This window comes from Rhipicephalus microplus, unplaced genomic scaffold (assembly GCF_043290135.1).
Source record: "Rhipicephalus microplus isolate Deutch F79 unplaced genomic scaffold, USDA_Rmic scaffold_327, whole genome shotgun sequence".
Classification (NCBI taxonomy): Eukaryota; Metazoa; Arthropoda; class Arachnida; order Ixodida; family Ixodidae; genus Rhipicephalus; species Rhipicephalus microplus.
This window is the reverse complement of record NW_027464895.1, coordinates 1-141,755: the sequence shown is the minus strand read 5'-3', so window position 1 is coordinate 141,755 and position 141,755 is coordinate 1. Positions and strand designations below refer to the sequence as shown.

The following is a 141,755-nucleotide window of genomic DNA, read 5'->3' as shown; positions in this document are numbered from 1 at the left end:
ACTTCCGTATAAATTTTAGATATAAAGTTCGAAACTATATATTTAGACGAATATATATATATATATATATATATATATATATATATATATATATATATATATATATATATATATATATATATATATATATATATATATATATATATATATATATACATTGATATATAGAATAAAGAAAAGTGGATGAAAAAATAACCAGCCGTGAGCATTAATGTCTGTTAGATCTCAATAATATTGAGTCAAAACACGGAAAAACGAGCCCTTAGGTGTACACTTCTTTCCCTTATTTATATATATATATATATATATATATATATATATATATATATATATATATATATATATATATATATATATATATATATATATATATATATATATATATATAGTGGGAGTAATAATTTAATGGGCCAGTTAGTCTTCGTGAAGGTATGCGATATGGCACAACGGGAGCGTTGTCAACAAGGATAAATATCTTTATTTCCCAACAGTTTCGGGAGGGGTCCTCCCTTCATCAGGGGATGAGTTATACTAACATGAACTTCCACACTTCGTTGCTGCCGCGTCCCTCTTGCCTTGAAAGATGTTTGCGAGAGTGACAGAGAACTAAAAAAAGAAAGAAAGAAAGAAAGAAAGCAAAAAAAGAGAAGAAAAAAGACGAAAAGAAAAAAGACGAAAAGAAAAAAAGAAAAAACAAAGAAAGTAGACAATAGGAAGAACCCCTGTCAACACTGAGAACGAAACCAAATGTCCGTGTACGTCCACATCCGGTTATTATGCCGTGCTGGTCAGTTCTCGACGTGTGTCGGGCCACACAAGATTGTCGCCACGGTGGCGGTAGGGGCCCGGGACGGTGTGCGTAAGGAAAGGGTTTCCCCTTAATGGGTCGGTCGGCTCTTTACTTTTCATCTTCGTCCGTTTCCCTTCAATGGTCATCAAGTGGTAGGCGAACATAAACACTTTGTATGTGCATGTGAAAAAAAGAAAAAAAGAAAAAAAAAGAAGAAAAACAAAAAAACAAGACAGGACAGTGTACACGTACGAGTCAGTCAGAAAAAACAAGCATGGTCTCCAGCTATCAATCTTTGTCACCAATTTCCTCCTGGCTTACTTCTCGGAGGCAGGAGAGTCTTCCGGGGTCCTCGTTGATGCCGGCTACTAATGTTCGAAATTTGAAAATAAAATATGCCTCACACTGTTCGCGCTCGCGCCTGTTTGAGAAACCGGACTGCGGACTGCAAAAGAGTTACGCTGATATTTTCAAAACTGTGGTTTGGCAGGCGCAGATGTCTAGATAAAGGTAGCTTCGGCAGTGAAGTGGCGTGGTACCGGTGATTATGGAACCGCAGCCGAAATGGGGTGTCTGTTTGGCCGATATATTCTTGTCCGCAGATATTGCAATGTAGCATGTATATTACGTTACTGGAGTCACAATTAAGGGTTTCAGTTATGCAGAATTTGAAATCCCAGAAGTTCGCTTTGGATTCACGTGTTGTGATCATCTGTGGGCATACCTTGCATCGAGCTTTTCCGCAGGGATGGCACCCTGACTGAACTTTAAGACGTTTGTTTTTGCTCTGACAGGAATGTCCTTCAGATTTTTATCCCTGCGGTACACCACGTGAGCTGGCTTGACAAAAATAGAAGTTAGTCGTTTGCTTTGCCTGATTATGTTGAAATGGCGGGAAAGTATGTTGTTGATTCGTGGCGCTGATGAGGAGTAAGTTTGTACAAGGTTCGTTTGGGAAGTCGTTTTAGATACTCTGTTTGGTCCCTTAACTATATCATTCCTGTTCACGTTGCGAGCACGTAATATGGCATCGTCAATAATGTCTTCCGGATAATTTTGTCTCAATAAGGAATGCTTAAGGTGTTCTGCGTCGCTGTCGAATTCCCGCATATCGGTGCATACCCTTCGGTACCGGTAGGCCAGAGAATATGGTATGCCCGTTTTACAATGCTTTGGGTGGCTGCTGTTGAAATGTAGGTACGATTGACGGTCTGTAGGCTTTTTGTAAAGGTTTGTTGAGAAGTTGTCATTTTTGACCGTGACAGTGACGTCCAAGAAGTTAATGCTAGTTTTGGAAATTTTGTGCGTGAATTTATATGACGGGTGGCACTTGTTAAAATGCTCTATGAAGCGGAAAAGACTTCCCTCATCGTGGTTCCATATCATAAAAATATCGTCTAAGTATCTTCTGTAGTAAAAAGATTTCAAGGTGTGTCCCTCAATGAATGGGATTTCAAGTGAAGCCATAAAGGTGCTGGCGAAGTTTGGGGCCATTTTCGTGCCCATTGCAGTGCTACTGATCTTAAGGAAATGCTTGCCATTTAACTCAAAATGATTATAATTTAGTACAAGTTCAAAAAGTGTAAACAGTACCTCGCCACTTACATTAGTTGATGAGTCAGATTTTACATATTCAGAAACCATAGCCGCTATTACGTCCTGGTGGGGTATGTTGGTGTACAGTGAGCAGAAGTTCATGGTCACCAGAAAACAACCGCCTGGTATGTTGAGACTTGAGGTTTCGCAGATGAAGTGGTTTGTGTCCTTTACGTTATAGGGAAAATTTGGGGGGTGTTTTTTTATTAAGGAATTGATGAATTCTTATATATTTTCTGTTGATGTGCTGTTACTGGATACTATCGGACGTCCCGGATTGCCTGCCTTGTGTATATTGTGGAGCAAATAGAATCGACCGGGAACAGAATGGGCCGGTAACATTGCTTTTAACATTTTGCCGGTAATTTTCTCATCCCGGCGGAGATTATTTAGGGTTATTTTTATCTGCCTTTCAAATTCGGGAGTCGGGTCCGTTGGAAGTTCTTTTTAGAATTTTGTGTCTGATAGTTGTCGTTCCCCTTCCTTTAAGTAGTCCGACGTGTTTAGAATTACTATGCAGCCCCTTTAGCAGCCGGTTTGATGGTAATTTCAGTGTTTTTTCGTAGTTCATCGAGTGCCCTTCGTTCTGACTTTAATATGTTGTTTCGATATGGCCGATATTTTTCATACCGGAATTATCCGGAAGACATTATTGACGATACCATACTACGTGCTCGCAACGTGAACAGGAATGATATAGCTAAGAGACCAAACAGAGTATCTAAAACGACTTCCTAAACGAACCTAGTACTAACTTACTCCTCATCAGCGCCACGAATCAACAACATACTTTCCCGCCATTTCAACATAATCAGGCAAAGCAAACGACTAACTTCTATTTTCGCGAGGCCACCTCGCGTGGTGTACCACAGGGATAAAAATCTGAAGGACATTATTGTCAGAGCAAAAACAAACGTCCCAAAATTCAATCAGGGTTCCATCCCTGCGGAAAAGCTCGATGCAAGGTGTGCCCACAGATGGTCACAACACGTCAATCCAAAGCGAACTTCTCGGATTTCAAATTCTGCATAACTGAAAGCCTTAATTGTGACTCCAGTAACGTAATATACATGCTACATTGCAACATCTGCGGACAAGAATATATCGGCCAAACAGACACGCCATTTCGGCTGTGGTTCAATAATCACCGGAACCACGCCACTTCACTGCCGAAGCTACCTTTATCTAGACATCTGCGCCTACCAAACCACAGTTTTGAAAATATCAGCGTAACTCTTTTGCAGTCCGGTTTCTCAAACAGGCACGAGCACGAACAGCGTGAGGCATACTTTATTTTCAAATTTTGAACATTAGTAGCCGGCATCAACGAGGAGCCCGGAAGACTCTCCTGCCTCCGAGAAGTAAGCCAGGAGGAAATTGGTGACAAAGATTGATAGCTGGAGACCATGCTTGTTTTTTCTGACTGACTCGTACGTGTACACTGTGCTTTCTTGTTTTTTTTCGTTTTTCTTCTTTTTTTCTTTATTTCTTGTTTTTCACATGCACATACAAAGCGTTTATGTTCGCCTACCACTTGATGACCATTGAAGGGAAACGGACGAAGATGAAAGGTAAAAAGTCGACCGACCCATTAAGGGGAAATCCTTTCCTCACGCACGCCGTCACGGACCCCTCCCGCTACCGCGGCGACAATCTTGGGTGGCCCGACAAACGTCGAGAAGTCACCAGCATGGAATAAGAACCGGATGTGGACGTACACGGACATTTGGTTTCGTTCTCAGTGTTGACAGTGGTTCTTCCTCTTTTCTACTTTTTTCTTTTTTTTTTCTTTTCGTTTTTCCTTCTTTTTTCTTTCTTTTTTTCTTTCTTTCTTTTTTTTTAGTTCGCTCTCACTTTCGCAAACATCTTTCAGGGCGAGGGGACGCGGCAGCAACGAAGTTTGGAAGTTCATGTTAGTATAATTCATCCCCTGGTGAAGGGAGGACCCCTCCCGAAACTGTTGGGAAATAAATATATTTATCCTTGTTGAAAACGCTCCCGTTGTGCCATATATATATATATATATATATATATATATATATATATATATATATATTCTCAAGTAGATCCTCCATGAGCAGTCAAAACGTGGTTTAGTTCGACTTTTCAGCCAGAGTCTGGCCTTCTTCAGGAATGAGGGTACAGTTTGTTGGTTGTCAGCTTTATAGAATCCTAAATTAGAGAGGGTGCGCAAAAAATAGAAAGAAAGAAAAAAAGCCAACGAGAACATGATGTAAAACCCACTCCCCCGTCCGCCCCCTTCCACTCCTTTTTTTTTTCGACGATCACCTTTAAGATGTCCGTGGTCTGCATATCCTGTGCGCGGACAACTTAAAGGGGATCGTGGAAAAAAAAAGTACAAGGGGGCGCCAGTGAGGGGGTGGGATCTACATCATGTTCTCGTTGCCTTTTCTTTCTTTCTTCCTTTCCTTCTTTCTTTCTTTCTTTCTTTTTTTTTCGCGTACCCTCTCATTTTTGATTGTATAAAGCTAAGCACCAACAAACTGTACACTAATTCCTGATGAAGCCCCACAACGGTGGTCTAGTGGCTAAGGTACTCGTCTGCTGACCCGCAGGTCGCGGGTTGAAATCCCGGCTGCGGCGCCTGCATTTGCGATGGAGGCGGAAATGTTGTAGGCCCGTGTGCTCAGATTTGGGTGCACGTTAAAGAACCCCAGGTGGTAGAAATTTCCGGGGCCCTCCACTACGGCGTTTCTAATAATCAAATGGTGGTTTTGGGACGTTAAACCCCACAAATCAATCAAATCAATAATTCCTGAAGAAGGCTGAAACGTCGAAAAAAATAAACTACGTTGTGACTTCTCACGGAGCCATCTGCTTGACTATTTGTATATATATATATATATATATATATATATATATATATATATATATATATATATATATATATATATATATATATATTGCCGCGCTCGAAACAGACAGAGAACGAAGGCGATGTGTGCGCCAACAGTCTCGTGAAAAGGGACACAAAAGGAGACGACGTGCTTTCGTTAGGTCTCTTGCTCTTGACTCCTGCATAAAAACACACGCCGTCGGTTCTCGGACGCAACATCTCTGTGATCTGCTTACGTTGAACCGCGACACTGGTGGTGGTGCTGGGTGTCGATCCCAGTACTTCTCGCAAGCGACAATATCATCTTGCATTACAAATATTTAAAAGCGGGTACCATTAAATAAACTCCTAGCATCGCGTACGATTGAAGTAGCCGTATTTATTTTGGCATGGTTTGTTTATTTAAACAACTTCATTTCGGTAATGAGGTCCGCCTTGGGGGCAAAGTGGTCATGGTTCTCGACTGCTCATCCGAATGTCGTGGGTTCAATTCCATCTGTGGCCATCGCATTTCGATGGAGATGAAATGCTGGACGCCCATGTTCAGTGCGTCGTTAGTGCACGTTAGAGAACATCCAGGTTGTCGAAATTTCCGGAGCCCTCTACTATGGCGTCTCTCATAAGCAAGTTATAGTTTTGGAACGTAAAACCCTAAATTTTATTATTATTGACTTTGCTAAATGAGGTCTGTTTGAGGTGTATGACTCGCAGAGTGTTATTGTGTTGGCACTGGTCATCCGTCGAGAGCATATTCGACACACACTTTCTCTTGCTCTGTCTTTTCACACTTTCTTCTACCTTTTTCAAACTCACCTTTCGCGTTCACCCATGAAGGGTAGTAAGTCGTCTTGGTCTGGTGAACCTAGCTCCCTGCTTTTCCTTCTCTACCATTTTTATTTCTAGGATTGAAACTGTATAACCTCATGTTTCGTAAGCCTTATCACGATGCCACAAAAGGTGTTTTGCCTATGTGCTCCTCCCGTAATTCTCCACTTGTTTTGTGCACTTCAGCCAAATTCGACTGATGGTAAAAGCTGCGAGGACGTTGCAGTTTCTACGTAAACTTCCTAAGGTTGATTCCTACCATTATGTCACGATATATGCTCAATGTCACTTTTTCCCCCTCATGCGAGATACCGAAGCTTGAAGCAGCTAGAGTACAGACCACTAACACCTGAACAAATTAACTGAGTCATGTTTGCTTCTGCCCAAGTACTTCATTTACTATTACTTGTGCTGGCGGGTTTATCCTGAGTCGAAACACTTATTTTACAATACATGCTAAGTTTCAACGCAGATCTCTTTTGAAAAGGTCCTTTTTACCGTTTGCTCCAATTTACATTATTCACATTCACCTATGGAGTTGAACTCACGCGTAGCATGCCGGCAGCGTGGAAGCGCTTCACGATGTCCCGCATCGCATCCTTGGGCATTTGGGCGAACAGCGTGCAGTAGCGGCCCTTCAATAGTACCTCACCCTGGTAGTCGTGAACACGAGTCTTGAGGCACTGCTCGTAGCCGCCTAAGCTCACCAGGCTGCCCTCGAGCAGGTTGGTCGGAACCAAGCCATTGGCGGTCACCACTGTAGAAACGCGTGGGTAGTCACGGTTTATTATTTATCAAATCCGTTTCCCAATAGCGCAACAAGCTTACAGAAACAAGTTAGCGACGTAAAAGGGAAACGATGGACTTTTAACTGCAAAATTGACATATGAGAGTCACATCATGTAGCACCACATAGGACGCGCTAATCAACATAACCAGAACAGACTCGACTAGGCGTAGAGACATCATCGCATGGCCTGATTAATGCCGTATTCCGGTTTTTATCGGAGATACTGAGGCCCATGCTTGCACAGTTCTCTGCTTGTTCCTTACTTTACACTCCACGAATATTTCGATTTAAAATTTTCGCGCATACACACAACAAAGGTGTGGCCCATTGCTCTGGTTCGCATTCGCATACTTTGCAATAATCGGATAGCTATCACTGTGCCACAAGCGTTTCATTGGAAGCGATGAGTGGCACTAATCACAATAAAAGCCAGTGGCACTTCCCAAGCTCTTCATTAAGTCTGTATAAGGTACTTTCGCTGGTTAGATATATTTATCGGTTTTACTTATTTCAACATGCTGCCTTTTAGAGGGACTATGACTGGAGTGTGGAGAAGCAGACACAAAAATAAATGCAAAAATGCAAAACAAGACAAGATGCACATAACATGACTCTTTATACTTAGCATTATATTAAAGAATTCAACGACTGATAAGAATAAGAAGTGATGACGATGAAGTACAAAGGATTAGTTTTACCCGATAAAGCAATTGCAGAGTTCTCCACAGCTGTAAAAAAATTTAGTAGACGTTCCCCTACAATGGAAATAGCAGCAAGAAAAGCTTAGCGTGTACCCACCTGACCTATAATTTTAACGCGATAGCGTTAAATAGCCCTTTTCGCAGATATACGGCGTCGGTATGGGAGTAGTTGGTTGTGAGCGAAAAGTAATGATGTTGTCCATGATCGAAAAATTGAAGAAAGTGCAAATTAAATAAATAAGTAAACTTTCCGGGTCTGAGTGAGGATCGGGCCCAGGTCGTTGGTGTGGTAAGCAGGTGTTCTATCTCACAGCCACGTGTTTACTTGGAAATACTCTGAAAATAACTTACTTTGCTCAGAAATGCGCTAAAAATAACGTTCATGCTTTACAAACACACCTGTCTTGTACAATACAACAAGTACTATCGAAGTAATATTTTAGGGTACAAGCGTGCATTGCCCTCGGCAGTCAGAGCATGTGATTACCATAACAACTTCATGTTTTAAGGTTGGCCACTCTTTACAAAAGGCACCGATGTTGCTGCGCGTATTAACACAACGTAGTGGGTGCATATATAGCAAGTTCAAGAACATTTCACGCGCACACTTGCTCGTGGTTTAAAGCGCGCTACATGTTATACAGAATACAGCCATATGCGAAAGCTTAAGTGGCACAAGCCAGTTTCAACTTTATTGGTTACATTTTAGAAATGCACAATTTAAATATATCGAGTAATATCTTATGATGAAAAAAAGTATGCACTAAGTGGTTGAAGTACGCACTAGAGACCGGATATCTCTATTGCATTTAACTAGTAAAGTCGAAGCTTAAAGATCCCCCAATTTATTTAATTAAATGCATTGTGTAATGCTCTCTTTTAACTATTTAAACACTATCCTACTCTGGGCCAAATAAAGTTGCTTCACTCACTCCCTCACTCACTCACTCCTCTATGCCGATGATCAGGGCTTCACCCATGTGTTTAGCAGTGAGATACTTTTGTTTCTACAAACAGGCATGCGTAAAACAATGAAACGCAACAATAAAAGGTGACAATACAATGTGACAATGTAAAGTTACAAGGGACCTCAGCGTAAGCTACTAATTTTATATCAGAAACGGCTGATTGTTGACGCAGCCCGCGATCGAGGGAATATCAGTTATGAAATAATACCGCGCGCAAACAGGAATCTGACTGGTGCACCTTTGTTGGCCTGTTTTAATTACCTGTATTTTTGTAAATTTGACAGCGTCATGTTTTCAACGAATTGCAGTGCCACAACCAGCACCAAAATATGTGACTCATGAAAACTTAGAAGCTGTATTAAAACTCATCGGTGCGGTGAATGAAAGAAGACATATTCAATTCATGATGATGCTTGGTGGAAATAGGTTTAGCAGTTTTGATGCAGTACATAAATATAATAAATCGTGGAGAATATAAAAAAAGAAACCTTGAAAATTCAAAGCGAAAACTAAAACGTTGGAAACGACGTGAAATTTACCTGTCGTAGCAACGATAAATGAAGCCCATAGCTTTCATCAGGACAGATTCCATTTTGTTGTACCTAATATTTTGCGTGTTCGTCATATCCATGTCGGAGTATTCGATGAAGCAGTGTTTTACAAATGAGAGGTTTTGTGTGAGGTGAGGCCGAATGAAATGTACGTTGTATTTGCCCTAGTCTTCTACGCCCGCTGTTGCAGATGAGTTCAATGTTATGTGACATGGCGAGATTCTTTGAGGAGTACAAAACCTATTGATATTTATGGTACTGCAACACATTTACCAGAGGAGTACAAATAAACCAATGAGCAAACTATGATAGGATGGAATGTTTGGTAGATCACATAAACAGTTTTCCGGAAATTATTGACATCTTCCGAGTCTCAAACCGTGATTGGTAGATGCAAATAAATCATGAAATTATATTCTCATAGCCACTCCGCTGTCCCAATGAGCCTGCATTTATGAGCTGATGTTACTGCACACTGTGTTGAACTACTACAGAAAAGTACGTTAATATTTTAATGGTTGTAATGTATTACGTATGTCATATCATCTAAGTGGCATTAAACTATACGAAAATCATATCACGTGATTTAAAAAAAAAGCTGCGTTCAACAGAAAACAAACGCCTATACACACACTAAATGTATTATTTATTATCATTTCAACGGTTGCAAGAAAACAAGAAGGGCTGTTTGGCAGTCCACCATTATTTTGCAGTCATAGGTAGTCATTTTCCGCAAACAGGTACATCTATTCACTAACGCGTTAAACATAAGGCAGCCCATGACGTCTCATTTTATGAAACTGTATTGATGAAATTTCGTGTCATAAGGAACGTTTAGCAGCATATATTCGTAAAGGCATTCATGGAGGCTGATGCAAGCCCGAGCACTGTGCAAAAATGGTTCGCACCTTTAAAATGTGACCAGTCGAGTACAGAATTAGAGGGGTCACGGTCGAAGAGAACGGACGGAAGTCAAATTAAAGACCGAGGGTAGGTTAATCAAAGACAACATAATAATAATAATAATAATAATAATAATAATAATAATAATAATAATAATAATAATAATAATAATAATAATAATAATAATTGATCTTATTATTATTATTATTATTATTATTATTATTATTATTATTATTATTATTATTATTATTATTATTATTATTATTATTATTATTATTATTATTATTATTATTATTATTATTATTATTATATTTGGAGCAAAAGGTGTTATGAATTGATTTTTCGATTTGATCAGAACTTGTATCACATGGAAAAGGTGCGAAGAGTGCTTAGACATACACGCGTGGAGAAGGTTCTTTACGATTGTATTAAGTTACGCTCCTTATACGACAGCTGTTTTAAATAAATCACCAGCCATAGAACCGCAATAGGTCATCAGGGCTGAGAAAAAAATCTTCTGTTGTTGAATCAAGACATCCAGCTGAGCTCGACAAAAATGGCAGCATATCCACGGAGTGAATGATGGGGAGTGGGGCGAAGCATTCGTCCGTCCATTCGTTCTTGCTTCCGTCCGTTCCTGCGTACGCCTGTGTAAGCGTCCATGCGTCCATTCACCCGTCCGTGCGTGCGTCTGTTCGTGCGTCCGTCCCTGCGTTCGTCCATGCATCCGCGCCTGCGTCCGTTCATGCGTCCATCCATGCATCTGTCTGTGAGTCCGTTCGTCCATCTATTCAGCACTCCAAGTACCACCATCTCGCATCTTTTCATCATATATTCTCCATATAGAAGCACCGCCATCCAGCGGACATTTCAAGGACTAAACGGGAGGTGGCACATGCACACTTTTTTACGGCTTGCGCTTCGGGTTTACTTCCCACCTTTAAACACCTCGAGTTCATGGTATATACTAGTTCACTGTATTCATGGCTATGCGGCCCAACACTCGCTAAACCTATCTAAAACCAAGGAGGTTACACCCATCGAGTATAACGTAGCAACCCTTTCTTGTCAGATCGTGCTCAATGTACACGCCAATAGCTGCTAATGGGGATCGCAGCGTGCGCGTTACCGAAAGGCCGAATGCTCCTGTCTCTCATTCCCCCTTAGCAGCCATTAACATGTGCATTGAGCACTATCTTTTATTGTTCAACAACGCGCAGGAGAAATCTCTCACCGGAACCACCTTGGAGGTCAAAATCGTAAGGACCACTATTTCGGGTATGTGCCACTGGTGGTTAGGTTCTACTCAGGGACGCACAAGCCACGCCATGAGGAGCTTCGCCCCTAAAAGGGTGATAGGATTGTTTAGGTGATTAACATAACAAGGCATTACATTTTTTACATCATAATTGAAGTGAAGATCACAGTTTTGGCTGCTGCTCGCTTTAGTGACGACAAAACTTGGCGTTGGCCCACAGGTGTACTCACTGCGTAATGCCCACGGTTCCTTGAGCCTCAAGTGAATGAAGAGTTTGATGAGGCTAGAGGAACAGGCAGGGCTGAGTTCCCCGCTTGTTAACAGCTCCGAGACCATCGGTAGGGCCTTTCGAGAAAGCAGGTTGAGGGCTTCGTCCACATCGGCTTCGAAGCTGCGCGTTGTTGCCGCAGTGGCCGTTGGTACTCCCGTCACGACGTTTGTGGTCTCGTGGGCCCCTTCGACAGTAGCAACAAGGTGGGCGACGATGTAGCCAAGAAAGCGAAGCCTGTTGCTCCCAGTCATGCTAATTGGGCTTACTATTTAGCACTTACACACCACCCTCGCTCTTCGTACGCCGAGTGATACCTTCTTAGGGCTTCCGTCCAGCTCGTCGGCCTGACGAGCAAGCTGACATGTCCTATTTTACGTTGCCTAAGCAACACGCACTTGGTCAGCAAGTGCTTTGAGCTGCGTGGACGCACTATACTTATAGAGTAGCTAATGTCAGCGCACGCGGGCGGCTATAACTTAACGACCTGCCGACAGGCACAGCAGACCGCTCAAGCGGGCCTCCGGTGTCGAATTGTCTGCGTCATCGGATCTCCGACTCGGAACAGTGCATCGTCGTACACGCTCCGTTGAGCGCAGATTATGCGGCACTCGCATCGATAGAAAAGGCAAAATACGCGGCAGAAGCGATGAGGAAGACGACAGGATGGGAACTGCAGAGCGGCCGGGTCAACAAGGGCTCGCCTTCGCGCGCATTTAGAATAAGCTTGAACAACACGGGAAGGGAGGAAGTTTAACATACCGTCGAGCGGCACCCAAAGGGACTGGAATGCCGTCCATGGAGCGTGGACTGCTTCGAAGTAAATAAAAGCCATCGTGGAGGTCACCATGGCACGCTCGATCGCGGCTGCGCCAATCTAAGCTCTTTGTTGTGCGAGTATTTTGCATTCGGCAGCGTCACGGGCAATCGAAGGGCACCAGCCATGCCGCGTAACCGTGACAACTACGCAGGCTAATGCAGGAGACAAACAGCGTAAGCACTGTGTGAAAGACAAGGCAAATTGTGACCGTATGATGGAACCGATGACCGCTGCAGCACCCACATCACTTGGAAGACAAGTTGTTGGGTTGGAGTGCCGTAATGGACATGGAAATGACGACAGATGTGCGGATTTGACCACGCATATAAACCATCTAGCTTAATATTTACCACATTGTTCTAGTAAAACTGCCTGCAAGGCTTCTCGTGTGTTCTTTCTGTACCTGTCAGAGCACTGCCTGTGCTAACCAGTGCCTTTTGAAAGCTTTAGACCTGACTTCGGCAAGGAAGAATACATCTTTATCCAACCCAAGTATTGAGGGTTCGTATGTTGTGAGCATTATTGTGACATTTTATTGGTATTTCACTTCTTATCAACCAGTTGTTATGATACATATACATGTAAATAAATAGAAAAAGTGCGGAGCGATACAATAGTATTTTATTGCATGATGCGAAATTGTATGGTTTTATGCCACAAACGCACACATGGGCATGGCAATTAAGAGCCGTCGTAGACAAATTTTCAACAGCAAGAGGTATTTTACCATTAGTGGAGAGACATTTCCTGAGACAATTACAGCGCTTTGTTTAGTATAATACGTTTAAAAGTGGGGAGAAGCTGTAAACGTAGCAGTATACCGTGCGTCGGCCATTACAATAGGATCGCGACGGATTATTATTCGCTGTTACAGGGCTACGCATGATCGCGGCCATGTAACAGGCGGTAGTTTTACGATATTGTTAAGCTGCGTGCAATGAATTCATATGTGATGAAAGTTTACACATGTTATTATGTCACTAGGCTACATTATTTTAACTATTTGTTCCTTAAGTATAACCTTCTGGTTTCACCGAAGTATAACACCGACACGTAGGTATACATTAAACTGTTTAGAACAAGGATCGAGAAGCGAATAAAAAGAACACCATAGGAACGAACAAGCAAATAAACAAAAAAATAGAACAAGGTTCGTTCCCTTAGTGTCCTTGATCTATACGCACTGTTTGAAACTTAGATGTCACTGTTGTACTTGGGGAGACAAAGAGTATGCTTGAAGGGCACATACTGACCATGATCTAGCACTGTGAAGTGAATATGGGAATTGAAAACGTTCCTTTTGCATCCACTGCTTGATTTTTGTTACACTTTTTTACCCTATGTTCTAAATATGCACCAATCAGGCCTCATCAAGTGTGGTGAATTTCTGATCCTATGAACGTTCTCATATGCGACGCTCGAAACTTAATTCGGCTGTGATCAGATGCAGATGATTCAGCAGGTCAAACAACCATAGTTAGAACCAAAAAATGGTTTACACAAATCGCTTCATACGTCGTATAAAAAGAACATTCGGCCACCGAGTCAAACCGCCTTCCTCAACATCTCGTATTTACAATATCCTGATCTGCTTTGTATTTCCTATTATGACTTCGTTGCACAAGAAAATATATGACAATCTTGTGGAGTGTGTCAAGGAAAACAAATGTTAATAAATACTGATGGTTCTTGAAATATAGGCTGTGGTCTTTTCAGGGAAAAAAAGAAAAAAAAGCTAGGTAACGGTCAAGAATGTCAGTGAACTGGGGAGGTTGTGCTCTGAACTCATCAACATGCAACTAATAATTAAGATATTGGAGGCTCTCTATATCAATGACATTTAGTGCAATGGTTGTGACCTGAGGATGTATTAAAGTGTAGCTTTGCATGGTGTTAAAGGTACAATGGTTGTTTTTTTTTTTGCATCAGACGGAGACGAGAGAGGCAAGCAGTATCACAAAATTTTAAAGATTTGAGCGGACAAATGAAAACACGGTGGGCTGTTCCACGCTTTGTTTCCATCTGTCAGCTTGCATCGAACTTCGACAAGCGATCTTGTTTTTATTGCGATAGCAATTAAATGACATTCTTGGCTAGACTTTCCCGCCGGCCTCGACGTCGCCGTCGCCACCACTCACCGTATATGCATACGTATTTATATATACGAAAACGCAAGAAAGAAAAAAATCTACAAAAAAAGACTGGCGCGCGGAATCGAAATTCGGACCTCTGAAACATGAGTGCGAGGCGTTAACTACTGAGCCACGGAGAAGCACGCGCCTGAACGTACAGACGACAAACTATTCATAACTACCACTTACCGATGGTGATGGGAATTGGGGGGAGGGGAGAACTATCGTGCTGTAAGCATAACCAGCAAGATAGTGCATTGAGCGCGCGTCGCCACATCATCCCGACGCGGAGGTGCGCGCTCTCATCTCTTACGCGTCTTTTTTTGTCCCGCAGTGAGGAGGTGGTGGACGCTCAGTCGTGCGCTGTAGTCTCGAAGTAGGGAGGACCGTACTTCTTAGCTGGCTTTTTGGTGTAGAACGATTCTGTTGTAGTTACCGGGCACACAATGGTCACTGCAATCGTTGCACAATCTTTGCGAAAAGAGCGCGCTTTTCAGACACAGCAAAGTAACAATTAAGACGCTTATTCGTGTTCATCTGTACCTGTGAGTACGTTTTGTGCTTTATTTGTGCTTGACAAACGAGGGGCACTTTTATATCTGCTTGTCATTCTGCGCATGACTTTCCAGTTTGTTGCTACTGCATTCATTGCTTCACCTTTGCGGCAAAGCTGCGACTTTTTTCCTGGCTACACTTGCAGCCTTGAAGAAAACAAGACCATTGTTGATGCGTTAATACAGGCGACACCCCTGTACAATGATTTCCCATTCAATGTGCTGAAATGTTGCTTAATGCGATGTAAGAAGCTTTCGGCTTCATATAACCGACGTGTCACTATAGGTGGACCTATCTTTGTGAAAGAGGGACTCGTCATAATTGGCCGGATAGTCCTAAAGGAAGGACGAACAGCGCAATACTCTACACGGGGACACAAAAAAGGAGACACAGACAAGCGCTGCCACATTCAAACTCTACTTAGTCTTAAAGGGACAGTGTTTGAAGACACGTGGTGGCGCTGCCAGTATATGCCGTCAACAGAAGATACTTTGAAAGGAGGTGAGCATTGCCTTTTTACGAATATCCTTGCTGTATTTTGCTGCCACTTCCCATGCGATCACTCTCATTTCTAACATGCGTTAAATGGCATGGTGAATCCCCCTCCAGTTTTTTTTTTTTTTGCAGGTGGCTGATACCTGTAGAGCCACCAGTTGTTGTCCACAAGCAACCCTTTAGAACTAACCAGACAAGGATGACGAGGTGCCTTTCGACAAAGACAGGTCTACATATATCGACACTTGGGCCGCCTGGACTGGTGCTCCTTACATCTCTTTAAATAACTCTTAATGCATTGAATTACAAATTGTCGTCTGTATATCTGTATCGCTCAACCATGGCCTTCACTTAAAGGCTTGATATTTTTTCATAGAAAATCTGAGCAGATTCCTAATTGTGGTTTAGGGTTTTTCACATATCAAACTCCATAATAAATCGGCGTCTTGGATGACCTAGTAATCAGTGAGCTTTGTATAGGAAACATCCCACGTATCAAAACTGGGCATTACGCCCTTGACCTGGGTATAAGTGCCATTAACGTACACTCTTCTGTCTGAATACTCCGGTCATGATTCAAGTACCATGACGTCAAGGTCACGTCCCCTTGGAGCCTGTCACGAAACTGCAGGGATGCGTCACTACAGATGCGCTGAACCACGTGTTCCCGTTCGTATGAAGGCCTGTGGTAGTCCCACCAACATTTATGAAGAAAGGATAGCACTAAGCACTCCGTCTTGTGGGACACCGTGGCATGTGCTATGGAAAGTTCTAACAGCCGTAGTTAACAAAAAAACTAAACATTTTGCGCGGGTACGGACCGTACGTTAATAAAAAAATCAGCCACCGAGTTTAACTGCCCGTAGGATAATACTGCTACGTGATCGGCTCTTCAGCATGGTGTTTTAATCGACCTGCCTAGCTTGGCGCCACTTGTAGGCATGAGACTTTGCGACTGAGCCTATCCTGATTAGTTCCGGGTTAGCACTCTCAGAGATGCGCCAAAGCTGGTGACAGCATGACAGTAGTACTTTGAATTTCGCAGCCCAATCGCCTCCCCTCATAAAACCCTTTGAATATTTCTGATCGACTGACGGCCTATAAGAACTGTCTAAGCTGTTTTGCAGTAAAAATGGCTTAGAAATGGTGGTCATCTGTTCGTTGCAAAGGACAATAAGGCAAGCGTCTGGGATTCATGTTCGGGTTCATATTCCACGTTATTCGTGTTGCCTTCATGCCACCGTTTTCCAGAAACTTTGGGCTGCCCAGCGCCGCAAACTCATCACTGCAGCGGACCACGCAGTTTATGTGCACGTGGTAGGAAAATGTAGTAGGAAAATGTGATGTCATGTCAAAGAGAAATTTGCATTGTTCTTTAGTTCGCATGTATTATCAGCGAACGAGGCCTCATACGAAGGGGAGGTCAAATCAGAGCATATCGGCCTACGTTGGAAAAAGTAGCGTGTGTAAATAGGAACGCGTGTATCCATGTGCACTTTTTACGTGCCTCACATGCAAACATTTAAAGCTGATATAAGTAGTTATATGAGGTAGAGATATAACACACAACATTCAGATCAGGCATACATTTTCTCATCAGCGATCACTTGTGAACTTCGCTAAGATACTTACTGCACTGAAAAGTCTAAAGTCTACGCTTCCCAACAGCCGTTGAAATATTCTGCAAAGCTTGAATCTGTTACCTGAATACAAATGTCCATATCCAGAAAACATTTCGGACCTTTTTTGGCATTTACGTAATTATCACGTCTTCATGATACATATCACTATGGTGTGGGTGTTTAAAGAAGAAACGCTGTGCGACAACATATCTCCTATCGCGGGCCCAAAACATCAGTCTGCAAGATTGGCGATCAGCCCACCATGCAATTGATTTACTAATTTTCCGCATTAGCCTTGCAGGAAGTATGATTTATTCCTTGTTTATTTTGCGTTCCAGCTATGACACATAAACGTTCATTACCGACTGTAGGAGCCCTCAGAACGTTAGCAATACCAATATAAAATTTTGTTGCTGCCACCTCGTTATTCATTTAATAAAGCAGGAGGAACATTGAACACTATGGTCATGGGAAATGAGAGAAGAAAAAATTAGTGAACCACACTGAATCATTCAAGGCACTGCATCCGTCAGTCATAATAATAATAATAATAATAATAATAATAATAATAATAATAATAATAATAATAATAATAATAATAATAATAATAATAATAATAATAATAATAATAATAATGTGTTATTATATTATTATTATTATTATTATTATTATTATTATTATTATTATTATTATTATTATTATTATTATTATTATTATTATTATTATCGTGACGACGACCACCTCTACTGCCATGGTCATCTTGTTTTATGACCACTTCAGGATGTAGACCTAACCCGGCAGTGTCTAATTGCGCTTTGTACGCTAGCTTGCACTATCTTTATCCTTATCCTACATGATTTCATGATATTACTTTATGTAGGTGCTCCTAAACTACGCTTAGAAGCGACTAACACACCTTTTAGTTCTTCTATGGTGAATGGAATGTCTATTTCTGGTAATCGCGTCTCAGGAACTATCACGGCCCCTATCGGAAAAATTGCCATGGTGGATACTGGAAAACATGGTGGGCGTAGTGGAAATAATAGTGGGCATGGTGGAAATAATAGTGGGCATGGTGGAAATTATGATGGCTATGGTGGGACGTAGTGGAAAATATGGTGGTTATGCCGGGACATACTGGGTGGTATGGTGTACAGATGATGGCTAAAGTGGAAATGATGGTGGAAAGCAGAGGCTAGATAGTGGGCAATAATGGGACACTCTGCCCACCATTGCGATGATGCTGGGAAGCCCTAAGCATATGGTGGGTGGTGCTTATTATGGTGGGCTACATGGTGTACCAAGCTGAGAAACTCTTCCCACCATTGCGATAATGCTGGGAAGCACTAAGCAGATGATGGGTGCTGCTTGTTATGGTGGGCCACATGGTGTACCAAGCTGAGAAGCTCTGCCCACCATCGCGATAATGCTGGGAAGCAGTAAGCAGATGATGGGTGGGCTTATAATTGCGGGTAATTTATATAGTGTACCAAGCTGAGATCTGTGCACGACATGTTCTACCACCATGATTTCCACCAAAGTTAGGCCTACCGACCGAGCCCGTACAATTGTGTTATCCGTGCTTCCGGGTTTCAGAGTACACGATTTCGACGATTAAGTATGACAATACAGCGCAGCCATGGCATCAATTAACCTAAATGAAGCATTTTTCATTGTGTATGGTGTCCGCTCAAGAAGCAACAAACATCGATGCGACGCGATTAAAGCACTTCCAGAGAACGTAATTAAGTGTCTTCTCACCGACAGCCGCCGGTCGCACTCGCCGGCACTTCTCTAGCTTTTGTACGAGAACTCAGACGTGGCACTTCGTATGCTTGGTGAACCAATATGATAGCGTAATGTTTCCGGCACACTGCATTCGTTTTGGCCAAGCCGTTATGTAGTTGTTGCTTTAGCGAAAGAGCTACAGCATTGCGCTGGCGCGACCGCCCTCTACATTGCGCGAAAAGCATCCCAATACTCAATCAAATAAATTAGACGGGCGTATTTATGGAATGAGCCTAGAAGCGTCATAAAGCGTGAGAAGATTTCACCCTTCAGAACGAGCGCGAAACGGATATTAAACTTGGCAGACCCCACCGGTAAACTGTTGCTGCTCCCCAGTCCACTTGGTTTTTTTTTTCTTGAAATTGTGAATTGTAAAATAAAATAGCACTAGTGCCATTAACATAGAGGCAATTGTTACAGGCCGCAGTTGCTTGTGTTTAATAAATGTGCAATCTTTAGTAGCAGGTATAGATCTTGTCTATGTTGTGTACACGACAAACATAACTCAAGTTGAACCGTAAGTTTGTATGCCAACCAAGTATTTAACACTCAATCAACGTCATGTTGGTGTGGCGCAGTGGTTAGCGTCTCCAAATGGGAATCCGCAGGTTGCAGGTTTGATTCTCCGTAGCGCCTTGTTTTTTTTTTTTACGGGGCGGGTGTTTTTATACCGTTTTTATAGAATTCTTTGTTATTTTTTGTGGCAGCTCGTCACGGTGATTCTGACGTCATTTCGCGCTCAAGTGTTGCCGGCACTGCAGCACCCACCATACCCACCATGCGCCATGGTGGGCGTTTTCCACCATTCACCCACTACATTAATCCATTATAATGGTGGGTGGTGGTTTACACCATGCCCACCATTCGTTTTTTTCCGATAGGGGCGTCAATTCTCTCGTTCATAACATCCCCGGCAACTCTCGTGCAAAATTCTTCAGCCACCTCGAGTTCTGTTTTTCCATAATGGAGTGCCAAAACTTTAAAAGTGTGTCATTGTTGCGGAGAGGAGCGAAGACCACGAACTGTTATCCAGATATATGACAGCGGTTTGTGTGGGTCTAGAGATTCGCAGGATTCTTTCAAGCGTTCGCTCTCCAGCTTCTCAATGCTTCATTGAATCTTTTTCTGGAGCCGTCTTGCTTCCCTATGGTCGTAAATTGATCTTGTGCGTCTGTATCATCGTTCAGCGCGCCTTCGTATAGCTCGTAATTGTTCCAGTTCGATGTCGAACTGTGTTATTTTAGACAAAATGATAATTTACATTTGGACGCTTGCATAGCTTCCGCGATGGTATTTTCCAAGCTGCAGGCAGGGCCTTCTTGGAAAGCGTCTTCAACACGCGATGTAAACATCGACCAGTCAGTGCCAATTACAACACCTGATAAAAAAAAATTCAGATACCATCAATCTTCACGTAGGTGGGTATGTATCACTCCCATGAGTCTCAATACCGCAAAACTATTTAGCTTTGTGAGAGAAGCCCCGTGATACCAATGTCAGGTCAAGGCAACTGCCGTACGTGGGACCCCACAGATATGTTAGCACACCATCGTTCATGATGGAAAGGTCATCACCAGGTCCTGATGGTATTACTTGTAGTGCGTTGAGACATCTTGGACAAAAAGCCAGAAGAGAACTTTTAACATGTTTCAACAACTCCTGGCTCTGCGGGAGTGTTCCCCGAGAATGGAAAATAAGTCGATCAATACAACTTCTGAAATCGAGAAAATCACCATTGTACTTGACAGCGTATAGCCCTATTGCCCTCGCAGGCTGCCTCGGAAAAGTGATGGCAAGAATGGTTGTATTTCGTCTCGAGTGGTACTTGGAACGATACACCAACAACCCTTACTGCATTGCAGGCTTCCGTCGAGGCCGCTCCTTCATCGACTGTGTCCTTGACGTATAGACATTCGTTCAGCAAGAAAAAAGTCGCAAGCGTATATCAGTGGCATTCTTTCTTGACGTGAAGGGTGCATATGATAGTGTAGCTCACGATGCCATCCTCACTTCTCTCGCAGCAATGGGCATTGGTGGACGAATGTTTCAATGGATAAAAGAATATGTAACTGGCAGGTTTTTTTTTTGTGTGCAAACAGGTGAGGGTAAAACTACTGAACATTACACCTACTGCGGAGTACCTCAGGGAGGTGATTTAAGCCCCACCTTGTTCAATGTCACCCTCAGTGGCCTGGCGGAATTTCTGCCAAAGTCAGTGTGCCTATCCGTATACGCCGATGATACTTGCCTCTGGAGTGCTGCAGTTACTCGCCCTCAGGTGCATGCACGAATACAGCGGGCAACAACCTTCACAACAGCCTACCTTCAGAAAAAAGGCCTGACTATATCAACTGTGAAGTGCGTATTGATTGCGTTTACACGCAAACCAATGACGCCATAATCTGTTTACATCAATGGGCAGAGTGTCAAGTATGCACGGACGCATAGTTTCCTGAGCATAATAGTCAACAGAAGTCTTTCGTAGAGCCCGCATTGTGCGTACTTGAAGAAGAGACAGCTATCTATTGTGCATATAATGAAATTCATATGCGGGAAAGCAAGAAAACTTCTGTGGCCTCCATGCTACAGCTGTACAGGGCCCTATTTCTGGGTCTATTGCGCTACAGCTGGCCGGTACTGACTAACACTTGCAAATCCACTACTCATTTATTGGAGAGTTTGCAGGGTCAGGCGCTGCATATCTGCCTAGGACTGCCTGATGCGCTTCTACTTATGCCACAATCATGCTTACCAAAGACCATCCGGTCAGGACATATAGAGTTGTAGTTTGCCTCTGAGCACACATTCGACATGCTAGCCGTGTCCCCGACCACCACTTGGCCTTTCTACCTTCCGAAAGACCACATGCTACGTTTTCAGACGTCATAGCCAAGCACCTAAGCAGCATTCCATCAGGATGTACGCCAGCTACGAGAATTGCATGTCCTTTGTGGTCCCTCGACGAGCCGCAAGTACGTCTAGAAATTGCGTGTATCAAAAAGAAAAGCAATCATTCCAGAGTAGCATCGAAGCAAGCAACACTGCTATTATTATATGAGTTGTACTTAGACCGAACGCAGATATACACTGATGGGTCCGTCTCGTCCAGCAGCTCATCAGGTGCCGCTGTAATACCAGCTGCAGCAATCACAATCAAATTTAAGTTGTCGCATATGACTACGTCTACGGCATCAGAGATTGCTGTATAAGAGCTGCTTCACAATATCTCATTCAAGAGCGTCCAGGAAAATGGGTCATATTCTGTGATTCGAAGGCAGCACTTCAGAGTTTCCAGTTTGCCATGCGTAGGAGGAATCATGAACAATTGGTTCATGAAATAAGACATTGCCATCATGAAGCTCTAGCACGAGGGCATGGCATTATATATCAATGGCTGCCTGGACATATCGGTATTACCGAAAATCAATTAGCCGATGATGCAGCCTGCTCAGCCCATGAAGGAACTCTTGTGGTCCCGATTCCTTTATCAAGGACTGATGCAGCAAGACAGCTTCACTTGCTGGCTCGAGATCTTACACGTACGTTCTGGTCGTCTACCAGCTTCCGAAGGTGTCACTTATATGAACTGGATCCTTCGCTCAAGATACAGATACCATCACAACTTTTCCGCTCCGATGCGACACTGTTATGCCGCCTTTGGTTGGGTGTTGCATTCACTAAGGTGTACTCCTTTCGCATTGGTACGGCAGACACCTCTACATGCGACTCCTGCGGAGCTGAAGAGACCATTGAACACGTCCTGTGCAGCTGCGCTTGCTACGACACCAAGCGACGCCAGCTCCGGATGGTTTTGAATCAACTTGACTCTGGACCATTCTGTGTGCAGGAAATTCTGGCACCTTGGGCATCTGCCTCGATTGCGCTGAAAGCGACTAAAGCACTCCTACTTCACTTAAAGACAACAAACCTGGGCGACCGCCTGTGAACTGTGTGTGCTCCCCCGAGTGTGCTCGTGATTGTGTGTAACTTCTTATCTCTCTGCAACCTCTTTTCTCCCCTTCATCCCTTCCCCAGTGCAGGGTAGCAAACCAGATGTGCGTCTGGTTAACCTCCCTGCCTTTTCTTGCATCTTTATTTCTCTCTCTCTCCTAAAGTACGCATTTTTCGTCTTGGCACTAACCAAACTTAATAAACAATGGGTGACATTGTCTAACCATTACCTCACCTGCGCAACAAAACTTTTTCCAATAATCTCAACTAAAATACGGGCTACCAGTGTGTGTGTGGGGCGGAAGGGTGTCTGAAGTCTGAACCCCCTCCTTCTCCTTTGGCTACGGCAGTGATGAAGAGCTAAGGTAGGAGCAGTAGAGGTTAAAAGTTTGCTGCTGTAGATATGTTGTGATATGATGAAGTCACTACCGCAATTTGAGAAAAAATTGCTTTGGCCATGGTTTGAACACATGATGTGTTCAACCGTACGTGTTCTTGTCATAGTGAAGTATGCCGTTTTGGTTGTAAACAATTGTCTTTACGCTAAGATGCAGTTGCACACTATAACGTGTGGTGGATGCCCTAATCTTGATTGATGTTATACCTGCGGTGTTGTGGCACGAATGTACAAGTTGATAAATAAAACTGTCCTCGCTATTCGAACCGGGTCCCTCGTTTTTTCGAAGCTGCTGTTTGTGTAGCACATATTATTTATGATGGTTCATGAAGTGTTCGTGTCATCTTACATTTCTGCCTTCTGTTCACGTAATGTGTAATTACCTTCTTTGTTTACTAGTTTTGGAAGATGGCTTGAATGGTCATGATATGGGCTTAGCTGTTTCAAAATGGTAAGTAGGTAAGAACAATTAAATGACCGATGTTATTGAAGCATACCAATGAAAGAAATGTGGCATAGAAGACGACCAAAAAATGGTGTTGCAAAAATTGCAGCAATAATAATACGTGAGCAAAACGCTTTTCACGGCCACTTTTTGTCAAACAAATCTATTTAAGGAAAGTGTGGCACCCATTTGTGGTGCCACCTACTCTTCTCTTTTTTCATGTTTATCCTTCTCTTAATATCATATCAAAACATCAACACTCCCAAGGAATCGATAAAAGCTACCACTAAAGAGACATCCTCTGTTTCCTACAATTCTGTGGCCATACAGACAATAGTAGCTCACCGCCACGTCCGGTGACGCATGCGTAGTGCAGCCACCAGAAAGGGAGAGACCACACGACACGATGAAGACCGGCGTACAATGCGGTGACCATTTTCGTGGGCATGTGACCTCGATTCCAAGGGGTGGGCACATAGATGACGATCATGCTGAGCACGACTGATGCAAACCACGCACAACCCTGCATGAGCTGCAAGCCGAGCGTGCAGAGAATTTTTAACAAGTATCAGGGAAATGGTCTGGTTTAAGACTATATATTTACTGCTCTTCACTAAACCGATCTATAGTCTGATGAACTAAAAAGAAGCAAGATGAATGGTTGGGAAACAAGAAGTTCTTCCTAAATTTCATCAGCTAGTTAAATGGCTATCTAGGAGATGGTAGCGTCCAAGTTTATGAAATATGTGATGATAAAATAAAGAACTAAATTATGGCGGTGAATATTTGTAATTTTTTTCTAGCAGGTCAGTAGAGTTAAAGAACCACTAATACTATGGCATTGTGGTCAGCTTTTGTTGGCTCTTACTAATTAACTTTCTGCAGTTATGGCAGATTCAAGACTACTTGAAGCCTTTTAGCGGTAATCTCCATAAAATGAATAGTATTCGTCAGACTGTAAGACCCTTTTTGTGTGCAATCATATCCTAACTGGAGACGAGTTACCAGTGAACTTCTATTTCTCTCTTTTCGCATGAGCCCTTCGATGATTAACGTGGCACAAAACTGCCCAAAACACCAATTCATTTTCGTCACTCATTCTGTGTGGAAAACAATTCTTGACAACTGGCAGACCTACCAGTCAACTTCCATTCGCATGCATTGCAAGTAGGCCTACTAACCATTTTCCTATGCCTAAATGGTGAATTTTGCGCTAACATCAGTTTCTTAAGTACCGCATGTACACTTTTGCTTAAAAGTTCATGTGTTAGGTCTAGCTAAATAAGAAATACATTATTCCATACTTATTGGCACCTGCCACAGCTGTATATTTATGCTAAACAAAGCATTGATGTAGTTTATATCAAGTTGACTAACTATATATTTTTTTTAAGTTGATCGACCAAGTTAATCGATGTAGCGGTATTTAACAATGTGTAGTGCTTGCATCATATGTGTCTTGACTCTAGAAAAGCCGCTTTTTCGAGCAATCTTTACCATTGCCTAATGGCGGTAAACTCTCAAGAAAATGTATACTTTATAGGCTTTGAGAAATAACAGCTGATCGAGCTTGTGGCACATTTAGAGTGCCTGAAGTATTTAATATAGTAACACAGCCTGAGGTACACAACAATACCCACCTTCGAAATTTGTGCATTCCTGTAGCGCACAGTAAGGTATCCACAGAACATTCCACTCACGTAGCTAGGAACGTGGGCAAAAGGCTTAAAGTGGATGTATTCAGCTGTATCCAAAACCTTGCTGGATAAGAAGACAGAACAACACAAAGAGCTGTGAACTGAAAGGAATGTAGGAGATTGCCAACGATGCAGTATTCGAAACAAATGCAATCGAAGATTAATGGGTCCGCTTGGTACGTTCCAAAAGCCGAAATAGTCACAAGATCTTATCTCATGTTCATTTTTGATGCTGCAGTAAGTCTTTTTGCCACCTTGTTCATCCCAGCAATAATTAATGAACAAGGAATGCACTACAGATTCCCCACTGGCTTGTAAGCTAAGTGTAAATGTAAACTAATAAACATATTGCAGTTTTAGCATTTAGTCTGTTTACTTTTATTCCCTGCACATATTTCAAAAATCACGTAAGCGTCCTTTTCATCCTCAAAATAAACGTTTTCTCCATTCAATTATTTGTTTAAATAGAAAGTATTGTGTTTGGGCATTCATGCTCCATACACAAGAAAGTAATTACGCACGAAAACAGGAAAATTGGAATTGATACATAAACGAAGTCTGTGAGAAAAAATTCACTGAAGTCTATCGAGGTTCAGAGGACTCCATATTATAAAACTCAACTGAATGTTTTTCGTAGCGGCATATTGCACTCCAACTTATGTTTTGTAAAACGAACGCTCAACGCCCATATGTACTCAGGGTCGCCGACAACGGTCTATTCTGAAGGTCATTATTCGTACGCGGAACGCACAAGAATCATTGTGTGCACTGGTGCGCGAGCAGGTTTGTCATATGGTATTTTTTTGTATTTCGTAGTTATTTGTAGTTAGCAGAAAAACAATAATAATTACCAGATATAAAGATCAAAACTGTCTAATCGGTCCTTTTGCAAACCAATCTACAACTTTCTCATTTAAAGTTTTTGCCCCTCTTCGTTACTTCAAAGTTAGCTAATTAAACAGATGTAATTAAACAATACCTTAGAACAACAAAAATAGCCTAACTTCAGGCGAGGGTCAGCGACATCTCGTCGCGTCACAATTGCGTGTGTTAGCGTATTTTTAAGCTCTGGCTAAAGAGAGCGGGGGCACCCTGTATAAGCTTCGGGCAAACGCGACCAGAGCAAAGTGCATAGGCTATAAGTCGCTTTGATGAATAGAGAGAGCATTTTGTATGAATGAAATGTCTGCGCTTTCAACGTTATGTGTCAACGTGCGAGTGAGCTAGAAAATTGTCAAAATTATATTTATACGCACTTAAGTTGAGGTTGTGGGTTTTTGTTACAGTTACAATTACCACATTATGGCTATTCGTCACAATCTCAGAGAACGTGAGTGAAAGTGGCTACTCCATTATGGCAGAACTTGCATATGTTTTGAGTACATACTATAAATATTACAATAAAAGTTGTTTAGAGACCACACGTTGGTGGTAGGTGATACCGCGCATTGTGTTCATGGAACTCTAATTGATCAATCAGTGAAACGGCAAAAACAAGCAGCGAAATGCATTCATGGTTGCAGTGACTCTTAACGCCAAAATACACGACGCTCTCTGTGCTCCAAAACACGTTCGTATACAAGGAAGAGTTGGCGCAACCAAGATTAAAAGAAAACAGTAATATGCATTTGCCTGCACATCTTCTGTCACTGTTTTATGAATAGTTTGCAGCTCGCCTAAGAGCTCCAGGGCAATGTCCACATTCGCATTTGCGTTGAGATGCTGCCGTTCCGTTGTGTTGCATATCTGGTAAGCTTGGTTTGATTTTGCAACAGATTGTGATCACTCTGAGCCGACTTCTGCGAGTAGCGATGAACGCCAAGAGGCTACCAGTTCAAACTATTGTGAATAACGACGCTTTCGAATTATTGAGAGTTTATTGGGAAGTAGTTTGGAGGAGACTGAGTGAGGCCTTCGTCCTGGAGTGGACGTACAACATGCTGCAGTTGAATATCTTATGGTGATGGTGGTAGTGAGGGATATTATTTTGCGTTCTCTGAGGTCACTTTCAGGGATGACAACATTATAAGAAGCCTACAAGGGCATGGATGAGCTCAGTGGGCTCTGCGAAGCAGGAACGTATAACATGTTGCCTAAATGTGGCAAGGCTTCTGTGAGAATGTGAGCTAAATATTTGGCTCTGAATACATAGGTAATTTAAATCTCGTTTCAAGATCAGCCGAAAATTACCTGCTGTCTTAGCGGAAATGTCATGGAGTACGCAGTGGAGCAAGCGAAAGAGAAGTTGGCTAATTTCATAAACGGCGCGCCAACGGGCCTCGTCGCGTAGCTACTACCGTGGCCGTCCACGGGGTGCCTCTACGAACCGGCACCACACACGTGTGAATTAGAAACAGCGGCTAATAAGGTCAAGTAAAGCAGATATAAAAATATACAGAGGGGTCTTAGTCTCCTTACGACATTTAAGTGCGAAAGTAGCGCGGAGCACGAAGGGACGCGGAGAAAATTGGCATGGCCAGCCAATGCGTGGCGGGTCTGATCACGTCTTGTCGACATTATTGACGTCCATCCGAGTACAACATCTATGTAACGTGAAGTCATCGCTCAGTCATATGACCATGCAACTCAAAATTTTTGCTTGCTCTCGGGACCATGTCATCTTACGTGATCACTTGTGCTAAAATTCTGCCGTAGAAATTTTGAGGTTGGGCTGTCCAAATTTCGGGAGATGCCCGAGTCAGTTTTGAACGTGGATTGACTAAATTTTCTAATTCAGCAGGGTCATATTTTTGGCCTGTGGCCACTCAGGTTCTCGGGATGCGCAGTTCAATTTTGGTTGTCTGCCAACTAGGTTCACAACAGGGGAGAGGGGAGAAATTTCGAAATTAGAGTGAAATTGAGGAATGTGCCTGCTTGGCGTTAAATGTACGAAGTTTGGAAATTTGGCAGTGAGTGTTCCGAGTGTGGACTAACAAAGTTTTGTGATTGGATCAAGGCCGTTTTGAGAGTGGGCTATGTGAATTTTAAATGTCGTGTTTGGTCGTTTCTACCTCACGTTCTTTTCTGTCTTTTGTTGGTTATACGTTAATTTAGTGACTTACTTTCACTTATCGCCAGGACCAGTTTATTTATGCCCTGCGCGTGTTTGATTTTGTACTTAATTAGCTGTGCAAAACACTCTTATTTTCCTGAGGCCACCATATTATCATCATCATCACCATCATCATCATTTATCTAGCTAATTTTAGTCCACTGAAGGACAAAGGCTCTTCTAATGATCTACAATTTACCCTGTATATACTGTGCGAGCTGCTTTCACATTAATATTGGGAACTTGTTAATTTCGTCACTACAACTAACTCTCTGCCTTCCCCGAATGCGTTTCCCACCGCTTGGTAACCATTCTGCTTCTCCTATTGTTTACCGGTTGTCTGTTCTACGCATTACGTGACCAGCACAGGTTCATTTTCTTCGCTATATGTCAGCTAGGATATTTCCAACTCCTGTGTGTTCTTTTACGATTTATACCGTACTCCGATCTCCTAATGTTATGGCTATCATGTTACGTTCGACTTCCTGCTTCGTGATCCTCAACTTTTTCGCTAGTTTTGTTATGCTCGAAGTTTCGGCCCCGTATGTCAGAACTGGCAACATGTGTTGGCCCTATACTTCTAACTTTAGTCAAGTGGTAGACTTCCTGGCATTATTTGGGAGTGGCTGCCGAATGCGTTCCAGGATTCTTTGGTTCATTGCCTTTTCGGGATTTGGCTCTCCTTTTATTGTTATCCTGGGTATACAATATTTGCATGCACTGCAATGTGTGGTTTTCGATCTTTACCTCTTTCTGCTCTATCTCGTGATTCAGCGTTATCTTTGTCTCCGTAATGATCATTTTTAGGCGTATTTTTCTAGTTTTCCGGCATCATTCCTGGATCATTTATTTACCACGAAAGTCTTTTATGCCGGGGCCCACTACGACTCCGCTGACGAATTTCATTTGCGGATATGACGCTGTAAAATATATAATAATAGAGTGCAAAGAAAAAAAACGAGAAGGAAAGATTCTGTCACGTGGCGTCGAACCAGCAACCTCTCGCTTCGCAGCGGGCTGCGCTAACGTTGAGACCCTCTATCCCGTCTACTACCGCTTTTTTAAGTAACGCTAACCATTGTTCCGCCACCACAGCCTAGTTCCGGTTGCGCAGCTTCCAAAAGAAAATTATTGAGCCACTTCCTTTCGCTTTTTCTTTGCATATTGTTTCTGAACTTGTGAAAAAGGAAATATTTTCTTCTTCGTTCCAGAAGTGTTGTCTTGAGTTTCATCCTAAGCTCACGAGGAATGCCTCCTCGCTGTTGCGCACCAGGCTGCCCGACAGGGTAGACAGCCGAGTGGTAGGACAGCATGAATGAGGTGGGCTGGGCGCGTCAGGAGGTGTGAGCTTTCTTCACTTCACCCTATTCAAGTGGTGCATATTTTATGATATAGTATATTCTAAGCACTATACTTATGAGGTGGGTCTATGAACAGGAGAATAAGCAGAAACATTACGGCAGCGCCTCACCTTCTGCTGGTAAAAAAACTGCTTATAAGGGAAAAGGGGAGAATGAGTTGGCGTTACTTAACTTAGCCAGCGAAAAACGCGTGGAGTGGCTTTACACTACACCACGGAGCGAACGTTGTCAAGGGTGCTAACGGCGAGTCACTCAGTACAACATACGCCGCTTGGCAGTCCTCAGAGCTACGAAGCTGTAGCGCGTTTTGTTATCAGTAGCGAGATGGCGCGATGAGTGCGCTCTAAAGGTCATCGCATCCACGAAGCGCCATTTTTTACGGAGCGTGGTCTCTCCTGAGCACGTGCTTATCAGACTAACAATTAGGGAGTGAACGAAGGTCACTTCACTCGCTGCCACGGCCGCGCTTACGAAAAGAGCTCACTTCTGGCACATGACGAAGGAGGAATTGTGATACTTGTTCACGCTTTCCTGTGTATACTTGTATGCTCGTTTTGAGCGTCTTTCTCTTTGAACAGCGCACTTGAAGTGTCGAGCTGCAACAGTTGTACCCAGCGCCCGCTTTGTGTATGCTAATTTCGTGCGTGTTTTCTGCTTGAGGTGCGTGGTGCAAGTTTCGAGCTGCTTGCCGTTATTCACGCGACTTAAAAATTTGTTGCTGTTGCTAAAACAATGCACCATAAATGCTGAACTACCTATGTGTTGACACGTTTCAATTTCGTGTTATACCGACTCTTAAATAGGGGGCGTATCTACGTTTCTTTTTTTCCTTTTATTGATATTGTTACCGAAGCGCACTACATCATCTGCAAATCGTAGGTTGTTGAGTCATTCTTCATTAACTTTGATTCCTGTTTCTTCTCAGTCAAGTGATTTAAACACTTCCTCTAATCACGCAGAGTTCAGCATTGGGGATGCCGTATTTCCTTATCTGATTCCTTTTTGATCGCTATTTTAACGCCTTCGTGTGCAGAAGAAAGGTAGCTGTGGAATCTTTGTAGCAGTCCTCTAAACTATTGACATCTGATTTAAGTACTGCTTGCCCACTTGGTGCTTTTAAAAATGCAGATACCCTTCGGGGCCTGGTCTTTCCTAGCCTATGAAGGCTTTATAAAGAGGCTTGTTGTACTCAGGAGCCTCTTCTATTACATATTGTATCACGATTATGTTGTTCATCGCAGAATAGGCTGCTTTCCTGAGCCCAGCTTTTTCTTTAGGTTGGTTAAAGTTAAGTGTTTTCTTTATTCCGTTTGAATTACCTTGGTAAATATTTTGTATTTCACCGAAAGCAAGCTGATGAGCTTCTATTTAAAATTGTGAAAATGACTTAGTTATTTTGAAGCTTTTTACAACACTATGTGATGAGCTCCCATCACACATTTTTTAAAGATAATATGACCCCCCCGAAAATGTTCAGTGTTGTGCTACTTTTGCCGTGAAATTCCTTGCTAATTACCATAGAACTCAGGTGAGTACATAATTTTATTTCTCTTCATATTTATTTCATTAGACTCAAAGAAGTTGTTCTATGTGCATCTTAGAGCGTCAAACATAACCTGGTGGGTAAGCAGCAGACACTTACCCTATGTCTGCAGTCCCAGGAGTGAGAGAAAACAACAGGTCCCATTTGTACGTCAAATAGCCGGTCAAGACGCACCCTATGATACCAAGAACGGCTCCGAGGAAAAAAGTTATGCGTGGTCGGCTGTGCGGGAGAAAATGAGATATTTCAAATTTTTAAGGATAGTTTCCCGATGAATAGCGATGTGACCATTCTTGTGGAGGGCTATTTTATTCTGTGTTCGACACTCATTTAGGGCACGCATAAACGCCAACAGCGCAAAGGCTCTCGGTCATCCCACAAATATACGAACTCTACGCATTCTACGAAAAGCTTGCATGATGAGGCCGGAAATGTTGAGTAAATGTCATGCGCTAAACATGTCGTGAAGCTGGTTACGACTAATGGATGCTAATAAAGTGTAAATGTCATGCATCGGCAATTGTTTAATAAAGGAACTCATGCTCACGAGGGTGAAATGAAGCCCTTGTCACTGAAGCTTTTTATACAATAATGATGTACGTTCAAGTTCTTTGGCATGCCAGAAAAAAAGCATCGGTGACAAAAATATTCATTTCGTATAGTGTTTATAATTATGCGAGTCAGCAAGGGGGTGCAAAAGGCGCCCTTATTATCTCATGGCCAGGATTTGGGGACATTTTTTCGTAGCGCCATCTTTTGTCGGTGACAGCGGTGGCCTGCCGTAAATAAGTCGGAAATAAGTGAAATAGAAAACATATCTGACAAATAATCTCGTTATTGAAAGCGACTCCCAGTCCTACACAGCAGATACTTAAATAAATACTCGGTTAAAATTACAGTACCACACTACAAACCGCGTGGCTTCCTGGAGTGCCTAATATTTTACAATGGGGCCCCATGCATTTTGAATGGGCGAGGTTGAGTTGCTTTGCGAAACCACACGCGTTGTAGTGTGATGCTGAAATTTTATCAAGGTGTTCCAGTAGGTATCTGCTCTATAGATCCTGGAGTAATTTCTGACAACTAGCTTATTTCAAAAGATGTCATTTTTTTGTTTTTTTTTTCTTTCAATAATGGTAAGACGGCGTTGCTGCCATCGAAAGATGGCACCATGTACAGATGTCCTGAAATTCTGGGAATGACCCCAACCCACACCAGGACATACTCTCACCCCTCCATCTTCTCACACAAGCTGCCGAATGCTAGCCCACTCCCCCATCACGATGCAACATGCCTTCGTACCTTTCAAGACAAACTCCTACCGACGCCCATTGTTGTGAGCAGACTTTGCCATGCGCACGCCCACAATAGCTCATTAGAGTGTTTCAAGCTGCATTTACTAGTTGAGAGCGCATTCATGAAATCGCACAAATAGTAATCTCTGTATGCCCATGTCAAGCGTTTCCTGTTTGCTCAGAATTGGGCTGTTTAGCTTTATGCTGTCCAAGCTTAGAGATAAGAAGACAGGCTTGGTTCTTATTTTTCGTAAAATATAGAAAACACATAATTATTTTATTATCGACTATTTTACTATTTAGTGTAAACAATTGACGAACAAAGAAATCTCCTCGCAGGTGATGCTCGGAGAGATTTACTTCACAATTCTCGATGACAATGTTTTTATGATGTGATTTTTCGTCAGCATACAAGGTGTTTTTAGGTTCAATAAAATTTTTAAAAAATGTTGGCGTCAGACCTAGTTATAGCCACTAGGATCAATTTCAAAAAGCAGAGAACGCTGCTTACCTAATATTTAATTGGCAAATTAATAAAAACCTGTGAAAGTAGTCAATTTTTTACTTTGCTGCACAGGCTGTTCCTATTATTTGCAGGCAGTGAGGTGGCAAGGTGTGTCCGCTTTGAAAAGTTTTAGGTGCACCACAAGGTTTGAAATACTCGTTAGCAAAGTGTGCGGTGGAATACATGTGCGTACCGTTTCTTTTCTGTTTCAAAATAACTCCTACAAATTGAGCACACAGAGTAATGTATTCTTACCACATATTTGTTGGCTCATATATCAAAATTCATGTCCCACTCTAGTTTAATGCCAACTGAATATGTCTTACAAAAGCACCGAATAAAATTATTCGATTTCATTAGGAACAGTAAGATGTTTATTTTAAAAGTTACATTACGAATTTTATTATTTATTGGAGCATTTATTTTGATGTTGGTTTTCCTTTCATTCAATATACACCACTTCGTGCAATTGGGGTCAAGGACAACAAGAAATCTAGTGGTCAGAACTGTTGTTTAATAACATTGTATTTTCAAAGAAACATCATATAGGCTCTATTTATCCCTGAAATCAGTGATAATTACATTATGACATCACTTAAACCCCAGCACACATGTACTTTTTTGTTCGATAATTTTTAAAACAACGCGAAGCCTCGCAATCAAATCAAAAAGCTTCTCTTTTTTAAGTTCGTTTTACCATTTGCCAGCCAGTTCAGACGTTCTTTTACGGATATTTTAGCTTAGTACGTTTTTGTGAATATGAAGCCTCTTTGTTCTGATAAAACGATATAATTCGCACTTACAGGGTCACTTAAATGACGCGGATATTTCGCACAGCCATACTCTTCTGCTTTTAGCCATTTGTTAGAAAGCGAAGAGATGGCAAGTGCACTCATCTTTCATTTTTGAACAGAACCTGTGCAGCGAGCATCCATAGTTTTCATTGTAGATGCTATCATTTTCTTTGGGTATCTACTTAAATGTGTTTGCTTATAGGGAAATAAAAAAAAACAAAAAATGGTGCTACTTACTGAATCATGATAATAGCCAAAGGTAATGCCACGAATATGATCACCTGCATATCCACTGATATGTACCATAGATGAATGAGACACTGAAAAGTAATATATGAATGAAACGAATCTTATCAACACAATATTACATTTCAAACACTGACTGACAATTACAATATTGGCTAATGCGAAATCAGAGCGTAGCTGTTTTGGCGTTTTGAAGTTGCAATTAATGCAAACAATTTGAGAAAGGCATGTATGTATGCACATTAGCATACCACGCTGTGAGTTGCGCGACTGGCGCGGACAATTTCGGGCAGCCCGCTTCACATCAACCAACGCTGACGGAGCATAGCGCGACTGCCTCGCCAGCCGGGAGAACACGGAAGGCAGCGCGTGGGAGCGTTTCACAACAGGCACCGTAGATAAGCCTCTGCTCACAGAGTGCGTTATTTTCATAAATTTTATCGGTGGACGCCCTCCCCGCATACCTCAGTGATGGAGCCATCGGCGACAGCACGACGGTGCGCACTATTGTGGCACCGTGAGTGGCCGCCACGTAACCAGTTGTCGCGCGACTGTCGTTCCCTCCTACTCGCGCTCTCTTTGCTACCGCCGTCTTTCGTACTCCGCTGAGCTCCGCATTCGGTCTCTTTCATCTTCGTTCACTCTGCTGGTTACGACGACGCTGAAGCGGCTCAACGCAGGAACGGAGAACCGTGCCCCAAATTAACGGATGCACGTTTCATGTTGGGGCAACACCAGCTGCGTTTGAAGTTTTGGCTATCTGCAGTTGTAGCAAAGAAACATTCGTTACATATTGCCACAGAAGCTATGAGCGCACACCTATCTGTGCTCTGCAGGCGTCCCGAACCAAGAAAAACGCCGACAACTCCTTAACGACAAGCGAAGCCAGCCGCAGTACACCTACAAGCCCTGCATGCTCACGGGCTACGGCTGTGGGGCCAGCGCGCGTGACAGAGGAAGCAAACGAGGTTAGGGGCAGTGGCTCGTGATGTCGAGACTCCGCGTTCACTCTCTTATGTCTTTGTTCTCTCTATTGGTTACGCCGATGATGGCGACGACACTCAACGAGGGAAGGGGGGCCTAAAAACAGCACCCAAGAACGCGGCCTCTCATCGGTTACAGTCTCTCCGACGCACTTCTGCGGCCAACGTAACCAGAAATACCTCTTCGTCCCCAACCGAGGCAAAAACACCATGTGAAAGGGCATGTGGGCACCAAAGCGGGAGAACCGCGGGCACTCATCTGTCACCAAGCCCAGCCCTAGAAGAGTTCCGCTTTTAATGTGAAACAGGACGAGATACCAGATGAAACAAAGCAACCCAACAATTGTTAAGTTCGTTAGTTCAGGTAAAAGACAAGTACGCATATGTGCTTATATAAAGGGAAATATTTTGGATGTCCCATAATAAAAAAAATACAGGAAACACGTAGTAATGCAAAATGAGAAACATAGTGTTATGAGATAAGACATTGTTTCAAAACATGGCAGCACTTGCTACAGCATTTATGAATTTGTTAATAGTGAAATGAGACATTGTGTGTTCAGGGAAACTTACTGTCTCTTCTATTCTCTTGAAGTTGTTGACTAGAAGTGGTAGGGCCCACCAGGTTTTATGGCAGACATTAATTTGGTCAAAAAACATTAAGTTGTCTGCTGGTCCTTCCAACATAAGGGGAATAAGTGAGGCGGCCAGCAAAACAGCCAAGGCTGGAAATATGAGCCTGTAAGGAAAGTAATATTAGTTCTCGACAGCCAGCTCAATACAGTCATGTTACCTGAAACACTGTGTGTATTAAGAATAGGTCACCTTTCTATTTCGAAGATACGAGTCTGACTCTATCACATTTGCATACAATTCAGAGCCCCTTCGTGCGGCTTTTGTGTTGGTGATTCGCACATCACATGCATTTATACTAGTTTTAGACATATGTAACTAAGTAAGCATTTAGAGGCACATTCATGATGACGCCATATATATATATTTTTTTTTTCTGACTATCGTTACATTTCTTGCATCCCCGTTACTGCATCACGATGATTCGAATTCGGCGCTTCTATGGGTAATTAGAGTATAAAATTCCGCTTAAAAGTATTGTTATACCTCTTACTATAGAGCGCCATTATAACCCCTTCCCCTCTCTCCCGTGACACCTCCGGTTCCCATTTCGTTGCTAGCACATTGGATCAGCCACAGGGCATTGAAGATCGCAGTACTCTTATAGGGTCCCGGCAACACTTTTGAGCGTGGTCAAAAAACGCTGCCGATTGGTACTCGAGGCTCTCGTACACACGCAAGGCTATCATTATAGCACAACGCATGGCCTCGAATTCACCAGTTCTCAAACTCCGTTAAAAAACGCCAGGCCTGCGCGGAGGGTGCAGCAGAGTCACAGCGAAAGCTAGAAGAAAGCTAGAAGAAAGCTAGAAGATAACTAAAAGCTAAACACTCATTGGGTAATTGCTGCAAGCTCACTTGCTTGATGCCCACTGCGGCATTAATAATAAAAATTTTAGTGTAGTAGGCGGGCATTCGCTGAGCAAAGTTTTGTCATTCTTCTGAGAAGTGTGGTATCTGCTAAACTACTGCGAGGAATTTCGTGGCAATATTTCATGCAGTGGCTGACGACGATGAGGACTTGTGCCTGAAGTGGGTATGCGCCACAGGCAATGGCTGAACAAAAACAAGCTTTTCTAGTGGGTTTTAGCATTGGACGACCCACCTGTTACGCTATTTCCATTGTGCGATGAATGCTTGTTCTTTCGCTGTTTGAAAGTGCTTTATAAGTCATATTAACACAATTGCTTTCCCGACATCAAGCCTGCCTAAGGCAAGTTTGTCAAGAAGTTCCAAGCTCCGGCGTGGCTAAGTGGTGGAATACTGGGCTGGCATACAGCGGACCCGGGCTCGAGCCCCACTGTGTCATTTGTACTAAAGTTTTTTTTTCTAATTTCGCGCAATGTGGTTACGCACACCGGCGGCGGCGGCGGCGGACAACTACGGTAGTGTGCGTCACCCGAGTTGTGATCTCATAACAGCTTTCGCTGTAAAATTGCTTTCTCTTCTTTCGAAAAAAATAGAGCTATATCGCTCGTCACAGCCATTCTATCAGTCATTGGCTGAACTGAGTATGGTGCGCTCGGTCGCTACAAGGGCTGACGCTAGGAGCCATGACTTGCCCACACTTGCACACGCGATCGCGCTGAAAAAGCTGCGTATCCGGCGAAAAAAAAGACAAAAGGGCTCAAGGTCACGAGGTGTTGGTGACGTATTTTCTTTCCCTGTGTCATCTTCCCCTTGCCATCTCTCCCTGCTTAGCTTTCAGCGCTTTGGTCGGGACAAGAAAAGAGAGAATGCAATTGCAGCATGCGACAAATCTTAGTAACTCCGCTCATACTGGACAGATTCTCAAACTTTTTACGACGGTGAATGCGTGATACAATAAGCTTTAGTGAATGCCCTACATGTCTACTTCAACAATTGGGACAGGGCCACTGTAAAGCGACACTAAAATGAAACAATAAATTATTTTTGACTGTTAAATTATACTCTGAAAACTCTGGTGTCGTAAGTTTCACTTCCATTTGTTTATAAGAGATGAGAACAACAGCGTTACAAGTTTCATTGCCCATCGAACTTTGTGATGGTTAAATCATGGAGTTCGAAGGGTTTCTTGAATTTGGCCTCAGTAGGAACTTCGAAGTTTCGCGAAAGTTAGTGTGTAAAGTGTCTGCATCCCTCAGTAGACAACGTACCCACTTTTAGCTGATTAGGAACTAGAGAGGCTGTGGTAGAGCCCGTCGAATTCTATGAGGTCCCGGCGACTGGCGCGTTAGCTTCAGAAGGGCGTTGCCACCCGCATTTCCCGTTTTTGCGTTTTGAGCTTATCAAGTGACTTGTCGCAAGTGTGATGATTCTGATATTGTTAAAGAGTAACTTACTAATATTAAAAAAAACATTGTTATCCTAGGTCCTTCAACTTTACCGAGTATTGCCTATCGTAATTTATTTTCAGGTGCACCAACAGTATTTGCGAACAGGCTTTGCTCCTCAGTTTCCACGAGACTATGAAGGCTGGCTATAGGGTATCGAGTGTCATACTTGGGCGTATCGTGAGGCCAAACATGGGCTGAAGAACTTTGATTGCAGAACGTTTAGGTGAATGCGAACAGTTGTGATGCATGCGACTTTTTCAGCTATATAACAATGTCCGCGGAGACTTCCGGTATGGTGAGTTCAAATAATATATTACAAAATACGTCAGTGGGTAGAAGAGGTCGGGTCACTTACCTCACATATCTTCGGAAGGTTCCCATAAAGTGGACCATGAGGGGATTTTTTCGGCTTGCTACGGACCGCTTGTCTTGCATCATAAACATAAGCAGAAACCCGCTGTGTTCCATTCCGAGGGTGCAAGATGCAGTAGATGAAACATCAGTCATACACAATATATTGCTATACAGTGAGTTGTATCATTTCTTACCTCATAAAAAAGAAGGTGGACACGCTCAGTGTAGTCCCGAGGACAATCTGAAAATGTAGTTGGTCCATGATCTCCAAAAGTCGTCTAAGAGAATCTGCAACGAAGGTTTGAGCTTTGTTCCGGTAGCTATAAGTCATGTGAAGATGTTTTACTACTGGTTCGCACAGGAAGGAAGGTCCCCAAGCACTCTAACATCGAATGTTTATTACCCGGGTTTATGAGTGAGTGTTCATTAGCAGGCATGTCACTTTATTTCATTCAGATAATATTGTTCTATCTTTTTAAAGCGTTTCATATATACGTATATACGTATATATTGTTTCGCCGTAGTGTGTTGTTGACAAATAAAGTAGCTGAGTATCTTTCCACCTGAACCTCGCTGAAGAGTTAGTGCGTGTCCAAAAAATCAAAAGGTGAAAAAGAAATGCAGCTCAGCAGCCAACATGTCGAAATTTTTGTTTCGTTGTTTTTTTAGATATCATTACATAGTATTCAAGTGCTAATCTGTACTCAAGCCACGTGTATAACATATGTCTACTGCAATGAACCTGAAACTCGATTAATTGTCTTGCTTGTTAGGCGTGAGTGCATGCTAATTGCTCAATTTTTCGGTTCGCTGATGAGTCACGTGTTAGGTTCTTAGCAGGTAAGAGCTGGGGATAGGGTAAATTCACTCACGGTAATATTCCATCTGCATAATGATGTACGTATGTCCGAGGATAACCCAGAAGCACATCAGAGTCTTCATCCCATTGATAAATTGTAGTGGTTTGGTTTCTGCTCTGCAGCGAGCTGACATAAGGCGCTGTGCATTCCTTCTCGCAGAAAATGCAAGCAAAATTTCCATCGGTATACCTTCAGTGACAAATGAAAAAAAGCAAAAATTGAGAAGTCTGTCACTGTGTGATGACGGAAGACCAGCAAAGCTGTTTGTTTTCATAATTATATTAAACATTAGGCAGGAAAAACAATGCTTAAATTGGACGAGGACTGGTGAAGAAGCAACGCAGTTGCTGTTGAGTCTTCATTTGTCATCGTTAATTTTAAGCGTTGTTTCATTTTCGACCTAATGAGGAACCTCCCTTTAGCCCAAGCTTCTCTTCAAGTTCAGTATATTAAAGATTTCCTTTCTTGTCGGAGATATCCTCTAGGAACGTGAACATGCAGATTCCCTTTGGTTTCTTACGGCCCATGGCCCGCTGGCTTAAGTGACACATGCTTATGAATGGAAGGCATGGCGACGTCAGGACTTCTTCAATAAAATTTACTTTTGGGAGTGGAATCATTGGCGTATTAGTATTGCGGAAGGAGGGGGAGGGGGGAGGGGAATCATCTATACGTAGGCGTTGGTGGTAGCGAAACAGGGCACAACTATCCCAATGTTAATTGTTATGGCAGATGGAAGTTTTTCTGCTCTGTATGGAACAATCACATTCTAATGGCAGATTGGGAGGGGCCGCGGATTACGGATCACTCAATCGAGGAAGAATTTTCACTCTGCCCGAAGTCGGTTCATTTGACCTCAAGCTTGCGTTACTAATTTTGTGCGCCCTGCTTTTTTTCCCATCCCAGCCGGATGTTTAGAATTCCGAGCCGCCATGGACGACAAGAAACGTGCTTCGCACCATGCGTTTGTGTCGTTGCTCTTAATAGTGTTTCAGACTCGTACCCAACAAGGTCCAAGTCCAGGGAGGATTCCTTGGATACAGATAGCGACTGTGAAGCTGTTGTGAAACAACGTGATATTCACGTGCGTGCCGAGAGGACTAAAGTGATTGACTTCGTCGAGGAAGACGTTCGGCGATATTCGGATGATGAAGTATCATGCGACTCTGGTAGTGGTAGGTTGGAAAAATTACGCTAACTACCGACGCTAAGTACTTCTCCAGACTTTAACCTCCGCAATAGTGTCACGCCATCTCTTGTAGGCGAAGTGAAACCCGCTCGCGTCGATAGCGTGAGATAGCACAGATAACGTCTCCGTGAAACAGCGTGACCACGCTGCGTGGGTAGCGTGTTTATATCAGCATCTTGGCGGCATTTTTTTCGAGGTTCTAGCCGTATACAGCTTCACTGTAAAAGACGCAAAAGTCATTTTCACACCTTCATATGCTCATATAATTACGCACTCATGTGTATTGTAATCCGCGTGTCAAATCATGGGACATATCTGTGTGCACACAGTGCTGCAGCTATACAGAGCTTTGTTTTAATTGCGAAGCACTTCTTAGCGAAATTTGGCAACTTTGAGCGTATCTATCTATCTATCTATCTATCTATCTATCTATCTAACCGTTCGACCTGTGACGTCACCCATGCGCAACGCTGCTGTTTCGCATCCCATCAGGGTTCCCTTTGGGAAGATGCTGTCAATTTTTTATTCGAGTATTGTTGAGGCAATGCAAAAATAAATCTTTTGATGCCAATATTTTTCATATTAGATGAACTTGAATTTTACGATGTTTGCTTTCTTAACAGAGTTTTGTATTACAGCGTCGTAACATGGTTTAAATGTGATTATATATATATATATATATATATATATATATATTGTTACGGGTGAGAGATGTTTATTGTACAGGCGGGATGATAGATAGATGGTTGCAGCCGTCAGGCCTGGCACAGAACACATTCACTTCTTTTTCCTTTACCCCACTTCAACGAAAGTCCCGTATCATTTCCCCTGTTGCAGGCGATGTCCACTGGGCGTGTTAGTGTCGCGCGTGGTATGGCTTCAACCGGGCGACACATGTACGACGTCAGTTTTCCTGGAGCGATGGCCAGAAGATGTGAGGCATGATATCACGTACGTAACGGCGCTAAGGTGCGACAAAACTACGAAGAGACCTGTATAGGGGGCCAGAAACTTTTGATACAAACCGCTCTTGCGATTTGGAGTCCACAGCCATTTCATATCACCTTCGCTGTACGACACATTTCGATGTCGCTTATCTTAGCGAGCCTTTGAACGGTCCTGGGCTGCGAAATTCCGGAGACGCGCGATGCGCCGTGCCTCCGCTGCGCGACAGAGGGTCTCGGCAAGGGATGAGTTTTTTTTTTGCTCTGAAAACGGGGGAATTGTGTCAAGGGTAGTACGTGGCTCACAGATGTAAAAGAGGCAAAACGGGCTAAAGCTGGTGGTCTCTTGTAGCGCAGTGTTGTAGGCGTAGGTCATAAACGGTTAAACTTCGTCCCAGTTTTTATGCTTCGAATCAACGTACATAGCGAGCATGTTATTGAGCGTCATCTTGACACGCTCAGTCAAACCGTTGGTCTGTGGATGGTATGAAGTGGCGTGACGAAACTGGGAAGCAGACCGGCGATTTAACTCTTCCACGACGTCGGCTACAAACTGCCGGCCACGGTCGCGGATGATGGCTGAGGGGAGCCATGCCGGAGGACGATATAGCGTAGCAGGCAGTCACAAACGTGATCGGCTGTTGCGGCTGATATCGCTGCGGTTTCAGCATACCGAGTGAGGTGGTCTACGCAGACTATATTCCAGCGGTTCCCAGTAATAGATCGTGGAAAAGTGCCCATCAAGTCAATACCGACGACCTCAAAGGAAAAACATGGAGGCGGTATGGGATGGAGAAATCCTGGCGGCGCACTTGTTGGACTCTTGTATCGTTGACAATGCTGACAGCTGGTCACGTATTTAGCTGTAGCCTAACGCATGCAGGGCCAGTAGAACGTTTCAGTGTGCGGTGATAGGTTTTGGCGAACCCATATTTCCAGATATTGGATCGTCGTGCATAGCTTGCACCACGTTTGGTCGCAATGATTTGGGGACAACCAAAAGTAGGCGGGCTTCTTTTGCATCAAAATTTCGCTTGTAAAGAAGGCCATCCTGCATGACGAATGGGCTCTGATGAGCCTTATTGACGGCAGATGAGAAGAAAGGAGCCAGACTACGGTCTTGACGTTGTTCTGTACGGAACGCTTCCAAATCTGGAAAACGTGAGTCAATAGTGGTCAGACAGTCGTCTAAATTGTCGGCGTCGCATTCAGTCATGGGAAAGGGAAGTCGCGATAGGCAGTCAGCGTCCGCGTGACGGCGGCCACTCTTGAAGCAAACATCAAAGTCATATTCTTACAAACGGAGTGCCCATCGTGCAAGACGACTGGTTGAATCTCGTAGACCATTGAGCCAACAAAGTGAATGGTGGTCTGTGACGATGGAGAATTGGCAGCCATAGATGTACGGACGAACCTTGTGCACTGTGAAGACTGCCAGACATTCTTGCTCTGTAATAGTGTAACTGCGCTAAGCTTTACTCAGATAACGGCTCGTGTAGGCGATGATATGCTCGGCGGCGCCGTGACGCTGAACTAATACTGCGCCGATACCAATTCCGCTGGCGTCACTGTGAACCTTGGTTGGAGCTGATGCGTCGAATTGACGAAGGATAGGCCCAGAAGTGAGTAGAAGCTTCAGCTGAGAAAACGATGACTCGCGCTCTTTCGTCCACTTGAAGGGTACGTCTGTGTTGAGCAGATGAGTAAGAGACTCAGCAACGTCGGCGAAGCTAGGAACAAAGCCCCTTAATTATGAACACAGGCCCAGGAAGCTTCTGAGTTCTCGTAGTGAGCGTGGTTGAGAGAAAGGGCTGACTGCGGTGATTTGGTGGGTATCAGGCCGAACGCCGTGTTTATCTACGAGATGGCCAACAACTAGAGTTTCACGATCACCAAAATGGCACTTTTTGGAATTCAAGGTAAGTGCTGCTTTCTCAAGGCACGTGAGAACGACATCAAGTCGACGATTGTGTTCTTCAAACGAGCGGCCAAAGATTACAACGTCATCAAGATAGCAAAGACATACTTCCTATTTTAAGCCACGGAGAACTGTGTTCATAAAGCGCTCAAACGTGGCTGGAGCGTTACATAGATTAAATGGCATGACGTTAAATTGAAATAAACCATCTGGAGTTATAAAAGCCGTTTTTTCTTTATCGGCAGAGTGCACAGGGATTTGTCAATATCCCGATCGTAAGCCTACGGAAGAAAAGTACGATGCAGAGTGCAAACAATCGATAACGGCGTCGATGCGGGGCAGCGGATATACGTGTTTTTTTTTAACGGAGTTGAGCCGCCGGTAATCTACACAGAATCTCCAAGACCCATCCTTCTTTTTTACAAGCATAACTGGTGCTGCCCAGCGGCTAGACGACTCTTGTATACATTTCTTAGACAGCATTTCTTCCATTAGCTCAGCAATAACTTTACGCTCCGATGGAGATACTCCGTATGGTCTCTTACGAATGGGATGGGCGGAACCAGTATCATTCGCATGACGAGTGCGTGAAGGAGGTGCAAAAAATCTACGACTATTGAGTGCGAAATCAAAAACGGATGCATGGTTGGAGAGGATTCGAACTAACGCTTGTCTCTTCTCTGGCGATAGCGACTTATTCACCATATCCATTAGTATGTCATCTATAGGACAAGCCACATCAGACGTATTTTCTTTTTTTCTGTCGTCGCTAATGACTGCAATGTTAACGTTGCTCCTGACGTCGAACTCAAACACAGCCAGCCTCATTCCACCAGGCTGTACAATCGGCTCGAAAGAGGAGTTGACCACCCATACAAGGCTTCGCCACTACTTGCAGAAATCACGTAGTGTGGCACAACCACAGCCTTCTTCGCACAGTTCAGCTGGATTAGCTGAACTATAACGTCAACGTTATCTGCTGTGATACCACAAACATCCACTGGCACTTGAACTATCGATTGGGCCGGTAAAACTACGTCATCAAAGACTGCGATAGTCTGTTGGCATCGCGTGGGCTCTTCACAAAAACCAGACAGTAAAACATCGCCAGTTGCGCAATTCACAGTGACTCCACATTCTTTTAAAAAGTCTATCCCCAGGATAACGTCATGAGTAGAATTAGGAAGAACTGCAAAATCTGCGAAAACAATTTAGCGCCAAAACTAACAGTTGCAGTACAAACTCCCACTGGGCGCAACGGTTTTCCACTCACTGCACGAAACGCCCCGCTGCGGTGGTCTAGTGGCTAAGGTACTCGGCTGCTGCCCCGCAGGTCGCGGGATCGAATCCTGGCCGCGGCGGCTGCATTTCCGATAGAGGCGGAAATGTTGTAGGCCCGTGTGCTCAGATTTGGGTGCACTTTGAAGAACCTCTGGTGGTCAAAATTTCCGGAGCCCTCCGTTACGGCGCCTCTCATAATCATATAGTAGTGTTGGGACGTTGAACCCCACATATCAATCAATCAATCACTGCACGAAACGTTGTCAGGCTTCTCCAAGAGAACATCCCTTTCTTGCCAAGACGAGTCTTAAAATTTCTGCTCATGACGGAAACAGTTGCTCCTGTGTCGACTAACGCGGACGTGGGGACACCTTCTATAAGAACACTGACCCTATTTTGCAGCATGGAAACTGGTGGAGGCATATCTGTACGCAGTGAAAAATGTCCGGTGACCTCACCTCCATCGGCCGCGGCGTCTAGTTTCCCGGCGGAGGAGGAGACGTGAGACGCCGACGACCTGGTGATGGTGACCGATGCTGGCGGGAGGAGGCTGGTGGCGCTACACTCCGCACAGAAGCCGGCGAATCGCTGCGGAAAGTCTGTTGGAAGTCTGTTTGGTAGTAGCCATTGGGTGGCCAGTGATAGTTTTTTCGAGTATTTGCGCGTCGTAAGGATGCCGGGGGTCGTTGATACTGCGGCAGAGGTGACCGATGCCGCTTGAGCGGAAGCGGGCTATATGTGCGCGAACGCCGCAGTAAAAGCACACAGGTGCTTCACGCCCCACTCGCTGCTGAAGATGGTCCGCGGGATAATCTTGCCACGCCGCCCTATCGGGGGGGTGACTTTTGCACGGAGTCGTTTCGCGGATCAAACATATAGACATGACGACGCAACTGCACCGGCGTCCTTGAGTCGACGAAGCCTGCAGCGTTGATGGACGCAGGCGGGGGGGGCCACATGGCGTATAAGAACCATGGCCATGTGCTATCGATGGCACAGCAGCGTCCCGCCGATCAAGTTCTTCGCGCACTATCTCTCGTAGTGTTGAGGCCAGACCGCTGGGTGGAGGCACTACGTCGATGCTTGTGACCGGTGTGACGTTGGGGAGTCTATCAAATTTTGCTGAGAGAGAGATAAATAGAGAGGAAATGCAGGGAGGTTAACCAAGCTTGGCTCGGTTGGCTACCCTACACTTGGGGTGGGGGAAAAAGGGAATAATTGAACGGAAAGAGACAGAAAAAGAGTAAGAAAGAGAAGCATAAATAGTCAGCTCGAGACTACACAGCACGGCCTCGCACAGTTCTTTCACAAGCGTTCGTGAAGTTTGGTGGTCCTTAAAAAGTACAAGAGGGCTTTCGTGGCTTTGCGCGTATGGGAAGCCGTCGGCCAAGGTCCCAGGATTTTCTCTTCTGTAAGCGGCCGTGAATCCAGCTGACAGAGCTTGGCTTCCATAATACGTCGTTCAGTCTGGTATGCTGGGCAATGACATAGAATGTGCTCAAGCGTTTCCTCGCAGGCGCAGATGTTGCATGCCGAAGTGCTCGCCATTCCAAGGAGACGAGAGTACGAATTCGTAAATGCCACGCCCAACCTCATGCGACACAGTAAAGTTTCAGCGCATCGTGGGAACCCGGATGGCAAACGAAGTTGCAAGGTTGGGTCGATCGAGTACAGGTGCGTGTTGGAGAAATCCTGCGTATTCCATTGTAGGAGAGATATACGGCGAGCAAGTGATTGTAGTAGCCTTGCAGCGTCCGTTCTCAAGAGTGGTATGGGCGTGCGCTGGTCTTGGTCATGAGCCGATCGAGCAGCTTCATCCGCGCGGTCATTGCCGACGATTCCGCAATGACTCGGCAACCACTGAAATACAATATCGTGACCTTCCGCGACCGCTTCGTGGTAGTCGTGCCTTATCTGATATAGTGATTGTTCATGTAGCCCGTGCTGCATAACAAGCCGTAGTGACTGTAAGGCTGACCTGGAGTCGCAAAAAATGGCCCATTGGTTAGGTTGCTGGCGAAGAATGTACTTTACTGCACCTTGAAGTGCTGCGAGCTCTGCTGCTGTCGACGTCGTGGTGTGAGAAAACTTGTACTGAAGCAACACATTTTCAGATGGAACAACCACTGCTCCTGTGGAGCTGTTGGAATTAGTGGAGCCATCGGTGTAAACATGTATGCGGTCGAAGTATCTTTCGTCCAACAGACGCAAAGTCAATTGCTTCAGGGCTAGCGTTGACATGCGTGCCTTCTTAAAGATTCTAGGAACTGATAAGCGCACGTCAGGTTGACGAAGGCTCCATGGCGCAGTTGCTGGATGCATTGCAAGTTTGAAGCCAGGCGGTAGTATGTCCTGATGTTTTGTCACGATACCGCAGTACGAAGAATGGGGCCTCCGAGGTGTCAAACACGCTAAATGATGTGACGGTAGCCGTGATAAATGCCGAATGTGCGCTCTCAGCGTCTCGACAATGATGAGCGTTGTGACTGGTTGTTCTTGTGCAATAACAAGAGTTGACACTGTCGATGAGCATCTTGGAAGGCCAAGGCATGTCCGAAGTGCTTGGGCTTGTACGCTTTGCAGTGCACGGACGTTAGTCTTGCACGTGTTGGACAGGACAGGAAGGCTGTACCGGAGAGTTCCGAGAAAGAGGGCTGTATAAAGCTGCAACATGGAGTGCACGGATGGGCCCCATGATTTTCCGGCGACGAACTTGAATACATTCTCAATGCCAATGAGCTTTTTCTTTAGGTATGTGACATGTGGGCTCCAGGTTAGGTCACGATCTACGATGACGCCTAAGAATCTATGAGTGCTCTTATATGGGATTGATCTGCCATCGATGCACAATGAGTAGAAAGACATCGGTTTGCGTGTAAACGCCACCGCTGCGCATTTTTCTGTGGCGATAGTCAAACCTTGCTGGCGAAGGTATGTCGATGTCATTGTTGCCGCTTTCTGTATTCTTGCGCGTACTTGAGGCCGTGTCACGCCGGATGCCCAAATGAAGATATCGTCAGCGTAGAGAGATATATAAGCCGTCTGTGGCAGCATTTCAGTGAGCCCCACGAGAACCAGGTTGAAAAGTGTTGGACTCAAAACACCACCTTGTGGCACCCCATGACTTGTGAAATACTTATTCGTAGACCCATCTTCAGTTAAAACGAACATGGATCTCTTTGTGAGGTAACTTCTTACCCATCGAAAGACACGACCTTCAGGTTCAGCTGCTTCAAGAGCATTGAGAACAGCCTCGTGGGTCACGTTGTCATAGGCACCCTTCACGTCTAAGAACAGAGCTACCGACAGCCGCTTCTGAGCTTTCTGATGCTGAACAGAGGTCACTAAGTCAATAACGCTATCAACTGAGGACCGACCTCGTCGAAAACCAGCCATAGCATCAGGATAGATGTTATAATGTTCCAGGTACCATTCCATGCGTGTAAGCAGCATCCTCTCCATGACCTTACCAACGCAGCTTGCTAGTGCTATAGGCCGGTATGATGCCAAGTCGAATGGAGACTTTCCGGGCTTCAGCAAAGGCACCAGGCGACTACACTTCCACTCATCAGACACCATTTCATCATGCCAAGACTTATTGAAAATGTCCAGGAGACAGCGCTGTGCCTTCGGGCCTAGGTGACGCAGGGCAGTATAGGTCACTCCATCCGGACCTGGGGACGATGAGCGTCTGCATGTGTTCAATGCCGCATGAAGTTCTTCCATGGTGAATGCAACCTCCATTTGCTGATCTCGTGCGACTGGAACATCCTGTGGCATTAGATCGATCGGTATAGAGATGTCGCCGGCGATCTTTGCACAAAATTCCCCAGAAACATCAAGCTGTGAGCGACGTTGATGTAGCGCCAGAGCGGCGAAGGGGTGACGCTGTTGCGGATGCGAGTGAATACCTCGAAGAGTCCTCCATACGGGAGACAAGGGTTTTCGAGGGTCTAGCGAGTCACGAAAATTCTTCCACCGTTGTTCATGAAGTTTGTGCATTCGACGCTGGATTTTTTTCTGAATGCGTCTGGATTCTCTGAGTTCAGAGATAGATTTAGTGCGTCTGTATCGTCTTTCGGCACGTCGGCGGACCGCTCGAAGTTGTTCTAACTCTTGGTCGAGTGCCGTGCGTCTCGATTCTTTTGAACATATCTTCGTGGAAATCTCCATTGCACAATTTTGCTGAAATGCGCCGAGCTTTAAGGGCCTGAAATGTTCGGCAATGTCGGATGACTCATTGCCCGACTGCACGTCATCTTTTCCTATAAGGTAGTGATAGATATCCTCCGCAATGCCCTTAAGGAGATGTCCGACCTTATCCTCATCAGTCATTAGTGGGTCCACACTCTTGCAGAGCTTGAGAACTTCTTCAATATACATCGTACATGTCTCCCCAGGGACTTGAGAACGTTGGCTCAGGGTCTGCTCAGCACGCTTCTTTATCGTGGTCGGTACTCCAAAACACTTCTTGATTTCGTCCATGAAATTCGCCCTCGTAGTCGAATTCTCCTCATGATTCTCGTACTACATCAACGCGGTTCTCTCAAGAAAAAGTGGTACGTAGTTGCGCTGGCCGGTAGTGTCCCAGTGGTTATACAGACTCACCCGCCGATAGTGCTTGAGCCATTCATTGACGTCTTATCTAGGTTTCCCAGAGAACGGGCGTGGTTACCTGTAGTGGTGTCCATAGGTGTTAAACACAGCTGGTTGGATTTCGCCGTCAGGGTTCATGATGACTGGTAGCGGCGGAAGTCCTGCGAGTCTGCGGCTCCAGTGAAGCTCCAGGGGTGTATCTTCCGCCGTACTTGTCCGGTGCTGCAAGGCGTTACCCAGCACTCTCCACCAATTATGTTACGGGTGAGAGATGTTTATTGTACAGGCGGGATGATAGATGGTTGCAGATGTGTGTGAGTGTCTTTCAATTAAAATTTAAAGCAGGTACGAAGAATAATTGTCATTATCATCATCGTCACGAGAAACCATCTATCTGCATGTCGCTCTGTCAAGTAAAACCAACTACACGGACAAAATGCACAGGTGCCGTCAAAAATTTCCAAGCCACTAGCTCATGTGTTCCTATGGCACCATGGCCTAATAATTTTTGACGGCCAGTGTACGTTGTATCGTAAAAGCTTTTTTGAGGATAATCTCTCCAAAGCACGCCAACTTGACGAGAACACTGCTATATATACGTTTCAGCAGAATGAGTGTTCTCACCGTACTTGTTGGTCTCTTCGCAGCGCCGCGTTCTGCGGGCGAGCAAATCGGCTGATGTTCCGGCAACGACGAGCGCAAGAATGAAGCCGAATATGCTTCTGCAAGTCGAGTGCAAAGACAAGGTATGTACGCCTGAACGAGCCGCGTACGCAGTCGTTCATGTATTATTATTATTATTATTCGTTTGCACTTACATGCTCACCGCTTGAAAGGGGGCCACTGTAACTGGCTTCCGAATGCGGCAGCCTTTGACTGTAGTGTTCAATCCGTATGTCGAAGCGGCTGCAACGACAAGGAATGACATAAAACAGCGTTGATCGCATTTCTTTCTTCGACGCCTTTATTGCTCTTCCTGCGCTACGCTTACATACAATAATCGTGGAAATAATTTTGTCAATGGCAGCTGCTTACCTGCATGAATGAGTGACGTGAAGTCCCCCTGACTGCATGTCGAAGGGCCACAGATCCCCAACAGGAAAGCGTAATCTCTTCCTCTGATCTTGTCCGGCAACGCATACAAATCAAAGCGTCCCTGGATGACATACGAGAGCGTGTTACAATTGTTCGCGCATCTGTATGTTCATGATAATTATGCTGATGCTTGAGACTGCAGAGAGGCTCTGCTTCCTAAGCGAGAAAGCACACCACATTACAAGTCAGTGGCTACCAAGTTACTATGGGATCATGGGTAAGGAACGGGCCGATCAACCAGCTCGTTCAGCCTTTACCAAAAACCACCACTTGTTGATAAGGGGTGTCTTCTGGGAGGACACTGCTAAAAAGCTCCGTGTGTTCACTCGCGAATGCACCACACCGAATTCGCATCATCCACATTTTGCGCATACATGATAACACTCTTTTCTTTCCAAGTTAAGCGTTCGACACACATAAAATTGACGTCGAGGTTAAACAACTGTTCTGTGAATATGTTTTGCTTTGGCGTCGCGTTTACTCTCTCATGCGTGTTGCACACAGGGATGGCTACGACCACCACTTCTGAACTCTACGCCAACGAAGAAAATATTCGACATTTTCTGTGAGACGGTCCAAGTGCAAAGTGTTTGAACACAGAGCCAAACGCTTCGAAATGTTCTAAACATGTTAGATACACTTTATCTGCCCAAAAAAAAGAATATTGCGCCATCTTCCAAGGCCGTTCAAGCGGTACGCCTTGCCGCTATCTACTGGCCTGTCTGAACGACTCCAAAGGAAACGGTCTCAAGCACGCGCGCATGCGTGCGTGCGTGCGTGCATGTGTGTGTTGTCTTATCACCATTTCATACCTATCTCTTTCTTTCCAATTCACTATCCCCCACTCCAATACAGGGTGGCATACCGGGTGTTAGCCCCCTTTTTTCTTGGCTTATTTCATGTATACATTTTCTTCCTCATTCTTCTTAAGTGTGGCAATGACAGAGATACTGACGGGCACGAACCGGTACGCTTAGTAGTTATGCCGGACGTTTATAAGCGCTGTCATTTTTCTCGACACATACTGCGATGTATATTGTGCCTTGCTTTGCTCCTAAAGGAGCAATAATTAATTTTGTGTTATTTGTTCTAAGTTATTACCTCCTTTGCCCATTTTCTACCAGACAAGTGAAGTTTGTGGTCGCCACGTCCGCGTTATATTTCATATTACCCACTAAACTACTGGTCAAACAACGTGGTGTAGACATAGCCTATATGAGCGTTGCAGGAGGCAACAATGAAAAGCAGAAGAACCCATTTGAAGAGTGAATAATTTGTGCGTTATGTTATCCACTCAATATCAGTTCAATTTTCCATCCTCCACCGCTAAAACAAAAAGACTAAAGTTTAGAAGGTCAGCAGAACGTAAAATCAGGCATGTTCTACAGACGCATTTTTTGTTTATTTGCCATTTACTATTTCATTTATTGACTACCTCCCAGAGCCGACGGCATGGGAAGAAAAGACTCCGCAAAACTTCGCTGGGATTCCTAGCCTGTTACTGTCTATCCTCACGCAGGCGCAGTACAAACATTGTGCGCAAAAATATATAAAAACAAAATGGGAGCATTTATAAATGCAGAGTGGTTAACATATAAAACAAATAAGCACTCAGATTACTTCATGAAGGCCACTCTACATGTCAAAGTGCAGATATCGGCTTCATGAGCTAAACCATAGAAGCTCAGACCTACAACATACATATGTAAACAGTGTTTCGTGCTAAAACATTTAAAAGACAGAGTAAAGCAATTCTAAGCATTTCGGCACTGTAATATGTGTGTGAACACTTTCTTTTTCTATTTACATAAGTCACAAATCATACACAGAAACACATTCGGTTAAGTCTGCAGTTTTGTTAAGCATCGATAATTTTTATATCATACTTGTATCAGAGAACTATATAGGCGTACAGTTTATAAAGACTAAATGCTTTTGTAATAGCAGCAGTTTAGAAGCACTTTGCAAAACGATAATCTTTCGGTAAAACGTAAATAAGGCGTAAAGCTTTCTATAGTACAAGGTAAACATTTTTGAAACTTCTGAACATGGTAGTGTACCATACAAGCTGGTAATAATTAACTAGTGAAATAGACAGAGATTGGAAAAGGAACAGCTTGATTTTGGTAGGAAGAGCATGATTATTACAGTATAAAAGACCATCAAAACATGAGCAAGCTAAGCATACGTGATTAGTATGTACATCCTACAGCAACTTCTCCTTAATGCAAATACCAAGTGTTTTGAAAGTGCACAAATTACATGTTTTTGGAACCATAGCAGAAATATTGAAAATACAGATTAACTTTTGCGACAAAAAACATCGCTTTTGTTTTAGTCGCATTATTTGCAAAGCATTCAGTTTGTAACATCGCTTGAAAATGCAAAGCATTGCTTTAGGTATCCCCTGTAATTCGCTTTTTTTTTTTGTCATTCGGCGAATGGAGTGACCCATGTCTGCACCCCTTTTTATGCGTAATGCCTCGAGAAGTCACTCTAGTGATGCCATGATTTTACCCCTTTGTGTCAGTTGCTTCAACAAAACCTCGACATGTCGGGAGAAAATCTAGTTCTAATTACACACAAAAATATAAAATTATGAGTATATTTATTCGCATTATTCAATAACTTCCACGAGGGCTCGAAGCTATTCTTCGGTTCGCTGTAAAGCAACATTCATACGGAAAAATTACGCTGGCTCTCTGTAATGCTTGAACGATGATGTCGCAATTTTAAAGGAATCGTTACGCCCTTAATTATCATTACCCATAGAGTTTCCTAAATTTAACTAGAGGGAACTCTGGCGCTGCAATTGTTCAGCCACCATAAGAATCATGGGTAGTGCACACATTTGCCCAGTCTTCGTACTTGCGAGCGGCGAATCGTACTTGTGGCTTCGTTTACTGCTGTGTTTCGGTTTTGTTTTGAAAGAAAGATTCAACCCTTTTGTACTTCCTGACCCAATTTGGAAATTAAGCCGAAAAAAAAATAGGGTGGTGAAGCGCAATCACTGAACATTTGCTGATTTTTGTTTTGCGAGAAAAAAGCTCTAAGCCACATGAACACACACGGAGCCAAAGGCAGGCCATAAGTACGAAGATTAAACAAATGTGTGTACTACCCATCATTTCCATTCTCCTTGAAGCGCCGTGCGTTGCAGCTCCCGTAGACACTAGCGCCAGAGTTCCCTCTAGTGCATATTAGGAAACTCTATGTCATTACCCACTTTCTCGTTGTCAGGGTTAGGAGCTATTCTCGTGAGTCACCAAGATAACGAGAGAAAGACAGAGAAGAAAATATTACCTCAAGGTCACCGATTGTGTTGAATTTTTTCACCAGACTTTTTGCATACCGCTTGGTAATTCTGACAGTCATGGTGCAGTACTGTCCTCTCAGGGCTGTTAATGGGTCATGCGTGGGCGCAACCGTTCGTAAACATTGTTCGTAGCCTCCAAGGTTGGAAACACTGTACTCCAGCAGATTGTTCGGGATGAAAGCGTTCGCAAGAATCACTGTAAAGAAATCAGGTGTGTAAGCGTAAACATGAGGACAGGGTATATTTAGCGTAAAGATCTAATGATTACGAGAAACTGTCACACACACACACACACAAAACATATATATATATATATATATATATATATATATATATATATATATATATATATATATATATATATATATATATATATGTATGTATACCTCGACCACTTGCCTACAAAAACCTCGACCACTTGCATATACCTCGACCACTTGCCTATATAAATGTATGTATACCTCGACCACTTGCCTACAAGGGAGCTCACTCGTGAAAACATATCTACCTAATAGTGTACGAATGTGCAGGGGAATTTACGGCAGGTGACTTACCACTGGCCCTAAAACGGCAAGTGTACAGCCGCTGCATACTGCAGCCCAAACCAACGGATAAAAAGAAAACTAGGAAGTTAACAACGAAACTCGAAGCTAAGAACCACTCAACGTGGGATGGAATAAAACATGATAGATATAATATTAAGAAGCTGAAAGATAGTCGACTAAATTAGCAAGCAAACAGGAGTATGACCGACGTTCTAGCTTTCTTTAAAAGGGCCCTGCCACACTTTTTAAGCACAGTTAAAAAACGCTGTCGATCGGTAGTAGAGGCTCCCGACAACACGCGAGCCACATATTATAGCGCAGCACATGGCCTGGAATTCACATTAAATCATCAAAATAAGCTGAAAATTGTTTTCTCTTCTCTCGACAAATCACGCAATATGCCCCAAAATCACACGTATAGCAAGCCCATCTATCAGCCATGATCATGGCACTCTTGCTCGTTACAGAGATCGCCGCGGGAGGCCGCTGCTTGTCCACGCGTGCGCGTGCGATCACCCTGAAAAACACGCACATTCAAAGGGAAAAAAAGAAAAAAAGTGCTCAAGGTCACGGGGCGTGCATTGCGCTTGTCTGTGGTCCTGCCATCCCTCCCTGCTTAGCTTCCAGCGCTTTCGTCGGTAGGAGAGAAGAGAGAATGCGATTGCAGCGTGTGACAAATCTTTGCAACTCCGCTCGTACTGGACGGATTCTCAAAGGTTTTGTGGCGTCGAATTTGTGAGGCAATGAGCTCTTCCAGAGAATGAATTCCATGGTTACTTGAAAAAGTGTTTCAGGGCCCCTTTAAGTGAAGACCGAGTTAGCCCGCCGAAGGCCGCTGAGGGCAACAGAAGGTTTGATAGTGCCAAAGAATTAGTTCGCGGGTGTGAAATGAAACCAACTCGCACGATTAAGGTAAATTAAATTAGAAATTGTTGGGAGAGCCATTGTTTTAGAAGCGTTTTTTTTAAAAACACCACGTCAGCCACGCACGTTGCAAAGTATACACTAACGCAGTATCCACATTATTAGGATTTCCTAACACAACCAACTGTTGGAGGCTGTTTTTATTTTTTTGTGTGTGTAAAGCTGTAGCTGCTTTTAACCATAAATTAACGCCATAGCGTTGATAATACAGGGACAAACAATGAGTACAGGATGCTGTCAGCTCCCTACCTTATAAGCAATATGGCTCCATTTAACGTAATATACCAACTAGTGCAAAAGTCTCTTCTTTTGTTTTTCATCGATAGGTTGAAAATTATTGGAACCATAAAAAGTCAGCTGATCTCTATAACAGTAGATGATTTTTTTTCCAACCCTTGCCGTTCTTGGGCAACGTTGCGCCAACACGCCCAAATCTTCCCGTTAAAGGCATACATGCTAAATTTCACAATCCATAAATCCGATTTATGGCAGACTAGCTGGAGATCATGTTGTCTTCATAATTTTGCTTTCGAAATGCAAGGGGCGTTTACAAAATGTACCAAGAATACTATTTTAACACGAAAACTAGAAAAAACGAATCCATTAAAGCCTACCGAAAGTGATGCAGACCAACTGATACCACCGAACTATCTGGTTCATGCTTCAAAGTATGTGATTGAGGTCACGCCCATAGGTTTTTTTAAAGACGATAGTCTTTCTTGGGGACCTCCGACGCGAAAATTTTGGCCAGTTTGTCTGTCTGTACTTTTGTCTGTTTGTCCGCTCTTAACATTATTCTAAAGGGCACTAAACGATACTCTAAACGGCCGACCCCATCCGCAGCGCCCACCAATATTGCTCAAAACTTTGCGTTCATACTTGTGCGATTCTCAATTAAAAAGCAATTATTGCGCATATCTGCGGTGCACCATAAAAACACGTCAATATTGTGTATGTGTGTCTTTTTACTAGAAAAGGCAAGGACTGTAGCGCTTATCACGCTGCGCTGACGATGCAACGCTTGTGTCTTTTAGTTGTTGACGAAAAAACAAATCTGTAAACATACATTGTGAAGGAAACAAAAATGCATGCTCAGAAATGGTCTCGCACACAATGAAGAGTTTTTTTTTTTTTTGCGCAGAACACACAGCGGAAGGCATGTGCTTAAAGCGGTATTTTACGACTTTTTAAGCTGTAGTCGTGGTCAGAACAATTAAGACCCGGTAGCTTTAGGCAAAACTCTCTGCAGTGGTGTATGAAAGCTACTTTTGATATACGATATGTAAAAAAAAACAATTCATATGTGTGCTTTAACGCCCCAAAAGCACCATAATATTATGAGAGATGGCATAGTGGTGGGCTCCGGAAATTTTGACCACCTGGGGTTCCTTCACGTGCACCCAAATCTGAGCACACGGGCCTACAGTATTTTCGCCTTCATTGAAAAGGCAGCAGCCGCAGCCGGGATTCAATCCCACGACCTGCGGGATAGCGACCGTGTACCTTAGCCGCTATACCCCTTCAGCGGGGCATGTGAGAGACCGAGAGCCACATCGAAAACCATGCGTGTGAGAGAAAACGTGTATTTGTGCAGTCTCTGGGAAATAGCTAAATGACGCCTTACACTCAAGTATACACTTTCTTAAATCTTCTTATTTCGTACAACATGAGCTCTCATTATACTGAGTTATTGCATCTCATTATACGCTGAACACTCCAGTGTGGCAAAAGTCACTGGTTCACATGTGCTGCTGATTTACGCTCCTGTGATTCACGTTTGGTTTTTAGTCTACGGACGGTAAGATAGCGTTGTTTTTGATGCCGGTGGTCGGTTTGGCACATGCTCCTGTCAAATGCGTGTCTGCATTTTTCTAAACACTTGTCTAACTGCACCCAGAACTTATATAACAAACCCATTGAAGCGCAATTTGTTTGCCTAAAAATTGTTGACTTGCTTGAATTGTTTTGAACTTCGCTTTTTTTTTCGCCTCATTCTGATAACCCGCAGCTTTACGCTTTTCGTAAAGGCGTGAAAGGTAGTACCTGCCCTGGCATACAGGTTGAAGCAGCCTACTACCGCGCGTTTCGTGGGCATCATACTAGAGAAGATTTGAAACTCGTCTGAATGAGCTGCTCGTACAGGTGCGTCACGTAAACAAGGAGGAGGTGCGGCTGTTGAGAGTTTTGCTTATGAGCTGCAGCGGGCCAGCATTTCCGTAATTTCTGTTTTTGTTCCAACCAGAGCGGGTACATCGCTAGAGCTCCGCGTCATAGGGTATAAAGAATGCACTTACGAGTCCCCGATCGTCAATCAAATATTCGACTGCAAGGTCTTTCGTTATAATGTTACCAACATACGATTCTGCTTAACTCAGATTTCCTTGCAGTTGTCCGTTAAGGATATTTTCGTAAGATTTTCTGGCCTCCGCTGTTAGTTTTTAGATCTTCAAGGTGAACTCATTGTCCTGAGATGTCGCATGAATAATCACCTATGATCAGCGACCCACATTCTGTTAATCAGCAGATATCACTAACTCTCGTGCTATTGTGAATTGATTCCTATAGGGATAAATGTGATTACCAGGTCATACTATGGGTTTAATAATAACCTGTTTAGCTTTACGCTGTACATACACACCTATATGCAGAGCAGAAACACATACAAAAATTAATGCAAATGCCCTGAACTTCTTCAATTGAAGTATTCGGAGGTTCAGATTTTGTAATGGCAAGGAAGAGTGCACCAGTATCAAAAAGGAGAAAATTGGGAGGGCAGGTACTTACTTCTGAGGGCCCATGGTTCTTGCCTTTTAAGTGCCATGATCCATCTCAGGAGTGCCGACGTACATTCGGAGCTCACGTCGACTGCGGACATTATTTCAGAAGAGTACGACAGGATTTTTTTCACGACGAAGTCGTCTAACCGTTGAATGTCCGTTTCAAGGTCCCTTGTCGTCGATTCGGGAGGGTGAGCATGAACTGGTTTGTGCAGCAGCGCGACCAACAGAAGGAAAAACAAAAAGTGTACCGTCATGTTGAAATGGTGAAAAAGAGACCGGCCTGCAGCATAGGAAAGACTTTGACGAAAGGACATGTACGAGGACGTGATGCCTTCTCATAGACGCAGGAAATCACGAATCAGCCAGCTGCATATGCATTGCTTCCTGCACGCGGACCTCACCGTTCCCACGGCAATGTACAATGTCCCACAGAGGTGAAAAGCCGGTATTCCGCTAAGGCCCCTGCAGCGCTACCGTTCTCACAGGCGCACGTGTGGTAACCGACTCCTTCTTTTATTATATTATTCTCAGTCGCCTAATTCTTGGGCAGTTCCCATGACAGCGTATTTCAAAGATTTGCGTCACGCTAAACGACGTGCAAGCTATAGAGAGAGATTTGCTATCTAAAATAAGCACAAAAGATGGAAAGAGATGTGGAAAGTTTATCTAAACTCCGTGTTTCAAAGCCCTGCTTACGTGGGACATTCGATATGTACTTAGATTTTTTATTTAAATTCACGAGCATTTGACCGTTCAGTCGGAGCGTACTGTGCTTTGCCAAGAGACACATTTCTCATTGTACCTCATTACTATGCGCTCTAGTTGCACTAAAATTATGCTTGATTTTCTATCTATCTATCTATCTATCTATCTATCTATCTATCTATCTATCTATCTATCTATCTATCTATCCATCTATCTATCTATCTACCTACTTGCCTGTCGGTCTGTCTGTCTTTCTAATATCATCTTCAAGAAAAACAAAGACAGTATTCTACTTTTCAATTCTAAGACATAGTTGTCTTACGATGACCTGTGTATCTGGAAGATATTTTTTTCAAACGAAATCTGTCACTTCTATCAAACATTCTTGCCCGAAGGCATTGAAAGTACACCAAAGACAATGACTTCCGCTGAAGCACTCTACTGCACGCATGCCCCCGCCCTCCCCCCCACCTTTCTCGACAGAGGGACCACGACGTGGTCAAGCTAGATTTTAATGTTCTAGCTACACTGAAATAAAAAAAATTTAAATGTAGCACATGAAACATCTGATCTATCCCCCATTCTCGCATTCAAGGTGTTGCGTCGCACACAATTCGTAATTGGAATTGTGAGGTGAAAACTCCGCGCCCTCCCCTACTGGCGGTCACAACACGTTGATGTTGAGCGTGTGCCGTCTGAACTATGTCGCACCCCGCGTGGTATTTTTTGCCAAACCCATTCGGCTGCGTTGATCGGCGGAGACTGCACACAAACAGTTGTCATTCAGTGTCATCGCTGAGTATTATAAGCTGCTCCAAAGAATGAATGCGCTCAATGTTAAGTAATCATGACATTGATGTCGACATAACGCTGGTGCACACCGTATACTCGGCCGAGACAAAGTGCCAGTGCTCTATATGGCGTCAAAAGATATGCTAACAAAAACAATACGACGGAAATCTCTACTGTAACGAACGCCGACAAAAACACTTTGCCAATCATCACTGGTCTGATCTCTAACATGTTTGTCTCTGAGTCAAAGCTTCGCAGAAAGCAATAAGACTCTCTGCCTGTACACCAACAAGCCGTGAAAAAAGTGTACAGGCGAGATTAAAAACTTAGACAAGCCTCTGAAGATGGAAACGTATACAGTCAGCTGCACTTTTGGGTAGCTCATACATTGAATTCTGCTGTAAACAGATAATCACAAGTGACTGATAACTGCAGCAACGAAGTCACGACTAGCAATGACAACTTCCCGTCTAAGACGGCCTGCTTTCTGTCCCCCCACCCCACCCTATTGACTTTTGCAGCTGGGTTGAGCGTGGTGCAATTGTTAGTGGCATGTTCGGGAAGAGCGCCGCGCACGATGCTTATGCGCTCCCGCCATCTGCCTGATCAGTTATTCATTTTACGCCGCCGCTGTACAAGTTTTACCCTATTTCACCTCCAATGCGCCAAAAAAAAACCCTTAGAATTTCTGGGTATAGCCACGGCAATCCTTCCACCTGATTCGTTTATGCATTCATTAGCTATAATATCTCGCAGAAAAGTAATCAGCAGACTGTACATTCACAGGACTGGTGTTTAAGCGTATTAGTGGGATTGCAATCTCTATATGCAACGAACTCAGCGCGCTCCGTTTCTCTTCAATTTTCTGAAGGACTTTTTTATACGCTTTAGCAGCTGCACTTTTCTGCAGCCGAATACTGCATGCTTAAGTCTGATTTGAAGAAGAGGACCCTCATGGCGAAGCACTCGTTGAGGTGTCGATTGTGAGAGAGATATGCAACAGCACTACACTCATTTTTGCTTTTGAAGACTTATTGCTGCATTCAAAATAACTTCAACTTCCTTTAGTCTTTGGAAAGGGAACGAAGTGTTGTATGTTAATCATTACGTGAGCGGCACAAAAACGTATCTAATATATGACAGTCATCTGCATTTCACGAGTGTGTGTTGTTCGTAAGTTATAAGGTACGAACTAGAAAACGTGCTTTTGTCAGCGGCATTCCCATGGCACGAACGTACTCTTGCAGATTCTTATTCAAAATTTCTGTTGTCATGTGTCCAGTGGGTTTACGTTAGATAGAACTAATAAGAAAATGTAAATGTTCATCAGGCTCATCAGTAGGCTGTGTAATAGAAGAGGAGGCTTGGAATAAAAAAAAATCACACAGACTTTTCCACGCTTTCCTCGTGGGTCAGACCATCTATGTAGCGGCCATGCAAAACTGGCACAGTTTCGACAAAACGAAGCCAAACACCCTCATTCAGCAAACTATCAAAAGGTTGCTCAATATTTTGAGCTCAAAAGGTTGTTTTAATTGTTTATTGAGCTCAAAAGGTTGCTGAAAAGGTGATTCCCGAACGGTTTGCTTCATGGATATGGCACAATATTAGCATTCATCTTCACTCTAAAAAAAGAGCGAGTAAAAAGGGTGTCTTTTTGTCCCACAACAATAATCGTCATCTATAATGCGTTCCATCCTTGTGCTATCGCCCCGCGCCCGGTACATTCCGGTCACGACCAACATGCCTTTTATCAGGGTTACATTGCATTCTCGATAGAAAAGTGGCCAGCGCCGAGCTTTCAAGAAAGGAAGCGCACGCAAGCCTGATGACGATTATTGTTGTGGGACAAAAGGACACCCTTTTTACTCGATATTTTTTAAGAGTGTTACTTTTACTTAGATCACATCATCTCGTCAACCTCCATGACAGAGGCCAGCTATTTAAAGCGGAACAGGTTGCTATTGCTTTGGCACTCTTGGATGGCAACAAAACGCAAATGATTCTAGATCGGCGAACGGAGTGGTCGCCTTCAGATCCATAGAGCATGAGCTCCTTGACGTTCTAAACAACAGGGCAATAATTATGCACATGATCACTTGGTCTCCGGTACACATATGCCAAAATTTTGACTCACTCTCCAAACCCAGCGACATCGCCAACTCCCACGCACGCATACTAACTCTCCACGTAGAAGGAAAAGCCTTGTTCAGTGTCCAAGAGTTTCGATACACGTTGTTCAATTTTACTGAATTCACGAAGCACCTTTGCCTTGAAAGGAGAGTACTTCAACCAATACACAAAAAGCATATGAGACCACAAACACCCTTAAAATGGTAAAGACAGTTTCCTATCCTAATCTGGTTTTCATACATGGTCCATCTCGAAATAACTTCAGCTGACGAAGTCCTCACTGCGGACGGACGTGCAATCTCGAGCACTAACTATGGCAGTGTTTCTAGTTACGTGAGGACAAGGACCTCGCAAAACAAAAATGTGGCTCCGCTCTCAAGAGTTCGAAACATCGACATCAATTTATAGCTTACCAGTGAACCTGCGGTGTATTGGCTAGGCTGTAATGTGATAAATGTAATGTTATTTCCGCGCAGATGTGATAATGTTTCGATGTCGTGAACTTTAAACCGAGGCTGACAAAAATTAGGCAGTACAGTTGTCTTACAGCACAATGAAAATTGTATTGTTTCCGTTTAGGCGCCAAAAATTTTGGATTGCACATTTTTCTCCAGAGTCACTATTAGAATGTTTATTACGCAATTTTTGTGAATTGCGCAGCTTGGCGGACTGCGAATATATTCTGACATGCTCTATATGGCTCTGAAGCATACTGTGCTAATTGGAGACGTGTAGTGCTTGTGTATATATTTTTCCATTACTTGGCAATTTTAGCTAACGCACCCTGTAGATGTGGGAGGATGTAAACTATAGGGTGCAGTGCACCCCAATCAGGCTCTATGCAATTCAAAAAGATGTTATGTGCACTTGGTGGACACACAGAAACTGCGCCGCTGTGCAATAAGATACTTTGAGACATAGCTCTTATCACATTTAACGGCGCCGTGCCAACGTACATAGCAAATGATTAAATGATTTAACTCTGTGAACGAAATTATACAAAAAACGACAACAAAAAAAAACACTTTTGTGACAGAATCTGAAAACGGTGCAATAATATGCAAACATGCTGGACAATTTACCAGCGTTTTCGTTTAGGCTCCTAGAAGCCGCTTTCAACTTGTGAAATAAAAATTACTCGTGCAGTTCATGCTTATACTGTGAAGTGAATCCCAATTCTAATATCGTCGTCCTAAATGATTTGAAGGCATGCGCGATGGTTAACGCGTCTAGATATCGGCTGAAGCATAGAGTGCATGAGCGCCTTGAGATTATTGAACCGGTACCAAAACGCATTGTTAGTTTGACTGATATACAGCAAGTTGCAAATGGAGCACTCAAGCCTATAAACTATATGATCTGTCTCACAAGAAAACTCACTACGAATTCTCAAGCTGAAATCATTGGCGGTGCTTTTAGCCGCAGTGATATTCATCTTATTGCATGCCTTGCGTTAAAGACTGCAACAATAAAGGCAACCAGCGGATGAAATATAATTATTATTACGTATTTTGGAGGAAATAAGAATGCCCTGCGAATTCCTAGAACACCCATACATGGCACGGAGTGGCTCTGGAAAAACTTTTTGAGTGCTTGCTTTGCGTCCACATGTTGTAATGTTTCTCCAAAATAGCTGACATTGTGCGCGCACACCTTTTGCGAGAGTACGAGGTTTATTGTCTAACGCCATATACTTAATATTGCTCTTGTAATTCACCGTGGAGTTTTCTGTCCACCATGCGCCACTGATTTGTTCTTGATGCGCATATATTCCGATTGTGGTGCAGTGCGCTTAGTGCACGTCTACTTACCCATGATGCGGTAACATGTAGTACATCCATGCTGACGAAGGCTTGCCCCACAGCCTAAACGTTATTAAAACGTTGATTTCACTCTCAGGTATCAGTGCGGATTGACACTGTCACGTGTTGCTGCAGTTCTTACAGTAATAATAACACTTGGGGTCTAACGCCTCGGAATAATGGTATAGTTATTCCGGATTCTATATAGGCAGGGCTCCGGAAACTTTCAACCAGCGGGAGTTCTTGAACGTGTACATAAATGTGGCGTTAACAGGGGTATCTAGTAATAGTGTGGAAAGCTGGGTGAGTTGGTTTGACATCTTGGTAACATTTCGGCGCACACACAGTGAACTGTGTGCACGCTGCAATGTTAGTAAGAAAGGAGTGTCTAGCCTCGATCCGTACCGGTTTTGATCGCGTCCAAAAATGTCCGTGTGACACCGAGATCACGATGCGGTGTGAAAGCAAGCCTGACTGCGTGCGTAAGTTCGAGCCACAGCCGCTTCGACGGCGCCAAGCTGTAGGTTGCAGCCACATTCAATAACTAAATGAAAACAAACAAATATGTATGCTTACATTACTTTTCATACTCTCATTTTTAGCGTTCTCAAAGTTATCCAATTTTACTTGGACGTAACGCAAGGAGCAAGCGAACTTCACCAAGTAGCGTACACACACACGAAAATTGGTTACTATGAAACCGCAATGTCCTCTTCGTACCCAATCATAATGCTTCGCGCTCGATGAACACAAAACCCTGAAAGCAGCATGCTTTTCTAATATTCCCACCGACACGGCAGCCCAGAAACAAAAAACTAACTAAAAACAAACACGCTTAATTTGATGCACTAAGGGTGCGTCTACAACGGCCGCATATTTCATGCGAAATACGGTGAGCTGTCTGGCAAGGGTGTGTCTAGAAAAACTGTCAATCCATTACCATTCGTCGCTCTCGAGATAACCACAGCACAGCGCGCTCTTATCTGTGCACTGAGGTGAAGCAAAGAATTCAGGATGTGTGAACCGTTTCTTTTCATTATATTTCATTTAGGGCTACATCAGTGCAAACGTCATGGGGAGACTTTTGAATTCTTTAAGGTTGATACGCCGCGTGGTGTCGTTCAGGCGAATTAAACCGCTCGTGTCTCGAAAAGCTGGATCTTGATTACATGTCAGGCTCATGGTGCGCCCACGTTTGTTTCGCTCGCTTCACATATTCCAGATTTTGTATTACTTGAGGTAAATGGATTACGAAGGTATGTGACTAATGCAAACATGATAATCATGAGATGCGTGTCATAAAAACATGACTACATGCTACGCTTATGATGCGCTCGTGGCCGCCCCTCTAGCTTGATATACCGAATTTCGTATTAAGTGACTCAAACGCACGACGAAGGTAAATGACACGTCCAAACATGATAATCATGACATGCGTGTCACGCAAAACTTGACTACTTATACTCTCATAGTGCGCTCGTGGTTGTTTCGCTAGCTTCACATATACCGAATATGATGTTATGTGACGTTAATGGATGACGAAGATAAATGAGTGGGGCAAACGTCATAATCATGACATGCGTGTCATCTGAAAACATGACAACATACCACGCTCATTGTGCGCTCACGGCTGTTTGGCTAGCTTCACATACATCAAGTTTGGTATTACGTGACATGAATGAATGACCAAGGTATACGACTGGTGCAATCATGATAATCATGATATACGTGTTATGTGAGAACAAGAGAATAAACCACGCTCATAATGCGCTTGTCGCCGTTTCGCTAGCTCCACATATATCGAATTTGGTATTACGCGGCGTTAATAAATAACGAAGGTAAATGACACGTCCAAACATGATAATAATAACATGCCTGTCACGTAAAACACCACTACATGCATGCTACGCTCATAGCGTGCTCGCGGCCGTTTCGCCTGTTCCACTTATACTTTATTTGCCATTACGTGACGTGAATGAACAACGAAAGTAACTGACACATTCAAACATGATAATCATGACATGGAAGTCATGTACGTCATAAATAAAGTCCACCTCGTAACGTTGTGTTGCTGTTAAAGTGACATATCAAACTTACTTAATCGTGCTTCGCATATCACCGACTCCTACTGTACGTGGGATCTGCCAATTTTTTTCATCCTATTTTACAACACAAGTTTATAAATTTCAAGCGATTCTATTTAAATAGAGAACTAACATGTTACCTGTTCTCGTATCCCGGCACGATAACTAACACTGAAGAACTCGTGTCCAACTCTGGAGGGAATACATCAGCTAACGAGCTTTTCCAATTATGCACTCCAAGGACTGAAAAAACAAACGTTTCATCAATCCAATATAACATTCCAGCTGATTTTTCATATGTTAGCTGAGCGACCACCCTAATTATTCATTGAAATGGGTTGTCGAGGAAACTAAAGAGAGAGAGAGAGAGAAAACTAACTCTTTATTGAGAAGCAGAGAATTTGGCCGCCATATATAAATCGTTGACTGCCTGGTGAAGGTGGTTGAGAATGAAAGTACGGATAGGGAGAAAAAGACAAAAAAGAGAAGATGTTAAGATAGAAGACATAATAAAAAATAAATAGAAAGCCCACATCTTTGAACACTGAATGAGGACGCGCCTTAATAGATTTTCCGTGGTGTCAAGCTACAGCTAGGGTTTGTCTAGCTGACCTATGCTGTCCAAGTACGGGAACGAAAGCTTCGTAGTACGCCTTTGAAGCGTGGGGCAGGCTAAGAGTCCCAATACAGAGTCAAGGGAGAAAGTTCTGTCGATTATCGAATGCATGCAATGTTTCTAAAGCGCGCGCTAATCTTCGTATCTCTCTACACTCAAACAAGATAGGTTCCGTCATTTTGATTGAGCCACAGTTCTTGCAGTACAGACTCGCTGGCTTACAGAAGCGGCACCGTAAGCTGTTAACACAGATGAGAGTAGTCTGCAGCGGCGCATTCTTCGACATTCATCTCTTTGACCCATTAATTCCAGGTACAACTTCTCTTATAATTAGAGGTGAAAGCGTTCCGGGAGGATATGTTGTAGGTATTTTTTTATGTGGCTGACTAATAGGGGCAAATTGAAGCATTTGCACAGCTTGGCCGAATGCATAATTGCTGTGGGTTAGATGAAATCGGTACAGGAAATGTTTTTTTTTTACCTTGTAATATGAGTAGAAGATGAATATGCATGGTTTCTTGGGTAAAGACAGCATCCAGCTGGAGACATCCTGATTCTGCTACAGTTCTAGATGCTGATAAGCTCTACAGGAGCTCTAGAACTATTTGTTGCCAGCTGTTGCGTGCGACTTCCATAGTGCTCTTATTTGCAAGGGATAATCAATGAAGCACCAGTAGGAAATAGGGTAATGTACTTTCAATATGAGCTTCCTCAAGCAGTACCGTCTAGCGGCATCTATATCCTCATCCAGTTACAGCCATGGGTTTGAAGAGTTGTTGCTGCTACTATTTTAGTTTGAAGTTTCTTCACCTGTGGAGACCCGAAAAGGTCTCTGTTGTTGACGATTCCCTGAAATGTTTGAGGTCGTACATCGGTCGGCGGCCGTTCTGCGAGGAGGAGTGGATACTTGCTCATTTTCTTTCTCGGGAAAGCAATGGCTGTTCTCTTTTCTGGTGAAAGGCGCGTGCCTCGGAGTGCTACGTACGTGGAGAAGTTCTGTAAAGGTTTTTGAAGTCGATGTTTGGTGATGTAACGTGAACTTGAAGCGCTCCAGATAAAGATGTCATCGGCATAAATCGTAATGGGTACTCCTCGAGGCAGTGTCTTTGTTATGTGTATCCGGGTAAGGTTGAAAAAGAGCGGGCTAAGCACGGCACCCTGGGGTACACCCTGCTCTACTAATGGATCTGCGTTTCTCCGCAACATGCGCACGCGCTAGCAGAGCGTAGAATAACACAGCCCTACGTGTACTTAGGGACAACTTTCTCAGGCAATAAAGAGGGAGCTAAGAGGGTGGAGCTACTGCACATGTATCCTCCACGAAGTTGTCCGGCTACGCTCGCTTTTCCGAACGTGGCCGTGTTCGAATTATACCGCAGCATAGAACTTGCCACGTCTGTTTACACTGTCATTTGTGACCGAAATTCAACACAAGCTTCTTCGGCGGGCGGTCGGTATAGCTGGAAAGCGACGCGCGCTCACCTAAAGGTGAAGCCGTCATTTTGACTGGGTGCGCCTAAAACGTTCTGTGTTTTAAAACGTGAAAAACGCGAAGTTACACTTCATAAGGCAAAGCAAATATTAATTTCTCCTTAGATCGTTCAGCGTCTTTTTATAAACAGTATTCTCTTGAAAATAAGGTAATGTTGCTTTTTATTATTTTCTCGCGGAAGACGTAAACACATCTGTGGGATTATATTCTTCAGTAGGGGCACACACCCACTTTGGTTCCGTAGTCTTCCCTTCATTGCTAGTGAAAGTTGTCCCCTAGTATGGTGTGGTATATAGAAGGGGGGGGGGAGGGAAGGTTAGGTGGGGAAGAGGGAAGAACTGATATAAGAATAGAATGAAATAGAAATAAAAATAGAGAAGAAATAGAAGGCGAGAAAATGACTACGGATAATTAGAGGTAGATGAGGAATGAAACATGAATAAAGAAATAGAAGCAGAGATAAAGAAAAGAAAGACATGAAAAAAAGGTCTAAAGACGCAAAAAAATACAGAGAATTTTTTTCGCTCTCTGTGAACACTAACTTGCGAATGTACATCCTGGACATCATTTTATGCTCATACTCAAATGTTGAATGAGCCGTCAATAAACACTCAAGTATTGTTTCTTACAATGCATTCCTATATGCAAGAAATTAAAATATGTTCGTGCATGTGCGGAGATATATATTTGAATATCTGAAGCGCAGTACACTGACTACCCGTTTGAAGACCAATTTAGAATGTGCCACATACCTTGAACTCGTAACAGACAAGCATTAAAGTTGAAGTTAGATTTGGCTGTAGTATAGACTTATCTATTTATTTCACAATACTGCACAGCATGACAAACCCAAGCAGGAGTGAAAGACCAAACAAAACAAAATAAATTTAAAACCAAGTAAAGTAACACAGGAATCACGATGACAAATTTGTAACTTGACAAGTCATCAAACACGAATTCACGACTAAGCATAAAGTGCGTACGTAATAGATACAAGAGCAAAAAAAAAGTCACTAGAACGAACTCTTTTCCATTGTAGCTTAAAAATTCACCTCCTCAAAAACGTATTTATGAATGGCATTCCAGTAGAAAATTGTTTGTGCAAAAAAAAGCTAAGTTGAATGCAAGAGCTTTAGCTGATATTTGTTTCAGAGCTTGACCATTATTGTGTGAAGTTTTTCTGGTGTCTAAGGACTTTACATATGAAAGTATAGGCATGTCCAATTTAGATTTGACTATGGTACGCAAGAAAACTAAATGGGCATATTGGCGAGGAATTTCATCTTCTTGTATAAGTTTTGTTCCGGAATCCTTTTTTTTTTGCCAGAAATCATTAAATGCCATTTTTTTGCAATATGTCAGGTTTTTGTATATCCGGTTTAGTTTTCAGGTTTTAAATCACAGTAATTTGAACCTTACGTATTGATTGTATGCACGTAGCTTTAGCTGAGACGGAACTTTGTTTAGTGTTCTTTTTAAGAAACACAACCACTTAAACGCTGACGCACGTATTTCCGAAACATGACCTGACCAGTATGGTCGGTGGTCTCTAAAAAATTTGCCAAGAGCATTTATTGATATTTCTTCTATCTACATATATACTGTGGTCGGCGATGTCAAATTTGTATAACATATGTACCTTCATGTGAGCTAAGCTGCTTGCAATATTGCGCTAGACCGATACTACATTTTAGTACCAAGAAAGTAACAAGTAACGGTAATGTAACGACTCGTTCCGATTTTTGAAATGTAACTGTAACGCGTTGCTTTTGCAATACAGGAACTTGTAACGGGAACTCGTTCCAAATTGGGGAAAGAAGGAGGAACGAACTTACGTTACTGTTTTTTAGAGGAACGTGTACGGCACTGCTTTAAATACCTCGTCTTGACCGCGTACCGGGACACCGCCGAATGCAAGGCACTGATGAACTTGTGGACCTAGACTCCTATGAGCACATCGTTTTATACAAGTCTCTGTGGCACAGAAAAAAATTTAAAGACCGCTTTTTGCTTAAATATTTAGGTGCACCGTTTTCTGTATTATTATGAGACCAGACATAAAGAGACCGTGAATAAGAAAAGGCGTTTTATTGCTGCTGAATTTGCCACCACTACTTTCAGTCAGTCATAGCAGGACCCAAATATTTATATATTATCAGTGTATATTTGAATTTAGCATGGCGTAAATGAAGCCGATAGGGTTCTTTCTGTAAATGTGTCAGAGAATCTTGAGTATAAACGAAAGCGCTATATTTGCTCGCAGGCTTCATAATTACTTTTTTGGTTGCGGCAAACAGCTTGTCTCCCCACATAACTTACGGCAGTATCTAAATGATTTAAAATACGTTTTTAATTAATAAAGCCATGCGGTCGGGTCAATTGGAGCTTTGTAGCCTTTCTATAGGGAAGCGCTCATTGCCGTTTCGAAGTTTCTCAAAAGTGAACGCTGTTCTTTCCAAAAAGTAGACGAGATTTTCAAAAAGTTGGCGCTGATAAAAAGCAGTAAAATCTAGGTGATTTCACCAGCGGAACTCAAACTGAAACTGAATTGCTCGAAAGCTCTACTGCCATACTTTTCCCAGGGGCGTCCAGACTGCGCGAGCGACATTCTATTCAACCATTCATCAACTTGGCTTCTTGGGTGGGCGGTATGTTCTTTCTATTATAGCAAGCACATCTGCTCTACGGTTTAAATTTTGCCACCACGAATATCATGGAATTTGATTACTCCGCAATAATTACCAGAAGGCATTTTTCCAGTATCACAGATGGCCAATGAGCTTCTTACAAATAGCCAATGGGCTCTTTGCTGGGAGGACTTCAGTTCGCCCATTCGATCTAACTGCCTCTTTGCAATAACTAAGAAGTTGATTAATTTACTTCGTCATTTACTGTGCTTGTTGACTCGTAATTATTGTGAGATCTCTGCCGCTGCAGGAGTAGTAATTGTGAAGGCAACGACCAAATGTTCTATTTCCGCTATTTTTTACGATTTTCGGACACATTTTCTTAGACAACCTGTACAGTACTGCAGGCGTTCAGGGAAGGCGTCGAATCTGTTCACTTGTCTGGGCGGGCCTTGGAGTTGCTATTTCAAGCTGCGTAGCTTCAGCCACTTCGCTGCCGAAAAAGTGCTCGTAAATATTTTCGATAGGAGCATCACACAGAAGAAAAAGCAGGTATGCAAAGTAGTAACTGATGCCGATGATTCCCAGTGTATTCGTGAGCTGAAAAAACAAACAAAAGAATATGTATCAAAACGCCCAGCCATCTATCGTCAAATGAAGTAGGGCGACACGAGCACAAAGCGAACGCATTTTTTTTTTGGGGGGGGGGGGATCACCAAGAGTCACGTTGAAAGCAACTCGTGTTGGGGACATGAAGGCAGAAATATTGTCGTGAATAGCCGTCTTATCTTCTGATTCGCTTTCGGACTGAATAGAGTCTGTCTTCTCAATCTGCTTCTGATTTACCAGCAAATCTATTGTGTACACGGCACAACGATCTAGTGACGATGAGAAAATAGACGCAAACTCTTTCAATGGTCTGCTTTATCGTTTTCGCCATACAGCTGTATACAGCACACAGGGAATGACACATGTCATCAAAACAATCAGCATGAAAAGCGTATATATGTGGGACTACTCGGGTACACTGCTGTGACACTGGCCACTTAAGCTGATCTTGGCTCTAATGCAGGCGAACGCTACGATCAAATATTACGATAATATAATACAAACTTAAGACAGCAGAAACAATTGCCAGTTCTCGAAAATAGAAAGGACGTAGTGAACTTCACAACAGCGCTTACTACGATTGATTAATATTTAGGCTTTAGTGTCCTAAAACCACCACATGATCATGAGAAACGCCGTATTGTAGGGCTCCGGAAATTTCCACCACCTAGGGTTCTAACGTGCACCGAAATCTGAGCACGCGAGCCTACAGCATTTTCGCCTCCATCGAAACTGCAGCCGCCGCAGCCGGGGTTCAATCCCGTCACTTGCGGGTCGGCAACTGAGTACCTTAGCCACTAGACCACCACGGCGGGGCGATCGCATACCCTTACAACTACTCATGACAGGGAGCATTGTCGTTTCGTTCTCACTTTAGAACGAAATGCGAGCGATGTGAAAAAAAATCCAGAACTAAAAAGTTTTCCTTTTTATTCTTTATACATGTCATACGAACACTATCACAATTTTTTATGTGAATAATAGCATATGTATTATACAGAATAACAATTGTCATTTATCCACTAAAGCAGAATCAGTTCAAGGAAAGAGAAAAATTCATAAAATGATGGAGGCTCGAAGTGACAAAAACATGTCAAGCGAAGAGCGTAGCCAGAGCGAGTGTTTTCGCAAGTAGACTCACCTTCGATGCGATTACGAAGACAAGATTTTTTTTCCATACGTTGGTTTCAGATTTTCATCACTTTCATCAGGTAATGACAGTAACGCTAGTGAACAGTCGTTAGTGAATTTCCTGGACTAAGACATTGGTGATATTGTGATAGCCCAGAGAACAGTTAAGAAAACAAGTTCTAGCGCATATACTTATTATAAGTACCCAACCTCGAGAATCACTTCCATATATTGTCTTGCCTGCGTTAAATCAACTGACTGCTCTCTAGATCGCTTCAGCGGTCCCCTAAGTATAGTCGCATGCTCAGCAAGACGGAATTCCATCAAACTCGAACTAATATGCACCAAACAGTCTCAAAGGGGCCCTGCAAAACTTTTCAAGTAGCCATGAAAGGGATTCAGTAACAGAGCTGATTTCCTCACGAATTCATCACTGCAAAATTTTCGAAATTCGTCCAGTACGAGTGGAGTTAGTGTTTGATTTGTCGCAGGCTTCTATCACATTTTCTTTTTTCTCGTCGTGATGGAAGCACTAGAAACTAATCAAAAAGACATGTCACTAACAAAAAAGTATGCCAGGCGCACTCGTGACCTTGAGCACTTTCTGTTTTTTTTTTTCTGGGCGACGGACAAGTCGCGGCCTTCCGCCGATACCCGTGTAACAACCGAGCCTACCAGGTTCACCTCAGCCAATGGCTAATAGAAAGGCTGTGGCGAGAGATTCTTGAGCTTCTTCCGTCATTTTTCGAGATAAGAGAAAGCAATTTTTATTAGACTTTAAGAATTTATTGTGAATTCCAGGCAGCGTGCTGCGCTATAATATTGCGCTCACGAGTTCTCAAAAGCCACTATTACTGATAGGCAGCCTTTTCTGGCCATGGTAAATAAGTGTGGCAGGAAATCTTTAAGGCTAATTAAAAAAAAGAAAAGCACGTGAGGCAAAATGAAAACAAAGCAAAATGTAAAATGTAAAAATAGAAATTCAGTTCCTTGTTACAACCCTCCCAATATCATTGGCCGCAAGTTATTGCGATTCATTTTACTGAGGTTATTTTATTTCAAGTCAAATGAAGCAGATGTAGCTTTTTTTATTTGTTAGTATTCACTGATGTAGTATGACTGCTTCATAGATGTGAAGTTCATTTCGAAGCTTTAAGGGGCCCTGCAACATTTTTTCAGCATGTTCAGAAAACGCTGCCAATCGGTAGTCGATGTCCCTGAGAACACATGAGCCAGACATTATAGCGTGGCACGTGGCCTGTAATATATAATTCATTTATATATAATACACATAAAATTCATGGGTTTATGGCATCGACAAACGATGCCATAAACCTAAAATACCATGACATAAACCGAAAGTACACGGCCATTTGATGATTCGAGCATCATGAACTGCATAGTTACCACGGACTCCTTTTGATGCCCGCACACGCTAAAGCCCCTGAACGAAATAAATCTAATGGCGTCTATTGTTATTTTCACCTGTCCTCCTCTCCGGCGCTTTTCCTCAACGATCGGTGCACATATTGGCAAACGCCGACACGTGTCGCTCACGCACGTTTTCTTTTGCTTGTTTTTTTTTTGTTTCTGTAGGGCTCTATAGCACTGCATAACGGGGTGACGAGCACGCGTGTGCTGCGTGTTTCGGGCCTCGTTTTCGCACTTTTGCGGTGTGGTTTCAGTTCGTTTGTGTTTTCGGCTCCCTTTCATGCTCTTTCGGCTGCAGCATACGTTAAACTGACGGCAAGCACCTTTTCAGATTACATCTGAGAAGTGAGACGCGCCACGGAGGAATATCTGTGTTCACAGAATCTGCTAAGATGACTTCAGATCACGTCAGTTCTGTGAGGCACGCCAGTATATCTTCGTACTGCGCTAGCATTGTTAGGTTTCGTCCTTCTAAGAGCGACAAATTCGTTTTCTGTTTATTTGTAGCGTTCGTCCGCGGCGATTCCTTCAAGTAGTTTCCAAACGTGTCTTCTTTCTGTCAACCACGGTGTAAGATACATGGGTTTAGTTAAGGACACTTCTCAGGTTGCGTGCAAGGCGCGTTCCATGGCAACGCTGGCGTGCACCGCATGTCCCATTTTTTCGTGAGTGGAAAACGTGGCGTGCGTTTTCAACTTGAGGTGCTGATGCGCAACTGCTGCTTTCTTTGGCTAACAAATTCAGATTTTCTTCACTGCACCAGATTCTTCGCGAAAGCATTTTTCTCTTCGCGCCATATCACCAATAGATACGCGCAGCCGTCAGCATTCCGAATAAGACCACCACCGGCACACGGTAGTTTCTCGCCGCCAATAATAAAGACACTCAAGTGCAACATTGCGATGTCCTCTCACCCCGCGTTGAAGCTTGCTGTAGGGACTCGGGCTGCCAATGTCATAGCGGTGAGGGGCATGCATGGCCGTGTAAACGGGGCGTGGGACCACGCGGTGGTCCAGGGGCCTGAGTGGGTCCAAACACACTTGTCAATAAACTTTTTCTTTCTGTCCTTTGTCGATGTTCTCTCGTTGTGTTTCGAATGTCCATAGCAACACCACATGAAAAATATCTCGGCGAAATACCAGCTGACAAGACTGAGTGATTTACGGCCACAGTGATTGATGCGGAGAGCGTCAGCGAGCATACAGTTTCTCAAAAAATACCTAGAGGAAAGTGTGGCGCCACTGTCTACGCGAATTTCTTAAGGGGCGCTGCAAATTGCGGTATATGTGTCTGCAAGGCTTGTTTTAGCTGGTGTTGAGCGAAGCGTTGGCTCAAAAGCGAATACCGCTGCGTAAATAAAGCTTCTCTCTAACAAAACGTTTAAATAGCGGATCTCATTCACGTGTATTATATTCCACAATAAAAATTAACTTACCTTGACTGCACAACTACACGGCGAAAAAAAAATCACACGACATAAAAGTGATGGAGGGAACGCTTGCTTTCTCGCCTGCCTGCCAAGTTTAGCGGCCATTGGTTACTTCTTACGCTTTGTCAAATTGTACATCGATGCAGACGGTTCGAGTGTTAAATAAAAATTAACCGCAGCTTTGCCGCAAAGGCTAAGCAATGAACGCAATAGCAACAGATTTGAAGGTCACGCGCAGAATGACAAGCAGATTGAAACGTGCCCTCGTTTCTCACACACAAATGACGTACGAAACGTGCTCACAGGTACAGATGAACGTGAATAAGCATCTCAATTGTTACTTCGCTGTGTCTGAAAAGTGCACCATTTTCACAAACTGAGACTGTGCAACGATTGCAGTGACCTTTGTGTGCCCGAAAACTTCAACAGAATCGTGCCGGTAAAAGTCCAAGGCCAGCCAAGACTTACGATTGTCCCCACCACGAGATAAGCGTGTGCTTTAGCATCCACCCTGCTCCCTCTCCGCGGGGCAAAATACGCGTGAGAAATGAGAGCGCGCGCCACTGCGTCGTGATGATGTGCACGTATATGGTGACGCACGATTATTGCTCCATCTTGCTGGTAATGCTGAAAACAAGATAGTTCCCCCTGAGATGCCTGCCACCATCGGTAAGTGGTAAATATAAATAGCTTGTTGTTTCAACGTTGAAAAAGGTGCTCGTTCATGACTCGGTGATTAAGGCCTCACAATTCAGAGGTCCCCCATTCGATTTGGCGTGAGTGTTTTTCTGAATTATTCTTCTTCCTCGCATTTTTATATATATAGATAAGTATACATATACAGTTAGTGACTGCGACGCCGACGGCGAAATCCAGCCGGGAGTGTCTATATAATTGCTATCACTATAGAAAAACACGCTTCTGTGCAATGAAAAAATAAATAGCTTATTACAAGCACTTTTAGTAACAAATCAACTATTTTAACGTGAAGCCAGACGCGTATAGGTATACAAACCTGAGTGAATTTCGAAGCTCACATATTCCGTCATTCTCCTGTATCTAGCAGCTCACTAGCGCCAGATTTTCTGTTAGATAATTTTGTGACAAACTCTACTTCTGCTAGCTAGGCACCAGGTAGATGGAGCCATGGTTGAAAGAAAAGAAAGACAACGCCGGCGCAAGAGCAGGAGAGAGGAGCTGGCGCTACTTTTATTTTATTTGGGGGTTTGGCACACGCCATCATACTGAAAGTCAGGCCCTCGTGAGATGAAAAAAAATTACACCTTTGCTACAAACGTGAAGTAATTAACCCGATAGCAATAGATTAGGAGGTCACGCGCAGAATGGCCAGCAGACAGAAACGTACCTCGCTTTTCTCACGCACAAATGACGCATGAAACGTGCTCTCAGGTACAGATGAATGTGATTAAGCGTCTCAGTCGTTACTTCGCTGTGTCTGAAAAGAGCGTTCTTTTTGCAAACGCAAAGTGAGCAACAATCGCAGTGGTCTTAGTGCGCCCGGTAACTAAAACACAATAGTTCCGGTAAAAGCCGAACGCCAGCCAAGACGTACGATCCTCCCTACCACGAAATAAGGGCTCGCGAGTGAGCGTAAACCCCCTGCTCGTTGCGAGGCAAAGTGCGCGTAGGAGATGAAAGCGTAGCTGCTGCGTCGTGACGATGTTACTACGCGCGTTCATTGTGCCAGCTTGCTGGCAATGCTGAAAACACGATAGCTCCCCCAGAGATGCTGTCAGAAGCGGTAAGTGGTACATATAGATAGCTTGCCGTTTGAATGTAAAAACACGTGCTCCTCAGTGGCTCTAAGGTTAGCGCCTAACGCTCATGATTTAGAGGACGCAAGTTCGATTCCGCATGCCGGAGTCTCTTTCTAGATTTTATTTCTTCTTGTATTTTCAAATATATAGATACGTATACATAAACGGTAAGTGACGGTGATACCCACGTCGACGCCGACGCTGGCGGCAGAATCTAGCCAAGAGTGTCCATAAAATTGCTATCGTAATAAAAGAAGAGAAAGGAAACGCTCACGGTCATGAGGCACGCTGACGAAGGGTGGCATCTCCTTGACCCCTTCTCATTCTCATCCCTACGTAGCTTTCAGCTCACTCGCTAGTGCAAAAAGGGAAAACGCTTGAGGCTTGTGACAAGTACTCCACTAGTACTTGCTAAAAGTTTTATTGCGATAGCGATTATAGGGACATTCTGGGCTGGATTTCGCTGCCAGTGTCGGTGTCACCGTCATTCACTGTACGTATATATACATATGAAAACGCAAGAAAAATAGTCCAGAAAAAGACTCCGGCGCGCGGAATCGAACGTCTGACCTCTGAAATGCGAGTGCGTGGCATCAGCCTTTGGGCCACGAAGGACCACCTCCTTCCACGGTCCAACGGCAAGATATTTATATCTACCAGTTACCACTGGTGATGGGCATCTTGGGGGGGGGGGGGGCATCGTGTTTTCAGCATTACCAGCGAAACGGCACAATGAGCACGTGTCGACAGATCTTCACGACGAGGCGGTGCCTGCTCTCCCACGCATAATTTTCGCCGCAAAGAGGGGGCAGAGTGGACGATGGCGCGTGCGCTCACTTATCTCGCGGTGGGGACAATCGTACGTCTCGGGACTTTATGAACGATTCTGCTGTAGTTACCGGATGCACAAAGGTCACTGAACTCGTTGGACAATCTCCGTCTGCGATAAGGGCCGACACTTATTCGCGTTCGTCTGTACCTGTGAGTATGTTTCATACGTCATTTGTGCGTGAGAAACGCGGGGCACGTTTCGATCTGTTGTTGCTATTGCGTTCATTGCTTCGTCTTTCCGACAAAGCTGTGACTTTTTTGCGACACTCATTTCGCGAGGCAATGAGCTCTTTTAATGAAGCCATTCGACGATTACTTGAAGTGTTGAGAGGGTCCCTTCAAGAAATCAGCACCGTGTTGGAGTGAACAGTGAGAATAAAAAAAAATGATTAAACAAGCCATTCTCGAATTTCAAGCTAATCTTTCAGGCTTCTGATTGAATTAGTTGAGCTGTTTGTTCTGACTAATAGATGTGTGCCTCACCTGAAAAAAGTCGTCCAAGTTGAAGCGTGTCTTTACCAACGCCATTCGTAGAAGAAGGAATACTCCTTGGAGAAGGTACACGCCATACGTGAGCCTTGCAAGAGGAACGAACCCTTTCCATGATGACATCCGTGCTATCACACCTGCGAGATTCATTCGTTTCGTCTGTGATCCTCCAATATACGCGAACTTTTGCCGAGTGACTAAAAGGTTATTCTGGAGTTTGATATGCCGAAACCATGATTCAATAAACGTAGCACGATTTAGTTAGGCAGTGTAAATCAATAGAGCCCCTGGTTACCTAAAGTGTACTTAAATCTAAGTGCATGAGTTTAAAAATTTAAATACAAGCGTTTTCACAACTTGCCCCAACCGAAAGCTGGATGTTGTGGCTTGGAGTCGAATGCTTGACCTCCGTAGCGCAGCCCTATAGTCATTGTGCTATATGATTAGAGTAATAATGGCGTATTATCAAGTAACCTGATGCCAGTAAAATCGAGATATGAGTAATGTAGCAAATCAGGCTAGTTGGAACATTCTGATGACGGTCAGTGCAAAAAAAGGACACGAAATGCAAGAAAGTTAAGGACACAAGTGCTGTCTAACAACTGAAAGTTTAGTGAACAATGTATCTTCAATGAGTTGATAAGATTTTGTTAGTGCTCCCCTTTCTGTTTATATTGTATACCATCCTTTTTCATTAAACTTTCATATGTTTTAAACTGCGCTTGTGTCGTGCACCTCCTTACGAGTAGTGTCCCCCTTCCTTTTTTTGCAGTGACCATCGTTAGCGAGAAATGCGCATTTCCCCCAGTTTTGAGATGCACACAAGAAAATCAGCGTTCAATGAAATGGCAGCTTGAGCTGCACCCTTCCCAATGTACTTCATCTCACACGACACAACAGGGGCGTGAATGAACTTCATTAACCATGCTGTAGCAACAGCTGTTCAACAGTTCTTGTGCACAAACATTGATCATCAGATTCCGCGCACATACAACTATGTTAAAGGTGGCCGTGATGTCGTCTCATTTTTTTAAGGTTATTTTCTCATTTTTTTTCTATTGCCACTGTTTGAGCACATATATACTGAGTGCCGATATGATACTGCGGGCTACGATCTTCCGAATGAGATAGTGTCCTGGTGTTCTTAGTCATGGTGTGGTGCCACCCATGACCTAGCTGGTCTTTTGAAAGCCATGCATTTAATGAAATAAGTGTAGTAATACTGATCGCAACGTTCTTAGCTTGAAAAAAAAAGCCTGTTGTGAATTTAGAGCCATATGGAGGCTAACAAAGAAAAAAGTCAAGGCAAGTCATTGTATCAAGATATATGCTTCTGGCATAGGGTTTTTTTTTCCTAGCGTAGCGCAAGAAATTCTTCCGTATTATGACGTAACTTCACCCTCGCATCAGTTAATGAGAACACACCTACGTAACCAGAAACCCAGATATACAAACCTCCGTAGCCCGTAGCACAGGCGTAAGCTGGCCAACAAAGTGAGAGTGACCATAGGAGGCGGTGGTAACCTCCATATATAGCGTTGGTGATAGGGCCCGGCAGGTTTCCTCTGTTCCAAGGCAGGGTAACAAATAAAACTAAGCCCGCCGCTGCCACTGACAGAAGCCAGAGCAGTGCTTGCACAACCTGCACAAAGAGATATGAGCCTGAGAAAGCAAAAACATGTACTCTTAACTACAAGCAGACGCGTCATTGATACCGATAGGAGGTTTGATTTTGTGTCGAGAGAACATAAACCCCATTTTATTGTTTTGCTGCAGCCAGATGTGGCCATAAACAAAATTCAGCTAGAATTTCTCTCATGCCTGTGGGATAACAACAATTTAATATCCTGGAGAAGAGATATGCTGGAATAGTAAATGCGGGTTTTTTATTTATTTTAGTGACTCTATACAAAAACAGAGATATTTAAGCTAGAGAAAAATTGTTTATATGTTAGTAAATATTTAAAACGGGGCAATCCCATATATATATATATATATATATATATATATATATATAATGAGATATAATAGACAGTAATGCCAAGGAATGTACAGGGGAAGTTATTAAAACCAATGGAATGTAAATAAGAAGAAAGAAAAGTGGATGAAAAAATTACCAACTGTGAGCAGGAATCGAACCTACGACCTTTGAATTACGCGTTCGATGCTCTAACCACTGAGCTATCACAGCGGCCCTCCCTCCATCCACTTTTTTGGGTTTATCTGTGAATTTAGAAGTAGGAGCGACAGTCAGCGCCATCTATAAGCCAAACAGCGAGTGTGAAAACACTCTTATGCGCATGTTTGGCGTCACATAGCACGTGAACCTATTATGAGCGGGCAGCTGATTAATTGTCCCTCTTATACAACCTAAACACACCAAGTCTGCCAGTACGAGACCCTCGTTCAATGAATTAAGGGAAAGAAGTGTATACGTAAGTGCTCGTTTTTCCGTGTTTTAACACAATATTAATGAGATATAACAGACAGTAATGCCAAGGAGTGTACAGGGGAAGTTATTAAAACCAATGGAATGTAAATAAGAAGAAAGAAAAGTGGATGAAAAAATTACCAACTGTGACCAGGAATCGAACCTACGACCTTCGAATTACGCGTTCGATGCTCTAACCACTGAGCTATCACAGCGGCCCTTCCTCCATCCACTTTTTTGGGTTTATCTGTGAATTTAGAAGTAGGAGCGACAGTCAGCGCCATCTATAAGCCAAACAGCGAGTGTAAAAACACTCTTATGCGCATGTTTGGCGTCACGTAGCACGTGAACTTATTATGAGCGGGCAGCTGATTAATTGTCCCTCTTATACAACCTAAACACACCAAGTGTGCCAGTACGAGACCCTCGTTCAATGAAATAAGGGAAAGAAGTGTATACCTAAGGGCTCGTTTTTCCGTGTTTTAACACAATATTAATGAGATATAACAGACAGTAATGCCAAGGAATGTACAGGGGAAGTTATTAAAACCAATGGAATGTAAATAAGAAGAAACAAAAGTGGATGAAAAAATTACCAACTGTGAGCAGGAATCGAACCTACGACCTTAGAATTACGCGTTCGATGCTTTAACCACTGAGCTATCACAGCGGCCCTCCCTCCATCCACTTTTTTGGGTTTATCTGTGAATTTAGAAGTAGGAGCGACAGTCAGCGCCATCTATAAGCCAAACAGCGAGTGTGAAAACACTCTTATGCGCATGTTTGGCGTCACGTAGCACGTGAACTTATTATGAGCGGGCAGCTGATTAATTGCCCCTCTTATACAACCAAAACACACCAAGTCTGCCAGTACGAGACCCTCGTTCAATGAAATAAGGGAAAGAAGTGTATACCTAAGGGCTCGTTTTTCCGTGTTTTAACACAATATTAATGAGATATAACAGACAGTAATGCCAAGGAATGTACAGGGGAAGTTATTAAAACCAATGGAATGTAAATAAGAAGAAAGAAAAGTGGATGAAAAAATTACCAACTGTGAGCAGGAATCGAACCTACGACCTTAGAATTACGCGTTCGATGCTCTAACCACTGAGCTATCACAGCGGCCCTCCCTCCATCCACTTTTTTGGGTTTATCTGTGAATTTAGAAGTAGGAGCGACAGTCAGCGCCATCTATAAGCCAAACAGCGAGTGTGAAAACACTCTTATGCGCATGTTTGGCGTCACGTAGCACGTGAACTTATTATGAGCGGGCAGCTGAATAATTGTCCCTCTTATACAACCTAAACACACCAAGTCTGCCAGTACGAGACCCTCGTTCAATGAAATAAGGGAAAGAAGTGTATACGTAAGTGCTCGTTTTTCCGTGTTTTAACACAATATTAATGAGATATAACAGACAGTAATGCCAAGGAATGTACAGGGGAAGTTATTAAAACCAAGGGAATGTAAATAAGAAGAAAGGAAAGTGGATGAAAAAATTACCAACTGTGAGCAGGAATCGAACCTACGACCTTTGAATTACGCGTTCGATGCTCTAACCACTGAGCTATCACAGCGGCCCTCCCTCCATCCACTTTTTTGGGTTTATCTGTGAATTTAGAAGTAGGAGCGACAGTCAGCGCCATCTATAAGCCAAACAGCGAGTGTAAAAACACTCTTATGCGCATGTTTGGCGTCACGTAGCACGTGAACTTATTATGAGCGGGCAGCTGATTAATTGTCCCTCTTATACAACCTAAACACACCAAGTGTGCCAGTACGAGACCCTCGTTCAATGAAATAAGGGAAAGAAGTGTATACCTAAGGGCTCGTTTTTCCGTGTTTTAACACAATATTAATGAGATATAACAGACAGTAATGCCAAGGAATGTACAGGGGAAGTTATTAAAACCAATGGAATTTAAATAAGAAGAAAGAAAAGTGGATGAAAAATTACCAACTGTGAGCAGGAATCGAACCTACGACCTTCGAATTACGCGTTCGATGCTTTAACCACTGAGCTATCACAGCGGCCCTCCCTCCATCCACTTTTTTTGGGTTTATCTGTGAATTTAGAAGTAGGAGCGACAGTCAGCGCCATCTATAAGCCAAACAGCGAGTGTGAAAACACTCTTATGCGCATGTTTGGCTTCACGTAGCACGTGAACTTATTATGAGCGGGCAGCTGATTAATTGCCCCTCTTATACAACCTAAACACACCAAGTCTGCCAGTACGAGACCCTCGTTCAATGAAATAAGGGAAAGAAGTGTATACCTAAGGGCTCGTTTTTCCGTGTTTTAACACAATATTAATGAGATATAACAGACAGTAATGCCAAGGAATGTACAGGGGAAGTTATTAAAACCAATGGAATGTAAATAAGAAGAAAGAAAAGTGGATGAAAAAATTACCAACTGTGAGCAGGAATCGAACCTACGACCTTCGAATTACGCGTTCGATGCTCTAACCACTGAGCTATCACAGCGGCTCTTCCTGCTCACAGTTGCATTCCTGCTCACAGTCGGTAATTTTTTCATCCACTTTTCTTTCTTCTTATTAACATTCCATTGGTTTTAATAACTTCCCCTGTACATTCCTTGGCATTACTGTCTGTTATATCTCATTAATATTGTGTTAAAACACGGAAAAACGGGCCCTTAGGTATACACTTCTTTCTCTTATTTCATTGAACGAGGGTCTCGTACTGGCAGACTTGGTGTGTTTAGGTTGTATAAGAGGGACAATTAATCAGCTGCCCGCTCATAATAAGTTCACGTGCTACGTGACGCCAAACATGCGCATAAGAGTGTTTTCACACTCGCTGTTTGGCTTATAGATGGCGCTGACTGTCGCTCCTACTCTAAATTCACAGATAAACCCAAAAAAGTGGATGGAGGGAGGGCCGCTGTGATAGCTCAGTGGTTGGAGCATCGAACGCGTAATTCGAAGGTCGTAGGTTCGATTCCTGCTCACAGTTGGTAATTTTTTCATCCACTTTTCTTTCTTCTTATTTACATTTCATTGGTTTTAATAACTTCCCCTGTACATTCGTTGGCATTACTGTCTGTTATATCTCATTAATATTGTGTTAAAACACGGAAAAACGAGCCCTTAGGTATACACTTCTTTCCCTTATTTGATTGAACGAGGGTCTCGTACTGGCAGACTTGGTGTGTTTAGGTTGTATAAGAGGGACAATTAATCAGCTGCCCGCTCATAATAAGTTCACGTGCTACGTGACGCCAAACATGCGCATAAGAGTGTTTTCACACTCGCTGTTTGGCTTATAGATGGCGCTGACTGTCGCTCCTACTTCTAAATTCACAGATAAACCCAAAAAAGTGGATGGAGGGAGGGCCGCTGTGATAGCTCAGTGGTTAGAGCATCGAACGCGTAATTCGAAGGTCGTAGGTTCGATTCCTGCTCACAGTTGGTAATTTTTTCATCCACTTTTCTTTCTTCTTATTTACATTCCATTGGTTTTAATAACTTCCCCTGTACATTCCTTGGCATTACTGTCTCTTATATCTCATTAATATTGTGTTAAAACACGGAAAAACGAGCCCTTAGGTATACACTTCTTTCCCTTATTTCATTGAACGAGGGTCTCGTACTGGCAGACTTGGTGTGTTTAGGTTGTATAAGAGGGACAATTAATCAGCTGCCCGCTCATAATAAGTTCACGTGCTACGTGACGCCAAACATGCGCATAAGAGTGTTTTCACACTCGCTGTTTGGCTTATAGATGGCGCGGACTGTCGCTCCTACTTCTAAATTCACAGATAAACCCAAAAAAATGGATGGAGGGAGGGCCGCTGTGATAGCTCAGTGGTTAGAGCATCGAACGCGTAATTCGAAGGTCGTAGGTTCGATTCCTGCTCACAGTTGGTAATTTTTTCATCCACTTTTCTTTCTTCTTATTTACATTCCATTGGTTTTAATAACTTCCCCTGTACATTCCTTGGCATTACTGTCTGTTATATCTCATTAATATAGTGTTAAAACACGGAAAAACGAGCCCTTAGGTATACACTTCTTTCCCTTATTTCATTGAACGAGGGTCTCGTACTGGCAGACTTGGTGTGTTTAGGTTGTATAAGAGGGACAATTAATCAGCTGCCCGCTCATAATAAGTTCACGTGCTACGTGACGCCAAACATGCGCATAAGAGTGTTTTCACACTCGCTGTTTGGCTTATAGATGGCGCTGACTGTCGCTCCTACTTCTAAATTCACAGATAAACCCAAAAAAGTGGATGGAGGGAGGGCCGCTGTGATAGCTCAGTGGTTAGAGCAACGAACGCGTAATTCGAAGGTCGTAGGTTCGATTCCTTCTCACAGTTGGTAATTTTTTCATCCACTTTTCTTTCTTCTTATTTACATTCCATTGGTTTTAATACCTTCCCCTGTACATTCCTTGGCATTACTGTCTGTTATATCTCATTAATATTGTGTTAAAACACGGAAAAACGAGCCCTTAGGTATACACTTCTTTCCCTTATTTCATTGAACGAGGGTCTCGTACTGGCAGACTTGGTGTGTTTAGGTTGTATAAGAGGGACAATTAATCAGCTGCCCGCTCATAATAAGTTCACGTGCTACGTGACGCCAAACATGCGCATAAGAGTGTTTTCACACTCGCTGTTTGGCTTATAGATGGCGCTGACTGTCGCTCCTACTTCTAAATTCACAGATAAACCCAAAAAAGTGGATGGAGGGAGGGCCGCTGTGATAGCTCAGTGGTTAGAGCATCGAACGCGTAATTCGAAGGTCGTAGATTCGATTCCTGCTCACAGTTGGTAATTTTTTCATCCACTTTTCTTTCTTCTTATTTACATTCCATTGGTTTTAATAACTTCCCCTGTACATTCCTTGGCATTATTGTCTGTTATATCTCATTAATATTGTGTTAAAACACGGAAAAACGAGCCCTAAGGTATACACTTCTTTCCCTTATTTCATTGAACGAGGGTCTCGTACTGGCAGACTTGGTGTGTTTAGGTTGTATAAGAGGGACAATTAATCAGCTGCCCGCTCATAATAAGTTCACGTGCTACGTGACGCCAAACATGCGCATAAGAGTGTTTTCACACTCGCTGTTTGGCTTATAGATGGCGCTGACTGTCGTTCCTACTTCTAAATTCACAGATAAACCCAAAAAAGTGGATGGAGGGAGGGCCGCTGTGATAGCTCAGTGGTTAGAGCATCGAACTTGTAATTCGAAGGTCGTAGGTTCGATTCCTGCTCACAGTTGGTAATTTTTTCATCCACTTTTCTTTCTTCTTATTTACATTCCATTGGTTTTAATAACTTCCCCTGTACATTCCTTGGCATTACTGTCTGTTATATCTCATTAATATTGTGTTAAAACACGGAAAAACGAGCCCTTAGGTATACACTTCTTTCCCTTATTTTATTGAACGAGGGTCTCGTACTGGCAGACTTGGTGTGTTTAGGTTGTATAAGAGGGACAATTAATCAGCTGCCCGCTCATAATAAGTTCACGTGCTACGTGACGCCAAACATGCGCATAAGAGTGTTTTCACCCTCGCTGTTTGGCTTATAGATGGCGCTGACTGTCGCTCCTACTTCTAAATTCACAGATAAACCCAAAAAAGTGGATGGAGGGAGGGCCGCTGTGATAGCTCAGTGGTTGGAGCATCGAACGCGTAATTCGAAGGTCGTAGGTTCGATTCCTGCTCACAGTTGGTAATTTTTTCATCCACTTTTCTTTCTTCTTATTTATATTCCATTGGTTTTAATAACTTCCCCTGTACATTCCTTGGCATTACTGTCTGTTATATGTCATTAATATTGTGTTAAAACACGGAAAAACGAGCCCTTAGGTATACACTTCTTTCCCGTATTTCATTGAACGAGGGTCTCGTACTGGCAGACTTGGTGTGTTTAGGTTGTATAAGAGGGACAATTAATCAGCTGCCCGCTCATAATAAGTTCACGTGCTACGTGACGCCAAACATGCGCATAAGAGTGTTTTCACACTCGCTGTTTGGCTTATAGATGGCGCTGACTGTCGCTCCTACTTCTAAATTCACAGATAAACCCAAAAAAGTGGATGGAGGGAGGGCCGCTGTGATAGCTCAGTGGTTGGAGCATCGAACGCGTAATTCGAAGGTCGTAGGTTCGATTCCTGCTCACAGTTGGTAATTTTTTCATCCACTTTTCTTTCTTCTTATTTACATTCCATTGGTTTTAATAACTTCCCCTGTACATTCCTTGGCATTACTGTCTGTTATATCTCATTAATATTGTGTTAAAACACGGAAAAACGAGCCCTTAGGTATACACTTCTTTCCCTTATTTCATTGAACGAGGGTCTCGTACTGGCAGACTTGGTGTGTTTAGGTTGTATAAGAGGGACAATTAATCAGCTGCCCGCTCATAATAAGTTCACGTGCTACGTGACGCCAAACATGCGCATAAGAGTGTTTTCACACTCGCTGTTTGGCTTATAGATGGCGCTGACTGTCGCTCCTACTTCTAAATTCACAGATAAACCCAAAAAAGTGGATGGAGGGAGGGCCGCTGGGATAGCTCAGTGGTTAGAGCATCGAACGCGTAATTCGAAGGTCGTAGGTTCGATTCCTGCTCACAGTTGGTAATTTTTTCATCCACTTTTCTTTCTTCTTATTTACATTCCATTGGTTTTAATAACTTCCCCTGTACATTCCTTGGCATTACTGTCTGTTATATCTCATTATTATTGTGTTAAAACACGGAAAAATGAGCCCTTAGGTATACACTTCTTTTCCTTATATATATATATATATATATATATATATATATATATATATATATATATATCTCGCTTGCCGTGTTGCCGTGTTGCCATGCAATACATGAAGAAACAAGCAGAATGAAAGTCATGAATGACCACAAAACCTCTGCGTACTTACAAGAGATATGGTTACTTCCTGGTATCGGATAGCCATGTACCCTGCCAGGATTCCGCTAACGTAGGTCGCCACATGGGTGAATGGCCTAAAATAAATAACCTCTAATGTTTTGAATATGCGTCTGAAAGAAAAAAAACGGCCTCTGAAGTTTTTAGTCACACGCGAATTAAATTGAAGGTCAAATAAAGCTGGAATTCATAAATCAGTGGCTAAAAATCTGAACGCAAGTATACCGTCCATCATTCGTGCCAGTCGTCACGCCGTACAACAGATCCATGAAGAATGTTCGGAAGGCCGTATAAGTGCTGCAAGCAAGTCCAGTCACCAAAAGCACCGTGACAATCGTTTGGGGAAATCTGGAAGCATGAATACCCGTGTTGTCCATTGCTGCAACAACACGAAACATAACAAACTAAGCAGTATTGCGCACAAACCCGATAAAGTTAATGTATTTTCGAACGATAGGTAGATATCTATGCACAGTCTATCACAAAAGTGTTTGGACCACGCGCCCGCGTGCCAAACTGCCTGTTCGCACCACCTAGCGGTGCGCCATCTTCAGTCAAGAGCAGTGCTAGGCCAGAAACGGGTCTTGTTGTTATTCACTGGCCTTTCAATTTTTTTACTGCTGCGTATACAGCTCATTGTTAGTTCGCAGTTTTCACGCGAAGCGCTCATCTGCAATACGACCGTCACATTTCTATTTTCATAGCAGGATCAAAACTATCACGGCGTGAAATAAAGTTGTTTCTCTCTTTCTCTCTATCACGGCGTGGCTCAAATGGTGGTGCGTTCGCTAGGTATCACTTTGTTATGAAGCTTGCGACTAATAACAGTTATGCTCATAGACATCCTCTCGAGGCTGAAGCACGTAGATGCAGATGCACGATATAAGAATATCATGTGCAGATGCCAAGAAGCATGTCGAGTTTAAAAGGCAAAGGCACAAGTAATTTGTACCCAGACAGAAAAGGGACAGGCCATAGATTAAGGGAAAAATGCTTCCTGGGCGCTGCGGTGCTGTCGATCGCCGCTGACGTATACAGCAGAAGTGTCACGAAGAGGCTTTTGGCGACGTGCTCACGTGGTGCGTAAGCTTTTGTGGTCGACTGTACGGTCTAAAGCATAACTCAAGTTTTTCTTGCGTGTGTAATGCAGCTGTTGAAATAATTATGAAAGAGGTGGCAGACTTTAAGTGAGGAGACAGAGAGACACTCTATTGACAGAGTGCCTAGCTTGGACCTATTACAATGATAGCTTTAGTTTTGTCTACAGACGCGGTTACCTATGCCGTGGTCACCTTTCATTGCAATAACATTAGAGCTCGTGTCACAGAAAGTCTAGTGTCAGCACAAGCTTCGGCATTGCCGGCGTTGTCCTCCGGTGAAAAATACCGAACCTATGTGATTTATAGTATCGACAGTTTATGAGGTAATAAGTGCTAAAGAGTGCCCCGTAACCAAAATATTATTACGGAGCACGTCGTAGTCGGGGACGCGAGATTAATTTTGACCACGTGGGGTGTGCTGAAAATAAAACTACACGAGCTTTCTTCAGTTTAGTTTCATCTAAATGCAGCCGTCGTGGCCTGGAATCCCATCAGCCTCCTCGAGCTTAGCTCGCGACACCTTACCTGCTAATTTAGCATGGTAAGCAAGAAGCAATTTTCACTTTTAGCTTTCGAATCGCTGTCCTGAGTTCTGGAATCTGCTGTCTTGCATTTTCTTGCACGTTTGCCAGCAAGTGAATTAGAATTAGAAAGCTTAAAGCGAGACCACTTACTGCCGTATTGAGGAACACTCCTTGACTTAACCTTGAATTGCCAGCGCTTCAAGGCAGCGCATTTCGAGCTTGCTTGTTCTACCTTGATACCGCCTAATGACAGCGCATTTGAAACGCGTTTGTGCTTTATTGAAGTTTGTGGCTAGTGATGCTGCATTGAAGGTCGAGACAAGTGAAGTATAAGCCAAGAAGCATTTCTTAATACGGGGTAAGCGGATGTTTGTTGTTTTGTTTTTACATTGCAAGTAAAAATGTAACACTTTGTTCCTCTTTAAAATGTGAAAAAATCTATGTGCACCAAACAAAACTCACTTTTGCCGCAAGCGCGAGATACTGAATGTGACAGCAAGGCATTGGCATGTTATGGGAGGTAAATCTGCCACCTAACTCTTGTAGAATCCGATCTCGTGTAACACTACAAAACGCTGGTGCAAGAGTATTCGGGTGATTGAAACAGCCCTTTCCCTGATGTCTGCCACTACAACGAGAAGTAAGGATAGTATTGGAGCCTTGTTCTCATTTCGGTGAGACAGCTCACCCGACCGCGCCTTTTTGGTCAATGTTCGCAGTCAGAATCATGCATGTGCGTTCCTCATTCAGAGTTGTAACTTTTCTCTGTGGCATAATTCAAATATTTATTGCGCAAAATTTTTATGGTGGTCACATGTTGCACATTCAATCGCCATTAATCTACACATGGGTGAAAATTATAAATGATTTTTTACGTTACAGAGCCTAAATAAAAGGGTAAATCATGATGAAAAATGCCACCAGTCTGCCGTCTCATTTTGCGCCCTTAAATGTGCGTGCTACGAGGTCTTACGCACCATTATCTAAACGGTGATGTAACGTTTCAGTAAAATTGCTAATGTCCAGTTTCTCTTTTTTACAGCTTCATGCATAATCTGTGTTATATAATACGGCAGCTCTTAGAAGATGAATCAGTTCTTGAAGCTGCACGACCACGTTTTCGCCTATATATCAAAACAATTGATAAGAAATGACAGTGGCTATGGGCTGATTCTGCACACGTAGCCTGTAAGTAAGCAAAGCAAGACCGCCAAGATGGTCTAGTGGTTGAGGTACTCGGATGCTGACCCACAGGTCGCGTGATCAAACCCTGGATGCGGCGGGTGGATTTTTGATGGAGGCGAAAATGTTGTAGGCCCGTGTGCTCAGATATGGGTGCACGTTAAAGAACTGGTAGTCAAAACTTCCGGAGCCCTCCACTATGACATCTATCATAAACATATGGTCGTTTTGGGACGGTAAGCCTAAAATATCAATCAAACATGTAAGCTGAATTCACGGATGGCAGCGGCATTGGCAGAAATTTTTTTCGGAGGGGGCACCCCCTTCAATAAAGTTGGGCACGGGCAGGCAGAGGTGATAGACCATTATTCTGTGCGCATGTATCCTGGGACATATTATTTTGGAGGGGGGCACGGGGGGGGGCACGGGGGGGGGGGGCACGGGCTTGGTGTGCCAGCCCTCGGATATACGCCACTGGCAGATGGAAACCTGTGTGGTAGGAAACAAACGCAGGGAGAGCCATGGTGGTGGTGCAAACTGCGGTAAAAGTTACATTGGCGATAGAAGTAAGCTTTACAAAGACTATGTATAGCGGCACATGTATGATGTATACAAAAAAAGGTTTCGTCGAACGCGCTGACCGAACACGCAGAAGCAGTTGGCCACGAAGTAGATCGATATAGGATGAAAATAACGAAAAGATAAAGGGAAACGAATTGGACTTTTCGGCTATTTTGACACTGAAAATTCAGACAACGGCACAATTTTTCTTCAAACGTAACAAAGGCAACTTACCCTACACGTACGCTGCTACGTCATATTTTCAAATATACACAATTGGACCATTTGTACATTATTTTTTCATTGTGAACATGGCTCCCGTGCGGAAACTGAAACGATCTGCTTTTGTGTGAACACTCATGGCCGGCCTGTGCTTATTTTAACCCTAGAGTTCAAAATAACAACCCGAACAAAAAAAGAGGGGTAACAGGGGCACTGCCAGCGTCATATTTTACTTTTTTTATTTTTGTTAACTGTTAATTGTCCTCTCCACACTTACATGGCCACGGTAGTAAAATATGACGCCACAACCGGAAGCGCTAGCGACGTCGTGCACTTGCCTTACATGGCGCTAAATTGAAAGTTTTCTTAATTGCTGACTTTTTACGAGCTATTATAAATACGCGATTTTATTGCGCTTTATGGCTCACTGATTGCGTTTTTTGCTAGTTTTTTTAAAGAAAAATAAAGTTAGTGACGGCTACCCTTTTTCGCTTCGTTGTCGCAATGTAAAAGTTTAAGAAACAAAATATATAAATATATAGACACTCAAAGAAAAAATCAAGTATTTGGGGAGTATTCCTGCCACGCAACAGTAATCATATACTTCACGTACTTTGCTCGTGTTATCACTACGCTTCCTGTCTGTGGCGGAGCCAGGGGGTTGTACACTGGGCCTGTGTCCGGTGTGCGACTGCCCCCCCCCTTCCCCCTAAATTTTTTCGCCATGCCATAGATAACAAAAAATGACCATTTCAAGGAAGTGCCCTCGAAGTGCCCGTTCATCCATCCATCCACTCGCCGCGTCTGTCTTCCGTCTGTCTGTCTGTTTATGCGCCTGCCTGCCTGCCTGCCTGCCTGCCTGCCTGCCTGCCTGCCTGTCTGTCTGTCTGTCTGTCTGTCTGTCTGTCTGTCTGTCTGTCTGTCTGTCTGTCCGTCCGTCCGTCCGTCCGTCCGTCCATCCGTCCGTTCGTATATCTAGTGAACACTCGAAGTATCTTTATCTTGTATCTTTTTATCATATATTCTTCATATCCGAGTACTGCCATCTAGCGGATATTACAAAAAACTAAACGAGAGGTGGCTACCTACTACATATATTGAGGACGCACGACCCACGGTCCCTAAATAAATTTCTTTTCTTCGCCCCTAAAAAATGTCTGGCCACGCGCCTGCTTCCTGCTGTTCACCGTGACGAACGGTGCGCGCCTTATCTTAAGTGCGAAATAGCATTCTTGATTTGAAAATGGTGAGAGCCGGGTTTTCAAGAAAGAAAACGCGAGCAAGTCAGATGGCGAATAATGTTATGTGGCAGAACTACTATCCAAATACTGTTTTTTATTTGAGTGCATACAGTTCTACATCGGTAAGCTTGAAAATTCTCATTTAGGCAGAGCAAACACGCAGTGATGGGGCACACTTTCAATACAGTCCCCTCAATGCTAATCCCGAATCTCTGTGTACTCAAAGAAATGTTGGAGCACTGTCATCAAATTGCGGTAGCTTTTCGGGCCTTTACTCACACGCACACATACGATGCATGAGGTGATGTTATCGATTCTGATTTTATGCAGAACATCACGGCCGCGGTAATGGCAGAAACTTACCGAAAGTGTCTATGCAATGTATATCGCAATCAAGTTACAGGTAAATAAAATTAACAGGAAGAAATTAGACTTTAAAACACAGTTCATAGCGCAGATGATACATTAATGTAGCTTGGCTTTGTCTGTAGAGTCAGCGTTAGACAGTATAGCAAACATATCTACTGTATACCAATATATGTCATGCCACCAGTTCTGCAAAATGAAATGAAAAACAGCGTAAAAAACAATGAACCCTGCTGATGAATTTAATGATATGTTTGTTTTAACGCCCCAAAACCGCCACATGATTATGAGAGACTCCGTAGTGGAGAGCTCCAAAAGTGTCGACCACCAGGATTTTTTTTTAATGTGCATCTAAATCTTAGCACGTGAGTCTACAGCATTTTCGCCTGCATCGCAAATGCCTCCGTCACCGGAATTCGATCTCGCTACCTGCGGGTCAGCAACTGAGTACCTTAGCCGCTAGACCACCATGGTGGGGTCTGTTGATGTTTTTAGCATTTGTGTGCAAACAATTATTTTCTGTTGACAAAAAACAGTAGCACCAATAAACGCATTGACGCCTTCCAGTTCACAAAATTCAATAGTACTGATACTGTATGAGGCTGCAGTGTATTTTCGAAGACCTTCAAACATAAGTATTGCTTATCAAAGAAATTGCTTACAGCGTTCTTTTAAAGAAAACTTGTCTACTACTCATAGCGCTTATCGTACCTCGTCAGGAGCATGATGAAAGGCAGAGTGAGGTGAAGAGTTGCATCTCTGTACTGACGTACCAGAGGTGTATCAAACACTGAAAAGGGGGGAGAAAAAAAAACATTTCAACAAACATTATGTGTTTATAAATTTAACTAGGACTATTAAGTTTGAATTTAGTTTCAAAACTAACCAATTTAGTTTCAAAACTAACCAATTTAGATTATTTCCACTGCAACGCATTACCGTATAGAAGCTAGATGTAACATTTCAGCCTTTCTTACGATTACACTATATACATATCAGTGTGGACAAAAAAAAAGCATCTTTGTTCGTCTTGAGGATTTACGACGGTATTTTGAATTCTTTATTTACGATGCATGGTCACGTTAATAACTGGCACACGAACGTAGTTACTCAAACGCGCTTAAAGCCGTGATAACAAAAACAAGCTTGGGTGATACTGATACAGCGAATTTTTCGAAACTCTTGTGATGATCAGACGTTAATGTGCAATAATAAGCTTAGCTTTCTTCATTACAGGATTATTAACATAAAAAAACCTAAATATGTAACAGTATAAAACATGGCTGCTATTATAAGTAAAGTTTGGGGAAAAATGTCCTATTTTTGATAGCATGTGATGCGACCCCGAGATACCTTCATTTGACGAGAAACAGAATTACGGAGTTAATATACAAAAAGCTAGTTGTTGCTGGCTTTATGAAACTTGCTTGTGGTAATTGCATTAATTTATTTTTTTTCTTTCTACATTACTAAAAATTCACTTCTTAATGCCAGATAGCCTTCGAGAAAAATAAATTGTGTAAAATTGGGCTGCTTTGATGAATGATGTTGCCAAGCTCCCTTGAATGCCCGATTGTGGTACAATGCAATAACTGATACTTGCGGTTTCATTAAGTGCGTTGAAATTGTTCGTGTGCGTGATCACTGTCCACCAGTTTTCTGCACACCTTCCGATCTGCTTCGAAAACAGCTCTTGGTCGGCGGGCCCTTCGCCCATAGTGGGGAGCAGGAAAGCGAAGAATACGACTATCACAACTGGGACTGTCAGCCTATGATTCAAAGAAACAGATACTATCTATAGTAGAAATATTGCAACCATAAGAGTTATGCAGCACTGCTCAAAAAAGAACAACGTATACCTCCAACTGCTGCTCAAGCTTACCTTACATATCGGCGAACAAAAGTGACCATGTAGGTTCGCAGGCATTTTGTTACAGGAAGCACTTCGTCCTTTACGTTGGCGAGGTACGAAAATGTAAAGCCTCTGCCGAAAAAAAAAAAACATATGGCACGCAGCAACTGGGATGATTAAGTAAGTTAGTTTTGTCATTTTGGGAAATTTGGTGTTTTGTTTCTAAAGCAGCATTGACACAAATGTTGAAAGGTAAGATAACTCGTTGAAAAGGTTTGTGTGGATACATACGCATAATTCATGTAATATCAATCAATAATATAGCCTAAACATATTTAAGATCAATTTCCAAGTGCACGTCATGACAAATCACGCGAAGCGTGCCTCTGGTTTCCTTGTAATCAACTAACCACCGCCTGCGTCATGAGCCTGTTGCGATCTTTGCGAGCGCTCTCTCTTATCAGGCCTTTTTAACGAAAAGAGGGGGCAGGCTTGTGCGAGTACAATCACTGGTGGCCTTGCCTCAACAGTGAATTTTCGGGAGTTCACGCATATTTGTGTCTCATTTTGATGGCGCAGTGGGTACCCAGAAGCGTGCTTGTAGCATCGCAAAGAGTGTTTAGAAAATGCTCTGATAGGCTGCTGTTCTAGCTTTCACTGTGACTGTGCTGCGCGCTATGCCCGCTCGGAGGCATTACGTTTTGTGTGACATTTAGTCACTACTAAATACAGCACAAACAAGAAAGATATGAACACGATGACGTGGCCACCCATGTCACGATGTTCGTATCTTTCTTGCGCTTGTTGTCTTTGCTAGTGGTGAAACGTCATACAGTAAGCAATACTCACTTCGCCAAGAAAACGTTATCCTCAAGTTAACTGCTGTTCTTCATTTCTCATGGCACTAGCGTATAGCAGTAAAGCAAGCAAAATTTCCTCACGCCCGTATGAAAGAACACAACAGACGAAACACAAAAAACAACTCAATGAAAGATCATAAATCTACCCTGGTATTCTAAACTGTTATAATAACAACAGATCGCAATACGCAGCACTGGACTGCTAGCACACAAGAGAAGATGTCATCACACTGCGGCAACTTCAGTAAAAAATTGAGGCCCACGGCTCTCTACTACGCACAATGTATCCTGTTACAGGGTCAGGAGACCTCAAATTCTGCGATATACTAAACACCCCCTATTATGTTTTCTGAGAACACAACAGTACCCCAAAGAAAACGACCACTCAAACGTCATCAGGAGAGAAGAGGGGGTGTCATCTAGAATAACTTTTTTTGAGGCAAGCTGGTGCTTTAGTTGGTGCCTGAACAGGGCCCGTCTTGGAAGCTTAAGTCCTGAGGACCAGTTTTAGCTTGTAAACAGGGCCAGGATGTCAATCCAAGGCTACCTGAAAGAACGTGGTAGCCTACCTCAGCGTATAAAAAGTTCGAGCTACAAATAAGGTTTATTGGATCCCTGCCCAGAGCCTGCATTCAGAAAGGCGAAAATTTCTTTAACAGAATATTTCTTTTATGGACAATTTTAGCCTGTCCTGAAGCTAGACATATTTTTAGTGAGGTAGGTGGGTGAATAGCAAAAAGTCCTACCGAATGAAAGGCGTGTGAACTCAGCCCCTGTTCACTTCACAAGTGACGACGCTTGGCCCAGTGAAATCACATGAGCTACCACCTCACCACACTTTTTATTGTTTAGTCTTATTCCCTTGCTTTGTTTTTGTTCCATCCATCACACGGTTAGTAAAAAAGAGTTTTTATTAGTAGATTTAATCAGGGGCAAAATCTTTTTTCGTGATAGTTATAATAAATATGAAGTAACGTTCTGCATATCACTAGAAACTCCGGAAACAATAATGAATGTACCGCAGGCATTAACTTATCCCACTTACTGGATGAAGAAGAGGCTGGAAATTGACAGAAAGGCGTTTGTTATCAACTGAAACTACACTCTGTCTCCCAAGTCAAATATCTTGAAGCCTGAATCTGTAAAAAAAAAAGTGTTTTTTAATTACCCGAAGTCCCGCTAATTTTTAGAGCTGGCAATATAAATAGTTCATTAGTGCAGCCCGTCGAACTCTATTGTGCAGCAGCACAACTTTTGCCACCGGCCATCACAGCAATCAGTAAGAATGCTATGTTATGCAATGGAAAGTGTTTCTACTTTATTAAGGGTTGTGCAATGACGGGTAATGCCCTTTTCTCGTCTGATTTTTACATCTTTGTGGCACTTGTTAAAAGGATTAGACGCCCTGGAATACTTTTACGTAGCAATAACATTGAAAAATTGCTCCATAGTTTCAGAGGTTCAAAAACCGAACTAATAACGTTATGTAATGTACTAACATTGCAAACTGTTCACGGTGTATTTAACAGCCACTGTATTGCTTTATGAAGTTGATTTTCCCTTCATGGCCCTCTTCTCAAGCGATTCTCATCCTCTTTCATCATCCCAGAATACTGGAGTTGGTCGTAACCTTCCCCAATGCCACAGCCTGACAAACAAAAAATTGATAAGATAAGAATATGTAGCTGGCCTAATACGTCACCTAGCACGTAATACATGAGGTGCTATAGGTTTATTTCATGATGCGCAGCAGCTCTTTGACTACCCTATGAAACGCTGTCCCGTGTGTCCACACAAAGGCGCCGCAGCGCGTTCCCCCCCGCCGCAGTTGTTGGAACGATGCCAAGTAAGTCAGGTCAAAAGTGCGCGTGACCTGACCCTCACCCGCATTAGCTGCTGGATCCTCCGCCCGCTCGTCACGCACTTCTCTCTCGCTTCACCCTCTCCACCACCCGCAACGCTCGACAGCACGTCGAGTGGCAACACTCTTTCGGTTCATTTATCTGCTATGAAACTTACACGAAAGTGAACCCGCCTCCCGTGTCTTACCCCCGTATTCACAAACGCTCTTCCACTCGACTTCCTCCCTTCACTTGACAGAGTTGAACACTGCGCCACCGCACGGCTGAAAATGACGCTGCGCTACTCAAGAATCGCAGCAGATTATTGCTGATATGCAGTGACTTTCCGTGCCTAGAGACGGCGCTCCCATCGGCTTTCTCAAGTGAAGGTGAAGCGTTGAGTGACGGGACGTTCTAGAATACGGGGGTAACTTAGTGTCTCAGAGAAACGTTAAGTCGAGTAAAGGCTACACCGAGTTTCGCTTCAAACCCTAGTTCAGCACCTTGGCCGATACCCTTTTCAGCCTGGCAAACGGCGTGCGCACCGCTGCTGCTTCGAATCCCATCAGGGTTCCATTCGGGGAGATTGTCCTTTTTTTATTTCCAGGTTCTACACACCAAAGATAGGAGCAAAACATCATCACGTGATATAACTGTGAATAAACATTTTTCAAGGAACCCTAACGCGAAGCATTAAAGATATTTGTAAACTTATGAATTGTTCTTTAGGAACTGTATCGTCAATAATATCAAAATCAAGTGTTCATTATTAGACAAGCGAATGATGATAAACGCTTCAGTTCTGAATTTCGCTCTAAATATTCCGTTCTTCAAAGTTTTTTTTTTGGTAGGCCACATTAGTTCAATATTATTGCCTGAAACTTGATACGTGAGCTTTCTAACTCTCTCAGAAAGGAATGTCATCACTTTTTACCGGTAAAGTGTTTTCTAGTTCTGAGCTGATTTAAAATTAAAAATATGTGGCATCGCTAAGAGTTATTGCGGAAACGTCAATGTGGTATAGAAACCTTTATTTTCCTTCGTATGTTTCTTCCAGCCACGTCTTCCAGCCGCAATAGATTTCGTATTGCAGAATATAGTGTGTTAACACAACTGACCTAGTATTTTTTTCTCTTTTGCATCTCTGTAAACACTCTTCCAGGCGTCATTCACTACGTGTAAAGAAGTAATAATATTTCAAGCGTTGTTTAATTTTGTCAATATGTCATATACGGTGTTAATTTGAACATGTTGGTTGAGCTTCAGTGTAATGAATACGCAGCGCGAACAACGAGAACTGAGAAAACAGCAATGCGGGTGCTTTCTCAAGGCAAGATGCTGAAGCAACCTAAAAACCATAGCCTGGGTGAAAATTTTTCTCGCATAAAGAAGCAACAGGCAGCACTTCGGCCCAGCGTTCAAACTTGAGCATGTTCCTATTTTTTTTCTTTTCGTTTATTTCTTTCTTGAACCGGTGCAGCTCGCAGGCACTATAGCCATCCCGCACGTGAGATTTGCTCTGCGTATGTCCCCCAAAAGAAAGCCTGTGCATGTGTACTTAAGTGTCTTTCTTCTGTTACGAATTTGCTGTGTTGCGATGGTAGCGGTGGCGAAGAGCGGCGAGCCGTCGAGCGGACTTCGCTGAAGCCTTTGCCCGAATGCGAAGCAGGGAGGCAATCCGTTTTGAAAAGAGCAATAAGAAGGAGCGTTTACTGTAGCAGGTTGTCGTTTGTACAGAGCCGGCCAGCACGACAACGTCGGCTGGGGCAAAAATCCCCTAACATAGGGCCGGCTCGGCCTTAAATAGCGTTTTCGGACTCTTCTGCGAGACCAGTTCCCCGGAACGGCACAGTGGCTCGGCTGAGGAGACGCAGCCATACCCGGAACTGCAAAGTGGTTCGGCGGAGGAAGCGACGTTATCCCCGGAACTGCATGGTTCTCCTGCACGGAAGGCGGCGCTGGGAGGGGGGAGACAGTTCGTCGGAACAGCGCTCGATCTCGTGAGACGTGCTCCCGAACGAGGAAAATGTCTGTGGCATAACAGCACCCCCGCCGCCAGACAATACATCTGGAGTTTTGAGCCATCAGCGCGGCTCAGAAGGAGGTATGCTGGTTCAATGTCGGTAGCTGTTCCGCTCTCTTTGCCCGTTGAGACTGTCATAGGCCTGCGGAGTTTCACTGGAACGACGGAGTCGAACACAAAGCCAAACCACTCTGGCCAAAGCAAGCACCCTCCAAATGCTGATCAAATTGCCAGACCAGCAGAAACCAAACGTTTCCTCGAGATTACGCTGGGCAAACAAATAGCATCACGAGCAACGAATCTCGGGAGGAATACACAATGCCGACACTCCTTTACAGTGCAGGACACTGCTAAACCAAATAAAATTTTGTTTTCGTGAGCGATTCTCGATTGTGACCCGGGCAGATTGGGGACGATCAAAGCTGCTGAGGTTGACTCGATTTGGCCCTGAATCTACAGTTTAGATTACCAAGAACTACCGAATCACGCACATTTGCGTCGCCTGCAAGCATAAGTTTGTCAACTTAACAAATTTCGTCCTCCTACAAGTTCTCTCTTCAATGCGCGCAGCCAATGAGGATCAAAACAAGATAAAACATGCTTGAAAAGTAAGAAACTATGGATGAAACTCAAACTCACGTGCGTTATACAAAACAAAGTTAAAAGATGACCTACACTGACGCGCATAATACACCTAATGCCAAACGCAGATGTTACTTCAAACAATTGGGCTTTTACTCAGCCTTCTTTGTTAAAATAAAACACGCAAACTGTTACTTTTTGAAATATTATGACAACAAATTTAATCGAACAAACATATCAATGCCTGCTTCTCCAATGAGAAGGAAAAAAAACTTACAAAAGTTCAGATGCATTCATTGCTCAATGGCAGACGACACAATAGAAAAATAATTCTCAAAGCTAAGCACAGAATACACTCTTCGTATTGGCAAGGCAGCACTCTCTCAGACGAACTCTGGGGAGTCGCGCATTCCACAGCTTTCGAGGGTTGTGGTTGTGTGGACGATGAACCAACCTGTTCGCCGAACTCAGTAGCAGCGACTTTTGACCCGCAGCCGCTGAACTCGAAGAAAGGGGCATCTGCACTGGATCGTTTACGCCACCTGTTCGACCAGTGACCCTTTCGCCACGGTGGGGAACAACCGCTTGTGTTACTGCCCAAGCGCTCGCAACGTTTCCCCACTTGCTTGCATCTACGCGGCAGAGAAAAGGATGAGTCCAGGCGGTGATTTCGGCTTCGGAATTTTGCTGAAGTTCCTTTCTTTGCGACGCGCTTTGCGTTTGACCTAGATCTTAGCAGTGGCCTGAACTTCAACCTTCTTTTATTGCGCTTTGTCCCGACTTCAGCCCTGACATTGAGTATGGCATCTTGAGAGCCATGGCGTTCAGCCACTTTCCCGCGCTTGGCGTTATTCGACTTCGCCTTATATTTGCAACGGTGACTCTTCCCAACGAAACTTATCACCGTGCTCATAGCACTGGCATTCATACTATAAAGTACGCTGCCTTCACTTTGTGGAGACAAAGCTCCATATTGGTTACCTAGCTTTTCCTCGGGCCCGATGCTAGCTGTCTCTGCCTGTGACAGAACGGGAGTCCCGATGCTTTTAAAGTTAAACATCTCGCCCGAAAGTTTCTCTTCAGTTTGTAAGGGTCTCTCCCTTTCAAAGATAGCCCTTGTTCCCAGGCCTTCGTAGTCAGCCTCGTGCTCACTTTGACGCAATTTATCCTGATCACGTGCTCGCCCAAGCGGCCCCATCTCCAGCGCTTTACGGTGCACCTCCGCGTCCTTAGCTATGCGATGGGCCTCGGCTCCTAACTCCTTGAGATGCACCTCAGCGTCTGGCTCTCTCCGACGCACTTCGGTGCCTTGCACCTTGTGACGGGCCTCAACGTCAAATGCCTCGCGATTTTCCTCCTCCTCAAGCGCTGCGCGACGGGCTCTCATCACTTTACTGCGCGCGTCGTCTTCCAGCGCTCCACGACGTGCCTCGTCCTCTCGCTCTTTTCGGCGGGCGTCTACCTTTAGCGCCTTACCACATGCTTCAGCGCTGTTACTATCGCTCTGACTTCCAGCAGGACTTGAAATGAAAAAAAATATTTAATCAAAGCATATCTAGCATGACTGAAGTCTCCTGCTTCCTCGAAGGGTAAGCAATTCAAAACATGCACGATCTTGCGCGGCAACAGCGTGGCGAGCTTCTCCACCCAAAGGTCGCGGATAACACCCACATTACAGCATACAACTTCAAAATCATCAAGAAAATGCGCAATGTTCTCGCCTGTCTGAAAGTTGTGGAGCTGGCGTTCCGCTTGCTGTCACTTAAGTGCTTGAATTTTACGATCAAGCTCGCTCATTTTGAGTGCATGCTCTCTCCTTTTGCGACTTTCCTCGGCCTTCCATTTTTCGTGCCTTTGAGCTTCGAGCTCTTCGCGGCTTTGCTCGGCCTTCTGCTTTTGCTCACAAATGCGCTCCCAAAACTCGTCAGCCTCATCGGCAATCACATTTTCTGCCCGCATTACCTCGAGAATCGCTTCCTTCGTTTTAGCGGACCCGGCAGAAATCCCCATGGCTCCACAAATTTCGAGGAGGTCCTCCACAAGGTATTGCTCCATCGCGATCTCGTCCCTCATGATGCTCTGCTACTGATATTCACCGTACTCTTAAACTAATCTCATGGTATAAAGCACGTGAATAATAAATTATAACCAACAAAACAAAACAAAACACTCTCCTATCATCTGCCTGTGCTACAGTGGTCTGGCAAAATGAACAGTAAACGTTGGGCACTCACCCAACCAAAGTAGCCGACGATGGTCCAACTGGTGGCTGCCTTCGAACAGTGCCGTGGGTGTCGTCAGGCCTGCAGGGATCTGGTCGAACTTGCCAACGTTGAGGTCCGGGGTAGCTTGTCTCAGCTTGCCGAACGATGAGAACAGTGGTAGCGTATCCCAGCGTATTCAAACGCTAATATCACGTCGGTCGTGCTCGAGCTTCCAGGGGTCCGATCCAGCGTGCCGAACGTAGGGTAGCGTATCACAGCGTAGCCAAACGCTATCACGGCGGTCGCCCTCGTGCTCAGAGATTCGATCAGACTTGCCAAACGTAGGATATCGGGGTAGCGGGTCCCAGAGCAGCAAAACGTTGGGGTCAGGGGAAGCGTATCCCGAAGCTGCCAACCACTGTTACGAATTTGCTGTGTCGCGATGGTAGCGGTGGCGAAGAGCGGCGAACCGTCGAGCGGACTTCGCTGAAGCCTTTGCCCGAAGGCGAAGCAGGGAGGCAATCCGTTTTGAAAACAGCAACAAGAAGGAGCGTTTACTGTAGCAGGTTGTTGTTTGTACAGAGCCGGCCAGCACGTTAACGTCGGCTGGGGCGAATCCTCCAAACATGGGGCCGGCACGGCCTTAAATAGCGTTTTTGGACTCTTCTGCGGACCAGTTCCCTGGAACGGCACAGTGGCTCGGCTGAGGAGACGCAGCCATACCCGGAACTGCAAGGTGGTTCGGCGGAGGAAGCGACGTTATCCCCGGAACTGCATGGTTCTCCTGCACGGAAGGCGACGCTGGGAGGGGGGAGACAGTTCGTCGGAACAGCGCTCGATCTCGTGAGACGTGCTCCCGAACGAGGAAAATGTCTGTGGCATAACACTTCACAGGTGTCTTCACCTTTCGCCTCCCCCTCCTTTTTCTAAATTCGTCTATCGGGGTCGGAAATCGAAATCACCTGCTTGAGCATGACAGTTCCAAACCGTAGCCGCTAAGTAACTATCAGGATCTGCTATCAATGTTTCAGTGGCAAAAGTGGGACATTTTATTTATATATAGTGCTGTGCCAGAAGTTAAGGGGTTTCCATATTGCCACTCCTCTCCCGTATAATAACTTACATAAATTGATTTATTTGATGTGTGGGGTTTGACATCCCAAAACCACCATATGATTACGAGAGACGCCATATTGGAGGGCTCCGGAAATTTTGACCATCTGGGGTTTTTTACGTGCACCCAAATTTGAGCACACTGGCCTATGGCATTTTCGCTTTCATCGAAAATTCAGCCGCCGCAGCCGGGAGTCGATCTCGCAACCTGCGGGTCAGCAGGTGAGTACCATAGCCACTAGGCTGCTGCGGTGGGGCAACGTACAGAAATACAACTCACACAAAGCTCAGGCATTGCAAAACGGGTTAAGATCTACGCCATTTGACTTGTTTATGTTTTCGGTGCTTCGTGTGTTCGTATAGTTTAGTGCTCCAAGAACCATGTTTACTAAATGAAGAATCATGTGCTGCCATTTCGTTTACGTTATAGTGGTGGCTAGAATCTGTAGAGTGTTGGTTCCGAATTACCAGCCATCGTTGCAGAAAGAAGCGTGGTCCATAAACCATCAAGCAACCAGTCTTATATGCTACGAAGGATGATTTATTGACACATTCAATATATATACGGTGTTTCGAAGTAAGGCAACCTCGTTAACTACATGTACGATATCTTTAATGTGCTGCTACTTAGTCTAATCCTCGAACTGTGGAATAATGAGTTCGTCAATGCTGCCGTGAAATAGTGCTCTGAGGCACTCAATCGTGACGCAATTCTAGAACATGAGGAAATTGGAAAACTAACAGATTGACGCCTGCGTATTCTAGTTCTAGAAATCTTTCTTTCACACTCTCAATCTTTTATATTTCATTGAATGTATTCGCAGTGCTTCATCTTACAAGCCAGGTGGTGTCACAGTAGCACTGACAATGACCGTATACGAATTCAACTTTCACTCGCCTTGAAAACTTCGATTTATTTTGCTTGTATGCCCACTGTGACCTCGAATGGCGTGTCGTCATGCGGAACTCTGTAGGCTGCCAGGTTCGAATTCGACGTAATTAATATTGACGCAAATGCATAAACTGTGACATGTTATTCAATGTTGGTGACCTCAAGGGTCTACGAATAGCCAAACTAACGAAATGTGCTTTGTTGAGAAGATTATCAGTCACGAGAAACTATATGTGAAGAACGTAATGGATCCCAGTACCAAACATGAAAAAAAGGGTGAGGTAACTGCGGCCGTTGAGTAGTCCTGCTTTACGAACCATAAGAACCACTACATATACATATATTTACCTGCATGCTACATCGGTCGATCTTGAAAAACCCTTGTATAACTGAACAGAACGGAAACTGTTCCCTTGTATTTGCACTTTCTCACATATTGACGTTTGTACCAACTTTCACTTAGACATTTCATGTAGGTAGAAATAAAAAAAGAGAGAACACAGTTTAAAATGCGAGCGTACATTTGTATGCAGGAAGAACAAACTGCATATCCTTAATAACATTGATCTGTTGTCGCTGTTCAAGCATTAGTCAGTGAATATTAAATTATAGATTTGAATTGAGGTGCTGAATTTTTCGTCAGTGACCGTGGCTGACACATTACCTCTAATCATTCACACACTGCTGTCGATAGCAAAATTTTTCTATTGTTTGGACCACTACCGCAGCAGTGGGAGCCGCTCGAAAAACGAACAGGTATTGGGGCATCTGAGACGAGCACGGCAACTCCCCTGGGCCCAGATTGATCTCAAGGTAAGAGCAAAAAAAACTGCTTACGATAAAACTCTGGTTGAATCAGCGTGTAAGAGTGAAAGAAGACTACCCAGAAGCACAGGATCAGTTTGGCTCCACTGAAGAAGAGTAAATTTTGGCGCGGTGTTCCTTCATATTTGCGGACGTCGAAGAGGCGTTGAGTATTGGAAATGACAGAGAACCAACACAAAACCGTGACGGGGGCAGTTGCTGAAAAAGAAAAAAAATCTTCTGAACCGATGTCTTGTGTTTTTAAGCACAGATCGCATGAGCAACTAGCTGAACAGTGATGTGGTGAAGAAAATTCTAGACACACAATAGGATTAGGTTTGTCATAGATGATTACATAGGGGAAAGGGGTTGCTTTAGCAATATATTCCTATGTTTTCATCACATGCTGGCAGGTTCACATTAAATTCTTGTGCATCAAAATAAATCACTAGCAAATAGCTCTATTGCAATTATATAGCCCCGATTCCTATTATCCGACAAGTTAAAGACCATATAATTACGAGGCACGTGCACCTTTGTGGGAAACTAGGTAGCAATAAGGTTTGAACGCTTACGGGCTCCTTCAATGCATAGCAAAATTTAGAGTTATTCAATCATAGTAGTTAAACTCCCCATATTCTCCATATATCAAAACCCGGAAACACCAGTGGCCGACATCGTGGAGGTCTGTTGATTATCGTGTCATTTGTTGACCAAAGAACTAGACTAATGAACGTTTGCGACGATGCCAGTGCTACGTGCGGCGCTGAGAAGCTTGCAAGAAGCGTATGCAGAACCACGCCGTGGCTATCCAGTGTTTTGTATCAGCGCTATCCGATGGCGCGACAATCTCCAGGCTCTCGTCAAATCGGCCACGCGCATGTCCAGCTTTCGGAACATTGTTTCACAATTGGTATGATTAAAGAACTCCGACTAAACATAGGTACTAAGCATTTCTGTGTTCGTGCGAAAATAAACCAATTACTGCAAACTCAGCAGGGCAATGCCTTTGTTCCTAGAGTACGTTTGAATCTTGTGATGCTAGCGAGTCACAACTCAGAACGGTAGACATTTCTCCTTAGTGTTGTATTGGTAAACCTAGTGGCACTTCTTGTGGAAGTTATCTGTCGCAGTGCAAGAAATGACCGAGAGAAGCGTTAATGCTAAGGCTGGAGGTAATTGTTGTTGTTTGCGTCGTCGTCAGTGGCGTTTCCTTCTTTTTTCTTCATTCGAACTTTCAAGCATCACTTCACATGCATGAGTGGCTACCAGGTAGCTCAAAGTTGCAAGTACTATAGTAATTAACTTTTTTTATTAATTCTGCTTACCGCATAACTGAAAAAGTAGGTTCTTGGAGTTTCTTCTCTTGATTGTGTGAACAATTTCTACAACAGCGGTGTAATAAACAGAAAACTCTTAGAATTCTTTTTGTGTCTGACTGCTGGGTACTTACCAGTTTGTTTATTTGGTTTTGTAGTACCTGACGGCTTCAAATACCATTCTGCGATTGTTCCAGCGCATACAAGTAGTGCTAGACAGCATAACAGTGCACTGAAAAAGGTGAATGAGGTATATTGTAGTTAATAAATGCAGAACATCACACAATATTCAGCGAGGCAATTGATGAACTTACATGGAACATGTCTGGAGTAGCGTTAATGATTTCGGATCATCTGTTCTGCACCCTCGAACTGTGGCATTCACTCCGTATGACATCATGACTGCATTGAACGAAAAACGATATAGCGACGATTACGATCTCATCACTGTATTCTGCACACACCGAGTATGCTGGTGCGTAGGAACACACACGTTCGTTACCGAAAAGCAATAAATAGATGCAGTCCAATGTTTTGTTTTCGACATGGTATATACTGCTCGGTGGTCATCGCACCAAGGTGCCGTGAGGACATCTTCCTATTTTATTTTTACTATTGTCGAGTACATGTATCTATGGTCATAAGATGCTCCATTTGATATTTAACTGGGTGTTCTAATTCATCTTGACTATACAACATTGGGCTCCGTCCCATCGATAATTCTTGTTGCCGGATTCACCATCAGTCGGCTATAGCACAGCCAAGAATACAGAGATGATGCGATTCCCACTTTTCTCTGATATGTGAAATAGTTATTCGTGCACCTGTTTTATACTAACATATTTAATTATTCATTTTCCACTGAATTCACCATGCAAGAGCGCTGCGTCATTCAGCATGTCTGTTGCAAAGATGCCCTCGCCCTTTAGATATGACTCTACTGAAGATCACACTGAATTTTTTGTGTGTTAACCATGTCTTTATACCTATTGTACACTATACCGATAACAATTCAACTTAAATCCTCACGTCTGCGTTTCAGTGTCCCTTCGTTCGTTAATTAAGACTTGCAGAGATTGAAAACAGGACGCTTAAGGTAACATTTCCTCCAATCAGAGTTTTTGGTTCACGGCGCGATTAGCCTGCAATTTTTTGTAGTGGTCTTCGTGCTCGTTACGATGACGATGCGTTCTTAATAATTTCTTCGTGGCTGAAGAAATTATGGCTGTTTCATGAGGCCCCAGCCGCGGCATTTGCATTCATGGTGGTAGCAATTATATGGACACTCCCGGCTGGTTCTTGCCGTCAGCGTCACCTGACGTCGACGCCGTCATGCTTATATATATATATGTATATATATATATATATATATATATATATATATATATATATATATATATATATATATATATATATTGAATGAACTTGCAGATAGCACATTTGAAAAGGAAATTGTATTTACTAACGTTTCGGCCGTGGCACGGCCTTCGTCAGAGTAAGTAGGTATGATACAATGCAGCCGCTTTTATAGGCTCACGTGATGAACTCTCGGTACAGCAGCTAGGACAATCAAAGTAAAAAAATGGTAATCTGTCAGAACCTTGTGTTGACATAACTGACATGCGACGGGTGCATGAATACACAAGTTTCGAATTTCCTTGCGCATCAACACGTGGGGCACAGTATGGTTGGCAGGACATGTAAAAGAGCTCTGAAGTAAAGAAACCACGGTTGACTAATATACATTTTAATATACACTAAAATATTTTACTAATCTAAGAAATCGTGTTCTTATAGTGTGAGGCAAGTGAGCTTTCTTACGTTTTAATTGATACCTGAACGAATGGCGTTTAATTTGTGAATCAAGAAGGATTCCCTCACTTCCCTATCGTGATTTGTCTTGAAACCGGACTGAATAATAGTGGCCCTAATTTTGTCGAAACCATGGCCAGGCATACTGACGTACTTCGACAGCGGTAGATTAGAGAGGCTTACGGCATGTGCACGGTGATTATTAAAACGAATTCTGAAACTTGTCTCTGTTTGACCTATGTACTGAGCTCCGCATGTTGAACACTCGAGAAGATAGATGACGTTGATACTATCACACGTGTTTTTCCCATTTATATTTAAAGAAAAACTGGACGATGTACTTAAAACTGTTTTAGAAGTCGTCATGTGCGCGCACAATTTGAAACGTGGTTTGTTGCAGGGATGACAGCCTTCATGATGTGAACACGTGGTTTTAGATGAGGTTAGTAAATCACGAAGGTTCCGCGATCGTCGGTAGACCACGCGTGGTTGTTCTGTAAAGATTCCTTTGAGCCGCTCACTCTGTATTAAAATGTTGAAATGTTTCTTTAAGATATGGTTCACATTTGGAGCAGAGGCCGCATGTGTCAAAATTAGATTGGTCCGCGAACAATCTTTGGGTCTTTTGTTAGTACTCAGCAGGTCTGAACGATTGAGCTCTTCTGCATGTTTTATGGCGTCTGTGATTATGCTGGCCGGATAGCTCTGTTTTTCGAGCGCGCTCCGAAAATATTCGCAGTGGCGGGAAAATTCGCTGCTATCAGAGCATATTCTTTTAAAACGGACTGCTTGGCTGTAGGGATTACTAGTTTTATTGTGTTTCACGTGACTACTACTAAAGTGAAGATATTGCTGCCTATCCGTGGGTTTCCTGTAAAGATTAGTTATCAGCTTCCCGTTACGTAGAGTGACCATGACATCAAGGAAGCTTATGTTCACAGGTGAATACGAGTGCGAAAAAGAAATCGCCGGATGAGCGTTGTTAAGATCTGCTATGAAAGAAAGAAGTTGCGATTCACTATGGTGCCATATTAGGGAAATGTCGTCGATGAACCGCTTATAGTAAAATGGCTTATATTCACAATTTGCAAGAAATTTGTTTTCAAGGAGCCCCATAAATATGTCTGCGTAGTTTGGTCCAATTCTTGTGCCCATAGATTTACCGCTAACTTGAACATAATGTGTCCCATAAAATTCGAAATTGTTAAGTTCAAGAATGAGCTTAAGCAACGTAGCTAACGTAGATGCGCAAACTGGTTTGTCGGCGTCGCAATCGTTGTACGCGCAGATAACTGCCTCGATGCCATCTGAGTGAGGGATATTAGTGTATAGTGACGTGACATCTAATGTAACGAGAAACGAATTTTGAAAACCTGTAGATCAACAATATCTGATAGAAAGTGATTGGTATCTTTAATGTAAGAAGAAAAGCTGGACGGAATGGTGTTGATGAGGCTATCTACATAACGGGAAAGGTTCTCAGTCACTGTTCCAATTCCAGAAATTATCGGTCTACCGGGATTATCTCTCTTATGAATTTCGGGAAGAAGGTAAAATCTGCCAGCTACTGGGCTCAACGGTATTAGGGATTTCAGAGTCCCATAGCTCATTTCTTTATCATTAAAGAGCACAGTCAAACTATCACGAACAATATCTTTGAACTCGTTTGTTGGGTCATGATCTTGCCGCTTGTAATATGATGCATCACTGAGCTGCCTATAGCCTTCGCTGATATATTTGCTTCTGTCCATTACAACAATGGCGCCTCCTCTATCTGCAGGTTTTATAATTATGTCATTGCGACTAGCGAGGGATTCAATTGCTTGTTGCTCTCTGTCAGTAAAGTTGTGGTGCAATGGTGTACGTTCTTTATATTCGTTTTAATAATCACCGTGCACAAGCCGTAAGCCTCCCTAATCTACCGCTGTCGAAGCAGGTCAGTATGCCTGGGCATGGTTTCGAAAAAATCAGGGCCACTATTATTCAGTCCGGTTTCAAGACAAATCACGATAGGGAAGAGAGGGAATCCTTCTTGATCCACAAATTTACCACCATTCGTTCAGGTATCAATGAAAACGTAGGAAAGCTCACCTGCCTCACACTATAACAACACGACTTGATTGATTGATTGATATGTGGGGTTTAACGTCCCAAAACCACTATATGATTATGAGAGACGCCGTAGTGGAGGGCTCCGGAAATTTAGACCACCTGGGGTTCTTTAACGTACACCCAAATCTGAGCACACGGGCCTACAACATTTCCACCTCCATCAGAAATGCAGCCGCCGCAGCCGAGATTCGAACCCGCGCCCTGCGGGTCAGCAGCCAAGTACCTTAGCCACTAGACAACAACACGACTTCTTAGATTAGTAAAATATTTTAGTGTATATTAATATGTATATTAGTCAACCGTGGTTTCTTTACTTCAGAGCTCTTTTACATGTCCTGCCAACCATACTGCGCCCCACGCGTCGATGCGCAAGGAAATTTGAAACTTGTGTATTCATGCACCCGTCGCATGTCAGTCATGTCAACACAAGGTTCTCACTGATTACCATTTTTTTACTTTGATTGTCCTACTAGCTGCTGTACCGAGAGTTCATCACGTGAGCCTATAGAAGCGGCTGCATTGTATCATACCTACTTACTCTGACGAAGGCCGTGCCACGGCCGAAACGTTAGTAAATACCATTTCCTTATATATATATATATATATATATATATATATATATATATATATATATATATATATATATATATATATATATATAGATATACCAGTAGATCCTCCGTGAGCGGTCACAACGTGGTTTATTTCGACGTTTCGGCCTAGAGTGTGGCCTTCATCAGGTGAATCCTGTGAAAGCCAGACTCTATGCCGAAACGTCGAAATAAACCACGTTGTGACCGCTCACGGAGGTTCTACTGGACTATATGCAACGCTACGGCCACTCAACCACCATGCCTGCCTATATATATATATACATGTATATATGTGTGTGTGTGTGTGTGTGTGTGTGTGTGTGTGTGTGTGTGTGTGTGTGTGTGTGTGTGTGTTGTGATGTTATGGTGAAGGCAACCTTTATTAGGCCCAGAAGACACGATGGAGTAACCACACCCAAGGCACAGAACTCAGGGGCAAGCCAAGTCCCCACAGCAGACGAAGATGACGACCACTCATGATGATGAACATGTGTAAAGATAGTAGATTGGCTTAATAAATGCCTACACTAACTTACCCCCCACGTGAAAGTGGTCATCCTGACCGCAGTTCTTGCCGCAGTTTAAAGCGAACAGGAACGCCATATGAAAGACTTCATGCGGGATACGTGGACTATTTCTGCTGCCCTGCAGAAGAAGAATGGGTGCCACGCGATAATTCACAGGAGACGTTTGCTCTAAGACAGTGTAGGGGCCAATAAAACGTAATCGAAACTTCTCGCACAGGCCAGGAGTGCAAATGGGTGTAAGAAGGAGGACTTCGTCGCCAGGGCTGAAGGACACGGCACGATGAGAAGCATCATATTCAACCTTGCGATGCTGTTACTTGGCTTCAGTGTTGATGCGAGCCAGCTGGCGGCAATGAAGTAGACGAGACACTTATTATCCACTTGAATATGAACATGCTTTAACAGGCGCAGAGAAGAACAAAACATCGAGGAAAGAAGAGGGGAAGTGACCGTGGACGAGGTAGAACGGCGAGTAACCGGTCGTGCGCTGTACAGAGGTATTATACGCAAAAGTGACAAATGGCAAAATGGTGTCCCAGTTTCTGTGGTTGGGTTCGATATACATCGCTATCATATCTGACAGTGTACGATGAAAGCGCTCAGTCAGGCCGTTCGTCTGAGGATGGTAACTGGAGCTTGTTTTGTGTGTAGTGCCGGATGCCTTGAGCACTTCTTCGACAAGTTCTGAAAGAAATACTCTTCTACAGTCGCTCAAGATTACACGAGGAGCTCTGTGACGAAGGATTATTGCTCGAAGGATGAAGTCAGCCACTTCCGAAGCTGATGCTGAAGGCACGGGAGCTGTTTCGGCGTAGCGGGTCAAGTGGTCGACAGCTGTAACTATCCATCGATTGCCCGTGACAGTCATAGGAAGCGGACCATGCAGGACAACGCCAACTACCTCAAGTGGTTGCAAGGGACACGGGAGCCGTTGTAATTGTCCACTTCGAGTTGATGTAGGTAGCTTGCGACGCTGACAAAGGGTGCATGAGGCAACGTACTTCGTGACACAGGTGGACAAGCCCGGCCAGTAGTAGTGCCATCTTATGCGGTCATTCGTTTTCTGGAAGCCCATGTGTCCAGCAGACATGTCGTCGTGATATGTCTTGAGGACTTGAAGCCGAAGAGGGCGAGGTAGAATGGGCACCCAGCGTTGACCATCAGGGTGGTAGATATGACGGTACAGGACGTGGTTGTTGAGCTTGAATTGCGTCAGCTGTCGGCGAAGACGGGCGTTAGCGGGCCGGCAAGTCCCGTCAAGACGCTCCATGATGCGGCGACAGTAAGGGTCAGCACGTTGGTGAGATAACAACAAACCACACTCGCTTGGAGAAGTTGGATCCACAGTAGCTAAGGACGAAACATGTAGGGAAGAGACGGTCGAAACCTTCTCGAGTGCGGCAGTGGCGGGTTCAATAAGTGGCTCCGAAGAGGGCGGGCAACGCGGAATTTCGTCGGCGTCTTGATGTTTGTTTTCCGACTTGTATGTAATCGTGAAGTCGTATTCTTGTAAGCGAAGAATTCAGCGACCAAGGTAGCCGGACAAGTTCTTGATTGTCGAGAGCCAGCACAAGGCGTGATGGTCCGTAACTACAGTAAAGTGGCGGCCGTGGAGATAAGGTCGAAACTTTTGTATCGACCATACGACCCCTGGGCGCTCCGGTTCGGTGATGGTATATTTCTTTTCGGCAGGGGTCAGTACACGGCTCGCGTATGCGATGACTTTCTCACGTGAAGATTTGTCTCGCTGTAGGAGAATTCCACCAATGCCTTGACGACTAGCGTCTGCATGCAGGAGCGTAGGCGCGGTTTCGTCGAAATGGCAGAAGACTGGTTTGGATGTGAGTGCACACTTCAGTTGGGCAAACCCCGCTTCACATTCAGGAGACCACACAAAGTCGACGCCTGATCCGAGCAACTTGTGCAATGGTGAAGCTATTGAGGCGAAGTCTCGAATGAATCGGTGAAAATAAAAAGCGAGGCCGAGAAAACTGCGCAAATCTTTGGCTTTTTCAGGACGCGGGCAATGTTGGACAGCGGGAATCTTGTCGGATCGGGATGAATACCGTCCTTGCTTACGATGGGGCCTAACACTTTAATCGTCTTGCTCGCAAAACGGCACTTCTTGGTGTTCAGCTGAAGGCCTGCGTTTGCAAGGCACGTGAGAACTTCGTCCAGTCGATGCAAGTGCTGAGGGAAGGTTGACGAGAAAATAACGATATCGTCTAAATAGCACAAGCAAGTCTTCCATTTCAAGCCTCGTAAAACTGTGTCGATCATCCGCTCGAATGTTGCTAGAGCATTGCAAAGGCCGAATGGCATGACGTTGAATTCGTACAGCCCATCTGGTGTTGAAAATGCTGTCTTTTCTTTGTCACCCTCGTGCATGGGTATTTGCCAGTAACCCGAACGCAGGTCTACGCTTGAGAAGTGCTCGGCATCTTGCAGTAAATCCAAAAGCATCGTCTATGTGCGGCATTGGGTAAACATCTTTGTGGGTAATCTTAATAAGTGCTCTGTAGGCCACGCAAAATTACACAGAGCCATCTTTTTTCCTTACTAAAACAACAGGGGATAACCAAGGACTCGCGGAGGGGCGTATAATGTTCCGTTGCAGCATATCGGCTACATTTTGTTCAATGACCTTACGCTCGGACGAAGAGATGCGATATGGTGGACGGCGTACGATGGAAGTGCCATTCGTCTGGATATGATGCCTAATAATGGATGTCTGTTCCAGAGATGAGGAATGAGCATCAAACAATCTCCTATGCTTTTGTGGCAAGGCAAGCAGCTCAACTGTCCGTTAAGAGGTCAGCTCTGGACTAATAGTCACAGCAAGAACAGAAACGCTTGACGAACGTTCATGATGATGAACAAAGATAGTAGAAAGATGGTAGATGCGCATAATGAATGCCTACAATATACACACACACCCGTATATATTGTGGGCATTTGTAACTTACATCGTCCTCATTGCTGCATAATCACAATCACCATCATCCGCTTGTCTCTTTGCCCTCTTTGCCACTCTGGGTCATCTTCATCGTCATCGTCTGTGTGCTGGCTCTGCCCGTTCGTTTTGCGAGGTCTTTCCTCAAATAAACGCTGCCGCAGCCAAGACTACCAAGACTTCATACGTGGTGGAGGTGGATTTTCGGTCCTCTGACCTTCCGCAGCCCGCTATACCCCCTGGAGCTTCGTTCAGGCCGCCGCTTGCGCCCACAGTCAGGCAGCATGTCCCAGACCGAACCCGCCGGCACTGATGTCATCAACCACGCACCGCCGCAAGCTGCCCCTCCTACTTACATACACGGACATCAGCGGGAACCCCCGCTCTTCGCTGGTCTTCGGGGAGAAGACGTAGAAGACTGGCTTGATGACTACGACCGCGTAAGTGCCGCTAATAGGTGGGACGAGGCCGCCAAACTGCGTTACGTGCCTTTTTATCTGGTCGGAGTCGCGAAGACGTGGTATTTTAACCATGTCGTTGACTTACCCGACTGGCCTACCTTCCAGCAGCAGCTGCGGCACGTCTTTGGGACACCAGACATTCGATCCGCCGTCGCGAAGAGGACACTCGATACTCGCCGACAACATCCCGGTGAATCGTATACTTCATACATCGAGGATGTCCTCGCACTCTGCCGGCGTGTCAATAAATCCATGCCGGAATCGGACAAAGTACGCCACATATTGAAAGGCATTGGGCCTGTTGCCTTTAATGCCCTCGCGGTGCAAAACCCAGCTACCATCGCTGATGTCGTGGCGACATGCCAGCGCCTTGATGCGCTGGACTCCGTCCGCCTTCAACCAGACATCGGCGACCACCACTCCACGTCAGATGGCCATCTGCGTGACCTCATCCAGGACATTATACGCGAAGAATTGCGGTCTATGGGCTTCACACCTCCTACACCGCGACCTACACAGCCTTCGGGAATGCCCTTACGTGACATCATCAGGGAGGAACTTACAACCCTGACTGGCTCTGCGCCCGTACAGCCACCTGCTTCTCACCCTATAGCCACGTACCCTCAAGTTGCTGCCGTGCCTCCCAGCGACGCCCACGCGACATTGCCACGTCCATCCTACGCGTCAGTTGCTGCCGCTACCCCTGTGAACTACCATTCCGTGCCCCCTGACCCTTCGGCCCACCTGAACGCGCTATCTCCAAGTGGCCCGAATGCCTTCTATTCCCCACCGTGGCGCTCGTCTCGCCCTGTATGCTACTACTGTGGTTATCGCGGCCACATATCTCGTTTCTGCCGGAAGCGCCAGCAAGATGAGCGTCGGAACGATGTGCGTGAACGCGATTTGTACAACGGGGCGTCTTATCAAGGTCGGCGTTATTCCCCTCCCCCGCACCGGTCTCAATCTCCTCCTGCATCGACTGCACCAAGAAACAGCCGAAACACGAGACGCCGCTCGCCTTCGCCCTTCCGCCGTTCCACTTCTCCACTTCGGCCCGCCTCATTCGCCTCTGATATTCATTCGGAAAACTAAGTGATGCAGTTTGTGGAGGAAAAACTGAATTCGGAATCAGAACTGAAATTCCTCCATCGGGCCCGTGTAACATGGTTTCTGTGGAAGTGGAAGGAGTGCGAGTCGATGCTTTGGTGGATACAAGTGCGACATTGTCTGTGATACGTGCTGATTTGTGTGAACATTTAAGGAAAGTAATGACACCTTACGATGGTCCTACGTTAGTTGCTGCCCAGGGGAACATCATTCGCCCTTCCGCGCTTTGTACTGTGCGCGTTTTCATCGACGGCATCCGCCATCATGTCCAGTTTGCTGTCCTGTCCCGGTGCTCTCACCAACTAATTTTAGGGTGGGATTTTATATCATCTGCTTCCGCGGCGATTTGTTGTGGACAACGCGTCGTTCACCTCGCTGACACTGACTACATGCTTGACGACGATAATCAGAAGCCACTTCGTCTGGTTGCTGCGAAAGACATCGAACTCCCGCCACTACAAGAGCAAATTGTCACCATTACGTCCAACGACATCTATCACGGGGATGTATTGGTCTCACCGTCACCACTTTGTGTTCGCAAAGGTATAGTTTTTCCGTCCGGTGTCGTTCGTTTTTGCAATGGCTTGGCACTTGTCACCGCTGTCAACTCTACACCGGAGAAGATCTTACTGCCACAGGGCACTACTGTGGCCCGTGTTGCTGACTTCGAGCCTGTACTCGTCACGCCACTTCAGGCCATCGCATCCAAAGAACCTTGCCTCGGTGAGCATGTTTCTTCCTCCGCCTTTACCACCACTATCAGCAGCGAATTGACATATTCACAGAGGCAGCAGTTGCTCGCATTGTTACAGAAACATGCAAATTCTTTCGATATTTGCTCGTCTAAGCTGGGCCGCACTAATACTACAGCACATCGAATTCAAACTGTTGGGACATCTATTGTACGCCGCCGACCCTACCGCGTGTCTCTAACTGAAAGAAAAATTATAGAAGAAAACGTTGCGGACATGCTTAAACGGGAAGTCATCCGTCCCTCATCTAGCCCTTGGTCGTCTCCTATTGTTTTGGTCAATAAAAAGGATGGCTCAGTGCGGTTTTGCGTAGACTACCGGGCGCTCAATAAGACCACACGCAAGGACGTGTACCCTATGCCACGCATTGACGACGCCCTTGATTCCCAACAAGGCGCGGAATTCTTTTCAAGCATCGACTTGCGTTCTGGGTACGGGCAGATCCCCATGCATGAAGACGATAAGGAGAAAACGGCATTCGCAACCCCCGACGGGCTATATTAATTCAACGTGATGCCTTTCGGGCTCTGCAACGCACCCGCGACCTTTGAGCGCATGATAGATACCGTGCTGCGCGGCTTGAAATGGAAAAGTTGCCTTTGCTACCTGGACATTATTATCTTTTCGTCAACGTTTCCTGAGCACCTAGAACGATTGGATCAAGTTTTGACGTGCCTTGCCGGCGCCGGGCTTCAAATAAACACGAAGAAATGCTCTTTCGCTAGCAAATCTATCAAGGTCTTAGGGCACGTCGTTAGCAAAGATGGCATCCGGCCCGACCCTGACAAGATTTCTGCAGTCCTTCACTTTCCGCGCCCCGAAAAACCAAAGGAGCTTCGCAGCTTTCTTGGCCTCGCCTCCTATTTTCGCCGGTTTATCCAGAACTTCGCTTCTATTGCTGCTCCATTACACCAACTACTTTCTTCCAACGTCCCCTTTCTGTGGTCTCAAGAATGCCAAACAGCATTCGACCTGTTGAAGCGGGCACTCACGTCTGAACCTCTGCTCTGCCACTTTGACGAAGCCGCACCAACTATCCTCCATACCGACGCTAGCGGCCTTGGTATAGGAGCCGTTCTTCTACAACGCGACAAGTCTTCCCTAGAGAAAGTTATTGCATATGCCAGTCGCGTACTCACCGCTGCTGAAAAGAACTACACTATAACTGAGCAAGAGTGTTTGGCTGTGGTTTGGTCCGTCCAAAAGTTCCGTCCCTATCTCCACGGGCGTCACTTCACAATCGTTACGGACCACCATGCCTTATGCTGGCTTTCTACACTGAAGAACTTGTCCGGACGCTTGGGTCGGTGGATACTACGCTTGCAGGAGTACGACTTTGATATAACCTACAAGTCAGGCAGAAAACATCAAGACGCCGATGCTTTATCTCGTTGCCCGCTTCCAACTACCCATATGAGCGTTGGTGAGAACTCAACCGCCACATCTACCAAAGTTCATACGCTCGCATCAATAACGCAACCCTTTTCGGACGACGAGCCAACATTTATCTCCCGCCAGCGGTCCGATTCATACTGCAGACGCATCATGGACCACCTTTCGGGAGTTTCTCATCCACCAAACGCGCGACTCCGTCGTCAACTCCTTCACTTTAAGCTGGACAATGGGGTTCTCCACCGCCACGTCTACCACCCTAACGGTCAGCGCTGGGTTCCTGTACTGCCACGCTCTCTTCGACTTCAGGTGCTCGAAGCCTTCCACGACGACTTGACTGCTGGTCATCTTGGTTTTCAAAAAACTCTTGACCGCATTCGATGTCGTTATTACTGGCCTGGCCTTTCTTCTAGTGTAGCTCGGTACGTCGGTTCCTGCTACCCATGCCAGCGTCGTAAACTCCCTACGTCGGCAGCTGCTGGACCTCTACAGCCACTTCCGTGCCCTTCAATGCCGTTGGAGGTTGTAGGTGTTGACCTTTATGGGCCTCTCCCCGTCACATCTGCTGGCAAACGATGGATAGTGACTGCCGTGGACCACCTGACACGCTACGCTGAGACTTCCTCTGTTATTACAGGCTCAGCTGTGGAAGTTGCAGACTTTATTCTTCACGCAATAATACTGCGTCATGGGGCTCCTCGTGTACTGCTTAGTGACCGCGGCAAAGTGTTCCTGTCACAAGTTGTAAATGAAGTACTGCGCGCATCTGGAACTACTCACAAGACAGCTTCAAGCTACCACCCTCAGACAAATGGTCTCACAGAAAGATTTCACCGAACCCTTGCAGACATGATAGCCGTTTACGTCCAACCCGACCACAAAAACTGGGACACTCTTTTACCATTCCTGACATTCGCTTACAACACCGCCGTTCAGCGCACAACTTGCTACTCACCGTTTTACCTCGTGTACGGACGCACCCCGACTACCTTTCTCGACGTCTCCTTCTTTAGCAGCCATGGGAATTCATGTCAGTCTTCTAGCGAAGAATACATTTCCCGCCTGGCCCAGTCTCGCCATCAGGCTCGCATCAATACTGAAGCGAGACAGCACGAGCGGAAGATGATCTATGACGAATCCCACCGCGTTGTGTGTTTCCAACCTGGTGACTAGGTGCTGCTTTTGACACCTATTCGCACTCCTGGTCTCTGTGACAAATTCCAACCACGCTTCATCGGGCCATACATTGTTTTAGAAAAGACTTCGCCGGTTAATTATCGTGTGACACCACTCGTCGCCCCAACAGACCGCTGCTACCGCAGCACAGAGATTGTCCATGTTTGTCGCATCAAACCTTTCACGCGACGTTCCCCATCACTTTGACTTACGGCGGCCAGGGTGTCCGCTTTCAAGTGGGGGGGAATTAGTGTGGGCATCTGTAACTTACATCGTCCTCATCCCTGCATAATCACAATCACCATCATCCGCTTGTCTCTTTGCCCTCTTTGCCACTCTGGGTCATCTTCATCGTCATCGTCTGTGTGCTGGCTCTGCCCGTTCGTTTTGCGAGGTCTTTCCTCAAATAAACGCTGCCGCAGCCAAGACTACCAAGACTTCATAATATATATAACGGAAAGAAGTGTATACGTAAGGCCTTTTTCCGTGTATTGACGATATATAGAGAGATCTAACAGACAATAATGCCAAGTAAAACGTAAGAGAAGTTATTAGGCCAAATTGTAATGTAAGTGCGAAGAAAGAAAAGTGGGTGAAAAGGTAACTTGCCGTGGGCAAGAACCAAACCTGCGACATTCGAATAACGCGTTCGATTCTCTACCACCGAGCAATTACGGCGGCTATCCTTCCCAGCCACGTTTTGGGGTATATAGGCGAATTTAAATGTGGGGGTGTCAGTCAGCGCCCTCAGTGCCATGGCGGCGAGTGTGGCACACTCTTTATTAGCCTCTGTGGCGTCACGTATCACGGGAACTTATTACGAGCTGGCAGCTGACCAATAGTCCCTCGTATAGAACCTAGGGCACCAAGTCTGCTAATACGAGACCCTTTGTGGCTGAAGAAATTATGATTGTTTTATAAGGTCCCAGCCGCGGCATTCGCATTTATGGTGATAGCAATATGTGGACACTGCCGGCAGATTCTTGCCGTATATATATACATATATATATATATATATATATATATATATATATATATATATATATATATATATATATATATATATATATATAACGATGAAAAATAGTCATGAAAAATATTTTCAAACGTGCGGAATCGAACGAGTGACCTCTACTTCACAGCGCGCGGTGTTACCAACTGAGCCACAAAAGCGGACGTCCTCCGCCGTAGTAACCGCGAGCTAATTATTGCACCATTTTCGGCTGACTGTATGTCAGTCTCGGAGAAAATATCAGCGTGTTTTTAGCTTTTTCCAGCGAGATGGCGCGAAGGGCGCGCTCGGCGGTCCACTCGTGTACTTTGCCGTTTATGGTGCGTGGTCTCCGGGCACGCGCGCGCGCGCGCTATTACCGTTGTGGCCGAGAATTGTACGTCTTTGGCTTTCACCTGAACAATTGCAATGAAGTTACAGGGTGCACGAAATTTACTTCGCTTCCTGCAACCCCTCCGTTAGCGAAAAGAGCGCGCTTTTCAAACGCATTGAAGTAACAACTGTGACACTAGTTAGCTCGCGCTCATCCTGTGTATACTTGTGCGTGTATGTTTTGTGCGTCTTGTGAGTTGGAGCGGCACGTTGGGTGTTGAGATGAGAACGTTTTTAGCTCGTGCTCATTCTGTGTGTGTGTTCTTTGTGTGTGTTTTTTCGTCTTGAGCAGCGCGATGCACGTTTCGATCTGGTTGCCGTTTTTCACGTGTCGTTCAAATTTGTTGCTATCGCATTCATTGCTTCGCCTTTGCGGCGATTCTAGAACTTTTTTTTTGCAAGCAAAAGCTAGAGGCCCGTTTTTTAAAAAATAAATGTATATAAGGATAGGTTGGTGCCAATGTGTGGCACCGGCTACTCCTCTTCTCTTGCACAAAATTCAACATCGCATATTTTGTAGCAAACACATGGCTATACATATGCACATAGCACAACGCTTACCCAATGAGTCCACGTTTTTCAATACAGAGTGTCCACACCACACATAAATGTGTCCACACTGCACAGAGTTTGTAAAAACACTAGTAATCACGCCAATTTAGGTGTTCGCACAAAACATGGAAGTTCAATAAAACGTCTAAGGTGATCTTGTTGCTTAAGTACTGAACTGTTTTCAGAAAGGTTTTCCCAAAAATATTGTAGTGAAACACAAAATTATTGCTTTGAAACATTCCGGTTAACAGCGACGAAATACATTTTTGTTTAGTACTTTTGAGCTACTTCTGATTTCTCCATAAGGTGAACGACTGCTGGCGCTGCAGTGGCTTGTAGCTTTCCTTTTGGCCATGCAACAAAGATTTTTCCAAATAATGGAGGTCGCTTATCCACAGAATTGAGTTCTTGTAAAAGGTTCTTTCGAGGTACGTCATGATTTTTACAATGCAGAATAATTCGCCCCACATCTTCTTGAGCTTCTCCACATGAGCAGGTAGGACTGCCAGCTTTTTTTATTCTATAGAGGGCCTTCGTGTAGGCTATACCATGTCGAAGATTATGGATGATTGTTTCTACCAATCGGCTAACCTTTGACGGAATATTAAATTAAATACCGGGATCAATGTTATACAACTGAGAGTATTGCGCACCATTTTCGAACCAAAATTTCTGAGACAGTTGATAGCTCAGCCTATTTATTAGACACCGCGCATCGCTCATCGATTGAGGTAGCAGTGATATATGATTGTCTTGATGTGCTGCGTGTGCAATGTGATCAGCTATGTCGTTTCCTGTGATTCCACAGTGGCTTGGCACCGACTGGAACATTATGGTGGAGTTTAAATGTTTCGCTATAGTGTACGTTCTCTGATTTCATATGCGAACTCACTAGCTTTGTTGCCCAAGCTAATCCTTTTGAAAAAAAACTAATGAGGACTGTGATTCACTGATAACTACCCATCGAAGTAGACCTAGCTGTAAACATAAGAAGCGTAAAGCACACAGTATTGCATAGGGTTCTGCCGTTGTGAATGTAGTGAAATGGCTGAGCTTAAAATCTTTCCTCGCTTGGTATGCAGGTACAAAGAATACCAACGTAGAGCTTTGATTCAGACATGATACGTCGGTGTACACGTGAATATGGGCTTAAAAGCTTTTCTCGCTTGGTATGCAGGTACAAAGAATACCAACGTAGAGCTTTGATTCAGACATGATACGTCGGTGTACACGTGAATATAGTATTCATAATTGGTATAAAGATGTGTTAAAGCTATTTGCTTTATTACAATTATTTTCATATCATTCTTACAATTTAATCCCGGAATCCAAGTTGTAATATCCGGGATAGAGAGTTGCCATGGTGGGTGGATGCACATAGAGGCCAGTATTCGTGCGTAGGCAGTAAAGTTTTGTATTCTACTATAGTGTTATATTTTATTGCAGCTGATCTCTCCTGAATAGCTTGGTATAGGGGATGATTAGCGTGTTGAGTTGCCTACCGAAGATAATGCCGGCAAATGTCCATAAATCTCATAGTATGGAAAGTCGGTTGACGAGACTCCGCAATTACCGAAGCCCTGGCAGACGCTCGCGGTACACCAATACATATACGAAGGCTTCTGGTCAACAATCTTTGAATCCTCTCCTCTAAGTTACGTGATATCTCATGTAAAACCGTGGCAGAGTAAGCTATTATTTGTCGAAGGATTTCTTAATGTATACACAATAAAGAAGAACATGAACTGCCCCATCTCACTCCACTCAGTCGATGTAATATACTGATTAGGGAGTTGACTTTGTCCTCTAATGATTTTATCTGTGGAGCCCAAGACGTATGTCTAAAATAATCCTTGAAATTTGTGTTGTCACGCAAGTTGTTAGCGCTGAGAGTCTATGTTAAGTGTAAATTCCTAAGGCATTTTCTTGTGAATGGAAGTAGAGGTGTTTCCTCGTGAGAAAGAATCACGCCTCTGCTCTTTAAAAAGTCATTGATGATTGTCAGCCCATCTTGAAGTTTTCGCTCAGCTGCTTGAATGCTCGTGTCTGATGCCCAAATGCACAGATCGGCTGCATATAGGGAATATTTCAAACTAGTAAGATATGGGATAATTCTGCAATAACGCAGTTAAATAAAAATGATCTTAGTACGCTACCCTGTGAAACTCCTTCACTAACTTCATGCTGTTTACTTTCACCGTCAGCTGTGTCAATGAAGATTTTCCTGTCTCTTAAGAATTCTGCAATCCATCTTAGTGTTTTGCCAACTATTCCCAACTGAATTAAACCGTGTAGTACGTGAGCGTGAGTGATTGTATCAAATTCTCGCTTTATATCTAGAAATACTGCAACAACGGTTCTTCCACAGCTCTTTTTATGATCTACATAAGTTACAATGTCTAGAATGACATCCATGGTGTAGCGGCGTTTACGAAAGCCTGCCATATATTCTGGAAGCACATTCGTACATTCCACCCACCACTGAAGTCCAGCTTTGATGATCTTTTCCACAACTTTACAAAGACAGCTAGTCAGGCTGATGGGACGGAAATAATCCATGGATAAATGTGGTTTGCCAAGTTTGAGAATTGGGACCACTCTTGCAACTTTCCAGGAGGATGGAAGGCACTCTGTTTTCCAGGCATCATTATATATCTTCAACAAAGTATTTCTGGCCACAGGACAGGCCCGTTTATTGTGCGATGTCAGTACACTCTAAGAAACACCAAATGGTCGAAATTTCCGGAATCCTCCACTGCGGCGTGACTCATATTGGCCTTGTGTGTTTGGGGGGGGGGGGGGAGGGGGGGCAAGTGCGCACGTATATTTGTAGTGTGGCCGGCGCCAGCGGCGAATTACGGTTATCAGAAGTACCATTTTTTTTTAATCTTGATCATATCATTAGGTTTTCAAATCACTCTGATTGCTGACCCAAATATGTTGTGTATACAGTCTATATTTCGCCGAGGGCAACCACGTGGTAGGTTTGAAGCTGGTGCATCATGTACCGCCAATCCCAGCTATGCATTTCTTTTTCATTTGTCAAGTACGTCGAGAATGGAGATACAAAGAGGAAAAAACTAAGTTACGGGGCAAGTGTTATTGGTGATTCAGAAGTATTTTCTGAGACAACCACAACTCCCCTGCGGCCCTGCGTAGAATATCGCGTTTCCCAATGGTTTTGATATCCTTGGCACGTTCGGGCCCTGTTCAATACTTTACAAATGTAACTGTGTGCGCCTATTTCAAAAGCTTCCTCATAACAAACCGACTTTAGTATGTTTGGCCTGATCACAGCAGTCGTTTCACTCAGGTTTACCTACATGCTCGTAGAGTCGGCGGTTGTATTGCAGTAACAGTGCAATGACAGTAGGAAGAGGCAAAATGGACATGGAAAGTGCACTGATTGTCAAATGAACCTATTAAAAGTGCTACCAGCGCTTTTATCCAGAGCACAAAAACAGTGTTCATGTGTGATGATACATGTGCTACCTTGAAGAAATATTCTTAACTAAAAAAAAATACTCTCTCTTGGAAACGAGAGTACTGATGCATTGATCCTTGGCCTTCCTGATAAAAAAAAATACTTCTATATTCTCTCTTTCATTCTTCCTTCTTGCTGTTTTCAAAAACTGCGTTTTATTAAACATATGACTACACTCACGTTCTAGTGCGCAGCCATGAAACTACTATAGCCATTCTTAAAATTTAAAGCATGCTATATCCTGCTTGGTCAATGAAGCATTGCCCAATGCTGGCTCATTGAATAATTGGTTGTGCTTTAAAACACGGTTTTTGAAAAAAAGCAAAATCGAAGACTGAAAGAAAGATTATAGAAGCATTTTTCACCCGAAAGGCCAAGGATCATTGCATTAGTTCACCATCACTTCTTTTTTTCGAGATAGAGTATTCTTTTCTCAGTTAATATTTTTTTTCATGGTCACGCATGTGTCGTCGTACATGAGCACTGTTCTTGCACTCTGTATAAATGCAGCCGTAACACCTTCAATAAATTCAGTTGACAGTCAGCGCTCTTTCCTATCCATTTTGTTTGTTAGTATAATTGTCCCACTGTTACTACAATACAACCACAATGAACCAATTCGGCCAAATTAAGCTCTTATTAAAGATGGAGCTTTTTGAAGTCATTTCAGCAAAACACTGCGTCAGTTATCTCAAATTTACAGAGCCCGGCAACACGTTTTTTTTTTATGTTACGCTCGAATGGTTTCATAGGGAAGTTTATTGCCTCAAGAATTGACCACAGTAAAAAATTTTGAATCCTTCAAGTACCATTGGAATTACAGAGCTTCACCGCATGCTATAATCGCTTTCTCTATTCTGTTGTTCCGAAAAGTGTGCTGGAAGCTAAGCAGAGAGGTATGGCACGGGGTAACGAAGTTACGCTTGGCGTTTCATTACCTTGAGCACTTTTTTTTTGTCTTCAAGCGCGTAGCATACTTTTATTGCGATCGCGAGTGCGCGCGCGGGCACGCAGTGGCCTCTCGCGTCGGCCTCTTTGACTACGCAGCTCACGATGTTCAAATCAGTCGATTGCTTTGAATTTCGAGTAGGGCAAGGTTATTCACATATATGGCATCAACTGTAGAAATAAGGTAAAATTTCTAGCTTGCTTCAAAAATAATTGCAAATTTCAGCCCCATACTGCGCTACAATGTCTGAGTCACGTGTTCTTAAGCCTTTACTATCGATCGGCAGCAGTTCTCGATGATGTTGAAAAAGGTGTTGCAGGGCCCCTTTAGGGTCCGGGATCTTTGCGGTTGACACAGTGAACGTAATTTTAAAGTTCACAGTTACTTGTTGTAAAATTCAGATGGAACGTAAAAGAACCTATGTGCGTTGTTGTTCAATTGAGACAAAAGTAAGGGCCACGTAGCTGTAGTCAATACACACACCAGAAGAGTTGAAAGCGTAATTGTTCCTCGGCAGGCGGCTATCAATTATTCCGTTCTGGGTCACATCTAATCACTGCAGCAGTAAACGACGTTGACGGCGACCCTTTAGAACGCACAAAAAGCCCTGTGAATTAGTAGCGGAGTGTGCTATTGTCGAAATACTGTTTGTTGCATATATGATTTCCGGTTTTACAAGACGCCCTTACATGAGGTAGAATGAGACCATTGCATGGCGAAGGCATTCTCAAACTTATTCACAGTTGCTTCAAAATCGCTAATGCTTTACTGTAAGATGGTAGTTCTCTATACTCTCTAGCACCTTTACGAAATACGAATTTTTACATTTTTAGGGGACTCCACGTTAGTACAGGCTGGATCATATCTGTAGACAGAGAAGACTGACACCTTCAAAAATACATTCCTGATGTTTATCGGAATTATGCAGCGTGGATTATAACGAGTAAGCTACATGCATGAACGACAAGGATGTATTCGCAACCTTTCTGCCACCCTAAGTACTTCTCTTGCAAAACGTCGGGCATAAACGCACTTCCAGGGTGACAATTTTTTCGCAAAAGCAAGAAAATGAAATCGAACACTCCAGTGCAGTGCTGGGGAGACGCACAACAAGAAAAGCGGCCTTTGTACACATGACGTTTTACATATCCCACGCATTGTGAAAGAGAAATCGTGCTGGAGCACATGGACAAGGTTAATAACAGCGTAGAGAAACGAATTCTTACTTGAACTAAAGAGAAAATCTATTTCAGAACGTGAGCACAGTGAGGGCAGGCATATCCCCACTCTGAAGTCGATGCTTTGAAAACCAGTGTCCGTAGTTGCAGTCAATGGATCCTTCCGTCCCTGCGAAGGTATGGTTGTATACAACTGTCAGACGGAGCCAACAGTTCGCATTTAGCTGTCATAAGTAATAAAAGGTAAATATATATCAGTACATGCTGACGTGTATACAGGGTGTCCCACGTAATGTTGGTCAGAGTTTGAAAATATGCTGGACCACGTAATTACGACGCGGCCAAACGCTTGTTGCTCACCGTTGCCTGGAGTTAATCAGACGATTTTTTGTGCTCTCAAATATTGTTTAATTAGGTCTGTTTAATTAGCTAACTTTTGAAGGAACGAATACGGGTAAAGTATTTCAATGAAAAAGTTGTAAATTGGTTTTCAAAACGTCCAAATATATAGTTTTGAATTTTATATCTGTTAAGTATTAGCGTTCTTCTGCTAAATATTAATGCTCGCGAAATACAAAAAAATACTACGTGACAGACCCGCTCGTGCGCCAGTGCGCACAATGCTTCCAGTGCTCCCTAACGTTCCGCCTACGAACGACCATCGCATTTGCCCCATTGTGCTGTCTCGGCAGGGCTGCAACGATGGTGGTGGCTTTACGATGAACACGTTTTGCTATCGGCCACAAAAACGAAAACCGCTGCGACTGCTTATCACGGTCATGAACCGGTACGAAAGAAACGTGTCGTTGGTACGCGGACCGTTAGGGAGCACTAGGATCGTCGTGCTTATTGACGTGCGAGCGGGTTTGTCACTTCCGTATAAATTTTAGATATAAAGTTCGAAACTATATATTTAGACGAATATATATATATATATATATATATATATATATATATATATATATATATATATATATATATATATATATATATATATATATATATATATATATATATATATATATACATTGATATATAGAATAAAGAAAAGTGGATGAAAAAATAACCAGCCGTGAGCATTAATGTCTGTTAGATCTCAATAATATTGAGTCAAAACACGGAAAAACGAGCCCTTAGGTGTACACTTCTTTCCCTTATTATATATATATATATATATATATATATATATATATATATATATATATATATATATATATATATATATATATATATATATATATATATATATATATATATAGTGGGAGTAATAATTTAATGGGCCAGTTAGTCTTCGTGAAGGTATGCGATATGGCACAACGGGAGCGTTGTCAACAAGGATAAATATCTTTATTTCCCAACAGTTTCGGGAGGGGTCCTCCCTTCATCAGGGGATGAGTTATACTAACATGAACTTCCACACTTCGTTGCTGCCGCGTCCCTCTTGCCTTGAAAGATGTTTGCGAGAGTGACAGAGAACTAAAAAAAGAAAGAAAGAAAGAAAGAAAGCAAAAAAAGAGAAGAAAAAAGACGAAAAGAAAAAAGACGAAAAGAAAAAAAGAAAAAACAAAGAAAGTAGACAATAGGAAGAACCCCTGTCAACACTGAGAACGAAACCAAATGTCCGTGTACGTCCACATCCGGTTATTATGCCGTGCTGGTCAGTTCTCGACGTGTGTCGGGCCACACAAGATTGTCGCCACGGTGGCGGTAGGGGCCCGGGACGGTGTGCGTAAGGAAAGGGTTTCCCCTTAATGGGTCGGTCGGCTCTTTACTTTTCATCTTCGTCCGTTTCCCTTCAATGGTCATCAAGTGGTAGGCGAACATAAACACTTTGTATGTGCATGTGAAAAAAAGAAAAAAAGAAAAAAAAAGAAGAAAAACAAAAAAACAAGACAGGACAGTGTACACGTACGAGTCAGTCAGAAAAAACAAGCATGGTCTCCAGCTATCAATCTTTGTCACCAATTTCCTCCTGGCTTACTTCTCGGAGGCAGGAGAGTCTTCCGGGGTCCTCGTTGATGCCGGCTACTAATGTTCGAAATTTGAAAATAAAATATGCCTCACACTGTTCGCGCTCGCGCCTGTTTGAGAAACCGGACTGCGGACTGCAAAAGAGTTACGCTGATATTTTCAAAACTGTGGTTTGGCAGGCGCAGATGTCTAGATAAAGGTAGCTTCGGCAGTGAAGTGGCGTGGTACCGGTGATTATGGAACCGCAGCCGAAATGGGGTGTCTGTTTGGCCGATATATTCTTGTCCGCAGATATTGCAATGTAGCATGTATATTACGTTACTGGAGTCACAATTAAGGGTTTCAGTTATGCAGAATTTGAAATCCCAGAAGTTCGCTTTGGATTCACGTGTTGTGATCATCTGTGGGCATACCTTGCATCGAGCTTTTCCGCAGGGATGGCACCCTGACTGAACTTTAAGACGTTTGTTTTTGCTCTGACAGGAATGTCCTTCAGATTTTTATCCCTGCGGTACACCACGTGAGCTGGCTTGACAAAAATAGAAGTTAGTCGTTTGCTTTGCCTGATTATGTTGAAATGGCGGGAAAGTATGTTGTTGATTCGTGGCGCTGATGAGGAGTAAGTTTGTACAAGGTTCGTTTGGGAAGTCGTTTTAGATACTCTGTTTGGTCCCTTAACTATATCATTCCTGTTCACGTTGCGAGCACGTAATATGGCATCGTCAATAATGTCTTCCGGATAATTTTGTCTCAATAAGGAATGCTTAAGGTGTTCTGCGTCGCTGTCGAATTCCCGCATATCGGTGCATACCCTTCGGTACCGGTAGGCCAGAGAATATGGTATGCCCGTTTTACAATGCTTTGGGTGGCTGCTGTTGAAATGTAGGTACGATTGACGGTCTGTAGGCTTTTTGTAAAGGTTTGTTGAGAAGTTGTCATTTTTGACCGTGACAGTGACGTCCAAGAAGTTAATGCTAGTTTTGGAAATTTTGTGCGTGAATTTATATGACGGGTGGCACTTGTTAAAATGCTCTATGAAGCGGAAAAGACTTCCCTCATCGTGGTTCCATATCATAAAAATATCGTCTAAGTATCTTCTGTAGTAAAAAGATTTCAAGGTGTGTCCCTCAATGAATGGGATTTCAAGTGAAGCCATAAAGGTGCTGGCGAAGTTTGGGGCCATTTTCGTGCCCATTGCAGTGCTACTGATCTTAAGGAAATGCTTGCCATTTAACTCAAAATGATTATAATTTAGTACAAGTTCAAAAAGTGTAAACAGTACCTCGCCACTTACATTAGTTGATGAGTCAGATTTTACATATTCAGAAACCATAGCCGCTATTACGTCCTGGTGGGGTATGTTGGTGTACAGTGAGCAGAAGTTCATGGTCACCAGAAAACAACCGCCTGGTATGTTGAGACTTGAGGTTTCGCAGATGAAGTGGTTTGTGTCCTTTACGTTATAGGGAAAATTTGGGGGGTGTTTTTTTATTAAGGAATTGATGAATTCTTATATATTTTCTGTTGATGTGCTGTTACTGGATACTATCGGACGTCCCGGATTGCCTGCCTTGTGTATATTGTGGAGCAAATAGAATCGACCGGGAACAGAATGGGCCGGTAACATTGCTTTTAACATTTTGCCGGTAATTTTCTCATCCCGGCGGAGATTATTTAGGGTTATTTTTATCTGCCTTTCAAATTCGGGAGTCGGGTCCGTTGGAAGTTCTTTTTAGAATTTTGTGTCTGATAGTTGTCGTTCCCCTTCCTTTAAGTAGTCCGACGTGTTTAGAATTACTATGCAGCCCCTTTAGCAGCCGGTTTGATGGTAATTTCAGTGTTTTTTCGTAGTTCATCGAGTGCCCTTCGTTCTGACTTTAATATGTTGTTTCGATATGGCCGATATTTTTCATACCGGAATTATCCGGAAGACATTATTGACGATACCATACTACGTGCTCGCAACGTGAACAGGAATGATATAGCTAAGAGACCAAACAGAGTATCTAAAACGACTTCCTAAACGAACCTAGTACTAACTTACTCCTCATCAGCGCCACGAATCAACAACATACTTTCCCGCCATTTCAACATAATCAGGCAAAGCAAACGACTAACTTCTATTTTCGCGAGGCCACCTCGCGTGGTGTACCACAGGGATAAAAATCTGAAGGACATTATTGTCAGAGCAAAAACAAACGTCCCAAAATTCAATCAGGGTTCCATCCCTGCGGAAAAGCTCGATGCAAGGTGTGCCCACAGATGGTCACAACACGTCAATCCAAAGCGAACTTCTCGGATTTCAAATTCTGCATAACTGAAAGCCTTAATTGTGACTCCAGTAACGTAATATACATGCTACATTGCAACATCTGCGGACAAGAATATATCGGCCAAACAGACACGCCATTTCGGCTGTGGTTCAATAATCACCGGAACCACGCCACTTCACTGCCGAAGCTACCTTTATCTAGACATCTGCGCCTACCAAACCACAGTTTTGAAAATATCAGCGTAACTCTTTTGCAGTCCGGTTTCTCAAACAGGCACGAGCACGAACAGCGTGAGGCATACTTTATTTTCAAATTTTGAACATTAGTAGCCGGCATCAACGAGGAGCCCGGAAGACTCTCCTGCCTCCGAGAAGTAAGCCAGGAGGAAATTGGTGACAAAGATTGATAGCTGGAGACCATGCTTGTTTTTTCTGACTGACTCGTACGTGTACACTGTGCTTTCTTGTTTTTTTTCGTTTTTCTTCTTTTTTTCTTTATTTCTTGTTTTTCACATGCACATACAAAGCGTTTATGTTCGCCTACCACTTGATGACCATTGAAGGGAAACGGACGAAGATGAAAGGTAAAAAGTCGACCGACCCATTAAGGGGAAATCCTTTCCTCACGCACGCCGTCACGGACCCCTCCCGCTACCGCGGCGACAATCTTGGGTGGCCCGACAAACGTCGAGAAGTCACCAGCATGGAATAAGAACCGGATGTGGACGTACACGGACATTTGGTTTCGTTCTCAGTGTTGACAGTGGTTCTTCCTCTTTTCTACTTTTTTCTTTTTTTTTTCTTTTCGTTTTTCCTTCTTTTTTCTTTCTTTTTTTCTTTCTTTCTTTTTTTTTAGTTCGCTCTCACTTTCGCAAACATCTTTCAGGGCGAGGGGACGCGGCAGCAACGAAGTTTGGAAGTTCATGTTAGTATAATTCATCCCCTGGTGAAGGGAGGACCCCTCCCGAAACTGTTGGGAAATAAATATATTTATCCTTGTTGAAAACGCTCCCGTTGTGCCATATATATATATATATATATATATATATATATATATATATATATATATTCTCAAGTAGATCCTCCATGAGCAGTCAAAACGTGGTTTAGTTCGACTTTTCAGCCAGAGTCTGGCCTTCTTCAGGAATGAGGGTACAGTTTGTTGGTTGTCAGCTTTATAGAATCCTAAATTAGAGAGGGTGCGCAAAAAATAGAAAGAAAGAAAAAAAGCCAACGAGAACATGATGTAAAACCCACTCCCCCGTCCGCCCCCTTCCACTCCTTTTTTTTTTCGACGATCACCTTTAAGATGTCCGTGGTCTGCATATCCTGTGCGCGGACAACTTAAAGGGGATCGTGGAAAAAAAAAGTACAAGGGGGCGCCAGTGAGGGGGTGGGATCTACATCATGTTCTCGTTGCCTTTTCTTTCTTTCTTCCTTTCCTTCTTTCTTTCTTTCTTTCTTTTTTTTTCGCGTACCCTCTCATTTTTGATTGTATAAAGCTAAGCACCAACAAACTGTACACTAATTCCTGATGAAGCCCCACAACGGTGGTCTAGTGGCTAAGGTACTCGTCTGCTGACCCGCAGGTCGCGGGTTGAAATCCCGGCTGCGGCGCCTGCATTTGCGATGGAGGCGGAAATGTTGTAGGCCCGTGTGCTCAGATTTGGGTGCACGTTAAAGAACCCCAGGTGGTAGAAATTTCCGGGGCCCTCCACTACGGCGTTTCTAATAATCAAATGGTGGTTTTGGGACGTTAAACCCCACAAATCAATCAAATCAATAATTCCTGAAGAAGGCTGAAACGTCGAAAAAAATAAACTACGTTGTGACTTCTCACGGAGCCATCTGCTTGACTATTTGTATATATATATATATATATATATATATATATATATAATATATATATATATATATATATATATATATATATATATATTGCCGCGCTCGAAACAGACAGAGAACGAAGGCGATGTGTGCGCCAACAGTCTCGTGAAAAGGGACACAAAAGGAGACGACGTGCTTTCGTTAGGTCTCTTGCTCTTGACTCCTGCATAAAAACACACGCCGTCGGTTCTCGGACGCAACATCTCTGTGATCTGCTTACGTTGAACCGCGACACTGGTGGTGGTGCTGGGTGTCGATCCCAGTACTTCTCGCAAGCGACAATATCATCTTGCATTACAAATATTTAAAAGCGGGTACCATTAAATAAACTCCTAGCATCGCGTACGATTGAAGTAGCCGTATTTATTTTGGCATGGTTTGTTTATTTAAACAACTTCATTTCGGTAATGAGGTCCGCCTTGGGGGCAAAGTGGTCATGGTTCTCGACTGCTCATCCGAATGTCGTGGGTTCAATTCCATCTGTGGCCATCGCATTTCGATGGAGATGAAATGCTGGACGCCCATGTTCAGTGCGTCGTTAGTGCACGTTAGAGAACATCCAGGTTGTCGAAATTTCCGGAGCCCTCTACTATGGCGTCTCTCATAAGCAAGTTATAGTTTTGGAACGTAAAACCCTAAATTTTATTATTATTGACTTTGCTAAATGAGGTCTGTTTGAGGTGTATGACTCGCAGAGTGTTATTGTGTTGGCACTGGTCATCCGTCGAGAGCATATTCGACACACACTTTCTCTTGCTCTGTCTTTTCACACTTTCTTCTACCTTTTTCAAACTCACCTTTCGCGTTCACCCATGAAGGGTAGTAAGTCGTCTTGGTCTGGTGAACCTAGCTCCCTGCTTTTCCTTCTCTACCATTTTTATTTCTAGGATTGAAACTGTATAACCTCATGTTTCGTAAGCCTTATCACGATGCCACAAAAGGTGTTTTGCCTATGTGCTCCTCCCGTAATTCTCCACTTGTTTTGTGCACTTCAGCCAAATTCGACTGATGGTAAAAGCTGCGAGGACGTTGCAGTTTCTACGTAAACTTCCTAAGGTTGATTCCTACCATTATGTCACGATATATGCTCAATGTCACTTTTTCCCCCTCATGCGAGATACCGAAGCTTGAAGCAGCTAGAGTACAGACCACTAACACCTGAACAAATTAACTGAGTCATGTTTGCTTCTGCCCAAGTACTTCATTTACTATTACTTGTGCTGGCGGGTTTATCCTGAGTCGAAACACTTATTTTACAATACATGCTAAGTTTCAACGCAGATCTCTTTTGAAAAGGTCCTTTTTACCGTTTGCTCCAATTTACATTATTCACATTCACCTATGGAGTTGAACTCACGCGTAGCATGCCGGCAGCGTGGAAGCGCTTCACGATGTCCCGCATCGCATCCTTGGGCATTTGGGCGAACAGCGTGCAGTAGCGGCCCTTCAATAGTACCTCACCCTGGTAGTCGTGAACACGAGTCTTGAGGCACTGCTCGTAGCCGCCTAAGCTCACCAGGCTGCCCTCGAGCAGGTTGGTCGGAACCAAGCCATTGGCGGTCACCACTGTAGAAACGCGTGGGTAGTCACGGTTTATTATTTATCAAATCCGTTTCCCAATAGCGCAACAAGCTTACAGAAACAAGTTAGCGACGTAAAAGGGAAACGATGGACTTTTAACTGCAAAATTGACATATGAGAGTCACATCATGTAGCACCACATAGGACGCGCTAATCAACATAACCAGAACAGACTCGACTAGGCGTAGAGACATCATCGCATGGCCTGATTAATGCCGTATTCCGGTTTTTATCGGAGATACTGAGGCCCATGCTTGCACAGTTCTCTGCTTGTTCCTTACTTTACACTCCACGAATATTTCGATTTAAAATTTTCGCGCATACACACAACAAAGGTGTGGCCCATTGCTCTGGTTCGCATTCGCATACTTTGCAATAATCGGATAGCTATCACTGTGCCACAAGCGTTTCATTGGAAGCGATGAGTGGCACTAATCACAATAAAAGCCAGTGGCACTTCCCAAGCTCTTCATTAAGTCTGTATAAGGTACTTTCGCTGGTTAGATATATTTATCGGTTTTACTTATTTCAACATGCTGCCTTTTAGAGGGACTATGACTGGAGTGTGGAGAAGCAGACACAAAAATAAATGCAAAAATGCAAAACAAGACAAGATGCACATAACATGACTCTTTATACTTAGCATTATATTAAAGAATTCAACGACTGATAAGAATAAGAAGTGATGACGATGAAGTACAAAGGATTAGTTTTACCCGATAAAGCAATTGCAGAGTTCTCCACAGCTGTAAAAAAATTTAGTAGACGTTCCCCTACAATGGAAATAGCAGCAAGAAAAGCTTAGCGTGTACCCACCTGACCTATAATTTTAACGCGATAGCGTTAAATAGCCCTTTTCGCAGATATACGGCGTCGGTATGGGAGTAGTTGGTTGTGAGCGAAAAGTAATGATGTTGTCCATGATCGAAAAATTGAAGAAAGTGCAAATTAAATAAATAAGTAAACTTTCCGGGTCTGAGTGAGGATCGGGCCCAGGTCGTTGGTGTGGTAAGCAGGTGTTCTATCTCACAGCCACGTGTTTACTTGGAAATACTCTGAAAATAACTTACTTTGCTCAGAAATGCGCTAAAAATAACGTTCATGCTTTACAAACACACCTGTCTTGTACAATACAACAAGTACTATCGAAGTAATATTTTAGGGTACAAGCGTGCATTGCCCTCGGCAGTCAGAGCATGTGATTACCATAACAACTTCATGTTTTAAGGTTGGCCACTCTTTACAAAAGGCACCGATGTTGCTGCGCGTATTAACACAACGTAGTGGGTGCATATATAGCAAGTTCAAGAACATTTCACGCGCACACTTGCTCGTGGTTTAAAGCGCGCTACATGTTATACAGAATACAGCCATATGCGAAAGCTTAAGTGGCACAAGCCAGTTTCAACTTTATTGGTTACATTTTAGAAATGCACAATTTAAATATATCGAGTAATATCTTATGATGAAAAAAAGTATGCACTAAGTGGTTGAAGTACGCACTAGAGACCGGATATCTCTATTGCATTTAACTAGTAAAGTCGAAGCTTAAAGATCCCCCAATTTATTTAATTAAATGCATTGTGTAATGCTCTCTTTTAACTATTTAAACACTATCCTACTCTGGGCCAAATAAAGTTGCTTCACTCACTCCCTCACTCACTCACTCCTCTATGCCGATGATCAGGGCTTCACCCATGTGTTTAGCAGTGAGATACTTTTGTTTCTACAAACAGGCATGCGTAAAACAATGAAACGCAACAATAAAAGGTGACAATACAATGTGACAATGTAAAGTTACAAGGGACCTCAGCGTAAGCTACTAATTTTATATCAGAAACGGCTGATTGTTGACGCAGCCCGCGATCGAGGGAATATCAGTTATGAAATAATACCGCGCGCAAACAGGAATCTGACTGGTGCACCTTTGTTGGCCTGTTTTAATTACCTGTATTTTTGTAAATTTGACAGCGTCATGTTTTCAACGAATTGCAGTGCCACAACCAGCACCAAAATATGTGACTCATGAAAACTTAGAAGCTGTATTAAAACTCATCGGTGCGGTGAATGAAAGAAGACATATTCAATTCATGATGATGCTTGGTGGAAATAGGTTTAGCAGTTTTGATGCAGTACATAAATATAATAAATCGTGGAGAATATAAAAAAAGAAACCTTGAAAATTCAAAGCGAAAACTAAAACGTTGGAAACGACGTGAAATTTACCTGTCGTAGCAACGATAAATGAAGCCCATAGCTTTCATCAGGACAGATTCCATTTTGTTGTACCTAATATTTTGCGTGTTCGTCATATCCATGTCGGAGTATTCGATGAAGCAGTGTTTTACAAATGAGAGGTTTTGTGTGAGGTGAGGCCGAATGAAATGTACGTTGTATTTGCCCTAGTCTTCTACGCCCGCTGTTGCAGATGAGTTCAATGTTATGTGACATGGCGAGATTCTTTGAGGAGTACAAAACCTATTGATATTTATGGTACTGCAACACATTTACCAGAGGAGTACAAATAAACCAATGAGCAAACTATGATAGGATGGAATGTTTGGTAGATCACATAAACAGTTTTCCGGAAATTATTGACATCTTCCGAGTCTCAAACCGTGATTGGTAGATGCAAATAAATCATGAAATTATATTCTCATAGCCACTCCGCTGTCCCAATGAGCCTGCATTTATGAGCTGATGTTACTGCACACTGTGTTGAACTACTACAGAAAAGTACGTTAATATTTTAATGGTTGTAATGTATTACGTATGTCATATCATCTAAGTGGCATTAAACTATACGAAAATCATATCACGTGATTTAAAAAAAAAGCTGCGTTCAACAGAAAACAAACGCCTATACACACACTAAATGTATTATTTATTATCATTTCAACGGTTGCAAGAAAACAAGAAGGGCTGTTTGGCAGTCCACCATTATTTTGCAGTCATAGGTAGTCATTTTCCGCAAACAGGTACATCTATTCACTAACGCGTTAAACATAAGGCAGCCCATGACGTCTCATTTTATGAAACTGTATTGATGAAATTTCGTGTCATAAGGAACGTTTAGCAGCATATATTCGTAAAGGCATTCATGGAGGCTGATGCAAGCCCGAGCACTGTGCAAAAATGGTTCGCACCTTTAAAATGTGACCAGTCGAGTACAGAATTAGAGGGGTCACGGTCGAAGAGAACGGACGGAAGTCAAATTAAAGACCGAGGGTAGGTTAATCAAAGACAACATAATAATAATAATAATAATAATAATAATAATAATAATAATAATAATAATAATAATAATAATAATAATAATAATAATTGATCTTTTATTATTATTATTATTATTATTATTATTATTATTATTATTATTATTATTATTATTATTATTATTATTATTATTATTATTATTATTATTATTATTATTATTATTATTATTATTATTATTATATTTGGAGCAAAAGGTGTTATGAATTGATTTTTCGATTTGATCAGAACTTGTATCACATGGAAAAGGTGCGAAGAGTGCTTAGACATACACGCGTGGAGAAGGTTCTTTACGATTGTATTAAGTTACGCTCCTTATACGACAGCTGTTTTAAATAAATCACCAGCCATAGAACCGCAATAGGTCATCAGGGCTGAGAAAAAAATCTTCTGTTGTTGAATCAAGACATCCAGCTGAGCTCGACAAAAATGGCAGCATATCCACGGAGTGAATGATGGGGAGTGGGGCGAAGCATTCGTCCGTCCATTCGTTCTTGCTTCCGTCCGTTCCTGCGTACGCCTGTGTAAGCGTCCATGCGTCCATTCACCCGTCCGTGCGTGCGTCTGTTCGTGCGTCCGTCCCTGCGTTCGTCCATGCATCCGCGCCTGCGTCCGTTCATGCGTCCATCCATGCATCTGTCTGTGAGTCCGTTCGTCCATCTATTCAGCACTCCAAGTACCACCATCTCGCATCTTTTCATCATATATTCTCCATATAGAAGCACCGCCATCCAGCGGACATTTCAAGGACTAAACGGGAGGTGGCACATGCACACTTTTTTACGGCTTGCGCTTCGGGTTTACTTCCCACCTTTAAACACCTCGAGTTCATGGTATATACTAGTTCACTGTATTCATGGCTATGCGGCCCAACACTCGCTAAACCTATCTAAAACCAAGGAGGTTACACCCATCGAGTATAACGTAGCAACCCTTTCTTGTCAGATCGTGCTCAATGTACACGCCAATAGCTGCTAATGGGGATCGCAGCGTGCGCGTTACCGAAAGGCCGAATGCTCCTGTCTCTCATTCCCCCTTAGCAGCCATTAACATGTGCATTGAGCACTATCTTTTATTGTTCAACAACGCGCAGGAGAAATCTCTCACCGGAACCACCTTGGAGGTCAAAATCGTAAGGACCACTATTTCGGGTATGTGCCACTGGTGGTTAGGTTCTACTCAGGGACGCACAAGCCACGCCATGAGGAGCTTCGCCCCTAAAAGGGTGATAGGATTGTTTAGGTGATTAACATAACAAGGCATTACATTTTTTACATCATAATTGAAGTGAAGATCACAGTTTTGGCTGCTGCTCGCTTTAGTGACGACAAAACTTGGCGTTGGCCCACAGGTGTACTCACTGCGTAATGCCCACGGTTCCTTGAGCCTCAAGTGAATGAAGAGTTTGATGAGGCTAGAGGAACAGGCAGGGCTGAGTTCCCCGCTTGTTAACAGCTCCGAGACCATCGGTAGGGCCTTTCGAGAAAGCAGGTTGAGGGCTTCGTCCACATCGGCTTCGAAGCTGCGCGTTGTTGCCGCAGTGGCCGTTGGTACTCCCGTCACGACGTTTGTGGTCTCGTGGGCCCCTTCGACAGTAGCAACAAGGTGGGCGACGATGTAGCCAAGAAAGCGAAGCCTGTTGCTCCCAGTCATGCTAATTGGGCTTACTATTTAGCACTTACACACCACCCTCGCTCTTCGTACGCCGAGTGATACCTTCTTAGGGCTTCCGTCCAGCTCGTCGGCCTGACGAGCAAGCTGACATGTCCTATTTTACGTTGCCTAAGCAACACGCACTTGGTCAGCAAGTGCTTTGAGCTGCGTGGACGCACTATACTTATAGAGTAGCTAATGTCAGCGCACGCGGGCGGCTATAACTTAACGACCTGCCGACAGGCACAGCAGACCGCTCAAGCGGGCCTCCGGTGTCGAATTGTCTGCGTCATCGGATCTCCGACTCGGAACAGTGCATCGTCGTACACGCTCCGTTGAGCGCAGATTATGCGGCACTCGCATCGATAGAAAAGGCAAAATACGCGGCAGAAGCGATGAGGAAGACGACAGGATGGGAACTGCAGAGCGGCCGGGTCAACAAGGGCTCGCCTTCGCGCGCATTTAGAATAAGCTTGAACAACACGGGAAGGGAGGAAGTTTAACATACCGTCGAGCGGCACCCAAAGGGACTGGAATGCCGTCCATGGAGCGTGGACTGCTTCGAAGTAAATAAAAGCCATCGTGGAGGTCACCATGGCACGCTCGATCGCGGCTGCGCCAATCTAAGCTCTTTGTTGTGCGAGTATTTTGCATTCGGCAGCGTCACGGGCAATCGAAGGGCACCAGCCATGCCGCGTAACCGTGACAACTACGCAGGCTAATGCAGGAGACAAACAGCGTAAGCACTGTGTGAAAGACAAGGCAAATTGTGACCGTATGATGGAACCGATGACCGCTGCAGCACCCACATCACTTGGAAGACAAGTTGTTGGGTTGGAGTGCCGTAATGGACATGGAAATGACGACAGATGTGCGGATTTGACCACGCATATAAACCATCTAGCTTAATATTTACCACATTGTTCTAGTAAAACTGCCTGCAAGGCTTCTCGTGTGTTCTTTCTGTACCTGTCAGAGCACTGCCTGTGCTAACCAGTGCCTTTTGAAAGCTTTAGACCTGACTTCGGCAAGGAAGAATACATCTTTATCCAACCCAAGTATTGAGGGTTCGTATGTTGTGAGCATTATTGTGACATTTTATTGGTATTTCACTTCTTATCAACCAGTTGTTATGATACATATACATGTAAATAAATAGAAAAAGTGCGGAGCGATACAATAGTATTTTATTGCATGATGCGAAATTGTATGGTTTTATGCCACAAACGCACACATGGGCATGGCAATTAAGAGCCGTCGTAGACAAATTTTCAACAGCAAGAGGTATTTTACCATTAGTGGAGAGACATTTCCTGAGACAATTACAGCGCTTTGTTTAGTATAATACGTTTAAAAGTGGGGAGAAGCTGTAAACGTAGCAGTATACCGTGCGTCGGCCATTACAATAGGATCGCGACGGATTATTATTCGCTGTTACAGGGCTACGCATGATCGCGGCCATGTAACAGGCGGTAGTTTTACGATATTGTTAAGCTGCGTGCAATGAATTCATATGTGATGAAAGTTTACACATGTTATTATGTCACTAGGCTACATTATTTTAACTATTTGTTCCTTAAGTATAACCTTCTGGTTTCACCGAAGTATAACACCGACACGTAGGTATACATTAAACTGTTTAGAACAAGGATCGAGAAGCGAATAAAAAGAACACCATAGGAACGAACAAGCAAATAAACAAAAAAATAGAACAAGGTTCGTTCCCTTAGTGTCCTTGATCTATACGCACTGTTTGAAACTTAGATGTCACTGTTGTACTTGGGGAGACAAAGAGTATGCTTGAAGGGCACATACTGACCATGATCTAGCACTGTGAAGTGAATATGGGAATTGAAAACGTTCCTTTTGCATCCACTGCTTGATTTTTGTTACACTTTTTTACCCTATGTTCTAAATATGCACCAATCAGGCCTCATCAAGTGTGGTGAATTTCTGATCCTATGAACGTTCTCATATGCGACGCTCGAAACTTAATTCGGCTGTGATCAGATGCAGATGATTCAGCAGGTCAAACAACCATAGTTAGAACCAAAAAATGGTTTACACAAATCGCTTCATACGTCGTATAAAAAGAACATTCGGCCACCGAGTCAAACCGCCTTCCTCAACATCTCGTATTTACAATATCCTGATCTGCTTTGTATTTCCTATTATGACTTCGTTGCACAAGAAAATATATGACAATCTTGTGGAGTGTGTCAAGGAAAACAAATGTTAATAAATACTGATGGTTCTTGAAATATAGGCTGTGGTCTTTTCAGGGAAAAAAAGAAAAAAAAGCTAGGTAACGGTCAAGAATGTCAGTGAACTGGGGAGGTTGTGCTCTGAACTCATCAACATGCAACTAATAATTAAGATATTGGAGGCTCTCTATATCAATGACATTTAGTGCAATGGTTGTGACCTGAGGATGTATTAAAGTGTAGCTTTGCATGGTGTTAAAGGTACAATGGTTGTTTTTTTTTTTGCATCAGACGGAGACGAGAGAGGCAAGCAGTATCACAAAATTTTAAAGATTTGAGCGGACAAATGAAAACACGGTGGGCTGTTCCACGCTTTGTTTCCATCTGTCAGCTTGCATCGAACTTCGACAAGCGATCTTGTTTTTATTGCGATAGCAATTAAATGACATTCTTGGCTAGACTTTCCCGCCGGCCTCGACGTCGCCGTCGCCACCACTCACCGTATATGCATACGTATTTATATATACGAAAACGCAAGAAAGAAAAAAA

At 43.7% G+C, this 141,755-nt stretch overlaps 4 protein-coding genes and 4 non-coding genes across 9 annotated transcripts; 4 read left to right on the top strand and 4 right to left on the bottom strand.

The window, feature by feature from the left end:
- Positions 1-6,616: 6,616 nt before the first annotated feature.
- Positions 6,617-11,896, bottom strand: LOC142793737 (uncharacterized; the record flags this gene model as incomplete). Its single annotated transcript, XM_075885806.1, has 2 exons — positions 11,470-11,896; positions 6,617-6,825 (listed from the first exon to the last, which is right to left on the bottom strand). Coding segments are annotated over exons 1-2 (501 nt in total), but the record flags the coding sequence as incomplete, so codon positions are not given.
- Positions 11,897-12,296: 400 nt separating this feature from the next.
- On the top strand, positions 12,297-15,941 carry LOC142793736 (uncharacterized). The gene is made up of 5 exons (XM_075885805.1): positions 12,297-12,327; positions 12,423-12,605; positions 12,691-12,828; positions 15,300-15,515; positions 15,642-15,941. Exons 1-5 carry the CDS (start codon positions 12,297-12,299, stop codon positions 15,647-15,649), a joined length of 576 nt encoding a protein of 191 aa, XP_075741920.1. The 3' UTR covers positions 15,650-15,941.
- A 7,747-nt stretch (positions 15,942-23,688) lies between these two features.
- LOC119161371 (O-acyltransferase like protein) lies at positions 23,689-58,356 on the bottom strand. Its single transcript, XM_075885802.1, has 14 exons — positions 57,946-58,356; positions 53,680-53,888; positions 50,317-50,437; positions 50,100-50,187; positions 49,906-50,003; positions 39,366-39,542; positions 38,688-38,781; positions 38,495-38,596; positions 35,762-35,927; positions 34,197-34,279; positions 31,465-31,587; positions 25,353-25,473; positions 24,058-24,244; positions 23,689-23,705 (listed from the first exon to the last, which is right to left on the bottom strand). The coding sequence occupies exons 1-14, from the start codon at positions 58,253-58,255 to the stop codon at positions 23,689-23,691; spliced, it is 1,896 nt and encodes a 631-aa protein (XP_075741917.1). The 5' UTR covers positions 58,256-58,356.
- Positions 58,357-82,738: 24,382 nt separating this feature from the next.
- TRNAT-CGU (transfer RNA threonine (anticodon CGU)) lies at positions 82,739-82,811 on the bottom strand. The gene has a single exon. It is a non-coding gene; the product is annotated as a tRNA-Thr (tRNA).
- An 874-nt stretch (positions 82,812-83,685) lies between these two features.
- On the top strand, positions 83,686-83,758 carry TRNAT-CGU (transfer RNA threonine (anticodon CGU)). Its single transcript has one exon. It is a non-coding gene; the product is annotated as a tRNA-Thr (tRNA).
- A 382-nt stretch (positions 83,759-84,140) lies between these two features.
- On the top strand, positions 84,141-84,213 carry TRNAT-CGU (transfer RNA threonine (anticodon CGU)). The gene has a single exon. It is a non-coding gene; the product is annotated as a tRNA-Thr (tRNA).
- Positions 84,214-85,505: 1,292 nt separating this feature from the next.
- TRNAT-UGU (transfer RNA threonine (anticodon UGU)) lies at positions 85,506-85,578 on the top strand. Its single transcript has one exon. It is a non-coding gene; the product is annotated as a tRNA-Thr (tRNA).
- A 7,611-nt stretch (positions 85,579-93,189) lies between these two features.
- On the bottom strand, positions 93,190-139,226 carry LOC119162147 (uncharacterized). 2 transcript variants are annotated; one of them, XM_075885804.1, is made up of 10 exons: positions 138,711-139,226; positions 133,856-134,064; positions 126,417-126,537; positions 106,251-106,338; positions 106,071-106,168; positions 104,651-104,836; positions 96,204-96,297; positions 94,329-94,430; positions 94,114-94,215; positions 93,190-93,236 (listed from the first exon to the last, which is right to left on the bottom strand). In XM_075885804.1, the coding sequence occupies exons 1-7, from the start codon at positions 139,000-139,002 to the stop codon at positions 96,257-96,259; spliced, it is 1,035 nt and encodes a 344-aa protein (XP_075741919.1). In that variant the 5' UTR covers positions 139,003-139,226; the 3' UTR covers positions 93,190-93,236; positions 94,114-94,215; positions 94,329-94,430; positions 96,204-96,256. The 2 variants fall into 2 exon arrangements, with proteins under 2 accessions (XP_075741919.1, XP_075741918.1); XM_075885803.1 differs by lacking the exon at positions 93,190-93,236 and having other exon boundaries at positions 94,056-94,215.
- Between the last annotated feature and the right edge of the window lie 2,529 nt (positions 139,227-141,755).

Coding starts and splice junctions, on each gene's coding strand:
- LOC119161371 (XM_075885802.1), bottom strand. CDS start 58,255: ATGTCCTTTCGTCAAAGTCTTTCCTATGCTGCAGGCCGGTCTCTTTTT. Junction 53,889..57,945: donor AGAACCATGGGCCCTCAGAA/GTAAGTACCTGC, acceptor ATTTCTTTACAG/TGATTCTTGCGAACGCTTTC. Junction 31,588..34,196: donor TTGGCTATTATCATGATTCA/GTAAGTAGCACC, acceptor TCTCCCGCACAG/CCGACCACGCATAACTTTTT.
- LOC119162147 (XM_075885804.1), bottom strand. CDS start 139,002: ATGACTGGGAGCAACAGGCTTCGCTTTCTTGGCTACATCGTCGCCCAC. Junction 134,065..138,710: donor GGAACCGTGGGCATTACGCA/GTGAGTACACCT, acceptor GCGTTTCTACAG/TGGTGACCGCCAATGGCTTG. Junction 104,837..106,070: donor AAAACCAAATAAACAAACTG/GTAAGTACCCAG, acceptor TTTCTTTTTCAG/CAACTGCCCCCGTCACGGTT.
- LOC142793736 (XM_075885805.1), top strand. CDS start 12,297: ATGCCGTCCATGGAGCGTGGACTGCTTCGAA. Junction 12,328..12,422: donor GGAGCGTGGACTGCTTCGAA/GTAAATAAAAGC, acceptor TGCATTCGGCAG/CGTCACGGGCAATCGAAGGG. Junction 12,606..12,690: donor AGTTGTTGGGTTGGAGTGCC/GTAATGGACATG, acceptor ACATTGTTCTAG/TAAAACTGCCTGCAAGGCTT.